Below are 142895 nucleotides of genomic sequence, written 5' to 3'. Positions count from 1 at the left end.
GGAGTAGTAGTGTCTCTTTCCCAGAACTGGTTCACACGACCAGGCCGAGGGCAGCTGAGAAATGCACAGTATTCTCAGAGGATCCACATTGGGCAGCCGCTTCCTGGGACAACCCTGGAAGGAAGAGTGTGAATTAAGGCCTACAACTAAGTTTCTCTACAACACTGGTGTGTGGTAGGTACCCACTACACTTATTACATGAATGAAATCCTTTCAATTTCAGTTTTGTGATTCTGGAAGAGTTTCTTAAGTATTTACACATGTGGAAACACTTTGAGGTCTATGTTATTTATGGATCAGTATAGCATATATATGTAATTTTTATTTAAATCATGTTATGGACATATATAGAATAGGTTTTCATTTGAAAGTATAATCATGAACACTAGTAGCCACAAAAGAGAGCTGTCAAGTCACATATAATCAATTGGTTCTGAGTAATTTCGGTCGATATTTATTTACTTCTTGATTTATTTTGCCATCTGCTAATACTTGCTAGTACATTCATGTTAGCAGGTAACAAAGGCTTAAGAAAAGAATGACAAAAGAAAAATAAAACTGAGAACCATCAAGCTACCTGCTCATTATTTTTTCAAAGGACAAGACCAGTGTTGTTCATTTTGGTGATGGAACACTGAGAATCAGCTGGCAGAACATCAGTGTTCCCCAAGACCACAGTCTGAAAAACCACTGGTTTTGTGGAAAGTCAGGTCCTAGGAAGTGAGGTCCAGGCCTGGTCACAGGAGAGAAAACAGAAAAGATCCTGCACAGCTGACAACGTGATCACAGCAGACTTGCCTGAGACCCAGGGGAAGGCCCAGTGCGCATGGACGTCCGTGCAGGCCTGAGGTCTGGAGACCAGTAAATACCAGGTCCTCTCTGGCTTTGCCTTCTGTCCTGAGCCTCAGCCTTCCACCGTCCATCGTGTGCTGGACGTTTCCGCCCAGACGCCCCGCCGCATTTCAGAGCCCTGGAACTGGTCCCCTTCGCTCCTGCGGCAGCGCGCCCTCTAGCGGCCCCATCTTTAAACAACGCTGGGGTCTTCGGTCCCTGGGCTCCTCGAGCTTGAACTTGCGCTCTTCCTTTCTTCCTCCACCCTGCAAGTGCTCAGACCCGGACCCCTGGCGATTCTGCTCAATTACCTTCCAGTCAGTGTCTTTCTTACGATTCTCAGTGGGCAACCTGGTCCTTGCCCTGAGACGCTCCCACTCAAACGTGCATGATCTCCCCAGATCTGCTTCCTTCCCCTCTGACGAAGCCTCTGTTTCCCATTGTATTCTTCCTTTTGGAAATGTTTTTTTATTTTTTTTATTATGTTCGGTTAACAAGCATACAGTGCAACATTAGTTTTGATGCATTGTATTCTTCTTTTTTTTTTTTAAGATTTTATTTATTTGACACAGAGAGAGATCACAAGTAGGCAGAGCAGCAGGCAGAGGCGGGCAGGCGGCGGGCTCCCCGCTGAGCAGAGAGCCCGATGTGGGGCTCGATCCCAGGACCCTGAGATCATGACCTGAGCCGAAGGCAGAGGCTTAACCCACTGAGCCCCCCAGGCCCCCGATGCATTATATTCTTCTTAGTGCATATTAGTGTATTGAAAAGACTGGGATAACTTGCTCAGCTGTGTTTAATTCATTGTTTCTCCAACTTTCAAACTATGGATCTTCTGTCGTTTTTTGATGGTGCACTTATTAATGATCCAATGAGCAAGTGTTCTGCACAATAGTCTGGGATGTGACCCTTAGGACAAAGTCTAAATTCCTTGATTTGATATTAAAGTCTCACCACAAACTTGCCCTTATCTCCAGTACCAGTTTCATCTCTCATCATTCTGGTCTATCCCACCTTTAAGGCTTAGCCCAGTTTTGCCTCTCCCTTCAGGGACCGCTGCCTGCTCTGTCCTGCAGTGCTGTCCTTCCGGGACTCAGGTTCCTTTGTCTCAACCACCCACATGGGACTGCGCCTGTAGGGTTGTTTCGTCTCTATCAGGGCTGATAGCTCTCCCTCACTCACTCAACCTGACCTCGGCTCCGGCCACAGCAACCTCTAAGATTCAGTTAGAGCCTCCATCAGCAGAGTCCCTTCTCCTTTTTTAGGGTGGCCCCTGAACACGTCCACCGTATTCTAGCTCAGCTACTACCAGCTGTGCCCCGAAAGACATGTGACTGTTCCTGGTTCTTTCCATAGCATACCACCCAGGAGCTGTGTGAACCCCATGGTCCCATCACTTCCTGCTGCAGTTCACTCACACTGGCCAGAACCTCCCAGAGGCTATTCTCAGAGTCCTGAGTGAGATCAGGGCACACATCCCTGTGCATCTGGCTGTAACCTCAGCCTGCCTAACCCCCTCCCAGGATTCCAGCACTTCAGCCTGGGTGTGTGTGGAAGCCGAAGCCACGACTTGAGCTCGGACTCCTTGCTTCTCCTCTTTCCCACTTTCCAGGCCAAAAGGCTCTACCTTCATGCAAGGAGGCTTTTCTCTTCACTGTCTTCTTCTTCTCCCCAAGGTGGCATTTGCCCGCCTCCTTGCCTTGATTTCATGAAGACAGAACGATGGCTACAGGACATGGTCTTTGTGGAGTAGAATAATTTTTAAAATGCTACCAGTTTAATATCCTCACAATATTAATCTGTAATGTATATGGCAACATTTTGTAAATTATAAAGTTTGCAAAATATAAGGGCGCATAATATTAATAATAATTGTTTGGAGAAATTGCAAGTGGAGGGAAAATATTGCAAACATCTTTGCCTCTTGCTCATGTCAGCCACCACTGTACTCTGGGCCATCAGAATGATGGGGTGATTCTGTGGGAGAATGCCAGGTCTGCTGTCCAATGCACTTTGAAGTTCCTAAAAGTGACCACACTTTCACATGGGGTCAGATGTCAGTGAGCCTGTGTGGGTGACAACATCTTGAGACTTGTGAAAAGATGTTTGTCTCCATTCCAGTCTTGTTTATGAACGTGCCATCCCAGGTCTGGGGTCTGCCAAGGAAAATGATGAATGTTAGATTTTGGAGATTCTAACTCAAGAGTCAGAATAAGCCTCTTTGTCCCTTGTGTATCCCTGAAGGAAGCAGTCCTCCCCGTACAGGGACATTCTGCTGTGTCTGGTAGAAGATTTGTCCCGGGCACCTCATGTCTTATTATGGGAGCACTGAAGCCAAATGTCTAATGCCTGAGCAAAACAGAGATTTAGGCCAAAATACCTTCCAGAGTCCAAGCTCAAGTTTCTGAAGAAGGAGATTTATTTCACTAAAATTAGCATCTTTCCAATTTAGATCACAATCTGTAAAGCATTTACTGTCACAGCCTGGAAAAAAACAGGACCAGGCTGAATTGGGGTTGCTTAGTGAGAAGTGGTCAGCTCTTCTCAAAAACCGACCAAAGTTTTCTAGCGTCATGTGATGTGGATAGACCATCCTCACATAATATTCTCCTAAAAAAGAAGAATCAGGAAGATCTCAGGCACATCCTTAATGACCTCTTGAGTGTGGTCTCCACCTGATGATTTAATTTTGATTTTAAATCATCCTTTAATTAATGAACTCAAACACTGGCTGAGTTTGAGGATGTGCCAAGCTGGGAATGCAAAGTGACTAAGGGCTTCTCTTCTGGGATGTTCACAGTCCGATGGTTGGCAGAGGAATGCAACTCCGGGAGCAGATCATGCTTACAGAGGAAGTGCCGGGCAATTTCCTGAGCGTGGTTCCCGTGGCTTTTAGCATAGCACGGAAGACTTAAATCCATGTTAGGTTCATGAGAGACTATGGACTCTGAAAAACGATCTGAGAATTTTGAAGGGGTGGGGGGTGGGAGGTTGGGGGCACCAGGTGGTGGGTATTGTAGAGGGCACGGATTGCATGGAGCACTGGGTGTGGTGCAAAAATAATGAATACTGTTATGCTGAAAAAAATAAAAAAATTAAAAAAAAATAAATAAAAAAAAAAATCCATGTTAGGTTCAAACTGCGCAGGAATAAAGCATCTCATTCCTGTCATCTCAGACCCACGGAAATTCCCGAAGTAAACCAAGTTCACCTGACATCAGCACTTTGTTCCAGGTACACACAGCAGGAGGACAGTCACTGAGATGAGGCAGGGCTGAACCGCCTGGTGGGGAAGCCAAGGAGGTCCAAGGAGGTCTGACCCAGATCAGACCCAGTCGCTTCCACAGAGGTGAAGATTTGATTCCAGGAGCAAGACTGCTAGTATCAAGCGAGGTCCAAGCAGACTTGTTGTGAAGATTCCTTGGCTCGATTCTGAGAAAAGTAAGACCCTTGAGTTCTTTAAATTCTCCAAGGCCGAATCCCACTGAGGGCAGAGGTCAAGTACTCCCTGCTGCATAGAAAGCGTAGCTTTGGCTCAGGAAATGCGGCTGGTCCTGACAGTTTCAGGACACGGCTTTCTTTCTAGGAGAGTTCACGGTGTTTTTTTGTTGTTTGGTTTTTATCAGTGCCAGACATCAAAATAGAATTTTGATTACATCCATTCTCAAATGTTCTACAGGTTTTCCTTACATGTTTCCAAAACAGCTGTCAGGGATGAATGACTTTGTATCAGGACTGGAAGAAGCTTTGTCTTCTCTGCCACCCGCACTCCCGCAGGAATGACAGAGTGTTGGGTGACTGATTTCCACTCCCTCTCTATGCTTTTAACATCCCAAGATTTCCGAACAACCCAGAGAGAAACAACACAGAGAGAAACAACACAGAGAGAAACAACGCAGAGCTCAGGCCCTTGATCCGCGTGTCAGTGCTGTTCTCCTTGCAAATCAGTCTCCTCCTCTGGGGGCCTGAGCGGCTGGAACGCTGAGACCAACATGTCCCATGGCCTCGGTCAAACAGAAGTCTGTCTCTCTGGTCCGAACCGTCCAGCCCGGGGGGGCAGTTGGGCTCAATACAGTCCCTTGGGGGTCCCTCTTCTGCTCCTTTGGCTCTCGTTCCCGCCTGCCCAGGCCAATCCCAGCCACCCCTGGAGCAGCAGCTGCCCCCACCCCAGGAAGGATGGGAGGGCAGGCAGCACCCCTTGAGCCATGGTGCCCTTCCCAGGGCTCCACCGCAGCTGTCCTCCCTCATGTCCCTTTCACCTTTCTCTGTCTTGCAGCCAGAGCGAAAATTTTAAATGAAGGTTCACGCCCCCTCTGTGCTTAAGACCCTACCGCACCCATGGTGTGTATTAGATGAAACTCAAACTTCCTGACATGAACAACAGAGTCCCGCAGCATACATCCAACGCTGCTGAGCTCTACCCTCTGTGCCCTTCTGCCGTCACTCTCGGCACGTCTGCCACGTCACCGACTGAAACCAGCTCTCCCCGCTGCGGCCCTTGTCCTGCTCATGCAACACTCACCACACGTGCCATCGTACGTTTGTTTTATGATATTGGCTTAATATCTCTGAACTTTTTTGGTTGTCTAGACAACAAAGGAAGAAAATTGAGTCACAAAATGTTTTTAAATTTATCAGGATTGGTTCTATGACCCAATATATGTTCTATCTTTGTGAACTTTCCATGTACTTGAGAAGAATGTTTCCCACAGCTGCTAGGTGCCCTGGACTTAATTAGGTTAAAATGATTAAGAGTGTTTTTCACATTTATTACACCCTTTTAAATCAATTACTAATAGAGGATGATTATTAATAGAGTACAGATTTACATATTTCTCCTTTGAATTCTGTAACATTTTTCTTTAAACAATTTTAAAGCTCGATTATTAGGTGCATGATTTTTATGTCTTATTGGTGAATTGACTCTTTTATCAATATGCAAAATGTCTTTATATTTTATAATATTCCTTATATTGAAGTGTACTCTGTCAGGCCAAGTTTCTTTCTGTTAGTTTTGCATGGTGTGTCTTTTTCTATTCTTCCATTTAAACTGATATTTCTGCTTGTATTTTAAAGTGTGTATCCTTTAAACAGTTTAGAACTGGAATTCTTAGAATTTGTAGGTAAACACAATAGAATGCAGAGATCCCAGGGTAGTCAGTGAGTTTTGACAGCTATATACACCTACCTAAACACAACAACAATGAAATGTGTACTGTTTCCATGAAACTCGCCCATGGGGTCTCCCCTCTCAGTAGCTCATTCCTGCCTCCTGCTCAGGAACGTTGCTGCGCTGTGACTATAGCCCAGGTTTGGGTTATCCATTTTTCTGTTGATGGACATTTGAGCTGATTACAGCTTGGGGGTCTTATAAATAAATGGTGTAAAAGTTTATACAAGTCTTTTTTAGACGCAGGTTTTTGTATCTCTGCTCAGTACCGGGGAGGACTGCCTAAGTCACAGGATAAGTGTGTTTGTAAGAAACTGCCACCCTTCCTCCAAAAGTGATGCGAAGTTCCAGATATTCATTACTCTTCAACATTAGGTAGTGTTTGACTTTTAAATCATTACTTTTTCTAGTGGGAGTGAAATCATATCTCCTGATGGGTTCCATGTGACTTTCCCCTGATGACTGATGCTGACATGTAAGTTGTCAGGGGCTTAGGGGACATTTATACATCTTTGGAAAGTGTCTGCTCAAGTTTTTGCCCATTTTTAATTGGATTGTCTGTCTTTTTCTTTTTTTTTTTTTAAGATTTTATTCATTTGACAGACAGAGATCACAAGTAGGCGGAGAGGCAGGCAGAGAGAGAGGAGGAAGCAGGCTCCGCGCTGAGCAGAGAGCCCGATGTGGGGCTCGATCCCAGGACCCCGAGACCATGACCTGAGCCGAAGGCAGAGGCCTAACCCACTGAGCCACCCAGGCGCCCCTGTCTGTCTTTTTCTTAATGATTCATGGACGTTTCTTGTATATTGTCAGTTACATATACTGAAAATATTTTCTTCAGTCTGCAATTTATTTTTTCATTTTCCTAAAGGTGCATTTTTATAAGCAAAAATCATTGGTTTTGATGAAGTTCAGTTTATCAAATTTCACTTTTGTGATTGGTGGGAGTTTTTTAATCCTTATTTTGTTTTGTTTTTGTTTCATGTATAGACAACTTGTGTTATGGAGAACTATGCGCCTTGGGAATGTGATGTCTTGATAATACAAATTTCAGTCATTTCTTATTTTATGTAAATATTTCTCTTTGTTATTAAAATATCTGCAGTAGAAGTCTGCAGGACAGGAAAGCATGTTTTTAGTGGTGCCTGGGAATGAAGGTGTATCTTGGAATCATCTTTTCTGAAGACTGCTCCTCACTCCTCTTTCTTAAATCTTTGGACCCTAATTTGACCTATTTCCAGGGGCACAGATCAAGGAAGGAAGCCAGAAACCAAAATCTGGTTTACGCAAGAGTCAGTTTCCCTCAGAGGCAGCACATTTCCGTCTCACTTGTGTGGAGCAGTGTGACTCTGTGCCGTGAGCTCTCTTTACACGTCTCAGCCTCACCTGACTCTACCAAAAGCCTTGCGAGCATTTTCTCTAACGAGTGCAGTTTCTCTTCTGAGGAGAACGCTTCTGGCTTCAGACTCTCACCCTTAACTTCACTTATAAGCCATCATGTGGATTCTAAGCCTTTTGTTTTTATCCTTCGAGCGTGGGGAGGGGAGGGAGTAAAATAGACTAACACAGAATTTACCATCTTAGCCATTTTTAAGTGCACAGTTGTGTTGTATTACCTACATCCCCACTGTTGCACAACCATCACTACTGTCATCTCCCACATGATTTTCATTTTTGCCAGCTGGAACTCTGTCTAAAAAACTCCCCATTTCCCTCCCCCAGCCCCTGTAAGCCACCATTTCTGCCTCTATGAGTTTGAGGCCTCTAGGATCATGTAAGAGGAACCCTGCAGTAGTTATCCTATTGTGATGGCTTATTTCATGTAGCCTAATGTCTTCAAAGTTTATCAAGGTGTCAAACTGTCCTCCCTTCTTAAGGCTGAATAATATCCCACTTCATGCACGTTTTACATGTCTGTTCTTTGATCCAGGGGTGAACACTCGAGTTGCTTTCACCTACTGGAGGTTATGAATGTGCTTCCACAGACCCCTGTTCACGTCCCACTTTCACCTCTGCAGGCCATGCAGCCAGGAGTGGAATTGCTGAGTCCTATGGTAGTTCTATGTTTAATTTTTTAGGAATTGCCGTACCACTTCTCACAGCGCCTACCTCATTTTACATTCTCACCGGAGTGTGACTCTCTCCACATCCCTGCCAACACTTGAATTTTCTAGGTTGTTTGATAGTAGCTATTCTTATAGTGTAAGGTAGTATCTCACTGTGGTTTTGATTTTCATTTCTCTGGAGACTAGAGAGGTTGAGCATCTTTTCTTGTGTTTATTGGACATTTGTTTCTTTTCTCTGGAGAAATTTTTACTCAAATCCTTTGCCTGTTTCTTAATCTTTTTGTTTGTTTTTGTTGCTGGGTTGTGAGAGTTCTTTACATACTCTGGACATCAATCTCTCTTTAGAAAATTATTTTGGACACATTTTCTCCTATTTTGTGGGTTGTCTTTTCACTCTGTTGATCATGTCCTTTGATGCACAGAAGTTTTAATTTTGATGAAGTCTAAATTGTCTGCCTTTTTCTTTTGTTTCTTACGCTATTTGATACTCGAGAAATCATTAACCAACATCATGAATCTTTCCCCTATGTCTTCATCTAAGAGTTTTATAGTTTTAACTTTTGTGTTAAGTCTTTTATCCATCCTGAGTTAACTTTTTATGTCGTGTGAGGTAGAGACCCAACCTCTTTCTCCGCAGGTGATTTAAGTCTCCCAGGGTCACTCATTGAGGAGACTGCCCTTTCCCAACTGAATGGTCTTAGCGTCCTTGTTGAATAGCTTATATTTTAAAAATAGTCATTTTCCCACCTTCTTGTGTTGATATGTCACACAAGTTTTAGATTTACTTTTGCTGTTCATTACCTTCCTCACTAGTTACAGTTGGGGTACTGAAGGCGACCAGGTTCACTGTGGAGAGTCTACAGGATAATGTTCTGTCTGTCTGTCTGTCCACATCTGTATATATATCTTCATGCCCTGTGTTGTTGGGTCCCTCTGAATTTAGCTCCGTATGTTGTGTATTTTCATCAGCTTCAAGCCGACATTCAAATTTCCTGCCTTCAAACATTGATCCGCTTGGCCAAGTTCAACCGTAACAGGTAAGCGGAGACTGATGGTGAAGCTCCCACTCCCACATCTTTAGTGTTTTGTTATCAGGAAATTCCTTGCGGAGGGAAGTGAGATCAGGCCTAATCTTTTGTTTATAAACAAAGCATTTGGTGGAATACAGCTGTGGCAGCAAGTCGAACTGCCACATTTTGTGTGACGTCAGCCCACTTAGTTCACTGAACATGTGTCTGTCGAGTGTGTGTTACATGCTGGGAAATGTTCCGAGGATAGAGGAGTGAAACAGAACAGACGAAATCCTTGTTTGCAGGGAAATTATGCTCTAGTGAGGAGCCAATGTTTAATAAAAGGGGAAAATCATACTCATCTGCAAGAAGACAAACTAAATACCTCAAAAAACCAGGCACTTGATTCTGGCCAGACTTGCCAAAGATTTCCATTCCTGCTCATTTATTTCAATAGACCAACCCTGCAACTAGCCCTCCTCACCCCAGAAGCACGCTCCTAGCACAGTGACCACTGAATTAACTAAAAAGTTTTATAATCACTACACACAAAATTTTCAATTCTCTAGGTTGTACTAGATAAGGTGTGATTGAGCAATGTATAAAGGCAAGACTTTCTGTGAATCTGCATGCAATTTGTTTGACAAAGCCTTTTAAAAGCTCAAAAATTCAAAACTTTTCCACCAAATCCTTGAGGAGGATGAGCAGGATGCACCTTCCTCATCATGCGTGGGCCCCACGCGTCCTTTCGTTGCTCCTGGCCGTCTACGCAGCAGTCAGAGACATGTACGTGTGAAGAGAAAACGATGAACCTCAGTGTCAGGCGAGCCGGCCAGCCAGGATCTGAACTCCAGAGGCGCTACTTACTCTCTGTCTGTGGAGTACGGATAACGAGGCCTACGTCTTGGAATCGTTGCAGGAATTAAATGAGATCAGGGATGCAGAAAACGGTCGTAGCAGCTGGGGGATATCTAGGGGGGTAGCAAGTGTTCAGTAAATATTACCCATCACTTCTGTATTATTACTCACAGTAAACAATGGCATGAGTCATGGGGATGTTAATGTCTGCACGAAGTGGGGTTTTCTACGATCTCTTTGGGAGACTATGCAGTTAGACACAGTGGCAGAGAAGCTGAGAGAGAAAAACCTCCTCTTCTCTGACACTCGTTCCAGTTGGAGTTGGAAAATTTTCTTTCTTTTTTTACACCTTTATTATTTTTATTATGTTATGTTAGTCACCCTACAGTCCATCATTAGTTTTGTTTTTTTTTAATTTTTTAATTTTTTTATAAACATATAATATATTATTAGCCTCAGGGGTACAGGTCTGTGAATCGCCAGCTTTACATACTTCACAGCACTCACCATAGCACATACCCTCCCCAGTGTCCCATCATTGGTTTTTGATGTAATGTTCCATGATTCATTGCGTGTAACACCCAGTGCTCCATGCAATCCATGTCCTCCTTAATACCCACCACCAGACTCACCCATTCTCCCACCCTCTCTCCTCGGAAACCCTCAGATTGTTTCCCGGAGGCCACAGTCTCTCATGGTTCGTGTCCCCCTCTGATTCCCCCCAACCTTCATTCTTCCCTTCCTTCTTAATTCCATTATGTTTTTCAATTATCAGCATATTTCCATCCCCATTTTTTGCCCACCTCTTCCTTTTCTCTCCCCTCAGCCAGCATAATCACGTTTTGTCTCCAGTGACTCTGGAATGTTCACCCAGGACGTCATGTGGTGGGACTAACTCAGCTGTGAGAGCTGTGGTCTGCAGCAACCCTGGGAGAGTCAGTTCCCACCCAGCGGAAACAGGACAGAGTCCCCACCAGAGGCTAGATGACACTGCTACTTAGCAGGAAGCCAGAGAGTCTTTTGAGATACCTTCTACTTTGGGGGCTCACCATCTTCTCTGCCTCTCAGAAACAGGGACAATGATTCCCCTCCTAAACAATACCTCATAAGGGACCTTGGACGGCCTTCCATGTATGCCGTCATCCTCCTGAGTCTCAGCTGCTTGATATACTTAAGCAATTTGGTTTATAAATTTTATTCTGTATTCTTAAACATTATTTTAGGAAAAGAAAATCTGCTTTTTTAAGGTAACTTATTCTCGTGTTCCTAGACTTAAATTAATTGTTGGCTATGAACTCAAAGGATAAATTCTTCTCTTTTGAGTAGAATGTTTTTTAATTATGCACTGTAGAAAATGATTCTCATGTTCCTTCATTAACCTGAATAGTTTGTGAGCAACAAAGAACATAAGAAAAAAGTCAGTGTAGGAATCTTTTATTTTAACAGTAAAAAGATATTTCTAAGAGGTGTTTCAGTATTGATCTCACAGTTTCAGTGGAAGACATTCATCCAACCCTTAATATTCAACTTCAATTAGAACCCACAGGAGGCTGGACCCAGAATTTATAAACTTGGTTCCACTCCCAGGTAGGGCCCTGATGGTGGGTCTTGGGTCAGTTCAAGTCCTTTGTCCTGCCCTTCATCTGAAACATGGAAATGATAATATATCTTCAGCTTACTTTGCAGGTTTGCTATGGGAGTTGTATGATGTAGAAACTTCCCAAATGAGTAAAAGAAAATGTTTTGAGGGAAATAGGGTGCTTTGTTCCCTGCTTTGATTTGTTTTTAGTTACCCTGTTCATTTGGAAAGTTAAAACATTAAGAGAGCTCATAAATTGTGGTGTTTGACAAAGTGGGACACAGTTGCAAATGTTGAGAAACACTGAGTGGAAGTATGTACTTTGTGCAAATGTTCTTACACTAAAAGCATTGTAAGCATTCTTTTCAGTGAATAAAACTACTTTTTGCTCAATAAGCAAACAGAAATTTAGATATATTATACTTTATTAACCAAGACAGAGAAGCGGTCACATAAACTTTTCAAGATTTGGGTTGGACTGAAAATTGTTCTGAGTTCCCTAAATTACACCAAGAGCTCTTTCCAGCCCCTGCTAACTTGGGTGGTGGGTGTGAATGCACCATGTGGGCCAGTACTCTGGGTGGCTTGGGGAGTCTCAGAGGTGAAGGAGTGAGATGGGGTCAGCAGATGTGGTAGGGACTTCTGGCTGTGATCTGAGGAGTCCATGGCCTAGGGAGAGAGAGCACAAAACTCATTTCCTAAGGCTGTGGCCTCTGTACATTTGCTTACCATCAGCTTCTGCCTTCCTATACCTCCTAGCCCATCTCCTCAGACCAAAGTTATCCCCTTGATTATTTTATTTAATTTCTTAATTTTTTACTTAAATTACAGTTAGTTAACATACACTGCAATATTAGTATCAGTGTACAATGTAGTGATCCAACACTGTGTACGACACCTGGCGCTGATCACGACACATGCCCTCCTTCATCCCCATCACCTGTTTGACCGTCACCCACCCACCTTCCCTCCGTCACCACCACTTTGTTCTCTATAGTTAGAGTCTGCCTCCTGATTTGCCTCTCTCTCTCTCTTTGCTTGTTTGTGTTGTTTCTTCAGTTCCACATATGAGTGAAATCATATGACATCTGTCTCTGACTAACTGACTTCACTCAACATAATTCTCTCTAGCTCCATCCATGTGGCTGCAAATGGCAAGATTTCATCCTTTTTGTGGCTGGGTAATATTCCAGTGTACATATGGACCACATCTTCTTTATCCATTCATCAGCTGATGGACATGTGGATTGCTTCCTTAATTTGGCTGCTGTGAACAATGCTGTTGTAAACACAGAAGGGCACGTAGCCCTTTGAATCGGTGCTTTTGTATTTGGGATGTAAACACCCGGAAGTGTGGTTGATGGATCATAGCGTGTTCTGTCTGGACCTTCTGAGGACCCTCCGTACTGTTCTCCAGGCGACTGCTCTAGTTTGCATCCCTACCAACAGTGCACTAAAGTTCCCCATTCTTATTTTAATTGTATTTCCATAATGTTATTTGCTCCAGTCCTGCCCCTCTTTAGGAAAGACCCAATTGAAAGAGGACATGAGAAACAGTGTAAGACAATTTCCTGCTTCCTTTCACCTGTCACAGCACACTCTTCCGTCTGGACATCGTGGTTTCGACGGCCCTCGTGTATGTCCAGCCACTCGTTTAAAACATGTTTGTTGAGAGTTTTTATATCCCAGAAGCTGGGCCAGGCTCTGAGAATACAACACTAACCACGACAAATGGAGTTCACAATTTAGTGGGAGACACAATCAGTTAAAAAGATTATTTTAGGGTGTGTTGTATTTATGTGGGGACTGATAAAAGGGAAGAGGCTCTTCCTCCCTATTTACCTTGCTGTCAGAAGTGTTAAGACCCATGTTTGTTGCTTCAGTCCACTCCCTTCCCCTCCACTTACCACCCCCCAACTCCATCCACTTCTCACATACACACTTGCTGGCAGCTAAGGAAAGGGCAACATTTTCTAGGGAATAAACAGCTGGTTAACTGGTAAGTGTTGTCCAAGATTACTTTAAAAGTCACATTTATAAGTGAGAATGTGAAACCAGATTCTCTGCCAAATTACCAGTTTTTCAGGTACAGCCTGGACTCTGTCAAATCTGCTTTATTTATTAACAACTCATTTAACATCAGGCAAGATTTGCTTGTTCCAATGAACTTGAGCAAAAGCACCACAGAATCATCTGCCTCCTATGCTCTCCCATTGGCAGTAGTTTTGAGATGGTGCCACCTTGTTGTGTGGGATGATTCCTATAAATGCCCCTGATACTTCAAATCACCCTGCTCCTTTTATGATCATCGGAGAATGATGATTCCACACAGATTAACACTTGGGCAAGACCTGAATCCTGCAGCTTCTCAGCAGTGGGAACCTCGAGACAAACTTCCACCAGGATTACTTTGCCACTCTTTGCACTCATCCTCAATTAAGAATCTGCAAGTTGGGGGGCACCTGGGTGGCTCAGTGGGTTAAAGAATCTGCAAGTATTCCTTAAGCCCCAAATTCCTATTATTGCCCTACTGATTTCTACATAGAAAAGACAGCAGGTCTCCAAAGAAGCTTGTGCTTGTGTAAGAAAGACGAAACAGGACAAGTGCCCCAGCACCAGCCAGCAGAGTAGGAGCCCAGTCTCCCAAGGTAAATGTCTCTGCAGGGCTGTGGTCAGTGCCTCATATGCTAGTTTTTGTTGCTAAGGTGTTAGTGGCTCGGGGCTTAAAGATTTACCCAGAATATACCACTTTTTAAAATATGAATATCTAAAAACTTTCCAGATGGTTATTCTCCCTCTACCAACAGCAACTCACAAACATTTGTGGAGCATTACAGTGCTTAGGAAGTCATGTGTCTGGCAAAATTGGCCCTTTTTATGCAAATGACATTTTTAAAACATACCCATGTTCTGCTCATGTCCATCAGTAAAACACGCAAATGATGACACCATAAGTGTTCGAATTAAGGGCAGGCACGATGTATTCTGTTACTGGAATAAAAGAACGATGATAAATTGAACTAAATTGGCCCCAAACTGTCACCTCTGCCCGCCCACAAGCTCTGTGCCATGTACCCTTGCTGTCCCATCCATTGCAGGTTTATTTCCTCCCGCACTGAGGCTGGGCTTGGCCAACGTCTCACACTGACAAACAGGATGACAGCAGATGTGTTGCTATCGAAGATTTGAAATGAGGCCTTGCCCTCCGTGCTTCTGCCACTGCCCAGAGGAGTGTTGACCCAGCTAGCGCACTGGCAGGAGGAGAGACAAGGGAAGAAGGTATGGACCCACCTGTAACTTGGAACCAACTGAACAGCCCAGATCAACTCTCAGCCAAACTACAAACAGAGGAGCAGGAATGGAGATAAGAACACTTGGGGGTCATTGGTGGTTCTCCATGGAGACTGCTGTTTCCTTCCTTCTTTGTGTTTTCTAAAGTTGCTGCAGTTATCGTGCTAATAAATAAGATGGCGCTGTGTATCTCCACCAGCCTTATGTGAATCGTAACTGAGAAGGTCCCTGGAAAATGTTAGCCATTTCTCCTGTGCTATTTGCCACAGGGCCTGCTATATTCCCAGAATAAAACCTTGGAAAACAAAGCATCACAATTCTAGTTTCATACTCTTTCCTCAGGTTTGAATAACCACAGTCACAAATTAGAGTCACTGTTTTTAAGTCTGAATCATGTACCTACCACTAACAGTTGGACTTTGATTCAGAGGGATATTTTTAGTGCTTACTTTATGGGGTTGAGAGATTGATTCAGATGGTCTTGTAGAGAAAGGCTAGTAACCTACTAATGATTTTCAAATGCACCCTAGGCTTAAGCTTTACACTTTATATAACTCATTACCTTTCTAAACATCAGAAGCAGTTTAAATGTAATGATAAGAAAGTGCATTTATAATGGCAATAGACATATGAGATATCTAGGAAGAAATCTAACAAATTAGGAGCTAAATTCTTAGGGAAACATGATATAATCTTATTAAACTTATTTTAAAATATATAAACAGAAAAGAAATCATGTTCATGGGTAGGAGAATAATATCATTAAAATTTCCTTCAAAGTAAAATACAAATTTAATGCAATACCAATCAAAATCTCAAGAGGGTTTCTTTGATGGACCTTAGCAAGTTGATTCTGAAATGGACCAAGTGCTGCCAAGACCAAGGCCTTTCTGGGTTGAAAATCTCTCCACATGCAATCAAACTATCAAATACTGATTGCATTTATGTTCCTGGCACAGTCCCAGACGCTGAGGTTACTGTGACTAGTGAGATCAGCCCACAACAGTCAGGTAGTCCTGGGGAATGCTATCAGGGAGAATCACATGACAGCGAGGGGCTGCCCTAGCATTCTAGCAGGAAGTGAGGTGCTCTGTGGAGCCAATTGTGAGCTGTAATGGAAGGTGCCATGCTTATGATTATGGTCCTACAAACTATTTCTCCTGAAATCTTAAAATCAGGGGTTATTCTTAATTAATATCAAAGCCTGTGGAATTTCTCTGGGCTGCTTCCGCAACGGTTTTTCCTTCTAGGAGTTCATGGATTTGAAAGATGAATTTTTGAACACAAAATACCTTAAAGTTAAAAAGGAATGTGTTTATAATAATCTGTAATGGTATAATTTCAGAATGTACATCACCAGAGACCTATTTGGAGAAGGGCCTGGAGATGCTATTCTAAATATAATGCAGCCGGTGGTCTCACCAGGAACACGGTTGAAGCAAATGTGCCAGCAACACGCGTCCTGCTTGTCAGCAGAGCAGGTGGGTGCAACAGGGAGTCCATCACGAAGAAATGAGGACTTCTCCCAAAGTCACCCTCAGCTGCTGGCTCACGTCCAAGTCACACTCCCACATACCTCAGTACCTGGGCCCTGAAGGAGGGAGAAAGCATAACCAATGCAAGGAACGTCCACAGAGTGAAAAGTCTGTGAGCATAAAAAATAATTTTCTTTATTTCAGGAGATTTTGCCTTTATTTATATTGTCTGACATATGTATGAAATATACCATTCACCTGTTATGTGTGTGCTTTTAATTAAATAATTAACAAAAGAAAGATAAGCCTGTTGAGGGAGCCAATCTTCTATCTACACTTCTGCACATGCAAATATATAAAAATTGAGTAACAGTTCATATTTTAAAATTACATATAAGTAATGTGTATGTCTTTTTCAATTCAGCATTTCCTAGATTAACAATGCATTCTCTAGTGACTATGAAAATGCTAGCTTACTCTACTTGAATTTTTCTTACTAGTTATTTATAAATCATAATCCATTATGTATTTCAAAATTTAATTTCTGATTCTGCATTTACCTTAATGCTTACTTCAATACCTACAAATTATTTCCAAAGTAGAAAAATCAAGAAAATTCAAGGCCTTTTAGTGCTTTTCTTTATACTACTTTGAATATAGCGTTCAAGGCTGAAAAACATTTGTTACTTGACTGCATTCTCATTTATAGTCCCAGTGAAATATAAGTCAAACTGGGTCTTGCTTTGGATTGGAGACTTTGGCCTGAGTACGGAGGGTCTTAGAGCTGAAAGATGTGCCCTTCAACCCAGTTACACAGAATCACACAGTTCAACATTATAAGACCACTGTTTAAAAACAAAACTTTGGGAAACTTCCCACTTATAAATCAGAATATTAACTACATTTAAATTTTTTGAAAAACTACAAGGGTTTTGAAAGGAAGCAGAACATGCTGGATATAATTTAACAGGGTAGGCTCACAGCTAAGGACAATATGTTAATAGCAGAAATAAAAAGTGCCAAGAAACATATTCAGAATTTTCACAATTTTACCTTGACAGTGTTTGGTCCTGTTCAGATTTGAAGGCCTAGTGAAATCAAAACCAGAGTTCCAAAAAAATTTGATTTTAGAAATTTTTGCCAATTTAGTCATGATTTTGTAGAGGGGTAAATTTTGGATTTCCTTACTTTACCATTTTTGCTTCTCCTTTTTTGAAGGACAGTTTGCTGCATGTAGAAATCAGCTGTTAGTGCTATTAAGGATATACTGGCCAGGAGAGGTCACTCCTCTCTTACTGCTTTCAAGATTGTTTCTTGGTCTTTTGATACTTTGATTCTTCTACGTGTGTCTCTCCTTGAGTTTTCTTGAAATTTGTTTGAGTTTCTTAGATGTGTAGATTCTAATTTTTTCATCAGATTTGGGAAAGAAGATCCTTTCTCCCCCTTTCTCTCCTTCCTCTCCGTTGGGACTCCCATAATGCGTATGTTGGTGTGCGTAATGGTGCCTCACAGATTTCCGAGACCCTGCTCTTTGTCTTTATTTCTTTTTCTTTGTTTCTCAGACTGGATAATCTCAGTTGACTTATCTTCAAATTTTATGTTTCTTCCTTCTGACAACTCAATCTGCTCTTAGCTACTACACTGAATTTTTTTCATTTTTGTCATTCTATTTTTCAGTTTCTGAGGTTCTCTTTGGTACTATTTTATAATTTCTATCTGCTTATTCATATTCTCTTTTTGGTAAAACATCACACTTGTACTTTCCTCTAGTTCTTTGGGCCTCAAGCCGAGTCTAACATTGTTCCTAAGACATGTAAGACATGTGTACAATAGCTGACTTAATGTCTATGCCTACAAAGTCCAGTGTCTCTGATTCCTCATGAAGAGTTTCTCTTGACTTTTTTTTTCTGTGACGAGCCAAGCTTTCCTGTTTGGGGATATTTCATAATTTTTGTTGAAACCTGAGCATTTTAAATAGTGAGATGTGGCAGCTCTAGGAATCAGACCATTTCCTTGCTCCAGAAGTGTTATGGTTCTTTCTCTTTGTTATTATTATTCTGTTGCTATTTGTTTTGGGACTTTCCTGAATTAATTCTGTGAAGTCTGTGTTCTCTGTTGTGTGTGGTCCCTGAAGTCTCTGCTCAGGGAGCATTGTGGCCAGATAATGACTGAACAGAGGCTCCCCTCAGAGTCTGGAGCCACAAGTGCCCTAAGCTTGGCTGTGGGGCTTTGTGTGTGTGTTGGGGTCTCTTGGATGCTCTGACAGGCACTTTACCACACTGGGCCATGCATTCCATCCTGCTTGTGGAGACCTCACGGCAGACACAAAATGAGAGACTGGGGCCCTCACAGGTCTTTCCTGGGCAGCATGGGCATGGCTTTTTATATTCTCGGGAATTTTATATTCTCTGGAATATGCTGGAATTTCCCAAAGCCTGTGAGCATGTCATCCGCAGATTTCCTTCTGTTACTTTGGTCAGCATCTTGTTTGCCGACAGAGTTACTGCTGCCTCAGCCAGCTATTATGTTAAGTGATTGCCACCGGTGTTTTTCAACAAATGCCCAGGGAAAAGACTGTTTATGTGGAGGAAGCTCTGCACCAGGTCAAATAAAGACAGGTCCTTGAATGGAGGTTTCCCAAGAACTGCCAGACCTGTCCAATAGCAGCAGTTATCTGGGCACAGACTCGGGTCAGCTTCAAGCCCATCCTACTCCTGGATCCAGGGGTGTCTGGTCTCTGCTCTGCTACTTCTCACAATCCCATGACTGTGGGGCTGCCTGTTTTCAATGCCACTGCAGAATGGGTGCAGAAGGGCTGGAATAGGAAAAGTTAAAATGCCACAGAAGAGTTTACCAAGATTCACTCATTTTTCTTGAATAAAAACTCCTTGTGATGTTGCAAGTTTTTGGTTAAATTCTAGCACACTGAAGAAGTTTATTTTTTTTAAAGACTTTATTTATTTATTTGACAGACAGAGATCACAAGTAGGCAGAGAGGCAGGCGGGGGGAGGGGGAAACAGGGCCGCTGCTGAGCGAGAACCCTGGGATCACGACCTGAGCTGAAAGCAGAGGCTTTAACCCACTGAGCCACCCAGGTGCCCCTGAAGAAGTTTATTTTGACAATTTGCCAATGTTCTCATTACTTTTACCGAAGAACAGATTTTTCAGGTCCCTACTCCACACTCTGGGAGTGCTGATTAACCTGCACATGGAAATTTTAAAATAGTGTGTGTTCACCTAGTAAAAGGTGGCTAACATCTAAAATGCAGAGTACTTAGAGAGGACCAAATAAGGCCTTCTTACAGAAGGCCTGAAGAATACGAAACAAAGAAACGCCAGCAGAGACGAGCACCCCAGCCCCAAGGTGACACTCGGGTCTATGGGGTGGGCGGTGGCTGACGCTCAGGGCACCAGGCTGAGCAGAGCCTCGCTGGGCAGGGGGGCTCCCGAAGGGGCGCTGCCACACCTGCCTGCGCTCATCCAGCGGTGACGGCAGAAGCCACACACCTGCCACTTGCTACACAAGCCCCAGCATTGCCAGCTGGCAAAAGAGACCCTTAGAGTCCAGGTTTCCTATCCCAGAGCTGGGCCCGGGGAGGCGAAGTGGGGTCAGAGAGGCCAGAGTCCTTTGAGAGTGGAAAAGTTGCGCTCTGTGCTGCACCCAGCTGGAGTCCCTCTGTCGTCCACGCAGAGGCCCAGAACACCAACCCCGTTGGCAGGTTTTTATTCAAATGACGCCCCAAACGCATCAGAACACAAGGTCGCTTATCTAGGAAGCCTTCCTCTTATTAGTCGATGTCCCCATTTTTCCCTGCGCTCCTCTGGTAGGTCCTTCTATTTACTGCAATGCTGCTAATCCCGGGTCTCGCGGTCCAGCCGGGTAGCCGAGAGCCTGACGTCTGCGAGCCTCCGGCTCAGCAGCACAGCTGGCTGGTGAAGGACTTTGTGAGGCAGTGCCACGAGCGGCCAGGCTGACCCTGACTCTCCACACTGAGGTGGCATGAGTAAGCTCCAAAATGTAAACCGAAAGGGAACAGCCTAAAGGGTAGAGTCGGGAGCCACTCAGCAGCAGTGAACAAGACAGAAGCCACCCCCTGGTGGGGGCTGGTCTGCAGCTGGCTCTTAGGATTTTCTGGGGCAAAAACCTCCTGAGGGAGATTTTTAAATAACTCTGAGATGTCACAACAGCTTCCTAGCTGCGTGTCTATTTACAAACCAAGGAATTGGTTTTGGAAAAGCATAAAAACTGAGCACAGTTAGCTACAGGACACAATAAAGAGCCACCACAGGAGGAACGGTTACCTAGCAGAAGTTGAGCTATTTCAGAGCATGAAATGCACCAGAACTGATTTTTATGAATCTCCTTGTCATCCTGAGTGTTTTATGGTGGTTTCCTCTTATTCTCCACCTAAGAATATGATGTGACTCACCCTAGTTCATCAACATTGGAATTTAAGGGGGAAAATAATGTAAAATGCAATTTTCTGGAATATAAAATGCAGGCAACAGGGTGAAGAAGAAACGGGAATAAACCCCTTTTATTCACAAGTCTTTTCAGGGCGCCAGCATCCACTCTAGACTGGGAGAAACAAACTGAGAGTTGTACAAAGGGAGGTAGGTGAGGGGATGGGATACATGGGGGATGGGCAATAAGGAGGGCACCCGATGTGATGAGTGCTGGGTGTCACACACAACTAATGAGTCATTGAACACTACACCAAACACTAATGATGTACTGTGAGGGCCTATTCAGCCAGAGCGAGGCCATCCGGTTAAACAGTGATTTTGTTGTTTATATAGTAAAACTTAAACTGACCCTGCCCCCCCCTCGGGGAACTTACTTAAAAGCAAGTCCGGGAGACCAATCCCAGATAACAGAGCCCAAATACAGGGCAGGTCAGGCCAGGTGGAGGTATCCAATCAGTGGGGGCACATACTGTCTCCCTAGCTACCAAGGAGTGTGGGCCCCACCCTTTGGGCACCTTTTGGGTGCCAAGTCTGACCAAGGTGATAGGCTGGTTCAAATGTCTACTATAAGGGAAATTGTAATTCAATTGGTCACTTATGTGTGACCTAGCAGGACTGTGCAGCTTTCTCTGTGTATTATAATCTCATTGGCCACCTGTGTGTGGCCAGGCCCAACCGCATGGCCTTTGCCCTTAAAAGCTAGTCTGTAAGGCAGAGAGGGGTCGCCTCTTTGTAAGTGACGGTCAGTTTGATTCTCAATGCTTGGCGTGAAATAAAGTTTTGCTTGACCTTTGCTTTGTATCAGTCTCACTCCTTTGATCACGGACCCATTATTGGGAGACCTAACAGTACTATATGAATTGAATTTAAATTTAAAAAAAAGAAAAGTAATGGTCTGTTCTGTTAAGATTATAGAGCTAGGACAAGAAGAGAAAGAAAAGATTCAAAATGACAGATCACAAAATTTCTGCTATTGCCAGATGATTTGGTAACCAGAATGTGAGTTATTATGGGGAAAGTAACTCTTTGAAGATTTCTGGGAAATGATCTTCACCCCTGAGGTTGGATCAGAAATAGGTTTTATTTCCCAGTGTCAGTCACAGAAAACCGCAACCCCAAACCATGAGGAGCCATGTGCCGACTTCAGAGGGAGTCCTACCTCCTGCTGCCTTCCCAGCTTCCAGGAAGCTGGTATCACACTCCTGAGAGCCAGTAAACAGCTACCTTAGGGCTCAGAGGACAGTGCACTCAAGGTCCCCCCAAAGCACCTGGCAGGTTTCCCAACGGGATCAGCCGGCAGGAGTATCAGAGGCCTGACAGCACGACTGTAAAAATGAGCATGGACTGTGAATTGTTGCAAAGCTTAAAACCACTGATTTCTGTTGCAGTTTTAAGGGTTAGAGTATAGGATATAAAGATCTGTGGACTTTCGTGTCCTTATCCGCTCAAAAGAGGACTGTGTTAGGGGTGGGCAAAGGGTCCAGGCACAGCTGTGCAGGACTAATGCAGCTGGCTCTTCTCCCCAGAAGCTGGTGACCCAGTGCAGCTGTTCCAATAGCAACAGCCCAGCCCAGTTTGGAGCTCAAGGAACAAGACAAGCCTGATATCGCCGCAAGCGCTCGCCTCATTTCACTGACGGCTGCATTTAAACAGTCCTCTCTTTGGTACTTTTACAGCAGACGGACCCGATGCCCACCCTTCGGAGCTCCCACCCTTCGGAGCTCCCTCCTAACTGTGGCTCCATCCGTACTGCTGTGCCCTTGGATGGGGAAGACCCGCAGAAAGGTCGGGCTCACAAGTCTCGAGACGGCAGTCTGCATTTCACCCACACTTCCCTCACACTCCTCACCTTCAAGGAGCAAATGACCAGGGCCACATCTGGAGAGCCTACACTGGAGTCTTTGTCGACATGGACATTAAACTCTCTATGCAAAGTATGTTCTGCAAAAAACATAGCTCCTCACTTTTTTTAAGGGTCACACTTTTTAAAAATATGGAAATACAATTAAGATACAATGTTATATTAGTTTCAGGTGTACAATATACGGATCCAACAATGCTATACAGTGCTCAGTGCTCAGCACAGTAAGGAGAGTCACCATCTGTCCCCATCACAATAGTATTGACTATATTCTCTATGCTGTACTTTTCATCTCTGTGACTTCTTTGTTTTATGATTGAAAGTTTGTACCTCTTCATCCCCTTTATCTATTTTGCTCATCCCCTACCCACCTCCCCTCTAGCAACCACCAGTCTATTCTCTGTGCTCAAGAGTCTGTTCATTTGGTTGTTCGTTTGTTTTGTGGTTTTCTTTATTCCATAGTAAGTGAAATCAAATACCATTTGTCTTTCTCTGCCTGATTTATTTCACTCAGCATAACACTCAAGGTCCATCCATGTCGTTGCAAAGAGCAAGATCTCATTCTTTTTTGTGGCTGAGTAACATTCCTTTGTGTATATGTATATCTTCTTTATCCATTCATCTATAATTTGACCTTTGGCAAATTCAGGGGTTGAAATTACCTCCTAAGAGGCTAGCTAATTGCTTTTTTGAATCTACACTAGCTTCAAATTGAGCCTATTCTCAGAGGGACATAGGCTTAATAATAGAAAATGCTTCAAGCTCCTCTACAATCATTGCTCCTGAGCAAACTCAGTCTGTACTTCAGTTTAACTGGCATAGGACTATTGAGTTCACAAGGAAGCATATCTTTTTACTTTTATTTTAAAGATTTTATTTATTTATTTGTCAGAGAGAGAGAGAGAGCGAGCACAGGCAGACAGAGTGGCAGGCAGAGGCAGAGGGAGAAGCAGGCTCCCCACAGAACGAGGAGCCCGATGTGGGACTCGATCCCAGGACACTGGGATCATGACCTGAGCCGAAGGCAGCGGCTTAACCCACTGAGCCACCCAGGTGTCCCGGAAGCATATCTTTTTTAAAAATTAAAATTAATTCCTTAATTATCAGTAATTACCCTTAGCTTCCTTTAAAGCAAAGATGCTTAACACAGAAAGAAAAAATACACTGTAAGTTCAAACCATCTTTATACTTGCTTTCCTTTATCTGGCTCAAGAAACTGTTTCAAGGTCTACCTAATTTTTAGATTAGAAAGAGAAGTTTTGAGACAAAGTATCACTTCATAGGGTACATATTAGCTCCTGCTGGAGTCCCAAATTGTAATACCTTAAGGTTATAATTACATCAGCAAGTGATACCCACTGGATGCTTGCCTCACACAAACGGATAAAAATTCCATGCTGGGCAATTTCTAATCTGTGCAGCCTGTAAATCTACCTTCAATGTGTTCCCCACATCACCGCTACCACGGTAGTTTGCCCACTGGTTCCCACAATCCTTCCCATGGCCAAGGTTTCCAGGCTGGGCATCCAACTCTACCATCGGGAACCACTAATTGTCCTGCCTAGGCCTCTTTTTCTAGTCCTTAAAATTAGCAGGTCTTTCTACGCATGAGCATTTTAGGATTCTTTCTTTGAGGCTCATGTAAGTTCCAGCTTCCTTAGGAGGAATGGGGAAGGAAGCCGTATGGTTCCCCGGTTCTCCGAGGCGTTGTGGGGTCAGGGGGCAGAGACTGGGGCTGCTGTCCCGCACCTGCTCTGTCTGGCACCTGCAGGGCAGTCCTATAGTTAAAGACCGTTTTTGTTCATTATTTCTCGGGACTGACACCTGAGAAAAATGTTTTATTTCCCTACAATCCATTTTCTATCTCCTCAAAAATAGGAGTTTTTGCAAATATACACCATAAATTTGACCTTCTCCCTGAACTTACTTAAAAAGTAAACTAAAAAGAAATCAAGTACGAGTGTTTAGTAAAAATCTATTTTATAGTCATCATTGCTGGGCCAGGGCGGAGAGGCATACAGCAAGTTTCTTCCCAGGAGAGCTGGTAAGAAAGTGACCGAAGATTAGTGAGTAACGAAATCAGGAAGTAACGCGCCTGTAACGACGGGAGGGGCAGCCCCCGGCACGTCCCTGGGACACGCGGGTGGGCTGCGAGCACGGCCCAGGGGCCCCCCAGAGTCACACCCAAAGCCCCAGGGTCCCGCGCGCGTCCGAGCCCCGCAGTTTTCGGAAGTGCGGGGAGCCCCCGGCGGCTCCAGTCCCAGCAGCGCGCGGCGCCCCCCGCCCGCACCCCGGCGCCGAGCGGCCTCTCGCTCTCCTCTGCCCGCGCGCACGAACCCTTGCGATGGTTCTGGGGGCTCCGCGCACGAACTCGTCGCTGCCCGCAGAGTAAGCCCTTCCTGGGGGGGGGGGGGGGGGGGTCCCTCCTCGGTGACCCGCGCGGCTGCCGCGCACACGGCGGACCCTCCGGACCGGGAACCCGGAGTCCCTCCCAGGGCTGTGGGCGCGCATGGCTCGGCCCGACCTTCCAGGACTGGGGCCGAAATGCGGCTCCTGAAAGCGGTGTCCCAGCATCGCGGAGCGCAGGCCCGTGGGGGCACCGGGAGGGAAAACAAAGGAGAGAGCAGCAAAACGCGGGTGGAAACTGAGAAGGGCGCGCGCCGTCGTCAAGGGCTTGGAGGCGTCGCGGGCGGCGGCGCTGGGGATTCTGCGGGACGAGCGGGACGAGCGGGGCGAGCGGGCGCCACAGAGCCCTGCCGGACCCGGGAAAGGAGAAGCAGGGAGGCCTGGAAGGCCGCTGGACGAGGAGGGAGTGGTCGTCCCCATCCCCGCAGCGCAACAGCCAGGAGGAGCCGGTGTTTGGCTCCTGTGGTTCAGAAGCTGAGAGGGGAGACCTGAGAGTCGGGGGGACCTGAGAAGTCTCCCTGTGGGCCTGTGGTTCCCCAGCAACGCGGCAGAAACAGGAGCCGAGCCTGGACTATGCGGGTGGGTGCCCAGGGCAGCCAGAATTAGCTGTAGCCGGAGGGGCGAGTACAAGCTGTGGCCTTGGGGCATAGCCAAGGTTACCATCAGAAGAGCAGGCCGGCCAGGGCAGGGCCGGTGGGACTGGTAGATGAGTGAGACAAAAGGTCAGGCACGGAGGCAACAACCCAGACCAGGATGTAGAGTCAAGATCCTTCCTGTGACAGACGATACAGAGTAAACTAAAGCCAGTTTGCAAAAATGGGGGTTTTTTCTCACGTAACTGTGAAGTCCAGCAGTGGCAGAGGTTTCACTTCGAACTTCCCTGCCAGTTCACCCCATATCAGAACCCCTGTAACCCTCAAAGAAAAATAATGAGAAAGGTCTTGGATCTGGACCCAAAGTCCTGGGCAACTTGGAGCCCTCTGAAATGGCTGCTTGACCAGCGGACAGAGACTCTATGCTACCTCGAGTTTGTGGAGAATAAAGGATGTGTTGACACTGGAGACCCTGCCACAGGCTTCAGAAGGGCTGACCAGCCGGGCCATGCTGAGGAAGGGTCTGCAGGCGTTCCTGGTGCCGATGTGCTCCATCCAGCCTTGCTTCTGTTCCTGCAAACCCTCACGGCCTGTGGCTTGCAGCCCTGAAAACCAGGAGCCCCATCTGCCTCCAGCACCAACAGGTGTAAACACAATGCCCACAAGGTCTGGAGCTTTTCCCGTGGACGAGTGAAGGGGAGCAACCCCCAAGTAGCCCCCAGACTCCTCGGTTTCCAACGGCGTCCAAAGGAGAAATTTGTTGCTAATGAAGACAGCCACTTGGAGAAACGGCATTGACAAACTCACAGAAAAGGATGTGGGAGAATGCTTTTAAATAATCACACTTTCAAAGTGTTATTTGTCTAAACCAATATAGTTGAATAGAGAAAACACAGCCTGGATGCTGGTCTCTGCTCTGACAACCTGTGGGATGTTCTAGACGCTTCTCAGCCTCTCTGTGCTTCAAACTCAGTAAGGACTGGCCGGGTCACGCTAGAGCCCTTTCCAGCTCTAACAGATTTGAAAGTCTTTTCCATCTCCAGTAGGCTGGATTTCTCCAAACATTCTTTTAAAATCTTCTATTAAATGTGCTTCTTTTATTTATTTATTTATTTATTTACTTATTTAATTTATTTTTTTGTTGTGTTTTGGTAGTCACCATAAAGTACACCATTAGTTTTTGATGCAGCGTTCCAAGATTCATTGTTTATGCAGCACACCCAGTGCTCTGTGCAATCCGTGCCCTCCTGAATACCCACCACCAGGCCCTCCCAACCCCCCCACACCCTCCCCTCTAAAACCCTCAAATTGTTTTTTCAGAGTCCACACTCTCATGGTTCGTCTCCCCCCGACTCCCCCAACTCACTTTTCCTTCCCTTCTCCTCAAGGTGCTTCTTAACACAGTTACCTCAAAGCGCACAAAAAACCAATCTCAGTCCTGACATTACTGAAGTTCTAACTGCACATTCTTTTTCCAGTTTTGTAGTTCGCTGCCAAACAAGCATTGAAGAGGGATAAAATAAACCCTCAAATAAGCTCAACTCCCTCCATCTCCCCAGCACCGCTCCCGGGGTCCCGTGGCAGGAGGGGATGGCAGCGTCCCGGAGACGACCTCACAGGAACTCCTACCTCTGTGCGGCTGGCGGCTGCCTTCTTTTGCAGCAAAGCTGCTCCTTCGTGCCGCTCCTGGTGTACGTGCTTGTGCGTGGGACAAAATGACTGCCGATCCTCTCAGAGGTCGAATGTGTGAATAAGATTATGTCACGCTTGTAAAACGGGCACAGTGGTGTAAGCTGGAAAATTCTGTGGGATCGTGGTCAGAGCTAAGGGATTTCTTTTCCTTTCAAGTGTCTGTCTGTGTCCCTCCATGCTGCCCCACCTCATTCAGCTTCTCTGGTCCCACAGGCTGCCCCTCCAGTCAGACTGCGTCTCCTTCTAGAACTCTTCCATTGTGTCCTTCTGCGCCTCTAGGCTGCCCTGCTCCCTTGGATCGCTGGTGACCTCGGGCCCACACTCCTGACACCTCTTCCCAGACAGGCAGGTGAGTATAGGGGCTCCTCCTCCCGTGTGGACGAGAGGCTGTGGCCCTAGACAGGGGTATGATCCTGGGTGAGCCACCCAGCCTCTGGCCTCCATTGTCTGCTGCTTTAATGACCCTCACATGGGATGGTCTGAGTCAGTGTGTCCCCCTCTGCTTCCATACAGCTGTCCACCGACAGCCTCAGTGCTCTGTGGCGAGTGGAGTCGCCCTCCCTGAGGAGCCTGGCCCTTTCTCTCCAGCCCCATTGCCCGGACTCAGCCCACAGTCATTTCTGGCGGGGGTGGGACCTCCTCACTGGCCTGTCTCCTGACACTCTCACCACTCCGACACCACCACCGCCCGGCTGTTTTCAACGAGTGGAACCTGACCCTGACAGTGCCTGACTCGACTTTCCACCATCCCCGTGCTCCCCAGGAGCATGCCCCTGGGCAGGGTGTCCTCTGTTTCGGGGTCACAAGACATGGGTGCCAGGCTGTCTGCTCAGGTGAGGCTCTGCCCAGGGCGCTCACCACCAGCCGGGAAAACACGTCCTCTTCCCGATAGGCATAGCTCAGAGTACCCCTTCCACCCCGTCCACAAACAGACGTGCCCACGTCCTCATTTTTGCCACCACTAGAGCCTTTCTTATGACACATTTCCTAACAATAGAAGCTGTTGAAACCAAAACCCATAGAACCAAGTCACTGTATTAGCCACAAACTGACTGAAGCCCAGTATGAGCAGTGGGCCAGAGGCCCCACTGACCCTGACCCCCCTCACCCCAGCGAACTGTGCCTCGGGTCTTCCCAGCACGTGTGCAAGCCCCAAACTCCGTAGTGACCCCACCAACTGATAGCACAGAAGCCTGAGGAATACAAACGGACAAGTGAGGATGGGTTTTTGCTGTTTTATACTGACGCTTTGAATGCTTTTCAAAGAATTAATAAGAGAGGGACACCTGAGTGGCTCAGTCAGTGAAGAGTCTGCCTTCGGCTCAGGTCATGATCTCAGGGTCCTGGGATCGAGCCCCAGGGAGCCTGCTTCTCCTTCTGCCTCCCCTTCTGTTTCTCGTGAATAAATAAAATCTTAAAAAATTAATAAAAGCAAATTGCTAAAAACTGGCTTAAGTCAGTATGGCAAAATTCTGTAAAAGATTTTTTAAATCATAAAAATAACAAACTATGTTGTTCTCAGATGGTTTTACCTCAGTGTCCTTAAGTTCTTGCTCCGTGCAATTCGTGCCCTCCTTGATACCCACCACCAGGCCCTCCCAACACCCCCTCCAAAACCCTCAGATTGTTTCTCAGAGGCCACAGTCTCTCGTGCCTCATCTCCCCCTCCAATTTCCCCCAACTCCCTTCTGCTCTCCATCTCCTCATGTTCTCCGTGTTATTCCTTATGCTCCACAAATAAGTGAAACCATATGTAATTGACTTTCTCTGCTTGACTTACTTCACTCAGCATCATCTCCTCCAGTCCCGTCCATGTTGATACAAAAGTTGGGGATTCATCCTTTCTGATGGAGGCATCATACTCCATAGTATATATGGACCACATCTTCCTTATCCATTTGTCTGTTGAAGAGCATCTTGGTTCTTTCCACAGTTTGGCAACTGTGGCCATTGCTGCTATGAACATTGGGGTACAGATGACCCTTCTTTTCACTGCATCTGTATCTTTGGGGTAAATACCCAGTAGTGCAATTGCAAGGTTATAGGGAAGCTCTATTTTTTCTTTTAATTTCTTGAGGAATCTCCAGAAGTGAAGAGGCAACCCACAGAATGGGAGAAGATATTCCCAAATGACACTACAGACAAAGGGCTGATATCCAAGATCTATAAAGAACTCCTCAAACTCAACACCCAAAAAACAGATAATCATGTCAGAAAATGGGCAGAAGCCATGAACAGACACTTTTTCAAAGAAGACATACAAATGGTTAACCGACACATGAAAAAGTGTTCATCATCACTAGCCATCAGGGAGATTCAAATCAAAACCACACTGAGATGCCACCTTACACTAGTTCTAATGGCAAAGATTAACAAGACAGGAAACAATATGTGTTGGAGAGGATGTGGAGAAAGAGGATCCCTCTTACACTGTTGGTGGGAATGCAAGTTGGTGCAGCCACTTTGGCTCTTGATTTTGGCTCAGGTCATGATCTCAGAATCGTGAGATCAAGCACCCTCCCCGCTCCCACACCCAGTATGAAGCCTGCTTTAGATTCTCTCTCTCTCCCTCTGCCCCACCTCTCTCCCACTTAAAAAAAAAAAGAAAGAAAGAAAGAAAGAAAGAAAGAAAGAAAGAAAGAAAAGAAAAGCCAATTCAATATTTGCTCAATGTGTTCCTTTTAGAACCCCTTTTCAGAGGAGCGCACCCTGAATGCCTCTAGCCACAGTATGTCAACAAAGAAGGAGAAACATTGGAAGATACAGGTATAAACAGGGCTGGAGAGAAAGCCAGAATCTGAATTATAGCCCAGATCCATCTCCTTCTGAATCTGGTTAGGTGAGAAGCCCTTATGTTTCATTCCACTCTCCTAACACAGATCTGCCAGGAGGTCTGTTCTCATTTCACTTCAGACCATGTGGCTTAAATATAGATAGAGTTCTGGTTCTCTTAATTTCCATCTGAATATAATTCTATTGTTATCCAGGTGAAAATTCACTGGTGATCACAGTATGCCCATTCTAAAGATGGAGTTCATTGCAAGAGATTTCTTGGGTGGTCTCACCTTCAACCAAAGCCTTTAGCTACTATGAAAGTGTTCTCTGTGCTTTCCAGAGCTATGTTTAAGATTTTGTGGGTTATTTCTTTCAAACAATTGGAGAACAAAAGGGCCTGGGTTAACAAAACAGAACATCCCATTAGGATCCATTGCATCATTGAGTTTACATTAACTATGTCTCTATTTTCTGTTTTAACCATAGTTTTTCTTCCAGAGAAAACACTTGTTTATTTGTTTGTTTGTTTGTTTTGTTATACAACATTGTACCTATAGTTGACAATATAGCGTGCACTTAAAAATGTGTTGAGGGTAGATCTCACGTTAAGTGTTCTCCCCACATTTAAAAAAAAAAATTAAATGGTATTTTTTTTCAACTCGACAGAAATGTCCCCCTTCTCTGTTTTTAATTTTTTTCAGAGTAAACACAAGAATAAGACATAAATTGGTTTTAGCTTTGTTTTCCATTTATTCTCAAATCTAAATTTGAACTCTATCTTATGACAGTGAGATGTTGTAGGATAGCTTAAGATGGCAATTTCTTGAGTTAAGAAATGGGCTGTATTATTATCATTACTGTTACGTTTCATAGGATTGCTAGGTTTCCTTATCCTTAAGCAAATTCCCATTTGCTTGGGGAGTCAATGATGAGTGCTTTAGGAAGTTCTAGGATTAACAAACCTTAAAGAAAACCAACTGAAATTTTATGCCAAATGGGCAGGAAGGAAGAGTTATTTAAAATATTAAATGTGCCTTTTTGGACCATTTATCCTGCACTATTTTCTACTTTACTTTACTTCTACTTTACAAACTCATAAAATGCCTAGATGTGAAAGTGGCTGAAATTGGTTACAACACGCTGAGCACAAGGACAGTTTTCTCCACATAGTCTCATTCTCACTGTCCTTCATACTCTGCTGCCCCATCCCCAAGGACACATAAACAGTGCCTCACAGTCACCTGTACACAGAGCAGGTAGTCCTTCCCCCAGTGGACCACATGATGTGTTTAACTTCCGGGGGAAAATCCCAGAATTACTTTATTAAAATAAATTTTTTTGGCTAATGACACAGACTGACCACAACAACTTGCATTTATTCAGCTTACTGTATGCTAGACAGATTAAAATCCCTTTGTAGCTACTACCTTGTATTATTCTAATGAGTGGCAAGTCCAGGTACCAGAGTGCTCAAGTGTGTTGACTATGGAGGGATAGATGTAGACATGGAGATAAGGAGGCAAGAATTAAATTGTTCCGTATTAAAAATGAGGGCAACGTGGAGAGACCTGAGGAGTTAGCACTGGATCTGGGGGAGATTTGGACCCTAATGGATTGAGGGGCATGTGAAGGACGGAGAGCCCTGCATCTGGTGTCAACCCAAACAAAGCAAAACTAGGAGAAAGTCCACCTGTCACCTGTAAAAGCCAGCACTGTCTGTTCATGCTTGTGAGGTGATTCTGAGTGCAGGAGGCAGTGCCGCTCGTGGCTGCAAGAGCTGGAAGGGACACTGCTGTCCAGAGAAGTCCAGGGCTGCCAGACAGTTTGGCCTCTTTGAGTGTTAATATGCTCTCAGCTCTATGTGCTTCTCTTAAAGATTGAGGTCGATGGGAATAGTGACATTTCAGAGCGAGCGAGAAGACTTTGCACTTTGCACATTTCTTTAATGAAAGTATGAGATTGGCAAGGAGAAACAGACGACAGCTTTTAAGTTCAGGTTGTGATTTGGGGGATCCAAAAGAAATATAATTTAAGGAAGCGTTTCAAAATGTGTGTTTCTGTTAAAATCTTCCTTTATCCATCAGGAAATATAGACCCATGGATGTTCATGATTTCGCTCTTTGTTCTAAGGCAAAGTTTGAATGAACAGTTCTGCTCAGATTGAACATTTCCCCAATTGGTCTGTGAAAGCACGAATTACCCATGGGGAAATAGCACCACTGTAAAGAACAGAGTCGGGCATGCATACATGTAAGAAGCAGGGGTCCTGCCCAGAAGAGGTATGAATTGAGTCTGTGACAACCTGTAAGAAAATGCAATCATTAATAAGAATGTTGTTTGCAACTACATGCCGTTGGAACCAGAGCAACATCCAGTCATCATCAAATGGGGCCAAACCATCATCTCCAGGAAGACAAAGCTAAACAAAGCAGACCCAAGGGATATAAACTGAGCGGACGGAAGGCACTTGTAAGGGTTGGGAGGGTAGTCAAGGCTAACTCTGCCCAAAGAATTTCAGTCTGAAAATCTGAACTCACCAGTCCTTGCCCAATCTTATCAAGCATATGTCCATCCTCTTCCTATGGATGTCCTCTTTATAGACACACAAGAAAACGTGACAGGAGGAGAAAGAGACAGGTGTAGTATTGACCACACTAATGAAGAGAGTTGAAAATCTGATTGAATAGTGAAAATATTCCTGAGAAGTGAGGCTGTCTCACTCAGCCTTAGTGCAAGACTTATCTCATTTTGGGGCTCATTACTTCTGAGTCAAGGGTATGGGTCATGACAACCAGGGGACTGAGAACTTGAGGATGGCCAAGAGTCAACTCTCCAAAGTACCACAAGACAGCGGGTGATCAAGCCACAGGGAATGTATCAGACTCTGCACAGGGAAGGGAAGCCCCAGCTAGACAGAAGCAGGAGACATTGCTGTGCTTCAGAGGTGGGAAGTCAGAGGAGGATTCGTGGGTCCGTACTCTGTGGTTTAAGGTGCACCCTGCAATGCTGAGAACTGATCGAGACTGAGGAATTTTATTTTATGCTCCTTTAAGAGTCATGTCCACAGCAAAGCTGGGGCCTTGAAAGGAGTCCTGATATGTGTCTAAGCAAATAACCTATAAACTGGAAAGCTTCTCACCCAGATGGACACACTGTTCACCAAAATAGAGTTTTCAGGAATATTTCAAACACCGATCTGTTGTTTCATAGCCTTATATCATCAGTCAAACACCTTGGAACAAGCATGTAGGTAAGGCTGACCCAGGGGTCTCAGCATCCTCAGTCTTCCTTGTGTTTCTCCCTCTCCTCAAACTCCCACTCTCCAGAACACCCCCCTCCCAGCTGTCCTTCACTCTCGATCTTCCTTCCCAACCCATCAGAGATACCAGCTGGAGCTTTTTTTAGCCAGTTAAGTAAACCCAAAAAGGGGTCAATGACCAATAACTTCATAGTTCTTCTTAGGGTTAGTTACATTTAAACAAAATATCATGATGCATTTACCATTTAATTTTCCTTGTTCACTTGGCAAACTCTGCCTCTTCAACTCCTGGAGGCCCTTGTTAAAAATCTCAATTCAGCTTTAATTAAACATGATGTTTATCATCTGTTTGTCAATTAATAACATATGGCCATAGGACATCTCTTTCCTGATTATCTCGGACTACAGTTTAACAGCATAGAGCAGTAGAACTACGGAACAAAAAAATCACTCCGTTATCTACACTTGAAACCTGCTTTTGCTAACATGCCTGTTACCTGGGCTCGTGACACCTTACACACACATCGCATTATCCTATTGCTACATCCACCATTACCCCAAACTCTGAGCTACCTGGGGACACTCACCTACAGGATAATTACATATGCTTGGGAAATGAAATCGTATAGGTACATGATGTCTTTCAGCTGAATTTTTTAGCCCTTTGAGGAACTTGACTGTGTTTCCCACACCTTCAGATTACCCATTTTACATAATAAACACCCAATAATTACATGCATATTGAATAATGAACATGTATATGAAAGGATGCAGAAAATACAGACCTAAACATTATGAGATGATCCCTGAAAGACAGAAATTTAGGAAATTTTAATTTTCTTTGTGTCTACCAAGTTTTCTGCAGTGAATGTTAATATTTCCATGATTAGGGGAAAAAAAAGAATTTAAAAGCAACATCAGTGACAACCTTATCAGCTGGAAGCAGCATCAGAGTATGACACGAGCCCCGGTGGGGTGGGAGAGGGAGTAGTGAACGCCTGGGCACTGGAACACAGGTTGCCTGGGCAACAGGGGATCCTGGGGCAGAGCTGCCTCTTAGGAATGGCAGGGCCGTGACTAGTTGTGTTGGGGCTGATGACTGGTCTTCAGAAATGAGGTCCTTCCATCGAGTCAGGTTTCCTGTGTCACCAGGGAAACTGAGATTTTACTGAGACAAATAGTTTGTGTAATTACTAACAAGGCCACATCAACAAATACCAGTGGTATTTCGCCAAGAAGATTCTATCCCATAAAACTACTCAAGCTGCCAGCTGAGGTCTTCTCACTGGGTCTCTGGCAGTTGTTTCAAATTTTTCACAATGCTTTTTCTCATAAGTTTATGGGATGGGTAGGCCTGGCTTCGTGTTTTATTGGAAGGCCAGTGGGCATTTGTGGATTTCATTGTATATTTGGAGTACAGAAGATGCATCAGTATGGGGCTTTCATGTTTATGTCAAATCAAAACAATAAAAAGGAAACATACCAGAGTGATCTGCTTAACAGTCACCCTCTGGAACCAGGGCCTGGGCTCAGGGACCCCCAAGACCCACAAACTCAAATTTCAAAGATCATCAGCATCTGATCAACATGGCTAGAGGTAGGTTTGTATTTTGGGGTTGGAAGAAGCTAGAGAATGTCTTGAAGGGGAAGGTGAAGACTGGGACCCATGTGGGACTCATGTGGGTCCTGGTCTGGGCTCAAGGCACCTGCCTGAACCACTGAAAAGGACTTAGAAAATCTGGAAGAAGGTAGTCAAAGCATGGTGATCCCTGCAGTGTGACCCCACCGTGTCCCCTGGGGTCCCTTCTCATGCTGCACCAAAGGAACTGAGTCCCTTTCAATTTGACTGCTTAAAATGACAGCTCGAAAATAAATCTTTAATGCCCCTTGGATCAGGGTTTTCCAGAGAAACAGAACAAATAGGACATGCATATCCAGAGAAAAAGATTTATTATAAGGAGTTGGGCCATGTGATTATGAGGGTGGCAAACCCAGCTGACTGGATGAGGTCCACCACATTTTGGAGGTCACCCTGTTTTGCTCAGAGTCCACTAATTTGAATGTCAATCTCACTCAAAACACCCTCACAGAAACACCCAAAATAACGTTTGACCAAATGTCTGGGAACCCCGGGGGCCCAGGCAAGCGGGCACAGAAAATTAACCACCACAGCCCTTAACTGAGGCTTCTCTTCTTCCGAGGAACTGACCTGAGTTGTCTCGATCGTCTGTCCTTGCAGTGAGGTCACACAGAACGCTCGTCAGCGTGGGCTTGCCAGACACACTCCAACCAGCAACGTTGTCTCCCTTCTATTTCCCCCGGTTTGTTTCTCGTCACTGTCATTCCCTTGCGGGTCACTCTCCGCTGACCAGTGAGGAAGAAAAGTCTGCATATAAGTCACGGGACCACGTAGTTTCCACCGTAAGTGGCACAGTTTTTTGGTTTTGTTTTGCTTTTAGTGTTACGTTAGTCACTGTCCGTCATTACTGTTTGATGTCCTGTTCCAAGATTCACCGCTTGCGTGTAACAGCCAGAGCTCCGTGCCGTCCGTGCCCTCCCGAGTACCCGCCACCGGGCGACCCACCCCCGCCCCCTCCCCTCTGGAACCCCCAGTTTGCTCCCCGGAGTCCACAGTCTCTCATGGTTCATCTCCCCCTCTGATTCCCCTCTTCTTTTTTTTTTAATTTAAATTCAATTAGCCAACATAGAGCACATCATTAGCTTCTGCTGTAGTAGTCAGTGACTCCTCAGTCCTATGTGACACGCAGCGCCCATCATACCATGTGCCCTCCTTCATGCCCGTCCCCCAGTGACCCCAGCCCCCAGCCTCTTCCCCTCCAGCCACCTCCAGTTTGTTTCCCAGAGTCAGGAGTCTCTCATGGTTTGTTCCCTCTCTGACTTCTTCCCGTGCCGTCTCCCGTCCTTCCACCAGCAGCTGCCGTCTGTGCCCGGTGTGAGGCTGCCGCGAGCTGCTCACCCGGGATGGCCGTGGGCGCGTCCACCCTCCTGCAGAGGGCACAGCAAGGACGACGGCCCCATGCGATGGTTCACGGGAACCTCTGACACGGCAGACATTGGACGAAGAGGGAATAGTTGGAGATTTGTTTGGATTAAAAGAAAAAGTGAGGGGGTCTGCATGGCTCAGTGGGTGAGGCACCTGCCTTCGGCTCAGGTCATGGTCCTGGAGTCCTGAGATGGAGCCTGTGGTCATCGGGGAGTTGGCTCCTCCCTCGCCCTCTCCTCCGCCTGTGTGCTCTCTCTCCTCTCCCTCCTCTCTTCCTCTCAAATAAAATCCTTTAAATAAATGCAAACTTCAGAAAAGGATTGTAAAACAACCACCACGGACGAATCAACTCTGAAGAAGCCACCCGCGCTCCTTGATCAGTGCCCTTGCCCGGTGTTCAGTTCAGACCAGCATCTGCTTCCTTAACCCAAAGGACATTCACTGCGTGTGCCTGAAAAACTGCCATGACCTTCACGCCTCACCAGCGTGCTCCTGAGCCTGGAGCAACGGCCAGAAAGAGGAATCTGAAGAACTTGGGCTTGGACCTGGCGTCTCCAGGCGCCCTCTCCGTGCCACCCACCCATCCCGCAGTGTGAGGACCCTTTCTACCTCTTTGGCCTGCTTTTGTCTTTTCTAAAATACCCACAACCAGGGGTAGAAAACCGAGGCTGGAGAGGGGACGAGTTAGTGTGAGATGACTATTAACACATGTATATGTAACCCAGAAGGGGCAGAAGGTACCAAATGTTTCTCCTAGACTTTCCCCGTTAGTATGTGTATGGAGTGAACACAGATAACGCCTTGAAAATTTTTGTGATTTTGTCGTCTTTTTCAATATATGATATTTACCCCAATTACACTAAGGCATTCTTCACAATAGTGATTGTGTTAGAATGGTGGGGAGAGTAGTAGAATTTTTACAAAGAAATATTCAGCTCCTTTAGTTAAAAAAAAATGAGAATTGCAGATGAATTGGGGAGGAGATCAAGAGGTCACTTACCACAACGAGCAGAGTGACGTACAGAATTACCGAATCAATGTACTCTACACCTGAAACTAATATAGCATTGTATGTTACTTACACTGGAAGTAAAATTTTTAAAAATTAAAAAAATAAACAAAAATAAGTAAATCAGGAAAAAATTGAGAATTGAAGTAAGATAATAGATTTTCAAACTTAGACACTGTATCAAGAATGTGTTTTCTAAATTCTGCCCCCCTTTTAAGCTATGCAGGTTCCAAATGCTATGCACTGAAAAAAGATAACCTATTTGGGTCCTCACACGGCCTGAAGTTCTAGCCTCTTTCTCCTCCTATAAGAACGCTGATCTCATCTGGGAGGGTCCATCCTCAAGGTTTCATTTAAACCTAATCACTACCCAAAGCCCTTCCTCCTAATACCATCCCACTAGGAGTTACAGTTTCAACATATGAATTTGGGGAGGACACAACATATGAATTATGCACTCTGTAACAATGACTAAAAACACTGAACATCTTCTCATTCATGGGTTGGCCATTGTATCTTGTATACCTTCGGTGAAAAATTGTCTGTTCAAATACTTGGCCTATTATTAAACTATTTGCCTTTTTTTGTTGTTGAGTTGTGAGAGTTCTTTATATACTCCCAATATAAGGCCCTGAAGAGATGTAGGACTTGTATTTTCTCTCTTCGGTAGGCTTTCGCTCTCTCGGTGGTATTGCTATGTATGGTACTGTTTGTAGCACACAAGATATTAGTAGTCTAATTTCTCTTCTTTTTTCTTTGTCATTTATGCTTTTAGTTTTTAAAGAAGCCAGGAGATTTACTGTTCTATTTCCTTCTAAGAGTTTCATAGTTTTAGCCTCCATTGGGCTATATGATCCATTTTGCGTTCATATCTCTGTATACTGGGAAGTAGGATTCCAACTTCATTCTTTTGCATATGGATATTGTCACAGAACTATTTGTTCAAAAGATTATTCTTTCCCTATTGAATTTTCTTGACATCCTTGTCAAAAGTAAATTGACTATAAATGTGAGGGTTTATTTTGAGACTCTCAATTCTATTTCACTGATACTAGTATGTATCTTATGCCAAATTCACACTGTCTTGATTACTGTGGTTTTAGTAAGTTTTTGAATTCTCCATTTTGTTCTCCTTTTTAAAAATATTGTTTTGGCTATTCTTGGTCTCTTGCATTCCATATGAACTTTAAAATCGGTTTTTCAATTTCTATAAAAAAAAAGCAGCTGGAATTTTTATAAGGATTGCCTTAATCTATAGATCACTTTGTGAAGTATGGTCATCTTAGTAATATTAAGTGTTCCAATATATTAACATTACATATCTTCCCATTTATTTAAGTCTTTGAATTTTTTAAAATGTGTTTTACTTCTCAGAGTGCAAGTATTGCACTTTTTTCTTCATCTATTCCTAAGTATTTTGTTATTTTTGATGCTGTACTAATGATGAAGGGGAATTGTTTCCTTAAATTCATTGTTGGATTTTTATTGCCAGAGTATAAAATATTGATTTTTTTTATATATCAATAGCATACTTGACTAGTATCCTGCAACCTCGCTGAACATGTTTATTAGTTATAACAGTTTTCATGGATTTCCTGGATGTTATATATTCAAAATCACGGCATCTGCAAATAGGGATGGTTTTACATCTTCTTTTCCTCTATGAAGGCGTTTTGTTCCTCTTTCTTGCCCAACTGCTCTGGTTAGAACCCCAATACAATGTTGAATACAAGTGGTAAGACCTTGACTTTCTCCACATTTTTGTTCATTCTTCAAGCATCTTTAAGAAACGTTTTTTAAATTCTGGCTCTGTTGTGCCCGTCATCGGTACAGTACGGTGCATTCGGAGAGAGCTGCTGTGGGTTTACTCGTTTTCCTTTGGGGGTGCCGTACTTTTTTGTTTCTCGGTGTGTTTTGTGGTTTTGTTGTTGCTGTTGTCAAAGCTGTAAATTTGAACCTAATAATCCGGTAATCAGATTTTCCCCTTCCTGAAGTTTTGCCGTTTTAGTTATTGTTTTGCTTATTGTTTCTGTTTTTCCGATCGCTGTAAGCTGTGTCTGTGCCGAGGATAATGAGCCTGAGCTCTTGTCAGATCTTTCCGGAGCCTGCTCTGGGCCCTGGGCGCACCGCCGCGCTCCGATTCTCCCTGTGCGCGCGGTTCTCGAATGTCCTGGTCTTCCATGCCAGGCCCCAAAAGGGGGGAAAGAGAAAAATGTTCAAGGCTTCAATAGGCCCCAGAGTTCCAAAGTAGTTACGCCAGACAGTTCTGTCAGTGCGGGTGCCTGTGTGGAGAGACAGAGTCCCGGGGCGGCCCACTGCGGTCTTCCATAGTCTCACTGTGTCAGCCGTGAGAGCTTCTGTCTCCCTGCGAGCTTGTCGGCCTCATCTGAAGTACTCGGTTGTCGGCGTGCGTCTGCTCAAGCACTTCCTCTGACCACCTTTTATTTCTGAAAGGCCGGTGGGGTGTCCCCGCTTTCATTCCGACTTCAGGAGCCTGAGTCTCTTCCTTTCGTCTCAGTCAGTCCCCCAGAAGATTTGTCATATGGTTGGTCTTCTCAAAGACCTGACTCTCGGTTTTGCTATTTTCTTTGTCACCGTGCTACTGTCTATCCCCTGTAGGGCCGGTGCTGCCCTGATCTCTGTCTCCTCCTTCCTTCTCCTTGCTTTGCGTTCATTCCCTCTTCTTCTCCCTGTGTCTTCCAATGGAAGGCCAGTTACAGACCTGTGATCTCTCTTTGTTTTTCCTATGGGCATTTACGGCTATAATTTCCCTCTAAGATGTAGTTTAGCTGTCATAAGTTTTGGTATCTTGTATTTTATTTTCATTCATCTCAAAGCATTTCTAATGTCCCTTATGACTTCTTTCCCGACCCACTGGTTGGTTGGACGGACGCTCTCTCACTTCTACGCATCTCCGTATTTCCCAGATTTCCTGCTGTTATGAATTTCTACTTTAATGCCACTGCAGAGGGAAAAGACGTTTTGTATAATTCAACCACTTTAAATTTATCAGGGCTTGTTTTATGGCCTAGTATATGGGCTCACCTGGAGAACGTTCTATGTTCACTTGAGAATAATATAGATTTAGCTACAGTTAGATACAGTATCCCACGGATGTCTATCAGAACGCGGTGATTGACAGTGTTGCTCCGATCTATTTCCTTCCTGCTCTTCTGCCTGGATGCTCTGTCCAGTGTTAAGTGTAGAATGCTGAAGCCTCCAACTATTATTCTTGAATTGTCTATTTCTTCCTTCAATTCTACCAGTTTTAATATAATGTATATTGGAGATCTGTTGTTAGGTGAATGTATGCTATAATTCCTATGTCTTCCTGGTTAATTGACGTTTTAATCATTATACAACGGCTCTCTTTATTTCCAGTAAACTTTTTGTTTGTTTTAAAGTCTGTTTAGGGGACGCCAGGGTGGCTCAGTTGTTAGGCGTCTGCCTTGCCTCAGGTCATGATCCCAGGGATCATGGGATCAAGACCTGAATCAGGCTCCCTGCTCAGCGGGGAACCTGCTTCTCCCTCTCCCAGTTCCCCTGCTTATGTTCCCTCTCTCTCTCTGTGTCTCTCTCTCAAATAAGCAAATAAATCTTGGAACACTGGAAAAGTAAAGTTAAATTTAAAAAAATATTCTATGGGTAAATGGAATAAAAACACAAATCTAAAGAAAAAACCAAAATCTTTAAAAATAAAATAAAATAAAATAAAGTCTGTTTTGTCTAATATTGGTAGAGCTACTCTAGTTCCCTTATATTTCGTGTATGGCTTATTTTCAACCGTTCTTTTACTTGTAATCTATTTGTATGTTTCAACCTAATGTGTGTCTCCTATGGGCAACATATGATTGGATCTTGTTTCTCTTTTTATCTAATTTGACAAATTCTACCTTTCAAATGGATTATTTAATTTTGATACTATCATTAATATTGTTGGATTTACATCTGCCATTTTGTTTTTATGTTTCTTATTTTTTGTTCATATATTCCACCTTTATTTCCTTCTTTTGCATTAAGTGTATACTCTATAGTGTAACATTTCAATCCCTTTATTTTTTATTTATTTTTTAAGGGGGAGGGGCAGAGGAAGAGGGAGAAAGAGAATCTCAAGGAGACTCCACACCCAGTGTGGAGCCTGACGTGGGGTTCAATCTCACAACCCTGATATCATGACCTGAGCTGAAATCAAGAGTCAGACGGTTAACCACCCGAGCTACAAGGCACACCTGAACTCCTTTATTTTTTAAAACATAATTTTTGTGTTCTTTTCCTAGTGGTTCCTCTAGGGCTTACAATATACATCATAATGCATCAAAATCTACTTCCAATTTATCCTAATTTATACTGAATTTATTCTAGTGAAATACAGAAATTTTTTTCCTATGTATATCTTCATTCTTTCCTTTTTTGTGATTTCTAGTGTTATATATATTATATACATATGTTACAAGTCCAGCAATACATTTTAATAATTATTGCTTTATATAATCTTCTGTCTTTTTGTCGAAGCTGAAAAAAGAAAGACAAGCACCTTCCTGTAGAGTTAGTCATGTGAACCTTTTCATTTATTCTTTTTGGCTTTCTCAAGTTCTTCCTGCGGACCGGAGCTCTTGTTCAGTGTCATTTCCTTACTGTGACATAACGTGGTCCTGCACACTCCTCCACGGTCCGACGTGCGGCTCCTGTCCAGTAGACTACATTCCACTGTGTTGTTGGCTCACAAATACCATAATATATTCATATTATTTTATGCAATTATTTTTAGTCAATCAAAAGAAGAATAAAGAAGAACTATGCAATGTTACCTTATTTTGTATTTACCTATATAATTATCTTTTTAGTGCTCCTTTTGTGTGTACAGATTTGAAATACTATCCAATATCACTCATTTTCAGTCTGAAGAACTTAGTTCTTGTAGGTGGGTCTTCTTGAAACCAGTTCTCTCAGATTTTGTTGATCCGACAATGCCTTTATCCTGACTTCATTTTTTTTTAAAGATTTACATTTTATTTATTTGACAGACAGAGATCACAAGTAGGCAGAGAGGCAGACAGAGAGAGAGGGGGAAGCAGGCTCCCCGCTGAGCAGAGAGCCTGATGCGGGGCTCGATCCCAGGACTCTGAGATCATGACCTAAGCAGAAGGCAGCAGCTTAACCCACTGAGCCACCCAGGCACCCCTTGACTTCATTTTTGAAAGGTAGTTTTACTGGACTTTTTTTTTGGTTTCCACACTTTGAATATACCATCATGTTTCCTTGTAGCCTCTATTGTTTCTGAGAGAAGTCATTATTAGTCTCCCCAGGGTTCCCTTGTTCATGATGAGTCATCTTTCTCTTACTGCTTTCAAGATTGTGTCGCCTTCGTTGTCAATATTCTGGCAGAGATATGTCTAGGTGTGGATCACTTGGCTTTTGTTATTCTCTTATTTATTTTAATGGTTTGGATGCATAGATTAATATTTTCATCACATTTGGAAAGTTGTCAGTTATTATTTCTTAAATACTTTCTCATTTCCTTTCTTTTTCTCTTCTCACTGGTAATCTCCTTGCACGTATGTTCATTCACCTAACGCGGCCCCAATTTCTCGGCAGTGCCGTTTGTTTTTCTTCATTCTTCTGCAGTTATATAATCTCTACTGACCTTTTTTCTTTTTTTAATTTAATTTTTTCGGTGTTCCAGAATTCATTGTTTATGCACCACGCCCAGTGTCCCATGCAATCCGTGCCCTCCTGCATACCCACCACCAGGCTCACCCAACCCCTCACACTCGTCCCCTCCAAAACCCTCAGTTTGTTTCTCAGAGTCCACAGTCTCTCATGGTTCGTGTCCCCCTCCGGTTCCCCCCAACTCCCTTCTCCTCTCCATCTCCCCATGTCCTCCATGTTATTCCTTATGCTCTGCAAGTAAGTGAAACCATGTGATAATCGACTCTCTCTGCTTGATTTATTTCACTCAGCATCATCTCCTCCAGTCCCGTCCATGTTGATGCGAAAGTCGGGTGTTCATCCTTTCTGATGGCTGAGTAATACTCCATAGTGTATATGGACCACATCTTCCTTATCCATTCGTCCGCTGAAGGGCATCTTGGTTCTTTCCACAGTTTGGCGACCGTGGCCATTGCTGCTATGAACACTGGGGTGCAGACGGCCCTTCTCTTCACTCCGTCTGTGTCTCTGGGATAAGTACCCGTTGCCAGCCTGTTTCCAGTGCGCTGATGACTTGTTCTGCCGGCTCAGACCCACTACTGAGATGCTTCAGTGACGTTTTCATTCGGGTTCTTGTAATTTCATCTCCAGAATTTTTATTTCATTCTTTCCAGTAATTTCTCTCTTTGTTCATATTCCCTATTTAATGAGACATTGTTGTAATGCTTTCCTTAAATTCTGTAGGTATGGTTTCATTAGTTCTTTGAACACATTTATAATAGCTACATTGAAGTCTTTGCGACCATCTGGGCCCCTTCAAAAGCAGTTTCTATTACCTGTTCTATTACTCTTGTATATGGGTCACACGTCCCTGTCTCTTTGTATATCTCACAATCTTTTTGTTAAAAATTGACTTTCTGTTTAAAAAAGTTTTAAATACTTCATAGCAACACTCATTACTTATTTCCCCTTCCCTGGGGTGATTGGTTGCTAAGCAGTTTACTGTTTAGTGCCTTGGCTGAACCAGTTCTCTGAAGTCTCTCAGCCAACCCACACACAATGTGCAACTTCTGGTATCTCTACCCCACAGTGTTTTAATCTTCTAGCCTTGTTACCTAAGTTTCACCTCCAAGTAGATATAAGTCACTTTTTTTTTTTAAAGATTTTTGTTTATTTATTTGACAGAGATCACAAGTAGACAGAGAGGCAGGCAGAGAGAGAGAGAGGAGGAAGCAGGCTCCCCGCTGAGCAGAGAGCCCGATGTGGGGCTCGATCCCAGAACCCTGGGATCATGACCCGAGCCAAAGGCAGAGGCTTTAGCCCACTGAGCCACCCAGGCGCCCCATAAGTCACTTTTTTAAAGGCTGTTTTTAAACCCCCTTAGTGTGTTAGATTTTAGAATATTTGCTTTATAAGATGAGCCAGATCAAGGTTCCGGTAGATTCAGCAGCCCCCTTTGTGATTCAAAAACAACAACTTTCCTGCTGTGTCATCACAGGATGGTAGAGGCAAAGGAGCTCTTGGGGGTCTCTTTTGTAAGAAAAGTAATGCCTTCATGAAAGCTCCACCCTCATAACCTAATCATCTCCCAAAGGCTCCACCGCCTAACACCACCACACTGGGGTAAGGATTTCAACTTTTAAATTGTGGGGGAGAACACATTCAGTCTATAGCACTTGCATCTTACACATTCTCCAAAAAAAAAAAAAAATTGTACAATAAATGTCTAGAGTATTTTAAGATTAATCCTCCTTAAAAAAAGGATATTTGCTTTATGATTCTTTCAAGTTTTTATTTCAGAACTGCCACGTCCCAGACTCTAGGAATCAATGTTTCCATGAGAAATGAAAGATGGGATCCTTCCAGGAAATGTAAAATTTTCCCAAATGGTTAAGTTCAAGACTTGTCAACCCATGATTCAAGTTTGGACTTACATTTCAGTTATCTTTTGCTGAGTAAGTATCCTGAGCTTGGTGATATAAAGCAGTTTACTTTGCTCAGCCATTCTGTGGCTCGGCTGTGGACAGGGTGCAGCATGTATGACTAGTCTCAGCTCATCCTGTCTGGAAGGACCTCAGTGGGAAGACTCAAGCATTTGGGTCGACTTGAAAGTCTGTAGCTGGTGGATTTCCAGGTGGTTTGAGGTGGATTTCTAGGTGGTTTGAGCTTCTCATGGCATGGCAGCTGAACCCCAAGAGGACACTTGCTCACAAGGGAACACTAGACAGAAACGGCACAGCATTTTGTTACCCAGCCCTAGAAGTCACCTACAGCACTCCCGCTAGATTCAGTTGGTCAAAGGAGTTACAAGCCTGCTCAGATCAAAGGGGAGGAAACATAGATCTCACTTCTTCATGGGAAAAATGTGGAGAATTTCTAGTCACATTTTAAAAACAGCCACAACTTGTTTAATACTAAATTTCCCTGAGAATTATATCTGTATCTATTACTTTTACATCAACATGGTAAAAAGAAAAAAAAAAGAGGGCCCAGAAATTTAAATCATCGTGGCCAATGCCTACTGAAGCTTCATCAGAAATTACAGTACTAAGCCATTATCAGATGTCTTACCTCAGCAATGATTGCTTTTGCAGAGGGTTTGCAAGCCAGTCACAATTTTCTGAAAAAATTAGATACAGGACAGATGAGTTTTGACAGGCCACCCAAAGAAGGGAGCGGAAAAGTGCGACGTGCAGTCTGGCTTCCCTTGGGGACGACATGCCTTGCACTGAGGGCCCTCGGGCAGTGAAGTGTGCACCTGGGGGTCCCAGATAGCTCAGAGAGGAGAAAGCAAGGAAAGAAACACAAGAAGTCTCAATGACCTGCTTCAAAATTGTGCCCGTGACCGACCCTGGAATCAATGAATATTTTCCTGCATTCTTGAGTGGAAAATCTTCAAATGTTAAGAAACTAGACTTTCTTCTGTCTGGAAAATAAAATCATAAATCCTGGTTGTGCGTGTCAGTCCACCCACAGGAGATTGAGAGCCGTTTTCCTTGGCTTGGTGTACGAGAGTTTCTGGCATAGAGGAGGAATCCGGCATGATAGTGCTTTCCAGGGACCCTTAGTCTTTCAGGAAGAGGGAAAATACCAAGATTCAAACCCCTTGTTTTATTAACAAGGCCCGAGAGGCAACGTGACTTGCTGGCAATCCCCCGGCATGAGGGGCAGTTCCAACAAGGTCCTTCTGTCTGCAGAACGGAGGAGGTGGGGAGCATTGCTGACAGCCAGGAGCGACAGGGGCCTCTAGGTCTGAGAGTCGAGATGTTTGCTGTTCAGTAGCAGCTGTGTTGGGCCTAAGTGGGTTGGTTAGGAAGGAAGGTTTGCCAAGATCTAGGTGAAAATTTAGAAGACACATTAGCAGCGTTGGGGGTTACCCTCCTCTGTCCCTAAGTTGCTTTATTCATTCGTTTGTTTGCTTGTTTGACTCACTCCTTTGGGTTGAACAACTTCTTTGGGTTAAACTCACTCCTTGGAGGCTGCTATATAAAGCCAGAAGTAGAAGGTCACCTGAGTGGCCTGCCACATTAAGCTGTGACCACCCACTAACAGCTTAATGCTTTGTGGGATTGAAGCCTGCCCAGGACAGGGATCTTGGGGGAAGAGGACGGGGATGGTTAAGTGCTCTGAGGGAGGCGGGGAACACCAGGCGGGCTCGCCCACAGGGAGAACTGAACAAGCGGCGAGAAAGAGACCAAGAGCCTTCATGGGACACTGAGCCATGCCTGGAGCAGCAGCAGCAGCGAAGACCTACTGAGGGCCTGCACTGGGCCCGGACCCTTCTAGAGTTTCCGGGTGCTTCATGTCATTTAATCTTCACGCTAACCTGTTTCGGGGACACTGCTGTTATCTTCATGGTGCTGCTAAGGGCCTCTCCTGCTTTCTAGAGGTTAAGAAACCTCAGCAAGTTGACACACAGGGACCAGATAGCGTTGGGGTAACCCTAGGTTCATGCTCTGGGTCAAAGACCATGTTCTACTGCCAACACAGTGCAAACTGGATGATTTTCCCTACTGCCAACTCTACAGACTATAATGTCCCAGAGAATGATCTTCGTAAGTGACTCTCACGGACATCCCATGTGACAGCCAATGCCACAAGAAGGGCAAAGCAAAGGGACACATTCGGCATCGTGCAAACCCATTTCCACCATCAGCAAACCAGACCAGAGTGCCAGGCCTAGCATCAGACTGGTTTCATTTAGCAGATGTTTCCCCAGAATGTGTTCCAGGATGTGACAATGCTAGGAACGGACAACAGCAAATCTCTTAGGGCCAACAGCCACATTCCTGCACAGTCCAGCTGCCCAGACATCTTGTGGGTATTGGCTGGAATGATTAACTTCAGAACAGTTGCTTCTCCTTCGTGGTCTTTTTCCCTCGGCCCCTCTCCCTCGGACATACCCCAAGGAGGGCCCTGCTCTGCCCATAGCATGGGTTTGGTGTCCGAACTGAGTTTTGGCTACAAGCTCAAACAGAAAAGAATAAAAATTTCTTTTCAAAATGTCTCTCTCTACTGGAAATAAATGAATCTTTAACTTGGGGGAGGGTCTTCACTGAGTCCTAACAGTTGAAACTTGTTGTGTGAGACTAAAGCAGCTCTGAAGGGAGGAGGACCCCAGAGGTGAGAAAAAAGGCAGGACCCCCCCTCCCCCTGCCCCATAAGTGAGACACGCAGGAGAGAGTTTCATCTGAACCAAAATCAAGTAAGATTTTACATCAGGAGTCCGGAGGTTCTGTCCGAAATGCCTGAGTGATTGTCTCCACTTCATGTTAGTTCAAAACACCAGATTTGTGATGAAAGGAAAAGTGCTGACAGGAAAAAAAGAATGTATTTTGATTTTCAAATATAAGGTAGAAACAATTCTGATGTTCTGAGCTCATGCTGGGTAGGAGTCACCATCGTGCCCCACTCCCTCGGCACTGCCCTCTCTGGGGCATGCCTGCCTCAAGCGATTCCAAGTCTCTACTTGGGACTCTGGTGCAGAGTTCCACCCCAGGAGCACCAGGGACCCATGGGACCTGCACGGTGACTGCCTGGCCTTGGATGAGACACTTCTGAGGCACGTTCTACATCACCTCCCAGGGATGCCAGTGGGACTGAGCCCCAGGTGCCGACAGCAGCAAACTGCTTGTAAATGACCCTTCTCTTCCCTTCTCTGGTCCCCATGGACCAGAGCCATGGACTAGCCCCTCAGCACATCCCGATTAAACCCCTTGCCCAGAGTCCGCTGCATCACTGTTCGTGATATGGAGAGAAAGATGTAGCTCCCCACGGACGGAGCCAAGAGGGCTGCTATGAAATGGTGCCTGCTGTTTTCCTCAGAGTATTTTCTTTGGCTTTCAGTTTTGTCACATTTTCACTGACTTCCCTTGAAGTCATGCGAAATGTCTAAAATATAAAGGAAAATCCACCAACTGGTTGAAAAGAATCCAAAAAGCGAAATGTTAGCGATCTCAGTCTTTCCCCAAACAGACTTCAGTGGACACCATTATCCCCTTCTATTCATAAAGACCTGCCCGGAAACGGAAATATTGAAAGAAATATTTTTTATTCAAAGGGAAGAGAATATGAAGCAGCAAAAGTGCATTAATAAAGGTCATATTGACCTGTTTTTTAATGGACTTCTTTAATCTCCTGAATCTATCCTTAATTTACTCTGATTCCCTTTCCTGAAATTAAGGGGCTCGCCACAGGCTGGTTCATCCATTTGGGTGCATAAGAAATCAATGGTTCTTTTTAAGAATAGTTATTTTCTCCAAGAAGAGAAAGAAAGAAAGAAGAAGAGAGAGAAGGAGGGAGAGAGGGAGGAGGCAGGAAGGAAAGGGGAAGGGGAAAGGATGGAAGGAAGGGAAGAAGGGAGGGAGGAAGGGGGAGAGAAGAGGGGAAGGGGGAAAGGGAAAAAGGAGGGAGAGAGGAAAGAAAGAAAACAGGTTTATGGTGTTTGTAGCAGGCTGGGCTGGGTCTTGTCTCTAGATGAACAAATGACATGTTTTCTAATGATGGTCTCTGGATAATTGAGGTTTTCTTCTCTGATGACCAGGCAAGGACTTGAATGTGGAGTCGTGGGATTCTCTCTCCCGAGAACAAGCGAGACCAGGGCCCAGCAGGGAGGCACCCAGGCTTGGCCCTTGCCGGGCAGCTCCCGCCACGGTTAGTCCATTCCACATTTGTCCGAAAGTGGCTGGACGAGCCTGTGGGCCACCAGGGTCAGCCCCGCTCTGGTCCATCGGAGGGCAGAGGTTCAGCCGGGACCCGTTAGATGGCTCGCTCCTGCCGTTGTGAAACCCAGAAAAGAGACATCTTAAAACCAGGAGGGAGTGGGAGGTAGACTTTAAGTCATAGCCCCTGACGGGAGGAGACTGGGGCTGTGTATCAGGCCTGACCACATACTACATCTGTGTCCCGCTCTCTTCTGTTTCCTTGTCACTCAAACAGGAATACTAGTAACATTTACTCAATAGGGTGCGATGGGGTTGAATGAAATACTCATGCACAGCACCTGGCTTCCTGGCTCTCGGGCAGGCGGCCTGGAAGAGCCAGCAGGTGGCTGGGGAGGACAGTCCCCTCTCGGAAGGGTGCCGCCCTGCACTGCCCCTGCCCGGAGCTGAGAAGCTGGACTCAAAAGTCACCATGGAGACATCTGTGAGCCCATATGCCGCCACTTTGTGCCCGGAGCAGAAACTGGTACTTGAGCACGGTCCTGGGACAGGTCTCCAGACGCGTTTGACAGAGCCTTCTCAGAAGCTGCACCAGCCCGTCTCAGAGGGGACAGCAGAGGAGAGGAAATCTTGGAGAATCGCGACTGTGCTCCAGGCCCTCATGCCCCACGGTCAGGGGAGTGGGCAGCACGGGGTCAGGAAATCAGTCTGGAGCCCTGTGCTCCCCAGAAAGCGCCTCACCCTCCAGCCAGCAGGCGTCTGCCCTACACGTGGCAGGCCCTCAGCCCCTGTGGCTTTTTACCTGGTGGTGCGACTGCGGAGCTCCTGGGGGGACCTGGCACAGGCGACGGCATCGTGGGGTCCACAAGCTCCTATAATCCAACACCAGCACCCACACACACGGTCTCTGGAGCAACGATATGAAGGGCCTCCCCCAAGCCGCCTGCCCCCATGGGCAGCGTGGGAGAAGCAACACAAGGCCCATTTAGGCGGCTGACTGCTTTTTCAGGAACTCTTCCAGCTTCTCCACACGCTATTTTTAATCCTGTCAAACACATCCGACAAGCTGGAAGGACAGCACAGTCCGTAAAGAAAATTAAAGCGGCTATGAGCTGTTTGAAGGATGGAACATCCTCAGTAATCAGTTAAGTGCTCTCAGTTAAAAGAAGGAACACTTTCCGGGGAATTATGGGCCGGTTTGTGGATCAACAAACCTCCCATTTCTGCAGCCTCGTGGCGCCCAAGTTGGCGCATCAAGGCCTTTGAGTCAAAGCTCAGTACTAATTTCACGTACCATCTTCCCATCCTCACCGTGTCTCGAATTCTAGCTACTCACCCTGCGTGACGAACGGTCTAGTTGAGGTACGAGAGCGAAGTGTGGTTTTCCTGCAACTATCGGACGTCTGTCCGCCCCAGCAGACGGTAAGCCCCGTGCACTGGCAGCAAGTCCCTGGTTCTCGGGACGTCTTTCACACCCGCTAAGTACATGCTCATGCTCATACGTGAGAGTCAGTTGGACCATGAGGTCTCCCATCTTTGTGATCACCTGAGGATGGGCTGGTAGGTGGTGGAATGGTGCAGATGAATTCATAGCAAATATGGCCAGGTGGGAAACAGGGGCGGCAGAAATGTGGGTCATGGCCCGAACGTGGTGAGTCTACAACCCAGCTGGGAGGTGAAGCCACATGAGCAACAGCTCTAGACACCTCACCATGAGGTTCAATGTCAAAAAAAGGGACACGGGCTCCAGCCATGGTCTTGGTCCTGGACGGTCCATCAGACCAGGCCCAACCAGTGTTCTACTTATCACCATGTTGTAGCTTTGACACAACTGTGCTGGATGGTGAGATAGGACAGTGATGGGGGGTGCCATGAAGCCCCCTGGTTTCTGGAAATGTTCTAGCTCTGGTCCCACTGGGGCACACATACGTAAAACACACATTGCGCAACCTTTGACTCAGCTTTAGAAAGTAAAGAGGGAAAATGTGCTTCAAAGAACAGACATGTGCACCATTTAGTTGAATCCAGAAACTTGTGTATTTCTGGCAATAAACCTTGCTGGCACCTGGGAGTACCATCACCAGCTGGAGAAGGCAAGGAGACAGTGGTGGTTCTGGAAAACACACCACCAGTTGCTTCTGGACTGAAAAGCTTGAAGCATTTATTGTCTCTTACCCACCTGAGCAGGGACTTTTTCATCTGGTATTTTTAAGCTCAAAATTTGTCACTAATGGAATAATTCCCTGGAAGACAAGTCTTGCTTTCTGACACTTTTCTTTGATCCACATTCAGTGAAAGCATATAAATCCCTGTTTCCTACAATTTGGGGCTGAAGAGCATTGTGTCAGCTGGAAAGGGAACGTCCCAAAGTCTTTTGAAAATCTCAGCACTGGAACGAGAGATAAAATCGTTCAGCTTCTCTGTGAGGCATGTGGTGTATGCCCAAGTGCGTGTGCACATGTTTTTCCCTAGAAGTCTGAGCTAGCACCACGGTGTCCGCCCCTGGTGGGCAGAGACAAGCCTGCGGTTGGTCACACTTCCTAGCACCTGGCTCGGTTAATGGCACAGTAGATAGACTAACAAATGTATGAATATTATGAAACTTAATATAGGCAGAAACTACATAAAAAATTAAACCAAGGAAAATGTATTTCTACAGGTATATATTGTTCCATTAAAAACTTCAAAAATAACTTTCATTTTTGTTTACAAAGTAATTGTTCAGAAACTTTAGCAAAAATACACAGAAATAGGAAAAAAAATACAAGAGACCCAGATTAGAGCTCTGCATTTTAGTGTACAAAATTAGCACAAAACTAGCTCAACTGAGAGTAAAGTCACAGGAAAATTTTGAAGTCAAAATTGACAAATTCATCCTCAGATCGTCTCCCTCCTCATCTCCCCACTCTCCCATGGCTCACTCTCCATTTTTTTTGCATGACCCTCCTCACTACCCAATATAAGGCTCCCACTTCCCACCCAGTGTCTCTGTTTCAATGCTGACCTTGGACCAGGAGTCCTGTCCATGGAGCTCCAGGCAGCCGGGCTGGGGTCTGTGATGATTGAGAGATGGTGGGTGACTAGGGTCCTGGGTCACTCTTTGCTGTGTCCCCTAGTAGTTTATTGTTAAGAAATGCCTCATGTGGCCATCTTTCTAATGATAGAAGAATCAACTAAGTCCAGTTATGTTGTCCAAATAGCTCAGAAACTTGGATCTGTGGTTTGAAAACCATCAATATGCAGCCGTCGGACACCTGTCTGTGCCCTTGGACCTTGGCAGCCTCCACAGGCCCCCTCAGGCAGGGCTGGTCCAGGCCTCGCATCTCTATGAAGCAGAGTGCACCCGGCAGCAAGATGAGGGGCCCCCACCAAACCAAAACGGCCAAGTTAAGGACCCCTCTAGACTGTGCGAGTCAGCTTTGTCCCCCTCTGGAAATCAAGACAATCAGTCCGACCTCCTTTAGCCAAGGACAAGTGTTGACCGGGCACACCTGCAGCGAGGCAGCCCAGCCCATCGTGCCCTGATGGAGACGGGCCCCCAGCTGCCCAGGGGCCCTGCACGTGCCCGCTCAGAAGGCACTCCAGCCAGTTCATGAATTGTTTGGATAGTAACGCACAAATGGACAGCACATCTCCATGTATGCATTTCGATGCCAACAGGAGAGTAAAACACCCGTATGTCTTAAACAACTCCGACACCGCAGATGTAAGAGGCCCCTTGGACCTTAGCTGTGCAACCTCCTGCCTTTCAACCCCTCCTGGGTCCTTGGAGTCCTTGCCTTCCCAAACAGGCCCCTTCTGCCCCGCCTGCCTGGCCTTGCCCGTTAGCAGGACGCCCCACAAGAGACAGTCCTTCCTGACCCATCGAAGCCTACGGTTGGAAGACACCTTAACCATCTCCTCCCATCTCAGCTTTCTGCACATGTCTCATGCAGACCATACTCTGGGTTCTTCAGCCTTGTCATGTGGCGATCACGTAATGTCACCTACGTGCAGTGACACACCACCAGCATCATCTTTTAGTCCCTGTGTCATTTTCTTAGATTTAATATCTGCTCCTCTGACTTGTTATGGTTGTAAGCGAGTTTCCAAACTAAGTTTCTCAGCTGCCTTGAACTTAGCCCTCAAGAGACTTACAAGCGAGCTTCACAGCAGAGCAGGCAGACCCGAGCGGGGACAGCCCGGCTGCAGACAGACCTATACAGCTCTCCTGCCCTTGGCATTTGCCATGCAGCGATTCTCCCAGAAAGGTCGTCTCTGGTAACTGAATGGTCCCTGGGATGTTTTCCTCTTTCAGATGAACTGACACTGGTTTGCAGGGTAGGACCAGCCAAATAACAGAGTTTTCACTGGTTCCCCGTGTAAACACAGTCCTGAACTATTGTCTTCTACAGATGCCTAACATAGAAGAAAGGAAGGCATTTCTAGCTTTGACAGCAGAGCAGGTAAAAAGCCTCATTTTGTTCTTTTAAAGACTGCAATAAATATGAAAATGCAGCTAACTCTAATTTTTAAATATCAATTTAGCTTGCTTTCAGAGTGTTGGAGGTAGTCAGAGTCGTCGACTAGCCTGCTCAATAACTCATTCTGCAAATGAGGAGACTTATGTCCCAAGAGGTAATGATCATGGAGGGTTGTCTGGGAGGCCTTCGGCAAAACCGAGGTTCCCAAGGTTCCCGCACCTCAGCTACCACAGGATGAAAATAATCCCTGGGTGCTTGAGTCCGAGGGAGCAGTGTTCCTCACCTGCTGTTACGTGACGTCCAGCCAGCCGGGTGCAGCCCTCGGGAGCGCTCTGTGCTAGGAGCCAATGCAGACCCTGGCCCCTGGCCCCTCCCCCCCCCCCTTTCCAAGCAGGCAGGCAGGACCAACAGAATGGATGGAAAGTACTGAAGGACAGAGCTTATGCAACACTACTGTAATGAAAGGACATTAGTGCCTCTGGTCTTGTGTTACAGAAGTGTGAGCATAGAAGAGCCCTCATGGGCGCTCCATCCACGGATCCTGGGGGACGTTATCAATTCTCCAAGGACAGTGGAGTAATTACTGATCCTTCCCCTTCATTTTAGAAGAAAACTTTTATTTATTTTTTTAAAAGATTTTATTCATCCCCTTGACAGACAGAGATCACAAGCAGGCAGAGAGGTAGGCAGAGAGAGAGGAGGAAGCAGGCTCCCCACTGAGCAGAGAGCCCGATGCGGGGCTCGATCCCAGGACCCTGAGATCATGACCTGAGCCGAAGGCAGAGGCTTAACCTACTGAGCCACCCAGGTGCCCCTAGAAGAAAACTTTTAAACCAAGTCCCGTTTACCAGTTTACTTCTTAATTCTCATTTCTGCTGAATAGGTGGTTAAAAACAGGAGATCTTTATTTTGTGTTCCCTTAAGCTGTTCATTTTTTTCTCTTCTCCTTAAAAAACAGACACAAACCATTCTGAAAGGCAACGCAGTCTTTCAGATCCTGACGTTCGCAGCGCTCCCTGGCATTGTGACGTCTTTCCCCCTGTGGCCAGGGCTGCTTTTATAAAAACAGGTCAGACAGGCCTCCAGACCTCCGACACCCCTCACCCAGCCCACACCATCTTCACCCTAGAAACACATCACTTCTCTTCCAACTGTGAACAGGTTGCCCCAAGCCATTTTGCTGAGTTTCGTCAGGGGGCTTCTTTGTGGTAAAGACTGTTACGTGCACTGGGGGATGCTCTGGACCTGCTCTCACGGGTGCTCGGGGTCCAGGAGCCGACAGTCGGAAACCCTTCTCCGTCCCATCACCCAAGCAGGGCAGCACCACCTGGAGAGGGCACCGGCCGGAGGCACATTCTGCACATTCTGCACGCTCCGACAGCCCAGAGTCAGCTCGCGATTGTGGTGGGTGGTGGAACCAGGGCCCAGCCTCAGAGGGTGGAACCTGGAGGGGCCGGGGGAGTGAGTGCCAGGGGAGGGGAAGCACCAGAGCAGTCTTACCTGTAAGGGGTCCACACATCTGAAAGCCTGGCCCTGCCCCCTAGACCCACCATCCTGGCTATAAAAAGCATTAAATCCCTTGCGCGAGGCTTGGGTCCCTTAGAGCAGAAATACATGGAAGTCAGGACACTAAGGCCATTTGTGAGCCGGGAAGAGACGAAGCCCTGGGAGAGTCAAGCTTCCTGTGGAGGAAGCTGCTGTTTGAGAGCCCGTGGGAGAGGCAGGAGCAGAAAAGGACAAGAGGAGGAGGGGCCGCCCCTGAGCCCTCGGGCTCTGCCCTGCGGGAAGCTCCAGAAGCCGTCAGTGCCCGTGGGCAAGGGCGCGCGGGCAGGCAGCGGCTTCAGAGCCCTTACTGCACCGCTGAGGGATAATCTGTGTCAAGACACAAGAGAAACGCAGAACAGGGCTGCAGAGCCAAAGAGAGTTAGAAGGTGTGTTGAAATGGTTGCTGTTTTTCCCCTTCTCTCTTGTGGGAAATAATGCACTCCCTGAACTAGTTCCAAGGATTTTAGACCAAACGGAGTGAGTGCAGCAGAAGTAAAAGGCAGTGTTCAGGGGAAGTCACTCTGGTCTGCACATTCAGCCTTTCGGGTGGAATTTATTAGCTCCGTAAAGTCAGCCTGCCGTGGAAAATATTAAGGTTATAAGTACGGAGGCTTTCCTGGCTTAAAAAAGTAGAGAAAATCTTGTCATTGCTTTATCAGCTAACGTGCTGATCAGTAATCAGCTGATTTATTCTACCTGAACTTAACCACATGTTGAGTAAATAGTGGAGTCCACCCAATGTACACTCTGGAAAATACTTTGAAAAATAATCCAGTACATTTATAAAAATATGCTACATTCTACCCTACCTCTGTCCACCCTAACCTCTGGTTTGTACTTTTTTTTTTTTTTTAAGAAAACAGCTTTCAATAGATTTCTAATTTCTAATTCAGCATGTGAGGAAGGCATCACTCCTGTCCTCTCAAGGAGAAAAAGCTGAAGAAACTGAAAATCAAAAACGTGTCTTAGATTCATCACAGAGTTGAGGTCAGAGAGCAAACCACTGCTCCCAGAACTGGAGAGACAGGTTGATACAGAGACTCACAGCTTCCATGAGCAGGATCCCAGGAGCAGAAATCTTTGTGGAAACCGGTGCGGGGGCGGGAGACCCCAAGCTGTAACTGATTAACTGATGAATTCACTGTGGACAAATCTGCGAGTTAAAGCCTGCAGGAGAGCCCAGGCCTCGGGGGCCTCACAGTTATGACTTACCTCCAGGTATGGTTCTCACGGTGAACATCAGAGAAAAATCCCTTCATGCTTCCAGCAGTGGGGGAAGGGAGGAACCCGTTTTTAAAAACATAAGAGTCCTCTGTTCTTAGTAAGACCTGCCTCTTAGCCGGGGGAACCGGCTAACCCTAACTTGCTGGGTTTCTCCGAGCCTAACCTACGCAGAGGAAAGGGAGTTACTCGACTGCAGCCCACTCTACCCATTCTATCCCACTGAAGGGGAAGAAAAACCTGAGAAGTTCTAGTGAAGTCGATGGTCCAGAGGCACAGACTCCCCAAAAGACAGAGACCCAACACTAGGACTAAGCAGCCCTCCCTTCCCCCACCTCACCTCTGCACATCAGTAAGATTCCTGTATAACAACAGGGAAAGACACTGAGAGGACTACACATCTCGGACCTTATTTTAAAAGTCCCTAAGAAATCCAGAGACGGCAGAGCAGAAAATAACAAGGTACCGGAGAAAACTGCAGCCTGTAATATCAGTTACAGCAAACAGCAAATACAACCCAACTCCTAGCCAGATAAACATAAAAACTAATACCAAAGGCCCATTCACCTCAGTTTCTTTTACCCGGCACATTGTGTTCAACTTCTAACAGAAAAATTACAAGGCATACTAAAAGACAAAAATCACAGTTTGAAGAGGCAAAGCAAGCATAAGAAACAGACTCAGATATGGCAGAAATGTTGCAATTATTAGACCTAGAAATTAAAACAACTATGATTCATATGCTAAGGACTTTAAGGGGAAAAGTGAACAACATAAAAGAATCTATAGATAATGTAAACAAAGAGTGGAAATTCTAAGACAGAGTCAAAAGGAAATGCTAGAAAATTAAAACACTATTAACAGAAATGAATGCATTTATGAGTTCATCATTAGACTGGCCATTACTGAGGAAAGAATCAGTGAGCTTGAGGAAATGTCCATAGAAACTTCCAGAACTATAATGTAATGAGAAAAAAAGAATGAAAAAGATGGAACAAAATGTCCAAGAACTTTCCAGAGCAATTTCCAGAACAAGAAATTTCCAAGAACATTTCTCTGTAATACACACATAGTGAAAGAAGGAAGAAAAGGAAAAAGAGAAGTCAAGAGAAGAAATATTTAAAACAATAATGACTGAGAATTTTCCAAAATTAATGGTGGGAAACAAAAATCCAGGAAGTTTAGGGAATACCAAGCAGAATAAGTATCAAAAAAATCTACACTTAGACACAGGGATGAAATGGGGGCAAGAGAGACAGGCAGCCCACACCCCTATTAAACATTCAGTCTTCTTCATGGTAGGGGATGTGAGGGAGAAAAGCCATGTGAAATACAAGTAACAGAACATATGGAAGGGAGGGGGCATGTGGTGGCTCAGTCAGTTCAGCGTTCAACCCTTGATTTTGGCTCAGGTCATGATCTCAGGGTCCTGAGATCAAGCCCCACATTGGTCTCTGCACTGGGTGTGGAGCCTGTTTGAGATTCTCTCCCTCTGTGCCCCTCTCTCCCTCTCCCTGCCTCCATGTGGATATATGGAAGGAAAAAGAGGAAGTGTACATCTGGGCAGGTATGGAAGGGTATGAGATATTTTGACCTCACAAGGAAGGTCAGTGTGACTTCTATGCTTTCATAGTATGCTGAGGAAGCTGACGTTCAGAGACCGTAAATAGTTGATCGTGGAACACTCAGCAAGCCAGCAGGAGAGATAAGAGTCTAGCACCTAACTCTGAAGCCCACACTCTCCCCATTGCACCAAACAAGAGGTATTGAAGGTCATGTCCTGAAGAGCCTTAATGTTGTCCTAAGGAGCTTGGGCTTAGTTCTCTAATGGGTGGAAGTACTCATATTCAAATTGCAGAAAATTAAGAACAGAGAAAATCTTGAATTAAGCCAGAAAAGGGGGTTGGGGGGAGGAACTTTACATATAGAGGAGTAATAAATAAATAAATAATAGAATTGGATTCAACTTCTCTCCAGAAACCATGCAAGCAAAAAGAAAAGGAGTGAAATGTTTTCAAGTGCTAATGGAAAAGAAACCTACCAATATAGTATTCTGTATCCATCAAAAGTAACCTTCACAAGTGGAGGAGAAATAAAGACTTTCTTAAGCAAATATAACTGAGGGAATTTACTACATGTAGCCCTGCCTTGCTAGAAATATTAAAATAAATTCTTCATTGAAAATGAAGATGGTATAGGTTAGAATCTTGGATCCCCATAAAGAAGATTGTTAGAGAAGGAATAACTGAAGGTAAAACTAAATCTTGGGGTTTTTTTTTATTTTAATCCTAATTGATCTAACAGATAACAATTTGTTCAAAATACTAATAGAAGTGCTTTTTGTTATAGCTTATGGACACATAAATTGAATGACAAATTTTAAAGGACAGAAGGATTTATTGGGGATACTCTGTTATAAGGTAGTTCTTCTACCTATAAAGTGGTATAATGTGGGGGTTTTTTACACTTTAAGGAAAAATTTACTGAACGGGACATTTCCATGCATTAACAGATACCCCAAGAGACATATTAAAGTCTCAAAGTGTTAGAACCAGAGGAGGGCTTGAGAGATTGTCATGGCCAACTTCTTTATTTCATAGATGGGGACTTTAAGGCCTGAGAGAAAGCGATGCCAGTCCCCAGATGGGTTGCAAGCCTGGAGCTTTTTCTTCAGTGTTTTTTCTTCTCCTGCTCTTTGTCACTACATCTATACAACGATGTGTCCTTTTTCGTGGTAGTGTTTTTTGAAAATGGATTTGAATCCAACTAATCAAAATCTGTGGGATACAGGAAAAATAGGACTTAGAAGGAAGTCTAAAGCATTGAAAGCACACATTAGAGAAGATGAAAGATAAAGTCAGTTATCTAAACTTTCACTTTAGGAAATTAGAGGGGCAGAAAGTAAATTAAGTCCAAAGTAAACACAAGAAAATAAAGAATTAGAACAAAAATCAATGAAATGGAAAACATTAGTGAAAAATCAATGAAACCCAAAGCTAGTTCTTTTGCAAAGTTCAATAAAATTGATAAACTTCTAGGCAAGTTCATCACTACTGATCACTATTAAAAGGATAATAAAAGAGTATTAGGAATGATTCTATGTCCATGAATTCAATAACTTAGGTAAGATGAAATAATTCCTTAAAGAACACAATTTACCAAAACTCACATAAAGAGAAATAGAAAATCTGAATAAGCCTGTATCTATGAAATGAATTAAATCAATACATAATAACCTTCCCAAACAGAAAATAGTGGGCCCAGATGGGTTCACTGGTGAATTTCACCTAACATTTAAGGAAGAAATTGTACAAATTCTCTACAATCTCTCCTAGAAGATAGAAGTAGAGGACTACTCCTAATTCACTGTATAAGGCCAGCTTTACCATAATACCAAAACTGGACAAGAACATTGTGAGTAAAGAAAACTGCAGACCAATATCTCTCATGATCATGGATACAAAAATACTCAACAAAATATTAGCAAACTAAATCCAACAATTTATAAAAATACTTATACTGTACAAACTTGGGGGATTTTTTTCCAGGTATATAAAACTGATTCAAAATTTAAAAATCAATTAATATAATTTATCACATCAACAAGCTAAAGAAGAAAAATCATGTTATTACATAAAATAGATGTGGAAAAAGCATTTGACAAAAGCTAACACCTATTCATGATAAAAACTCTCAATAAAGTAGGGATTGAGGGGACCTTCTTCAATTTAAAAAAGATTGGGGGGGAGGGAACTCTACAGTTAATATCATACTTAATGGTGAGAAACTAGATACTTCCCTGCTAAAATCAGGCAGGCATGGATATCCCCTCTACCATTACTATTCAACATCATAATGGAAGTTCTAGCTAATGAAATAAGACAAGAACAAGAAATAAAACGTACACAGACGGGAAATGAAGAAATAAAACTACCTTTGTTCACAAATGACATCATTGTCTATGTTGAAAATCCCAAAGAATCAACAACACAAAAAATCTCCTACAACCAATTAGTGACTATAGCAAAGTTGCAGGATACAAGGTTAATATACAAGGTCAGTTGGGTGCCTGAGTGGCTCAGTAGGTTAAGCCTCTGCCTTCAGCTCAGGTCATGATCTCAGGGTCCTGGGATCGAGTCCTGCATTGGGCTCTCTGCTCAGCAGGGAGCCTGCTTCCTCCTCTCTCTCTGCCTGCCTCTCTGTCTACTTGTGATCTCTCTCTGTCAAATTAAAAAAAAAAAAAAAAGGTCAGTTGCTTTCTTATATACCAGTAATGAACAACTGGAAGATAAACTTACTGTTAACATTAGCACCAAAAAACGTCTGATAACTTAGCTATAAATCAAACAAAATATGTAAAAGATCTATGTGAGAAAAACTACAAAATTCGATGAATGACATCAAAGGAGAAATAAATAAATGGGGAGATAGTCCATGTTCATGGATAAAAATATTCTATGTTGTCAAGAGGTCAGTTCTTCCCCAATTAATCTATAGATTCAATGCAAATCCAATCAAAATGCCAATAAGCTATTTTGTGGATATGGACAACTGATTCTAACATTTATCTTGAGGCAAAAGATCCAGAATAGCCACACAGTATTGAAGGAGAACTGAGTCAAAGGACTAATACAAATCTAGTAAGACTTTAAGACTTAATTTAAAGCTCCAGTTATCAGGACAGTGTTGAAAGACTATGTTAAAAGACAAGAGAGTTAAAAGACTAGACAATAGACCAGTGGAATAGAATGAGAACCCAGAAATAGGCCCAGACAAATACAGTCAACTCATCTTTGACAAAGAAACAGAAGGAATTCATAAGGAAAGGACAGTCTTTTCATTAAATACTACTGGAACAACAAACAACAGTACATCCACATGCAGAAGAACTGAATCTAGACACATATCTTACACCTTTCACAAAAACTACCTCAAAATGAATCACAGACCTAAAGGTAAAATGCAGAACTATTAAACTCCTAGAAGATAACAAATGAGAAAATCTAGATGACCTTGGGTTTGGTGATGACTTTTTAGATACAACACCAAAAGCACAATCCAAGAAAGAAAAAACTGTGAGTGGGACTTTATTAAAATTAAAGATTTTTGCTCTGTGAAAGACACATTAAGCAACTGAGAAGACAAACCATAGACCAGGAGAAATGTTTGCAAACCACCTATCTGATAAAGGACTAGAATACAAAAATTTCCAAAAATATTTTAAAACAACAGTAAGAAAACAAACAATACATTTTTTTAATTGACTAAAGATCTGAAACAGACACTTCACCCAAAAAAGATATACAGATGGCAAATAAGCATATAAAAAGATGCTCTTCCTTATATGTTCTCAGGGAAATAAAAGTAAAATAATAAGATACCATTACACACCTCCTAAAATGGCCAGAATGTGGAACACTGACAAGGCCAAACACTGGCCAGCAAGTGGAGCAACTGGAACTCACACTGGTTGCTGGTGGGAATGCAAACTATGCAGCCGTTGTGGAAGAGTTGGGCAGTTTCTTACAAAACTGAACATATTCTTACCATACGATCCAACAATTATACCCCTAGATATTTATCTGAGTGAACTGAATACTTATGTCCACACAAAACATCTATTCATGAATATTGACAGCAGCTTTACTCAGATTGCTAAAACTTGGAAGCAACCAAGACATCCTTCAACAAGTGAGTGGATAAACTGTGGAACAGATGGACAGTTGAATGTGCTAGAAAGAACTGAGCTAAGAAGCCTCAGAAAAACACGGAGGCACCTTAAATGCAGGCTGGTCTGTGAAGGAAGCCCACCTACAAAGGCTACACACTGTAAGAGTGTAGAAGCGATCCTCCTTTGATAATGCTGAATTTGTATGTTTCAGCTGACACGTGAAACCTTTTTAAAGATTTTTCTCAAAGATCTGAAAAGCTGGGGCGCCTGCGTAGCTCAGTGGGTTAAAGCCTCTGCCTTCGGCTCAGGTCATGATCCCAGGGTCCTGGGATCGAGCCCCCACATCGGGCTCTCTGCTCAGTGGGGAGCCTGCTCCCCCCCCCCGCCTCTGCCTGCCTCTCTGCCTACTTGTGATCTCTGTCTGTCAAGTAAATAAATAAAATCTTTAAAAAAAAAAAATCTGAAAAGCTATTAGCCAGGATGTTTATTTAAAAAAATGTAGATGCATGCGTAGAGCTAAGAAGCTGCTGTCCATGTATGATTTAATAAAAATAATTTTAAAGGGGAAAAAAAGAACACTGGCTGGAAAGGTGATGGGGATATAGGAACCCTGTCCTCCCACCCAGTTTTGCTGTGCGCATGAACTGCTTGAAAGACGAAGCTGTTTACAAAATCACACTTTCCAGAGGCAGCTTACACACACTACCATGCTTCCTTTACTTTGGGGGCCTCCCCAGGGACAGACCCTCTTCTGAAGGTCTCTGGGCCAGGCTCAGCAGAGAGCTGGAAGAACATTGAGGGTGGCTCAGCCAATTATGTCAGCATTTAAACCCAAAGGCCAGAGAGCTGTGATGAGCACCCCACATTTCAAAGTCAGATGCTAGACCATCGACAGGAGGGTTGCCAAGGTCTGTTCCAAGCTGAATTAGAGAAGGAGGCCAGCAGGGCAGACTTAGGGGAGAGACCCCACTGTGCTCAACATGGCCCTTCTCCACCAGGGAGCTAGGGGTGCTTCCTCTCCCCCGACCCAAGTGAAGTACCTCAAGACCCATTTGGGGAGATCGGCCTGTGTCCTCTGAAGGAAGCAGCAGTGACTCTGATGCCTGGGAAGTCTGAATGGGAGGTTGCATCTGGCTGGCTGCCTCTGTCTGGAAAACAAAGGGCACGTTTTTGTCTCCTTAGCCAGCTGTCGCCTCCCATGGACCATCTTCAGACGGACCTTCAGGAGAATGGTCTGGAGAGGAAAGACGATCCCAGTGGAAGGGAAAACACCCTGAGGGGCACCCTTTGCACCCAGAGGGCAACAACTGTAAGGTCTCGAGGATGGTGGGGGCACAGGAGGCCTGCAGACCTCACTGTGCTGGGGAAGTAGGGCTTCCTGACTCTTCCCACCCTCCCTCTGACCTGGAGGATGCCCGGGCTGCAGTGGGGAAGGGTGTGCGGGTAAGGCTGGGGAGGGGAGGCTCCTACCCTATGGTGCTGTGCACAGCTCCTGGCCCCGTGTTCCGGCCCCGGGGTTCCGGCTGGTGCAGGACGGGGCTAGGACGGGGGAGGGTCGTGAGAATTTTAAATTAAGCAGCTGAGGGTGTTGCTAACCCACAGCACTGGGCCTTTTCTATCTGGAAAAGAGATCCTCACCAGAAAGGACCGAGGGCTGTCAGGGTCTCTCAAAGTCACAGGCGTAAGGGAAGTTTACTCAAAGGAATCCATCTCATTGAATAGGTTGGTTGTGGTTGAAAATAGGAAGGGCCAGAAACGGCCTGGGCAGACGAGCAGCCCAGATCCCACTGACCCATCCTGGGCCTGAGTCCACACTACATCTTGCACCCAGGAAGCCGGGGCCGGTCTGGGGCTGAGGGGGGCACATCCTGAAAGCAGCACTTCCCATCCATATACTTTTAAAAATGTCTGCGAGTGTTCTCCGTGGCTCATGTTTGATTTCTCTCTTCATAATCCCTTGAGAAGTAGGTCACGCGCACCTTGGGGACGGTACTGCACAGCCTGGGGAGCTGATGCAGCCTCCTGGTACTGGGTGACGCAGCAGCTGTGCTCCAGGGTTCCCTGAGCATCAGGGCACCGAGGGGCCAGGGCACCGTGTGCCTGGAAGGACTCAGGACACAACCACAGGACATGTGCTCTACCCGTGAGGTGCGGGGCCAGGGCTTGGGTCCGGAAGGGCACTCCTGTGAGCCCTGCTGCTCTCCCCTGCACAACGCTGTGAGCTCATGAATGATGTGAAGCGCTCCCCAAAGCCCCAGGCTTTCTTAGGCTGGAAGAGAAAGTGCGCGTTCTATCGACCTCTAGCATCCAGGCTTCTAAAAGTCACTTAAATTGCAGCACAGCAAACGGTGAATTTCCTCACAGGTCCAAGTTAACAACGGCCTCGTGTGGTGTGGCCATGACCCTCCACCCTAGCAGGTGTGGTCCCCAGAGTTACTCATCTAGTCTTGGCAGAAGGACTGAAAGGACCTCAGAGTTACGTGTATTCAAAGCTTATTCTTCTCTTTTGGAAAGTATTTAGTTTTGAGCTATTTCACTCTCTTCTGACCACAAAGCCCTAAGGCTTCCCTTCACTAAATCAATGGGTTTCTGAGCTTCTGACCTGCTCAGCTTCCACCGTGGGCTCAGAGCTGAGCCAGGAAAACCAGGGAAGCCACTGGCAAAAACAGTGCCAGGCGGGGTACGCTGTGTGGGCAAGGGGGAGCTGGCAGAAGGGGTGACCAGGCAGGAGGTGGGGAGAGCAACTGAAAAGTGTCTCATAGTTACAGCCGCTCCCAGACACCTCAGAACAGTGTCAGGTGCGGGTGCTGAGGGCAGGTGTGGTCAGAAGAGGTCTCAGGGAGCGGGAGGCAGTAGTGGGGCCCTCGTGACCAGAGCCCAGGGCAGGGACCAAGGCTTCAGCAAGGTGTGAGCACAGCTGATCTAGGGCTACCACAGCTCAACAAGGCCAGTGCCAGAGGCCCAGAGACAAGGCCACTGCTCTACCATATCAGGAACCTACAGAAGAACCCCTCCTCCCGCCCGGAGAACACACAGGCCCCCTGCAAGGGAAGTGGGAAAATTCCTGGGAGAGTGGGGATTCACCCAAAACAGTACCACCCATCCCGACATCAGTGGGAATTTAACGAGGTACGAACAGTCAGAATTAGACAACATTTTGTCTAATTTGTGCAATCCACCTGCATGGTGTATAATTCCAACACTCACACAACACTGATTCTGTCCTCACTTGGGTCAAGACAGTCTCACGTTCTCCAGTCTCCCAAATGGGCCATACTTCTTGATGTCTGTGATGCTCTCAGCACATTCGTTGTTCCTTGGTGCTTCTGAGATGCTGCCTCTCTCCATCCTTGATCTCTCACTCGTAGCCATTCTCCTAACCAGTCACATATTCTCCTCCAGGGCCTCGAAGGGGCAGCCAACTCCTCCTTCTCCCATTAGCCTGTGTCTCACTATGGTCGCACTTACTTCCCATCACACGAACTCCTACACATTGCCTTGAACCCAGGGTAGTACTGTTTCGAGTGCGGGCCCTCAACAACAAAACACGGACGCAGTAATGATCTTGATTCCTACAGCCACCTTCCGGGGGGGAAGGCAGGTGTCATTATTCTCATTTACCAATGGGCATATAGCTCAGGTAGTCTGTTGGCTTGTCACGGGTTGAATAGTGAGTAAAGGAATCTTTATGAAGTTGGACCCAGGGTCAGCAAGCCTCTAGACCACACGCTTTATCCACCTAGAACGTCTGGTCTTGGCCTCTAAGACTGCTCCCCCACAGAGAGAATGATGGTTGACAGACAGACAGCTAGACGGATGACAGACAGACGACTGATAGATATTAATTGATACATGGGGGGGGTGGTTAGGGTGGTCAGAGAGGACACAAGTGATAAAAAGCCAACACGGTAAGACTTCACAGCTGAATCTAGGTAGAGGGTGAGAGGGTACTTCGTACTATTCTTGTTCTAGGTTTCGTGTAAGCAGTTATTTTCGCAGGGAAGTTAAAACCACAACAAAAATTACCTGTTTCATTTTCCATTTCTAGGTGCTTTTCTATCTGCTGGATAGCAGCCAGCTCTAACACTGAAATAATCCTTTGGGGTGTTCAGAGCTGAGGGGATGCTTCCGGATATGCCCATTTCCATCTCGGGCCCCTCTGCAGCCGCCACTCGCCACTCGGGAGGACAGAATGGCTTTCCTGGTTTGGCTTGGGCAGGGCCCGCCGACATGGGGAGTCCGCCCACACCCAAACGCACCCCAATTTTCTTCTAACGTTTCAGTTGCCCCGACCCAATCCCACTGGCTTCGAAGGTAGCACACCCATCCTAACTGGGTTTCTTGACATTTGGGGGGCGCCTTCAGCTTATTATTTAACGAGGAGGACGTAGGTAGGTGCAAACCCGTGGCGGTTCACGACCGGAGCCCAGTTTCCTTGTTCCCAAAGAGGGTCACTCCCAAGTCGCTCTCGGGCTGACCGCTCCACGTGCAGTCTGGAGGCCACGGCAAGCCCTTCGCCTGCCTGCGCTCGTCTCTCTGCTCCGCCAGCCGCCCGGCGCGCGGGGCAAGGCTGGAGGACGTGGTGCGCGGTGGGAGCGGGCGCGGGGCGGGGACGCGGGGCAGAGGGGGAAGCGCGCGGGGCCCAGCGGAGAGCGCGCGGGGCTGGGAGGGGAGGAGCTGGGGACGCTGGGAGCAAGGCCGAGGGAGGGTGGGGGGCCGCGGGGAGGAAGGGGCGCGGGGCGGGGTCCCGGGCGCCGGGGGCGGAGTCGCGGGGCTCGGGGAGCAGCCAGGCTGGCGGCCCGCGGGGAACCAGGCGGCCCGCCCACGCGCTCCGGCGGCCCAGCGGCAGCTGCAGGGCGCGCGGAGCTGCGACCGCCGGCGGGAGCCGGGCCGGAGCGGGGTGCGCGCTCGGCCCATGCTGGCGTCCGCCGAGCCGGGATGAGGGCGCGCGCGCTGCTGCCGCCCGCGCTGCTGACCTGCTGCGGCTGGCTGCTCGCCCCCGTGAGTGCGTCCGCGGCCCCCGCCCTCCCGCACCCCACGCGCGTCCTCCCTCCGGGGACTGGGGCGCGGCTCCCGACCGCGGCGCTCCCCTCCCGCGTCCGGGCGCGGGGCACCGGGCCGGCCCAGCACCCTCGCTCGCCGGGGTCCGGGTCCGGGTCCGGGTCTGGGGTCCGGGTCGGGAACGCGGTGGTCGGAGGAGCCCCGGGACCCTCCCCCGCGGGTCAGACGAGGGCTCGGGCGGGGAAGGGGCGGCTGTCGGTCCCGTCCGTGTGGTCCCCGGTTTGCTGGAAGCGGGACCCGGTCAAGGAGGCGCTGTTTTGGCCGCTGCTTCCCGGGGGCGTGAGGCTGGGCGCGCGGGGCGGTCACGTCGTCGCCCCGAGCGAGGGACGGGGGACAGGGCCATATCCCCCCCCCCCCCCGGGAGACCGGAGTTGGCCTTGTCACGGGCGCCGCTCCGTCTCCTCCTGAGTCTCGTCGATGCTTTGTGTTTGTTTCGTGTTTCGGCCAAGTTCCCTTCGGACGCGCTCTGCTTCCTCCGTCGCGGCTCCTTGCGGGGCGCGGGGGGCGCGGGGGGCGCGGGGCGCCCGAGCACCGGGTGGTTCGCGACCGCGCGACCCGCTTCTCCGGCTCCCGAGAGCTCTTCCTTGTGTCGGAAGGAACCGCCAGCCGGGTTCTTGCTCTCCTCCTGCGCCGAGGCAGGGCTTGCGCGTCCGTCCGTCCGTCCGTGTGTCCGTCTTGCCTCCGGATCGCCGGGCTGGAGCCGCGGCCGTGAAGCCCCGGACGCAGCTGTGCGGGGACGTTGTTGGCGTGGGAACCGACGAAAGTCCCTCGTCTGGGCTGAAGGCCACCGGGCCTGTCCTGCGGAGGAAGGGGGTTTAGGGAGACCCTGTTAGGGGCGCCGGAGGGGGGGCAGTGGGCTGGGCGGCTGCCTGCCGCTCGGGTCACGGCCTCAGGGTCCCGGGATCCAGCCCCGCTCGGCGGGAGCCTGCTTCCTCCTCTCCCTCTGCCTGCTGCTCTGCGGGCTTGTCCTCTCTCCCTCTGTCAAGTAAATAAATAAAATCTTTCTTAAAAAAAAGAAGAAGACCCTTGTTAGTCATTAATGCTTTGAAAGAGCTGGTTGTCACAAGTACCAGGATTATTCTGGCTAATGCAGCTTTGATTCCCAAGGTGTCCCAAAGTCAGTCGTTGCTCTGCATGTTCAAGAATGTCAGGAACCGTAGCGTCTTTTTATACCTTGACAAACATTTTGTAAAGTGAACGTAATTTTTCCAATTCTAAAATTTAAAGACCATGGACTTGTTCATACAGGAGAAGTACAGTCTGTCCGAAACTAGGAGGTTCTACAGTGGGTGGTTGTCCAGTAGTAAAGGGGGGCGGAGAGGACACTTTGTGTCTTTTTAAAAGTGAGGGTAATTGTGGCAAAAGTATCAGCATTTTCTTCTTTTAATTCTGTTTAGAAACGTTATACCTGGTGAGGGTCCCCGTCGAGCATTTGGATAGTAAGGTCAGTGAATACAGGTGGCCGTCACCTACCCAGAGTACGACTGCCTCCCAGGAAAAGCAAGATTTTCTTCAGACAGAGCAGGGCTGTGCAGCTCCAGCCTGCAGTACGAGTACTTGGGATGGGGAGAAATAAAAAAGAGAGAACGTTGGATTTTCATAAAAGCAGAGCTCAGAGACTCTTTTCTTCCAAGACTGAAGCGTGTGGCTCTGTCTGATGCCCACGCTCACAGGCGATCTCACTCTTCCCCGGTTCCACAGCTTTAGTTCCCGCGACAGGTCGCTACAGGAAATCACCCACCTCTTGTTCAGGCGACATAACACTCTTCCCTCTCTACCTCTCCCTACTTACCCTCTGATCTTTTTGAAAATCTTCTTCACACCAAACTCTAACAGTTTCAGATGTGACCTCGGGCTCTGCAAACGAAGTTATCCCGTTAGAGGTCTGTCCGGCAAGTGCAAGGCTGTCCTTCGATGAGGCGGGCTGGCATCTGGAGCTAGCGCGTGGTCATTAAGAATAGTCTTGAGAGCACACGTGTGTGTACTGTAACTAAATCGAGGGCTAGGAATGGAGGACTCGGACACTGAAAGGTCACTGGATTAAAAAATCTTTTGCTACCAAAGTGGTATGAACAGAAGACGATGTGTGGGTTAGTAAGTTGCTTTCTGCGCAGAAAAAGATTCTGTTAGGGTTACATTTGTGTTATAAGTCTTTTACAAAGTAATTTTTTTAATAATGATGTCAGAAATATGAAGGTGATTGCTTTTAAGTGAGTGTTATTTGGGGAGCAGTTTAGAACCATGAGCAGTTGGTTTTGTTTTGTAGAAGTGTTGTTTGACTTTCCTCTTATGGTGAAATTTTTAGTTACTTCCGTTTTTTTAAACCTTGACCAGGTGAACAGTGTTCACCCAGAATGTCGATTTCATCTGGAAATACAGGAGGAAGAGACAAAATGCACAGAGCTTCTAAGGACTCAAACAGGAAAATACAAAGGTAAGATAGCCACTTGGTGAGTACAGGGGCTCAGCTGGATAACCGGGCAGGCTGATAGCTCCCCCTCACTCTGAAAATTGATGTTTTAAAGTCACCTGCATCTTCAAAAAATAAAAAGGTCTGTTTCCACTGCCGGGGGCCGGGGAATCCTTCCCATAATAAACTTTTTAAAGTTATTTTTATTAATATATGATGTATTATTAGCCCCAGGGGTACAGGCGTGTGAATCATCAGAGTTACACATTTCACAGCACTCACCATAGCACACACTCCCCACTGTCCATCCCCCAGCCACCCTCTCCCTACCCAAGCCTTAATCCTTAACAGTAACAGTATCCATGGTTTGACATAAGAGCAAATTACTAAAATATTTTCATGGGCATTGTTATGCTTTGCAAAAGCAACTCCATTATCCATGGAATGAATATTTTTATCTGATTTCTCACATTTAAAAATTTTAGTCACATCCCAGATGATTTTAGTCCAGTTAGGAATGTGGAAACACCAGAAATCAAACAGGGAAATGAGACTTCTGTTTTCCTGAAGACAGACCTATTGTGAATACAGCAGATTTGCTCACTTTACCTTCTCCAGGTCAAACCGCACATGCTGGGACCGTGTGTACTCTGGCTAGGCACATTCACAGTCTGTAAATTCAGAAGGTTCCGTGATAACACCCACATTATAACAGAAGCAAAAACCTTTTGTCTTTCATCTTCATTCATTTTCAAGACAAAAAGTGAAATCAAAGACTCCGTGTTAAAACAGGTTGGTGTCCTGCAGGGGGACTTGAGACCAGAAGTTACACACTTGGGCTTTGTTCTAGACCACTGCTGCCCAGAAGAGATAGTAGGTGAACCACATAGATAATTTTTAATATTCTAGTTACCCCATTAAAATGTGAAAAAAGGGGAGATTAATTTTAATATACTTTATCCAAAAATATCCAAACCATTATCATTTCAACTTATAATCAATATAAAATATTGATAAGAAACTTTGAATTTGTTTATACTAAATCTTAGGAACCGAGTATTTGATTTGCACTTACAGCACATACACTGTGGACCCACCTCACAGCAGCCAGGGCCCCCCCCCTCCACCGCCACGCGGGACAGGACGGCTTCGGACCAATTAGCCAGCTCTGAGGATAGATGAGACACAGGTCCTGTCAGCCAGGGCCTCAAGACAAATCTATCATCATGGCCACTGAGGTCCGTTCCCTTCAGTGAACATTAAGAGATTTAGGAAAAATCAATGCAGACAGGAGCCAGAATTTAGAATTCTCTGGTGAGCATCTGGTGAGCCCAGGTCCCAGCAGCACCATCCATGAGACCTCCAGCTCAGAGACAGGTGGGCCAGCCCGCTGTCTGCTGCATTCTCAGTAGGTGACACTTGGCCATCCGAAGACGCCTGGAGAGTGAGATCCATACCCCTCACACCATCACTGTGCGGTCCGGGCACTGATGTGCTCTGAGGCTGCCCACAATGGCATTCACTCACTGGTACTAACTCTCCTCCTGGAGCAGCGGTGAACAGAACCATGTCTTTGCGGGAGTTCATCGTCCAGGGTTCACGGGGCATCATAGGCTCTGTGGGGCCTAACGCTGCCATTTCCTGCTGCCTTCTTTAGGCCATACTTCCCAGGCCCTCTGCCACAAGCCATGGACACACACAGACTGTCCCAAATGGGGAAGGAAGAGTGCTGTCGACACTGCTGGCATGGGGCCATCATGAAATTGCAGACCAAGCTGTACTCAGTTTTATTACTGTTGACAGATTCTTACAGATGGCACACCTGTCCCTAGCCTGCACCTGGGCGACAGCTCCCCTTCCCTCGCTGCCCTCACAACTGATGTTTTAGGGAAAAGCTCTGGGAATACTTCATGCTTCTTTCTTGTCACTTTTTATTTCCCACATTCATCAAGAAAATTTTGTTAACAAATAGAACACTGGCACTATTTCAGTGGGCAACAAGGAACACTTAACATTTAAAAAATAGCATACAGCTCATGACTTTCCCTCCGCGGAATCTCCTCACGGTTGGCCTGGGGTTGGCTGGCTAGTGGACAGAGCAGTGTGGAGGGGCATCTGTAGGTCTGTGCCTGTGGCTCACCTGACAGGTGCTGTGTGATGAGAAAGGGGACTCGTTCAGGGAAGCTAAGTTTTCTGCCATTATGAAATAGGCCACAATCAGGGGCTTTTATATGTATAGGAAAGATTCTTCATCACTGGTTATCTCACACAGATGGAGTGGGGCATTAGTTCATTCAAAGCAATGTCCTTTTGGTTTTACTCTGTTCCAAAGACACAGGTCTCACCCCTAGTCCCTGACCAACGCTTCATGAGGATAAGGTGTTGGCCCAGGGCGAGCTGATGGCCTTGTGGCTGGGCAGAGCCGACGCGTGGGGCCGTGGGGATATGGGGGGCGACTGGCAGCTGCTCTGTGCAACCCTTGGTTGTTACTGTGAGGAAATGCAGGTGCCAAATTGCCCAGCTTCCTATTTTCAGAAAATATCAGAAATGTAGACTTTACCTAAAATATTCCAGTTTATTAAAAGTTTACAACTAGTTCTTTAAAAAAAAGTTTTGCAGGAGACAGGCAGACCTCCTGTGGGGCAGGCAGACATTGCCCGGGAGCTGTCAGGTTGCTCTCTCCAGGATGTCTGGGCCCCTCAGGCCTCTGACCACCATCGGACGCGCCTCTGGGGGGTCAGGACACCCTAAATGCTCAGCAAGGTCTCCTTCGCAGGCACCTCCTGCCTGGGTTCAGAGTGGCTCAGGGGTGATCTGTACGTGACCCACATCAGACAGTGGGATGGCGACATCTAAGGGCAGAGTCTCTGAAAATCTCTCGTTCACCGTGACATCAGCTGGAGCAGAAAGAACATGTAGTTTTGGATAAAGGTTGTAAACGGTCTTCCTTGTTTGGAGCGGCCCAGAAAGACGCCACTCAGTTTTCTTGCAGCGACAAGCATCCGTCTTGGATGTTTTCTTTTATGGAAGGCTCTTATTATTAATATTAGCTCTGTAGCAAAAACACCTGCGTGTGACTCATTTCACCTTCGGACTTACAGGAAGAGCCTGCTACAGTCCACCTGCCCTTCAGGAGAAGAGCAGCCATAGGACTGTGTCCTGGGCCTGGCCTCCCTTCAGTTTTCTGTGAAGAAGGACAACTTGTGTTCTAAAGTCCTTTTTTTCTGTTTGCTCGTTGAGATATGCATGGTTCAAATGCCAGAGATATAAATAGGAATAAGTTACCAGAATAAAGATACTGTGGATGAGGGAAACCAGAAGCAGAAAGTGAAGGCTTTCTGACTGGTGAGAAGAGAGTGTACATTTGCTTCATGGAGTTAAAAGTGAGAAGGTCTGTAGTGTCTGCTTTTAAATCCTATAGGATTAAGAAGTTGGTGTGAAAACAGAAACAAGGAAAAACTAGTTTCATTTTAGTGAGGTCATGCGGATAAATCTGATAGTTCTTTTTCCTGCGTGCTGGGTCTAAAGCAAATGCAAACACACGAATCCAGACAGAAGACGACTTCAGTTCTAAACCCTTTTAAAGAATTCACTGTATAAGAAAAGCTTAGGAGCTATTTAGAGCTTTGTCGTTTAATATTGACTCATTGATAAGACTAACTTAATCCTCCTAATAGATGTATGAGGTGCTCTGAGGCCACCAGTGCCTAAAACTATAGTGAAAGTCCAGCCCTGTTTCCCAGCAGTGGCCTGTGCTGACCTGTGGCGGGCAGGGAATGAGTCAGCCACTCAGGCTTTGCCCAGTGTTCCTGCCTGTGCACAGAGTGGAGAGGAACTTTTGTGTGACTTTGTGTTTTTACACCTAGATCTGGAGGGCCTGTGGCCTGGGCCTGGGGGCCTGGTCCCCCACATAGGTGGGACCCATGTTTTCTGGAAGCCCCACACCTGGAGCTGTCCCATTCAGGTGCACAGCTGAAGAGGGTAGGGTGGTGAATGTTAGCTTAGGACCAGGGCCATGGAGGTGCTAGACTAAAAAACGTCCTTTTCTTTGACTTTGATCTACTTGTCCAGAGCGGTGAGGGGTTTGAGGGGTTTGGAGTCTCCTACTTGCAAGCTGGCAGGTTAGCAAAGAGGCCTGCCAGAGGTTCGGGGCTCTGGGCCCAGACAGACATGGTTGCCCCTGGCACTCGGGCAGCTTGGGAGCCACGTTCGCATGGTTCCCTTCTCCCGAGTCCCCCGGGAGCGATGCAGGTCAGCCCACAGCAGTGCCCACAGCAGCCTGTGTCACAGCTGAGGAGCCCCCAGTGTCCCAAGGAGGCTGCCGGCACTCCTGCCCAGCCTTTGCTCCAGAAAAAGATTTTATCTCATCGCGGTGCTCCGTCCAGAGGGAAGCACTCTCTCCGTCCAACAGCCTCTGGGACAGGCATCCCCAGATAGTCTGGAACAAAGCAGGTGCACCGGGGAAAAGCGTCTCCGGCTCCGGGACAGTGGCTGCTCGGCGGGGCTGAGTCCCTGCAGATTCTCCGCAGCACGGCTGTGTGACCGCAACTCGCTGTCCTGTGCCGTGCTGGCCCTGCGCCACGCTGTCCTCAAGGGGGAGACGACATTTTGTTCCCGTCACAGCCCGAGTCTTATGCAGTGCTTGGCATTTAAAAAGATGTTGAAGGGCGCCTGGGTGGCTCAGTGGGTTAAGCCGCTGCCTTCGGCTCAGGTCATGATCTCAGGGTCCTGGGATCGAGTCCCGCATCGGGCTCTCTGCTCAACGGAGAACCTGCTTCCTCCTCTCTCTCTCTCTCTCTCTCTCTCTCTGCCTGCCTCTCTGCGTATTTGTGATCTCTCTGTGTGAAATAAATAAATAAAATCTTTAAAAAAAAAATTAAAAAAAAATAAAAAGATGTTGAAGGTTTTGCTGAACACATTAATGAGAATCTTCACATTAAAAACTAAGTAAGGTACCCCTGGGGCAAACAATACATTATATGTTAATTAAAAAACTAAGTGAACATCCACCTGGAAAAAACCCGTTCAGAAACACATCTAATGACAGCTTTTCCCACTGCAGACGTGCAGTTCCCCTCCCTGGAGGCAGCTCCCCTCCCCCCGGTGAGGCACAGGGGAGGTGCACACGGCCCCTCCGCTCTCTCCTTCTGCTGATGGAAGTGTCGTACCCTATGTCCTTATGCCCGTCTGTACTTTGTCTTCCTTTTTTGTTTTTGACATCAGCAGTGTACTTGCTGACGATTCTTTGCTGGTGTAATTACCCTAAGAGCTGTGTAGTATCTCGTTAGTCTGTCCCAGGCTCCTGGCCTCTTAGGGTAGCTTACGAGCCACACTCTAGTGACCGCATTTGTTCCTGTGAGTAAAACATTCCACCAGCATTTGACGGTGGGCTTCAAGCCACTAATCATGAAATCGTATGACCAAGTAACATCGTTTTCACAGCTTTATTTCTGTGATGTTCGTGTCCCATAACATAGAAGCGATTACGTCCCATTTTACACCCAGTCTTTCCCCACACCTTTTCATCACAAAGGGAACGAGACTGTTTCATGAATGGGTTCCCTCCCAGAAAATCAAGGGGGAGGATGTCACCTCTCCTTGGATGCCCGCCCGTTGGGGTGCCTGTTTCTGCCGAGGGGCCCGGGTAGAGCCTTCAGCTCGGAGATGGTCCTCCTCCCTGCAGAATGTGCGTCCTTGAAGAGCCCGCCCCGCGTTGATGACTTGCTAGTCCCGGTCCTCAGCAGACACACAGGTCGGGGCGCACACTGAGCACCCACCGTCGTCTGCCCACGCGGGTCTGAAGGGAGCCGCTCGGGACGTCAGCAGTCAGCCCAGCCAAGGAGAAGGCAGCGGCCTTCCTGGGGTCAGGATGATGCCAAAGCCTGTTTCTTGCCTTTCACTCTCCCTCTGATGTAAGTTGGCCCTTGTTCTGGTCCAGACTTCTCTGTGGGCAGATAAGTTAAAGAGCCTGATCTGTTTTCCCCCTTAGTACTGGGTCTTTTCTTTTCTTTTTTTTTTAAACTAGATTTCTCCTAATTCTAAACTCCTTAAAATCAGCTAGTAGCCTTAGAGAGTTAAATAACCAATAATTATTTATCGAGTTTTCTGAAAATAATGACTTAAAATTTACTTTTTATAGGGAATGAATCTCACTGAAATAAATTCTAACCTGAATTAAATTTTGTGTTCAGACTCCTATCAGGAATCCTAAACCAGAAACCCATTTCTAGCAGACAGGGCTTCCGCACACCTAGCAGCACAGTGATCACTGATCTTGCTTGGAAGGAGAAAGCTATGACCTGATGCCCATTAAATCACAGGAAGGAACTCCGAGGGGGTTCACGCTGCCCTGCTTGGACCACGTTAGCTTCCGCGTCCTTCCTTCTAAGACCTGCCGAGTCTCGGCCCAGCGGCTGGCCGACCGTCTCCACTATTTCTGCCTCTTTGCTTTGTGGGTCCCCCTGAGCTCAGATTTCCTCCTCCTCCGGATTCTCACAGCAGCAGGGGCAAGTTCTGCTGCTTTTCCAGTCAGTGGAAGTTGGGTTTCTCCCCTGATGAGCCCTGGCAACCTGGGTTCTAAGTCCACCAATGTTTGGGATCTCCTGTGCTGTGTTCACGGCCCAGAGTTTGTCCAGCCTTTCATCTCCGGAGCCCAACCCACCCCACCACCCCCACCGGCATGGGAGCGCTTGCGAGGCAGACACAGCCCCAGTCTCTTCCTGGGCCTCTTGGCCACCAGGACCCACAACCACGAGCACAGGGCTGGTGCTCCTGCGTGGAGGACGGGTTCCACTCCCACATGACCTCCTCGCCTTCATACTGGCTTTCGATCTGGCCTGTTTTTGATTATTCGCGCAGGTTGCCGTCCTTCCTGACCAGGACTTGGAGATAGGAGCTGTTCTGTTGCAAGGCTTTCTAGAGTTTTCTGGGTCAAGCACCAGTGCAGGGACTGCCTAGGAATGCTCCATAGCCAGGGCCTCTGGTTCTGAGTGTTTGCTTGTGGCACGGACTGAGTGAGAATGAGGCTGTCACTTTCCGACGCACCTGCAGATTCCGTCGGTCATCAGCTGCCACAGCGTGTTTTTATTCAGTGTCTCCCAGGACAGAAGGCGTGAAGAGAGGTTGGTCAGGGCATGATCCTCCCCTGGGAACCCCGAATCACGTCCCCAGTGGCAATGCTGTGGGTGAGCAGGGATGACAGTGCTTGGAGTCGAGAGACAGTAGGATTTCTGAGGGGGAACCCGAGTGTGAACTCACAGTAACATCAGTTTACTTGCAACCAAAAACCATGATAGGAAGATGCCTGAGGACTTAGGTTATCTTTCCTCAGAGTGAAGGCAGAAACGGGACGGACAGGAAAATGACCCCGAATAATGGGTGCTTTTTGCTCATGAGCTAACCGGTGATCAGCACTGTGGTCATTCGCCGTAAACTTCTTATGCACAGCGGTCCTGCTCTGTGACCTTGGTCCTGGTTTCCGTTGGGCATCCTGTGTCCTGTGCTCAGCCCTGGGATGGATTCAGTCCCACCCAGCCAAGCCCCGTGGTCTCCCTTCCAACTCATGTTGCCTTGGTATCACTTCTGTCATGACAGCGAACACAGGCCCCATTCACGTTAGGCGTGGGGTCCCATCTCAGGGTTCCTCGGCTTCTTGGCACATAAGCATCTGCTGGAGGGACCTTTCCTGTCAGGCACAGACTGCAAACCTCACTCAGTGCTGAGGGCAGAGGGAAGGCACCCAGCGTGCTGTGCCCCTGAGACGTGGTGCGGGGCCCTGTCTTGGGACAAGGCAGGGAGATGTGCACAGAGCCCTTGGCAGGGGAGCCGAGTCTTAATCAGGAAAGCAATCGTCAGCCGCCCTGTCGAGACGCATCAAAGTGCAGAAATCCGAGAGCGTTCTGAGCACAGCATCCAGGCTCGCGGCAGACAGAGCCCGGGTCCCTGGTCCCACTCGGATGCTCTTTTTACAAAGTGACGTGTGGCATCTTAGAGAGAAGATGCTTTAGAAAAGACCTTCTCTCCTCTTTAAAGTCTGCTTCAAAAGGAAGGGAAGTTCCTTGACGCTCCACCATCTGTTAGCTGGGACAGAGCCTAACCTCTCCTGCATGCTCGTCGTTAACTGTCAGCGCGTCCGCCCCAAGCCACCTCTTTGGATAACAGTTTCCAATGCCCACTACAGCCCTCATGGAACCAGTGTTTCCTTTCTTCCAGCCAACAGCAGTGGTTTTGAAGTCTCAGGACAAGACCATCTTTCACTCCTGGTGCCTCTGGCCTGAGTTTTGTCATCCCGGCCCTGGTGGGGCCGAGTCCGTTCTCCGCTTCTCTGTGTGTAAGCGTGGACCCACCGCACGAGCCGTGGTTTCTCCGCGGGTGGAGACCTCGTGGCAGGGATGATAGGTCACTGGCGCAGTGGCCGACATCTGCACCCTGCCCCCTGGGGCATCAGGCTGGCTGTGGCCGCAGTCCAGCAGCCGGAAGAGGCAGTGTCCCCCGCTCCGCAGTGGATCTGTGAGTTCGCGCAGCTCTGCCCTTCCCTGCGGCCAGAGGAGAGGCCTGTTGGCGAGGACAGCGGGGGTGAGGCCTGGCGGCGTAGCTCCTAGGGACAAGGGCAACATATTTGTCCTACTGTCCCCCCAGCGCTTCTGCTCTGTCCTGTGAGACCCTGGGCTCCGTGTGCTGGGGCACGAAAAGATCCTCGCAAGACTGTCTCCTGGCTCCAAAACACACACAGGGATTCGGAGGAGGGAGTGATTTTCCGGGGGCCGGAGCTTGGAGAGGCAGGCTTTGGACATGCAGCAAAGGGGGAGACACACGTGTCAGGGGCGCCGAGCCTTAGCCTGGGGTGAGGGTTTGGGAACAGGGAACGGAGAGCAGAGTCGACCCACAACCTGCTGAGAGTGAGAAGCCGAGGGAGGAGCTCTGAGCCGTGGGGTGTGGGGTTCGAGCCACGCTTAGGACAGCTCAAGAGGCAGGTGCTTCTGAGAGGAACAATAAGGGTGGCTCTGGGAGCAGAGAAGCCACTGGTGACATCCGGGTGGGAGATGCTGATGTCGGCTGTGGAGGGGGATGAGAAGAGCCATTTGCACGGACCAGGGCAGCCAGCTGCCCACTGCAGAGTGATGGTGACCAGGCAGGTCCCCACGGCTGGGCAGAGGGGGCAAACTGCCCTGGAGAGACGCCGGAAAAGCAGGAGGCCCAGGAGAGGGCGGAGGAAGAGGCACCTTAGGGTGTGAGCCCCGAACGTGTGTGGAAGCAGAAGGGAAGAAAGGGGAGGAGGAGAGGCCCTAGGGCAGGAGGAGGCAGCCCAAGCCAGACCTAAAGGTAGAGGCGGGTGGGGAGGGCAGAATGAGGATGGAGAGGGCTGTATGCGCAGGACCCACAGGAGGCTGCCCTCCTGGCTGGATGGGGGCTGGAGGGCTCACCAGAACCGGGGCCCAGGGCACTGACTGGTCACCCTGGGCCCTGGGTGACTTGCACACCCATCCTCTTGTCCTGCAGACCTTGCTCAGAGCCGTGCCTCCCACCAAGCCCAGAAGGGCCTTCCACAGGGGCCGGCCATAGAACAGCTAGAGACCCTGTTGGCATGGGGCCACGGGGCCCAGCGTTTCTGTGCCTGGGTGGGTCCTCGCACACGTGGTCACACCCAGCCGGGCGTCTGCCAGGCTGTGAATGAGTGTGATTTGTCTCACTCATCGTAACACCGTAGGTCTACGTCCTGGAGTGATCCCAAGTCACCCAAGTCCTGACCATGAGTCCGTGGAATATTATCCTGGGGTGGCGTGGCAGGATTCCCTCAGCTTCAAGTCTCTGCGTATCTGCCTGTGCCTCTCTGGCCCACGCAGACGTTCCCGCAGCCCCACGTTGTCACAGACGTTGGGAGGAAGGCTTTTGAAACTCTGAACATTTAAGGAAAGAGAGGAAAGAGGGACACCTAGGTGGCTCCATCAGTGGACCGTCCAACTTGGTTTCCACCTGGGTGGTGATCTCGGGGTTGTGAGATCCAGCTGCACGTCTAGCTCTGTGCTCAGCAGGGAGTCTGCTTGGGATTCTCTCTCTCTTTCCCCCACTCTGCCCCTCCCCCAGCCCATGTGTCCCCCGCCCAAAAATACAGAAACAAAATCTTTAGGAAAAAAGAGGAAATAGAGGCTGTTTACGAAAGGTCACGGCAGCAAACATCGTAGTGGGGGAAGGGCGTCCGCATGCTGTACACGATTTAGCACGCTCAGCGACGTTCCTAACAGACGCTGTTTTAGGGCCTACGTAAGCTGCCCGAGGTTGGCCATGCCCAGCTGCCTGAGGAGGGGTGTGGGCGCTGCTCCTGCCACGGAGGGACTGGCAGCCCGTCCCTGAGCAGCAGGGCCGGCACAGAGTCCCACTCGCGGGCACCAGGTTGGCTCAGGCTCAACTTGGAAGACAGTTTCGTGTTCGGGACTTACTGGACTCGATGTGTTTTTTTAAATATATAGGTTCAAACTGGACCTCTTCTTTGAAAAATCCTTTTGTTCATTTCACAGCCTTGGTTAATTCTGGACTTGGAGTGTTGGTTTGGTGGGAGCTCAAGTCCCAGAATAGGACTCCCTCCGCCGGAGTCCACCTGTGCTGCTAACCCCAGAACAAAGCTCTCTTGCCCCAGACACAGACTTTCGAGTGATCCATCTTCACAGGGCGATCCCGCGGCAACGTCCCAGCAGACGGCACGTGCAGACCTGAGCTGTGGTTCTCGTCCTGGCTCCCAAGGCGGGAGAACCGCATGCAGCACCCTAATTGGGCAGAATATGGGCGTTCCCTGGCATTGTCTGTGAAACACTCCTTGGACACCCTAAGCGTCTTCTGCAGACCCGGTGTGCCCCTGCCCGGGGGCCCCACAAGGCGCCTGAGGCAGCGACATGACCCCCGCCGCGGTCTGGGCCTCCTTGGTGGTTGCTATCAGGGACCAAGGTTTGACCTGCCCTGTGGCCCGTGTGCAAGTCAGGAATGCGGAAGAGCCAGCCCCCGGTGATGTCTCTTCGGGCACACGTAGTCCCCTGCGGTGCTTGCTAGTGGGAGGAGCCCTCGGGCACGGCCCTCCTGGTGCGGGGAACCACTCGGGGCCTAGCAGGTGCGCAGTCTCCACTTGCTGAAGAAATGAGTACTTGCCCCTGTGGTCGCTGAGGGGGCCCGGCTCCTCTCAGCTACAAGCTGTGCTGCGTCAGGAAGGAAGAGAAGTTTACGTGGGACCCAGCCCTGTCCGGCGTCTGCCCGCGGAGGCCCCACGCGGTTCCGGCGGCTTGTCTTACAGACCCCTCCAGCACCTGCCTCTGGCATGGGCTTGTCTCTCAACCACACTGACGCCTCTGAGACGAGCACACACGTTAGTTCTGACGTATCATCGCTTTGGGGGTCTCCCCTCGAAAGGCTCCTCCTTCCTGCTCTGCTTCTGCCCACAACCATCAGGGTCGTCCTTCCCGATGGCGCACTTTGCCCAGCTCAGCGAAGGCACGGAGGCAGCGCGCCGTGTCCCACCGGTGGGCATTTTACGGGCACACGATGTAAATGCTCATCCTTAGAACGACAGGAAGAAGGAATCCCTCGTCTGGTAGGACTCGGTCGCCACTGCTCGTGTTCAGATTAACTGGATTCCGTGGGGCTTAGAGTAACAGCCACCCGAACAGGGAGCGCGCAGAGAGAGCCAAAGAGGAAACCCGAAACCGAGGAAACCGACGGAGGGGCTGGCGGGAAAGTTTACGAGCGAGAGTGTGTTTTGGAGGCTTCAGGTCCAGCGGAGGGTTTCCCAGGATCATGGTCACAGGGTGAGGACCCGGGACCCTGCTCGTCGTCAGCAGGCGGCATCTTGGACAGCCTTGTTGGCTTCTGTGGGGCGGCTTGTTGATGGTAATTGCCAGGGCCACCAGGAAACCGAGGCCTGAGTGTCCACGAGTGGTAGTACTGGGGACTGGTGTCTGAGCAGAGTCACAGCAAGGGAGGGTTGAGACGGTTGTCAAGTTGCCCCCAGTTGTAACTGCAGCTGCTCCCCAAAAGCTCCAAAGGCAGCCTTCGGGCCAAGAGCAAAAATCACAAGTAGCCCAGCCGACCACAGTGACCTGAGGCCTCAACGTCGGAGGGTCACTTCAGGTGTGCTGACCAGCACTGGGGGGATCAAAGGGTCCGCATCTGGCCTCTCGAATCCTGGATGCCCCCTGTGTCTGGCCTCTTAAGTGAGGGGAGAGCTCTGGTCACAGCGTCTCCCAGGATCTGGGGCCCTCGAAGCCTGCCCGTGTGCTCCCCTCCCCGTGAGCTCCCCTGCTTGCAAGCACCTGGTGAACGAGAACAAGCCACTGTCCTCTCAGGAGGCCGTCTGCAGCACAGCCCTGCAGCCAGCTCTGTGGGGCCAGCAGGCCGGGGGTGGGCAAGGGTCAGCTTGCCTGGGGCTTCGGGTCCAAACACGCAGCTGGGTTCACAGACAAACTCTTGTAAAAGGGTTTTTCCAGCTCAGTTGGTGAGTCACGCTGTTGAGCTTCTAGTTCTTTCATTTGGTAACAGGCATGGAGAGGGGCTGGAAATGGGAAACAGATCGATGGCTTTGATGACCAAAAAGAAGATAATTCATTTTTTAAAAGACCATTAAATTAGAACTTTGGAGCTCAGAGGATCCATGGCCAAGCCCTAGGTGGTTGTAGAGCTGTGCCTGTCGGGGTCCCTCTGGTTCTCAGTTCCGTGGGAGGGACTGAGAATGCAGTCCACACGGCCCAGGCCTTCCTGGCGGCCCGCAGCATGGTGAGAACCTGCTCTGTGCCGCTCCTGTCTCGTTCCTCTTCGGTTCATCCTCCTCCTGCAGGAGCGCCGGGCGCCAAGCGGGGTTCCTTGTCTTCAAGGAATAAAAACGACTGAGCCGTAAGCAGTTCCCGTCAGGGCACCGGCCGAGACCTCATCCTGCTCTCTGACTCGGTGCTTGCCCTCGGCCCTGGAGCCGCCGCAGAGCAGGGATGCACGGGGATGGGGGCTGTGACTGGAGGCAGAGACTCTGTCCGACTACCCAGAGAAGTGGGGTGGAGGTCGCAGCCAGGAGCACCTACAGGAAGACCAGCCATACCTTCGAGGGGGTCGGCTCTGAGCCTCCCAAGCCCCAGAGGCGGTGTGGGCAGGCTCCCACCCGAGCCGCTGAGGCAGGCCCCTGCCCACCCTGTCCTCCCATCCTCCACGGGCTGCAGGCCGCCAGCTTGGCGTGAGCCCACCTGGAGTGAGACAAGTGGGACAGCAGATCTGGGAGGCTTGGGACGTGTTTCCGAGGGTCTCACGACCTGGGACAATCTGGCAGCTTCGAGGCAGGACCTCCCATCCACAGAGCAGAGGTTGTCACAGATGAGCTGCGACTCTTCCTGACCCTGGCACCCCGCAGTCTTTTGGACTGATCGCCCCCGGCCCTGTGGGTCCTCGAACTTCGCACTTCCCTTTCTCCCTGGCCGAGCCCTGGTACTTATCTGAAGGGACTGAAATGGCAAAGGGACTGACGGAGAGGGACACTCCTTGTTGTTCCTCCCCCTTCAGAGATGTCCAGAGACCCCGGACCAAAGCACAGGCCACGGGGATGGCTGTGCCGCTGAGCAGCCCCCCACCTGCCATGGGCTTGAGCCCAGAGCGCAGCCCCACAGCAGGCGCCCCTGTGGAGCCCCAGCGTGATCGGAGGCTGAGCCCACCTGCCGGCCCTTCAGGGGACCCCAGCCACCGCAGGTAAGTCGCCTCGAGGCTCTGTGGGCCAGGGCTTGGGGAGACACGCAGGCCATGGAATCGGGCTCTCGGGCAGCCTCGTCCTCTGTGAGATGCGCCCCAGTGGCTTCGGCGTTCTGGGACGTGAACGAGTTCTCGTGCCCACAGAGCCGAGGGCGTCCGCAGCCCGGAGGACGCAGTGTTTCCGTCCACTCGACCGCGATCAGCATCCACACTGTGACGCCACCTGCTTCTCTTTTAATGGTCACATCTGCGGGCCCGGCTGGGCTCAGCTCCTAGGGTCCTGGGGGGAGAGGAGAGCGTCAGGGGAGGGTCCCGGAGCCCCAGTCTGTGCCGAGCGGCCCGGTGCCATGGCAGCCTTGGGAGAACGTGAAGTGCCTGTCACAGGGTCACTGTGTCTGGGTTCTCAGCGTGTCCTGGTCCGCTGCTGACGGGACCACCCGCACTGAGCCCAGGAGAAGCTGCGGGTTAGGGAGAGCAGGCGCAGGCTCGTGGGCAGAGCCAGATGGGAGGTTTTCTGGTCTTTCTTGAGCAAGGTTTAAAAGAAATGAGAAGTAAATTAGGTCTCGTTGTCTATGATGAAGGTCCTTGGACGCAGCGGCTTGTTCTCACCAGGGACTGAGGGAGCCGCTGAGCCGGGCAGGTCCCAGTTGGAGGCCTCCACGGGTTCTCCTCCTGCCGCTAAACAGCAGTCACTTCCCAGCGCCTCCCGCCCACCCGCTCCCGCCCACCCGCTCCCGTCCCCTCGTTCAGGCTGCCTGCAGGACAGAGTCAGCGAGTGGGAGGGAGGACAGGCGCGCGCACAGGCTCTCCTCTCCCGGCGGGTCTCTGTCTCGCCGCAGCCAGCCATGTCTCGGCGTCCTCACTCTCACGGACGCGGCGGATCTGAGTTTCACGTGGGGCTTGTGGAAGCCAGTACAAGGGCATCTGGCAGACATCCCTTCACACCCAAGCAATGGAAATTCCTCTTGCGCGGCTGTCGCCTGGCTTTCTTCGGGATCCTGGCCGCCATCGTCCTGCGGGAGATGCCCTTGGACAGGCACTGACCTCCCACAAAGCCTGGCAGAGAGGTCCTCACTTGAGGGCTGGGAGGAAGAAAAGCGCCCTTGTGGGCCGCCATCCTGCACACTCAGGTCGCTCTGGGCTGGACCTCTGAGCACTGTCTCAGCCTCCCTGCCGTGTCTGATTCTGGAAGAAGCTTTGCCACTTGGGACTTTAAACTCAGATGAAGCTTTTGAATGGAGAGAGTTATTGGTAGTGTTTGCTCATTGAAGTGGTGGGGACACCCGGCCAAATACTGCCCAGCCCAACACCTCCGTGCCAGAAACATTGTTCCATCGTCTGTTCCTACAGCCCATTCCACACAGTCGGCGGGAGCCAGGAGATCTGGTGTGAGGCACCCGACACAGCTGTCCCTGCCTCTCCTCCGCAGGCAGGGTTGCTCCTGCTGAGTTCCCTCCCTCCTTGTCACTGCTCACTGCTTCCCGGTGCACGCTAGGGAGACGTGGCTCTGTCACTTGACGCATGTGGGAACCACGAAGTCCATCCCAAGAGCCAGGCCCACCCGGGTTCCCTGAACTGTCTCTCTGACCTGGTGTTTGTAGGGACTGGATTTCTCTCAGGGCAGGAAGGTGCCTGTAGCACCCCAGGACCCTCACACAGAGAGGGCAGCATCCGTGTGTCTGGCCGTGGTCACAGCCTCATCTGGAACCTAAGGCAGGACGTTTGCTACACAAACCCTGAGAGTCCACACGCAGAAGGGGAGACTGTCTCTGTCCCACTTGAGGCTTCAGGAGGAACCTGGCCTCGGGCACATGACTTGGGCTCCGTGCAGCGCTCTCAACACAGTATCTCGAACATGGAAGACCGAAGTGTGGGGAGCATGTGCCCTCAGGTCTTGGGAAGGCTGGTGGGGACATCAGCCTTCGAGGGTGAGAGCAGTGATGAGCAGAGATGAGAATGTGTGGCTCTGGACCGGTGAACGTTTGTGAGCGTTCACGAATCCCTTCCCTACAGAAAGTGTAATGTGAAAGGAATAAGGTTCATGTTGTGCTTTGCCTGATAATTAGTGGATGTTTATGTCATTGAGAAAATGAGAACAAAATCCCAAACTCAAAACAACGCACGCGGCCTCCTCGGTGAGAGTTCCGACTTAGAGACAGAACTGGGTTTGAGGGGATTTGTTTCTTTTCAATTACGGCAGATTCCTCCCCTCTTGGACAAGATGGTCTCAAGTCGGTCGAGTTCCAGCTGCCTCCCTCAGAGTTTGTCCTCTGTGCCCGTGTTTCTGGGACCTTCCTGGAGCACGTTTCAAAAGCAGCCTGTCCTGAACCGTATCCATCGGCGTCGTGTATGGGCTCGCTGACAACGCTGTGAGGTTTAAGAAAGCTCCATGGGTTTTCTGAGCGGCTTAGAGTATTGTTCACTCTGGGCGACCGGACCTGCTTTCCCTTGAAATGGGCAGGTCCCCTCCAGGTGGCATGGCCAGGCTCCCAGGGAGGGCTCTTCCTGCCCACCCGTCGCCTCCTCCGACGCCCCCTCAGTCCTCTGCTCATCCAGCTGCTCGGACAGCACGTGAGGTGCGGAGTCCCAGCAAGGCGCTCGGTCTGAGAAAACCAGTGTGTGTGCTTTGGGGAAACTAGGAAAGGCAAGTTCCCGCCAAGCCGCTGTCGGGCTGAGGTGAGAATGACGCCCGGGGTCAGCTCTGGAACTCGAGCTGGGCAGGACTCTGCAAGCCCAGACGCTCCAAGTGGGAAGGCCGGACGAGGCTTCGGGTGTGTCTGCACAGGAGGGACACCGAGAGGCCCAGCAGACAAGTCCGTACTCAAGGGAAAGCCTCTGGCTGGATGCTCCAAGTTTAAGTAACAAACACACACTTTTGTGTTTTAAATTAGTAGATGTTTAAGGCATTTTTTCTGGCTTTTCGATTCACCAAGCTACTGACCATCATTTGATTAAGAGGGTTTCTCTTCCAACTTCTTGGTGGGTTTTGAAAGACAGAAAATATTTGTGTGATAAGTGAAAAACACATTTTTTCCCAGAAGGTTCTCACTTATATTTATTCATAAAGTATCTTAGATAGTTCATACGGACTCGTTCAGCGGATAAACCACCGCAGGAAGAAAGTCTCTGGACCCCTTTACCCTCCGCATCGCCAACGGTACAGCAACGACGGGTGCTAGGGTGTTCTCTTTGCTCTAAGTTTCTTCATGATTTGCAAGAGCGGCTTGTTAGTCGGTTGTCTGTGGGCCTCAACTGCAGCTCGGGGTCGGTGCCGTCTGTGAGAACTTCCCGTGACGATCAGGGCTGTGTGTGGAGGGAGCTGTGCTGCCGTCACCGCCGACCACGCGTGGCCGCTGCAGCTGGGGAACTGGTCTGTTACTGTGTTTAATTTGAACTAATTTAGAATTAAATTGAAAGTGTCACATGCAGCCAGTGGTTGCCGTGCCGGAGAGTGCGGTTGTAGGATTTTTCTCAGCTTCATACCGATGTGGTCCGCTGGGTTCTTCTTCCATTACTTGCTGCGTCAGCCGAGTCCTGGCTGGCGCTGAAGGACAGCAGTGATGGCGAGGGTCCCGTCAGGTCCCTGACTTTGGGTACACGCGGTGTTTAATCACTTCTAATCGTACGGCTATTGTAAACAAGTGGTCTTCGTTATGCTAAAGCAGCCTCATTACATTCCCTTCTTCTTAGAGTTCTGGAGAATCAGGAGAGGCTGCTAACGTTTGCGGGGCCGCTCTCGGAGGCTGCGGGTATGAGCAGGTGCTGAGGCTGCCAGGGCGTGACACGAGCAGAGTCCTCGTGCGGCCTGAGGGCCTCCCCGGGGCCTCACCACTTCTACACCAGCCTTTTCTCCCAACTGTAACGTCTCTGCTCATACTGCTCTCTCACCAGGCCCGGCCCCCGCGGTCACACTTCTGTCCCCCGTCCAACCTGCCCTCCAGCACAGTCACGTCACAGTTGTTGGCTTATATTATTAGGGTCGAAGCTGACCACGTAACCGTCGTTTCTTGTATAACTTTGGGCTTTTCCGGGAACACCAAGTGGCTAATTCTCCTGCTCCTTCATTGTCTATACACTAGTAATTAAGCATCACACTTTGCACCAGAACAACCAGTGACTCTCAAGACAACTAGACACACAAAGTCCTCACAATGTGCTCTTTCCTTCTTAGAGCATCTCCTCCTGGGTGCTCCGTCCTCCGGCCTGAGCTGGCCTGGCTGGTCTGGGGCCTCCCATGGGCTCTGCTGCAGTTGGGTGACATCAGCTCAGGCTCCAGAAGAACCTGGGCAAGGGCAGGAAGAATGCAGGTCTCACTGCTCAGAGTGCAGACTTGACGTGATACTCGTGTCCAGAGCCCCTGGTGGGCCGAGCCGCCTGCTTCTTCTTCCTTGTCCTCCGCAGGCCTGCCGGCCTCTCCCTCATACTCAGCACAGGAGTGCGCTTTCTGTGCTCCAAGCGGACCGACATCTCTGAGCGCTGCCCTTTCAAACTTGACGTCATTTTGTGGGATTTGGGAAGTGGAAGAGAGGAGTTCTGGACTCCATTGGCTGTCTCCTGCCTTCAGACTGGCCACGTATGTGAACGCCTCCATACCAGCCTCCGGCCCTCACCCGCACGCGCCCCTGGGCTGGGCCTACGGCTCTCCCCGCTGGGCTGCCGGCCGGAAGGCTGGTTACTCCCAGGTAACATCCTGCACAGCCACAGCGTGGGGCCCGGTAAACCCACAAAGGGAAGGCTTGCCAGCGCCTGAAAGGATGACCCGTCGGACTCCCGGCGCTTGAATCAAATCCCGCTGTGACGTGAACACTGACTGCAATGAACCCGTCGATCTAAGGTGTGTCCCTCAAGGTTCCGTTACTAAAGCAGAAATTGTGGTCTTCGTGGCGAGGATGGTCAGACCTTCCCGATACCCAGGGGCCAGTGCTCAGACGTGCTGCTTTCCGTCGGTGGGGGCTCGGCCTCTGCTTGTGTTTCTCGGGACAGCTGGACACCTTCACCGGCCCCCCCAGGGGCTCTCTGCTGGGAGCCCTGGCCCTGGCCGGGCTCCTCCAGGCCTCAGCCACCACGCGTCTCCTGCGCTGACATCGGACGTGTCACGGGGGGTCATTGCAGGCCCTGTCCCGGCCTGGTCTCTGCCACGAGGCGCACACCTGAAGTCGCTCGCCACCCATGGTCCTTGTTGACTTCTGCATATTTCTTCCAAAGCAGTATTTCTTTAAATATGTGAGAATGTTAACACACTATGAATTTATGCACTCATTTAATCATTGGCATATAATTAAATTTTTAGAATAAATATATTTTCACTTTTATTTTAAAACCTTTAGAAAGTACTTTCAAGGAAGTCAAAGCTCGACTTGCAGCCACTGTATGGGAGGTATCTGCGTCCTTAAAGTGAACATTCCCGGGCTCCAGCCAGGATCGTGGAGACCCGCCGCGTGCTGGCGCCGGCCGCACAGGACCCGGCGGCTTGTGGAGCCGCTGGTCGTTGTTTCCTCCTAGGCTAGAACGTTGCTCCTGCAACACTGATGTTTACGTGAAATACAGCACTTTAAGTGTCGTAAGATATTGTAGAAACACCTGGGACTTGGGGTAAAAAGCCCTGAGTTCAGGTGTGGATTCTGTCCTAGTTTGCGAGACGTTTCCTCTGGGACGACAGGCGCGTGTTTGCAGGCCTCGCACAGGGTGGGTGTTTGCCGAGACCCAGTAAGAGATCTGCAAAATGATGTAAGTGTCATGTTACACAAATTAGGTTATCTGATACCTGCAGGAGGGTGACTTAAGACTTCACCACTCAGATGCCGTCTTAACTGGTAAAATCAAGTGAGCTTTTCAAATATTTAAATTTGCATATTACCCTTGAAGTCAGACACCCTAAAAGCACACATGTACATTCATCCTGGGACCCTAAGCCTTCAGGACTCACACAAACCCCCGTAGGACCCATGTGGTCACACTGGGGGATGCACCTCAGCCGGAGAAAAGTAACTGACCGTTCTCGGAGCAGTCAGCGGCCTGCAAGATGCCTGGGGACGCTCAGTTACCTTCTGCCACACGTCCGGCGACTCCTCCAGCCAGAACACAATGAATGCAGAAGCTAAGAGTACTCTCCATCATATTGTTGGTGCAAGCCTCTTTCACAAATAAGCAATTTGCCAGATGATTATCTGAGTAACGGGCTATCTCCTTGCAAAGCTCGGCCTGGGCATCCCCAGGAGCAGCAATGCTTCCGCTTCCTTAGTGCTGCCTTAGTCCTTGTCTCTCTCTCTCTCCCTCCAGCCTGCACTGGTGTCTGGGACAACATTACCTGCTGGCGCCCCGCGGACATCGGCGAGACCGTCACCGTACCCTGTCCCAAAGTGTTCAGCAACTTTTACAGCAAACCAGGTACCGTCTGTCCGCACTGTGGAAGCCCAGGAAGATGCTGTGGTTGGCTTCCCCTCAAGGCCCCAGGAAGCAGCTTGCCGGTCTCCTTTACGAAGGGAGTCGGGACAGCTGTGCCTCATGGGCTGAGCTGGTTTTAGGAGCAGGGGAACCGAGAAGCTCCTTGCTGGGTCAGCCACCTGAAAGCAAACCCCGGGGGAGAGCAGGTCTCATACAGGACAGATGGGGCCTGGGCACCAAAATGGGGGGAGGTGGCAATGCCCATGAGGGCCAGTGGGCTTTGGGCACCGAGAATACGCATGTGGTTCCATGCTTTCCTCCATGGGTGGCTTCCCCGAGCCCGCAGGGAGCCTCCCCCACAGGTTCTGAGGCGCCCTGACGCTCAGGGATGGCGGCCAACCTCTCCTGGAGTCCAGACGGCTCCTTGTCCACAGGGAACATCGTATTCATCGCACTGACTCCTCAGGTCCCACGGTCTCTGTTCCCGGGTCCGAGGGGGCCGGCCACATGGGGTTGCCACCTGTCCTAGGCCAGCTTTCTGCGCAATGGTGCAGCCTCTCGGCTTGTCCCCAAGAAGGGGCTTCTGTTGCATTGTGCTTTGTTTTGTTGTACACGATCCAGATTTTCATAATATGAGAAAATCTTTCTGGAAAAATAGGAAAGAGAAGATACATCTGGAAATTGGAAAGGCCTGATACTTGGCGTTCTCTAGAGAACTGTTTTCATCTCGAGCAAACATTACAGGGTAAAAACACTGAGAACCAGAATTGTTGAAGCACGTTAAGCAGAATGTCGTGGCACAGATTGGGATGGAGAAAAAGGAGGCTCGAAAGAAAAAGGCTTTGTTTCATCTCTGTGACCGGCAAGGTGAGACCTTTCCCTGGTGAGTCGGTCAATGGCGCAGGAAGAGAGGACAGAAATCAAGCTCAGTCACTGGTCATCTTCAGCTTAGAATCACTAAATCACCTTGGAGAAGCTGAAGTTTAGAAAATATCCTGTGCGTCAATAACGTTTCTACCAAATGGTTTGAACTATAATATTTTCCCAGAAATCCTAAGCAAACTAGCATAGACCCAGGCCTCCCTCATCAGATGGCTTGGCTATGGCTGCTTCCACGGGCAGCCAGGGGTTTCACGCTGACAAACATAAGAGCTCTGGCTCCTGGGCCATCGGGTGTGAGCACCCAGCCTCTGCGAGACAGGAGCCGTCGGGGTGCCCAGTGCCCGGGTCCGCTCAGAGCCTGTCTGTGTGTGAAACCCCTGGGCATCCTCTGCTTTGGGGAATGAGAATCCCAGGCTGTCTTGGGTTAAATGCTTGATGCTCTTTTCTTGTCCAAGCGGGAGCAGGACACTGCCTCACTATCGTGGGAGGCATCTCTCCCACCAGAGATTTGCAGGCGTTTCCCTAAGTCACAGCTGGACAGTCTGAGACATGTACACCTACTCATTCAGCCGGTCACAGAGATGTGACGCAGGAGGTGCTCACACAGGCTGATGACAAGTCGCTGCCCGCGTGGAAGGCTTGGAGCATTCGTGCCATCACTTGGAGGAACCTGGGCCTAATGCAGAGCTGGGGGCTGAGCAGGGCTGGGGCCGGGGCCGACAGGCATCAGGTGACAGTGGGCTGAGGCCCCAGAGATGAAATTCGGCAGAGATAAAAGTCTTGAAATCCAGCGAGGACCCAGTGGGCGTGACTCTGTGCAGTACTTCCCAATCCACAGAAAGTGTTCCCAGACACGCGGTCACTCTCGGGGGCCCATGGGGAGAGCCGGGTTGTAGGGCGACTTGCAACGGCTTCAGCCCCCAGACCCAGATGTTCAAGAAATAGATCTGTGTTTTGATAAGAAGTGGTTTTCTTTTCTGAGTTCTCATACCTCCAGGGGATGGGAAGTGGAGGGCTCTCCCGACAGCCGTGCATGGGGTCACGCCCTTTGCTGTCTTCATGCTGGCGAGGCCCCTCGGAGCTGTGCGAGGATGTGGGCTGCCAGTCCACTCCCGCAGCAGGAAGGACTCTGCCTCCAGCGTGACGGCAGAGCCGGCGGGACCCGGTGCAGCACCAGAACGAGTCTCTAAAGGGGACAGCAGCGAGCTGTCAAGTGAAGGGGTGGGGGGCAGGCTCGGAGGGGAGCAGGACTTGTTCTGAAGGGCCGAGACCTCACGGTGCCGTGGGGGCAGAGAGGGTGGGTGTGCCCCGCGTCGGGGACAGATGGGGCCGGAGCACACGCCCACCTGTCCTGAAAGGACGCACGCAAGTCCCGAGATGAGCTGGGCGTTGGAGTCCGACCCCCACGCAGGCGGTGGGGCTTGCCATGCCTGCGGCATGGAGCTCACGCGGGGAGCTGCTCTCACGCGGGCGGGTTGTCTGGAGAGCAGGGACCTCCACGCCCCATAGACACAGTGCTCTGGGCAGTGCAGACGCACCCACCCCTCCACCTCGGTGGAAGACCAAGGACCCTCCCAATAGCCCCTACAGACGTACGCTCCGAGAGCAAAGGACCGGGCGTCGGGGATCAGCCTTGGGGAGCAGGGACGGAGGCACCCGTCACGACTCTGCTGAGGGCCCCTAGGCAGTGCAGCTGAGCTGAGAGTCCCCCAGTGTGGTGAGGCTCCCATAGGGCAGATGGTCCCACAGAAGAGGTCCACCCGCAGAGGACAGAGAAGAGGGTCTAGAGGTGCGTCCTCCCCACCTTCCCTTCCCTGGTCCTGCCTTCACCTCCCAGGCCTCCCCTCTCCTCTCACCTCCCAGTCTCCTCCTCACTTCCCTGGACCCCCTCACCTCCCTGGCCCCTCCACTCACCTCCCAGGCCGCACTAACCTCCCCAGCACCCACTCACGTCCCCAGGTCCCCCCTCTCCTCCCAGAACCCACCACCTCCCTGGGCCCCCCTCACATCACAGGACTCCATCTTGCCTCCACTATCCACTGTGGTCCCTGCCCTCCAGCTGCCCCCAGACCCCCCCGGGACGAGAGCAGGAGGAGGTTTGGGGCCTGGACTCAGAGAAACGCCGTGTTGGTGAGTGAGAGAGCAAGCCCACGCAACCCTGTGAGGGGCTTTGCCGAGGTCCCCTAACCCACTTTCTTGCCAGAAGGTCAGGGTCTGGGCCCTCCCGCTTGCCTGCACGCAGTGTGCCAGGAATCGCTTATGCACATTATCACCTCAACGTGAGTGTGCTTGGCTCTAGATTTTGTCTATTAATCAATCACACAGGGCACCCCGGTGTTGAAAACAAAGGGTTTTTGATGAGTAAACCTATTCCACCACTCAGTCATTATGGAACGTTGGGTGTGTTACTGAACCTCAGTGTCATCTGTAAAATGGGAACCATAATGCCCGCCAAGTCTGCTTCACGGTGCTGGCCCAAGACAGGCAGAGATGATGTGAGTTAGGTATCTGCTCTTCTGAGAGCCCCAGGGGTCATGAGTCAGGGAGGAAGTTGGTGGCAGGTCTGCCGCTGAACATCCCAGCGCCAAGGGCGGGAAGCGCCTTCCCAGGCCTGAGCGTCCCACTGCCTGCCCCGCGAGACCCGCCGTCACCAGGGGTCCGTGCCCGGCCCTGAGGTCACTCAGCACCACGTCTTCTTTTTTAAATTTTATTTATTTATTTATTTATTAGAGAGCGTCTGCAGCAGACTCCACACTGAGCGTGGAGCCCAACACTGGGCTCTGTCCCAGGACCCTGAGGTCATGGCCTGAGCGGAAACTGACAGTCCAAGGCTCAACCTACTGAGACACCCAACATCTGACACTTTCTTTTAGATAGAGGGAACGTAGCATTCCTGAGTTTAACATACATGTTTCCGTTAATTAAGACCAAAAGAAAGCGGTGTCACAAGACAAGCACTGCTTTCATTTCACGCGGTTTGCGTCTCATCCCCACAGTCTGCGGGTCAACGTCAGGGACGGCGCTGCCTGTGGGGTCACGCCCCGGGCAGCCGAGCAAGGGAGCCAGCAGGGGCAGGGTGCAGGGGAATGGCCAGCTCTGGAACGGCTGGGGTTTGGCGATCACGCTCTTTCTGGGCAGAATATGAGTCTGTTACCTTTCCTTGCGCTCCTGAATAATCAGAAACCAGCCGTTACAGCCACCTCGCTGGGCCCCGTGACCAGAAGCTCACCCGCGAGCCACTGAGGCCCCGCCAAACCCCACTTCCATGGGTGGGGAGCCCGGGGTGGGCAGGGCTGAAGGCACACACCGTGAAGTGGGTGGACAGGGTGAGGCTGAGCTCCTCGCTGCCAGAGAGAGGAAGCACATGGGGCCGTGCCCGCCGTCACCCCTCAGGCCAGCTGTCGGGGACCTGCAGGCCTGACGCCCGCACTCTGTCTTCCAGGAAACATAAGCAAAAACTGCACGAGTCATGGCTGGTCAGAGATGTTTCCCAACTTCGTGGACGCGTGCGGCTCTGGTGACACCGAGGACGACAGCAAGGTAAGGGCCCGTGCAGTTCCCGTGCTTCCCAGTCCCTTTTCTGGAAGCAACCACGGAACGGTGTCCTTGAGCTGTCCCACACGAATGTCCCCAAAGAGCACTGCGGCTTCCTCGTGGCCAGTGTGGGCCGCGTCTGTGTCCGTCCTGGGCCGGGCATCTGATGGCATCTGGCCTCAGTCTGTGGCTCTGCCGTTTTGGAGACAGGAGAGCCTGACTCTCTTCGCTGGCCTCCAGTGAGGCTCAGTGGCTCTGCGGGCCTGACGTGAGCCTTAATGAGCACCCATTCTGCCAACGGGTTTCTTTGGTCTGTTTAGGACTCTGCCCCTAAGCGGGATCTCCAGAAGCATGCAGTAGGGTTTCTAGCCGCGAGCAGCAGCAGGAGAGGCGCGCGGCTCTGGGGCTTGCAGCCGTTTCCGGCTGGCAGTGCCCAGGGCGTGCTGATGGTCAGCGTGCCGCAGGAGGCCCCGGAGGTGTGCGCAGGGGGAGCCCTTTCTCTGGGAACGCGACCGTTCAAATGATGCGTCGACTCGAGATTGCTCAGCTCTGCTCAGCCCCAGGGCTGGTCTGGGGTGGTTTTCTTTCCCGCACGTTCAGCCAGCGACACTGTGTGGTTGTGGTTTTACTGGGTCTGCCACCAGGAAACCAGGTCACCGTCCTCCCCTTGGGCCACCTTCCTTCACGTGACCCCAACGCCGTGTTAACGACAGGCGAACGCCCTATTAACATGAAGGCCTGGTGTCTCGTACCCCGTCCTCTGCAGCCCCCACTGTGTGGGAATGTGCTGGAGGTCCTTGTAAGAGCCTCGGGGAACAGCCAGCTACTCCCGCGCCTTGCTCCCCCTTGCCTCCAGCCCTACACCTGCCTCCCCACCATGGAGACTGCTACTAAGGTCCACAGCCAGATCCGTTTCTTGGGGGATTAACACATCCTTCGTGTTCCTCTTCTACAGCGGGATGTCTTTGCTCTCTTCACTAAGATTCATGGTTTAAAGCCAATTTTTTACAAACAAATTATTAAACCTAGAGAAGGAGGTACCTCACACTTCAGCCAGTGTCTCACTAAGCGAAGGTTAAGTTTCCTGACACGGGGCCCACGGTCAGTGGGGAGGATGCTGGCGCCGTTGGCATGGCCAAGCGCGTGCTGTGGGCCGCGTCACTTACCCGTGTCATCACGGGTGCTCTTTCCCCATTGAGGTGGGACGGACGCGCGGACGCGGATGCACTTACAGAACAGGCATCCCTCAATGCTGTGTTTCCACAGACTGAACGGCGGGTCAACGCCGCCCTGTCTGTGGGGGCATTTTTCCAAAGATATTTGCTCACTTTGTCTCTCTGTGTCACGTGGTGCTAGTTCTGACAGTATTTCTGGCATTTTCCTGGGATTATCCTTGTTACAGTGATCTGTGACCACTGATTAGCACTCACTGCAAGCTCGGAGGATAATTAGCATTTTCTAACAATAAAGTAGTTTTTAACTAAGGACGTATGTCGTTTTCTTGGACACAGTGCTGTCGCACGCTCAGAAGCGACGGTCTCCGTAAGCCTTACAGGCGTCAGGACACCAACCAGTTTGCTCGACTCCCTCCGTCACAGCTCCTGTGCTCGACGCTGGCCCAGAGCAGACCGGCCCCCACGGCATGTGCGACAGCCCGGTGCTTCGGTGCGTGGACATGAGAGCACTGCGAAGTGATCTCTCGGTCAAACAATCACCCGTCGCCTCACATATTTATTTATTTATTTATTTTTTGGTGAGACACGGACCTTATTATTCCCTTAGAGCTGAGAGTCTACAGTTTGACTAACATCGCTCACGACCCCCACCCTGGTCTTCCATCTTGGTGACCACCCGCCTTACAGATAGAAACACTGAGCTTCAGTTGTGACACGACGTGGTCAGGGCCCGGCTCCGTTTCTGTCATGCGATCACAGACGTGTCTGGGTCAGATCTACCCAGCTGAGCCTCTGGTGAAGCCTTTGTTGGCGCCTTTGCTCTCCGGCCGGCAGGCAGCCACCGTGGGGCCCGCGTGTCCCTGCTGTCCGGGGGCCACGTGCCAGACATGAGGGCACAAGGGGTGGTTCACACCCTCGGCCGGGCTTGTGACCAGGGAGGCCTAGACGCAGGGCAGCTCCCGGGCATCGGTCTAAGGACACATACTCAGCATCTAAGGCCGCAACGCGCCCTCTCAGCTCCTCTGCCTTCTCACCGGCTCTGGACTCCCGTCTCCAGCTCTGAGCTTCAGCCTGCTGGTCGGGGAACCGCCCCACGTCCGGCGCGGCACACCGGTCACGGGCGTCCTACACAGCAGCGTGAGAGTTCGCGTCCTTCCTCTCGTACTGACTGGGTTCTGCAAGAAACCCCAGTGGGACGTCAGCTCGTGGGTCACCCGTGGGGCAGGCAGCACGAGGTGGCAGACGGCGCTGGGGCCGGGCAGACGCTGAGCTGGAAGACGGAGGGCGGCGCCTTGATCGTGCCTGCGGAGGCTCCAGGGCGTAGCCCAAAGTCAGTGACCTGTTCACATGGAATTGGGATCCCCAGCACGTTTTCGTAGGAAGACGCCTGGGGATTTCAGGTTCTGGACTAGTCCCAAACTGCTTTCAGCTGTTGCGTGGGACCAGACCAGGAGCCCATCCTGTTGGCTCTCTGAGAATAAGTCTTAAACGGGTACGGAGTCGACCCCCAGCCTCAGGACTGTTCTGGAGCAGGACGAGTTCACAGGCCCTGTCCTGCAGTCCCTGCGTTATGACCAGGAATGGGGTTGCCCTTCCTCACAATGACCAGGGCTCCAGGAGAGGCTTCAGGGCAGCTGCCACTTGACACCCGCTCCCAGGTGACCCTAATGGATGCTGTCAGACCGTTTCAGGAGCAAGAGGACAGGCCCCGGGGACGAGGATGGCCTTGGACCTCTGGCCAGGAGTCGGGGGTTACTCTGACACAACTCTCGTTCCTCTCTCGGCCGGTGTCCCGGACCCCTGGCAGGTGGACACAGAACACCCCAGTCCTCCCAGCAGCACTTCTTCAGGCCGGTGGGTCTAAAGGTCTGACGAGGGTGGGCCCGTCCTCATTTGGTCATTTCTAGGGAATCCCGGCGCTATGAGACTGTCCCGTTATCACGAGCCCAGTGTGATCATGGGCAGGGGCTGAGAGCTGGCGTCCGAGGCCACATTGGCACACGTGACCCGCCAGGCTCCGCCGTCGGAGGCTTCCCAGGAAAACCGGCAGATGACGCTTCCCGCCCCCAGAAGCGTGCGGCCGGGCCCCGCCTGCGTGAAGCACGGTGCCGCTGCTTCTCCTGCTTTTCCGTTCAGTCTGAGGAGCCATTTTTCTTCTTGATTAAACATTTCAGTTTCTACAAATATCATGAATGCATATTCCCTACTAATGGGTGAGAAAATAAAAATATTTTAACATGGGGACGCGAAGACAATGATGGCACAAAACCAAAGCGAGTAAAGTTCCTTCCTGACAGCGGTTTCCGCCGTTCGCACGCTCGGAATACTTGCTTGTTTAAGGAACCCTGCGGGAGACGAGAACCACGCGGCGTGGTGGTCGTGCTGGGGCCGGCGGGGCCGGGGCACCAGCTGGGTCTCCTCGGGCGGCCGAGGGGAGGGCGGCCCTGGCCGTGAGCCAGGCACACTCTGCTTCCGATGTCATTCCTCATCTCATCAGCGGCTCACCAGCCTCCCGGTTTTATGATTTCAATTGGATTTCCTGCTGTCACGCAGCCAGACGGTGCTCTGGGTGTTGTGTGCGCAAACTTCGCTGGTTTCTGAATTAATTAAATTCAAGAAAAAAATTAGCCTCCACAAAAGCCACAGGCTTGGCTCCATGTGGTGAGGGAATCGAAAGATAAAATAAAGTCAGGAACGGGGAGGCCTGTGAAGGGAGACAGGATCCGAAGCCCCCGGAGGGCCACTCAGAGGGTTGCGGGAACCCCTGCAGAACCCCGCGAGTCCCAGGGGGCTTGGCTGGCCTCGGCCTCACAAGCCACGGTGAGACCATGAAGCCCGCCAGGCTTGGCTCAGCCTCTCTCTGTCACCAGATCCTGGTTTCCGTGTCCAGGCTTCCTTGTCTCTGACCCTTTCCCCCCAAAACCACCTTCAGGAGCAGTTTCCTCTCAGGCCTTTGATTTTCGAATCTTTGTATGAAGTGCTTCTTCCCAGGAAGGGGATTTGAGGAGCACTCCCGGGGGGCCACAGGGGTCATGCCAGGAGCTGCCCTCTGTCCTTTCCCAAGCCTCCCCCTTCCTGGGGGTCTGCAGGATCCCTGCTCACGGGAGCTGGGGGTCTCCTGGGCTGAAGAAGCTGTCCTAGGGTCCTGCCCTCCGCCTCAGGGGGGACTGCCAGCGAGGGTCCTCCACCTGGAGTTACCAGCCTGGTCGTCCATCCCTGCAGGCCCAACCCTCTGTCCTGGGGCTCCCCAACCACGGCAGTCTCTTGGCATTTCTCCTGTGTGTCCCGGGCTGTCCTGAGGCTCCAGCCCGGGACGCTCCCTCAGACCAGGCTCCCTGCCTCAGTTTCCCATCCCATCTCCAGGGATGCTGAGAGCTGGTGAAACATGGAAACACCTAGAAATTCAGCAACCACAAGTGTCCATGGGGTCGGAGGTGCCTCCTCTCTCCTGAGTAGCAGGAGTCTTCCAAATGAACATAGAAGGACCCAGAGCAGCCCCTGCCCCCTCGGCTCTGTGCTGGTCGGCATGCATGACTCTCCCCTCCAGCGCACGCCCTGCCCTTTCAAGGGACAGCCCCCCTGATGACATCCTGGCATCCTGTGTGCCACGGACACGCAAGGCAGAACCCTCCATGCGTCTCCTATATTGTATATTTGCTAACACGGTTCTTAAAGAAAGAGCACTTGAGCTAAATTTAGCCGACAGAGCTGTCTGGCACGTCAGCCTCCCCATGCATCAAACGGATACATTTCTTCCATATTATGCCATATTCCTAAAAATATTTTTGCTCTCTCCTCTCAGCTTCCAGACACACCAGTAACTCTTGCTGCCTAACCGCTGGTGTGGCCTCCCAGGGCTCCCCACTCTGACAACAGAGACCCCAGGGCTGGGTGTCTGTGGCGCACCGTTTCGCTCAGCCCTCATGAGGAGTGTGCTGCTATCCCACTGCTTGGCGGTGGGGGGGAGGGGGGCGGCGCAGGGGGCTTGTCGCTCAGGGACGTGCTGAGCAGCTCCTGGGAGACGCGGGGCCAGGAGGAGAGCCCTGGGTATGGCAACGTGCGTGCCCGCAGCTACGCCAACTAACCTGAGATCTGGGCCGCTCTGGCCCGTGCTGGCTCCCCTTACAGGTTCCCGTTTAATCCAGCTTCTGACCCAGCTCTGGCGGCTGCGTCTGCTCCGCTTCCCGTCGCACAGCAGGAGCGAGCTCCCCACTGTGGCTTTGAGGGGCGCGTGAGTCCCACACAGGTAGACTGCTCAGGGGACCCGGGGAGCCAGGCCGCCAGGCAGGCGCTGGCAACACTGGGATCGGAGATCCAGTGAGGGCCCAGAGCGGGCAACATCGTCCAGAAGCCTGGGTCAGAAAGCTGGAAGCAACGGCGGGACCCTGAGCTGCAGCCCACAGTGACAGGGCCTGAGCTCATGTGAACCGACTGACTCAGGCCTGGGCAGAAATCTGACCGTGAGCAGGGACGGGTTCAGAAGAGTCACGAGACAGGCACCATTATGGGCTATTTTCACGCTACTTTTAACTGAACCTGAGACAATGATGTGTAATACTTGCTGAATAAAGGAATGAGTCTTTCTAAGGCCAAAGAAGAATGTGGATGAGAAGTTAAGAAGGAAATATAAAGAAAAACTGTCACGGGGAGGGAGACCTGTGCAGTCTCCCAGGAGAGGGAAGGCTCTGCCATGAGCCCAGGGCCCTGCTCTGGGGAGCACAAGGCCTCCGTTTGGCGAGGACTGGCTGTATCCACGGACCTGGGTGTATCGGGCCGGACTCGGGGTAGCAGGCTGGGGCGCTGGCAGCGGGTTGAATGACACCAGACTGGTCTCAACCCGGAACAATGCTCTCGAAAAGGGTCTGACCTCCTGGCCCCCTGCTTCCCCTGGGCTTGTCCGTGAGCAGCCTTGCCCCGACAGACGGACGTGGCAGCCGGCAGTCTGCAGGGCCGGGGGTGCCAGCTGCCCAGGCCGGGCCGCAGGCAGGAGCAGGAGGGAGGGTCCCCTGGCAGTGAGGGAACAACCAGCTCTTCACCGAGTAGTCTGACCGATGTCCGCATTTTGGGACTAACTGAAATAATGGAACAGAGGATGGGGCCCAGCGGGATTTGCTTCACTGGGTACGAGCGAGCTCTGTCAGAGGCCTACAAGAGAAAGATGAGGTTTTGACAGAGCTCCCTGCTGACGGACTGTCACCTGGGTGTGCTTTGCGGGGCCTACAGCTGAACGTGGCCTGAGAGCCACGAGAGCCGCTGACGAAGGACAGAAGCTCCTCGGGTCCAGGAGGTCCTCGTAAGAGCTCTGTTCTCCCTTTTAAAAGTCTCTTTGTTATATTTATGACTTTCTCAGAAGTAAGAATATATTACTTTTGTACTCAAATAAAATCTAATTTTAGTCCAAAAAGAAAAACCTCTTAAAAGTATGCCAGGTTTGTCAGATCATTTCTCAGTTACATTTGCCTTTTAACTGGGGGCTTTGTCAAGAGGTCAACTGTCCCACTGCGTCCGTGTGGTGCCGTTCGTGCACGGAGGGTGTGGGAGCCCCGCACACGTCCCCGATTCTCCAGGCAGAGTCTCGCCACAACTGCGGTGCTGCCCGTGAACCGGCGAGTTTGTGGCTGCCACCAACCACCGGCTGGGCGTGCTCCCTGTCGCTCCTAAAATGTGATAAAAGTGAGGGTACTCTCTAACCTCAGCACTGTGACCCCGTTTGGGAAATGTGCCGTTTTTGCTGTCACCCATCTGCCATCTGGGCCCCAGTGCTGGCGGGGTTCCGGCACAAGCTCGTCGTGACGCGTGAGCGGTTTCCAATCTGGAACATTCCTCAGTCTTTCTCTTGTATGGCATGTGTTTCTCAAGAATACAGTAAACAGCCTGATTTTGGAAACAGCCGTCAAATGGGCTTACTCTGACGTTTCTGACAATGACACTTGGGTGTCAGGGGGATAAAATGCTCCGTAACTATGGCTCTTTACCTCAGAAATGTCATATTTGGGTTTTAAAAGAAAGTCATTCCTCTCCTCTGAGCCCTCCACACCAACGAAGGAATGCTCTGCGTAGCGACTCAAGAGAGGCCCTGCGAGCCTCTCCTTCAGATGTCACCCTGCAGCCGCGCAGGGAGAAGCTGCAAAGTCACCTCGCTGTTATCCCCGCGGGCTCAGAGTGAAATAGCAAAGCCAAGGTTCTCTGGGAAAGCAGCGTTTATTCAGAGCAGGAGTCTGGGACAGTCTTGGACGTCACCCTCCCCTCCACGGGGCATCTGAGCTCTCAAGGGGCATCTTCCAGGGGTCTGCTCCTTCCTCAGGGGAGCTGGTGCCCTCCCAGAGGAGAGGAGGGCGTGGGGCGCTGGCCGCAGGCGTGCACGCACACATGCACACGAATGTGCACATGTGCACACACCCATGCATACACGTGTGCGTGTGTACACATATGTGCACACACACAGTCACACACGTGCACGCATGCACACACGCCTGTGCACACATATGCGCACATGCACACCTCAGCTCCTAGATCATTAGCACTGAGCTCTCCGCGGTGCCTTCCTGTGCACGCTGACCCGTGGAGCCCAGCTCCAACGTGGAGGGAACACGTGTCCCAAATGCCCAGATATCTCTGACAGCTACAGGCAGGACCCGTGCCTATTTCCTCATGACTCTGCAAGTGCATCCACGACTAGAAAAGGCCCTGATTTACCGCTCAGAAGCAGCCACCGGGAGGCTCTGGCTGCGGGCCCCTGCCTCTCCCCTGCAGGGCCAGTCTGGACTGGACAGGAAAGAGAAGACCCTTCTCCAGCCTGTTCTGAACTTTTCTATGAATGCAGCCTATGGACAGAGGAAGCTTGAGAAGTGTTTCCTCACCTCAATAAGGAGGACTTGGATCGTTGGATTAATAATCTTTAAAACCTCTTTCATTATAACAATGGTTTGCATTATAAAATCAGACCAAGTAACATAAATCACTTACTAAGGGCATTTACGAAGCCCTGTGTGGACAGTCTCATTTAATCCCCGACAAGCCGTGGGACGCAGCACAGTTGTTACCATTTCTGGCCGGGAGAAGCAGACGCAGAAGGGAGTGAACCCCCGTCTTGTGTGTTCACGGAATGTAGGCCTGAGCCGGGGGCACCCGCAGTCCTGTGTGCAGCATCGATCCCAGGAGCACAAGCCCAGGTCCCCGGGCACCGCGCTCCGTGCTTTGTGGGGAGTGTGTCTCCGTGACTTACTGACCATCTGTACACGTTCTCTGATGGGGGCTCTAGTTTTTCCAAAATGGGTTTTTTTTTTAATGGGGTTGTTTCTCTTTTTCCGGTGGGGTTTTGAGAGTTCTTCGTGTGTTTTGTGCGCCCGTCCTTCATCGGGGAGTCCCCAGCCTGCGCGCGTCTTCCCGCTCGCTGGCATGGCTGATCGCAGAGTGGGAGTCTGGCTTTAATGCATCCGCATATTAGCTGCTCCCTTCTCAGACCGTGTCTCTGCTGCCACAGCCAGGGTGGTCTCGTTCTCCCCTCGGATGTCCAACAGCAGTTTCCGAGGTTCGTGTTTCACGGGAGGACCTCTGACCTATTCCGCATTAATTCCACATTAATTCCGGTGCCACTGTGAGCTCTGAACCTCCAGTCCTGGTGGCACACGATGCCACGGGTCCTGGTGGTATGTGACTGGATTGCTTCTGCTCCTTTGTCCAATGCCAGGGAGGTTCTTACGTGGCTCTCTGCCTGGGCTCCGTTCTCTCCGACCCACTCGCCGCGCCCACCAGCGGCAGGCTGTCTCGATTGCCGCAGTGGAAGCAGTCGTCAGTCTCATGACTCTGCCCCGGCGAGCAGGGACTCCCGTGACAGCCCATCGGTCCCCCAGCTGTGGGGCAGCCGCTGGTCCTGTGTCCTCCCCTCTCTTGCTGATCCAAGAAAAGTGGTTGGTTTTTCAATTTGATTCATTCGTTATCAGCATGAAGTGGCAACTTCCGTACCGCTTACAGCAGCACTAATTCCTCTTAAAGAAAAAATCAAAACAAAAGAGTAACCGTGGCCCTCGTGGGGGGATGACACCGTGGGTTCCGGCCAGCAGCTTCAGGGCCCCGTGTCCTTAAACGTGCTTCTCCCCTCCTGGAGTTCATGTCCCTCATCTGTTAATGGGAACTTGCTTCCATCCCAAGGTTCTTGGGAGAACTGAATGAATTTCGTGTCACGGTTTATTAAGTGGGGAGCCCTCCACCAAGGTTTTGAGTATCGCCACAGTCCCCTGAGCAGAATGGCTTTAGTGGACAAGGTGGGACTCAGAAGACACTTTCCCAGGAAATACCAAGAAGAAAACCTCTGCTTGCGACGTTTTACAACAGGTGGTTGTGAGCTTTGCCCTGAACCTCGAGACAGGGTGCACGTCTTGGGAGTGGGGCTTTGATGTCTTGCCATGCACTAGGGGAATAAATGGATTCTTGGACCTTATTCCCCATAAATCGGGGGTGGTTTCTAGTGATCTCTAACACGTTTGTTTCAAAGAAAGCCTTGGGGCACCGAGGTTAGGCCCCTGACCCTTAGTTTTGGCTCAGGTTGTGATCTTTGGGTCATGACTTCAAGTCAGTGAGAGTCTGCTCGGGATTCTCTCCCTCTCTCCCTGTGCCCCTCCCCCCCAAACAAATAAATAAGTCATAAATCAATAAAACAAAGAAAGCCTCAGGTTTCCACTTTTTATGGCGAGAACAGGCACGTCCTTGTCATCTGACAGAGGGCTGCCGGTCCCCAGGCTCCTGAAATCCTGCCGCAGCCCCAGAAACCACGCCCCCAGGTCAGGTCCCCTGGACTGGCCATCACACTCCAGCATGTCCCGCAGCGTGACGCAAGCACAGCCCTTAAGCCTTACTGGCCGCCCCACGGGGGGTCGGACTATGTGAGCCCTGGAGTCGGGAAGGGGCAGAGCCAGTGTCACCAGTGGTGGTCTTGTCTCTCGGGGGGCCCAATGCCCCTGCTCCACCTAGCCAGCCTCCCCCACTTCCTCCCCTCTATCCTGGAGCCTCAGGCTTCTCCTCCCCGAGCACTCCTCCGGCAGCTCCCACCTCCCTCTGAGCAGACTGCCCCTGCTCAGTCCTTCAGTCTGAAATCGGAGTGAGACACGCAGACTAGCCCTCCCTCGCTCGTTTCCCAGCTGTGTTTGGGTGCTGTTCACCCGACAGGACTTCATGCTCCCTGAGGACAGGAACTACGCCTTCCAGTTCAAGTGGGACCCATCCTGAGAAGAAGGGTCTGCGTGTCTGTGGTGTTTTCTCTGCCCCTGATGCAAAGGTACTTGCTGTTGAGCAGGTAAATCATTCTTCAAGGGTTCTGGGAGAAACCATTGTTTTCCCAACGGGGATGTGTGTGATGAAGGCATCTGTAGGTTCAGGAGAGAACGCCGCTGAGCTCCTGTGTCTTGAGTTTGCTGAAGGGAGGGGTGACAGGCAGCGCAGCTTTTACCAGAAAGCTTCTGAGACTGTGCTGGGGTGAGTCAGAGGTCTCTGGTCTGGCCAGCAATCTCTCAGCGCCTTCGGGCAAAGTGCACAGCTGGAAACCCAGCACACACTGCAGGCCAGCACGAACATCTCACAGAACCGCATTCTCCAGGCTACTCTTCTTCAGATTGGTTGCATACCCTACATACATTACATACATACATACATACATACATTACAACCCATACGGGTTGTAATAGGGTTACTGTATTGTATGTCCGCCAACCCTGGCCTCTTGAGGGAGAAAGGAGGAGCTAGTAATGAGGGCTCCGGACACCAGATGCAAGTCAGGCCTGGGCCAACCGTAGTCCGTGGTCACCCTAGTTATGACTCACTGTTTGGGCGACACTGGCTGGGCCCTCCATGTCCCTGAGAGGAGCTCTGTCTGCTGGCAACACCCACACAGACCTGCATTCGTGGACAGTGAGAAGAGGACATCACTTTGTCCACACACTTGCTGGGCAGCTCAGGAAGCAGGTCCCCGGAATGGGCTGGCAGGGAAGGACCAGCCTGGCCACCATCTCGGACATCGCCCCCTCCCAGGCAGGACTGCCGAGCAAAAGCTGGGCGGGAGTTTGCTGGCCCAGCCCGAAGTGACTCAGGGTGGAGGGTCCCCAATGCCTGCCCGTCCACCCTCACTGGCTCCTCAGACGTACTGAAGTGTTGAGAAGGGGGGTTTCCTGGACTTCTTTGTCTTCCTTCCTGATTTGCGATGATGGTGGTGAGAGACTTTTCCAAGGAAATCAGCCTTGACATGTGATCACAACACGTGGCTGTGTATCTGCGGGGGACCCAGGGTGGTCCTCCTGCTCAAGGGTGTGGAACTCGGCCATCGGGTCACATGCGCTGTGGCTCTCAGGACCCGAGCGGTACTGACAGCCATTTCTGTGCAAGGAAGCATCACGCCAGCATTGCCTGGGAGCGAAGGCCTCCAGCGGCCAGGCTGCCCCTCCCAGATCTTCCCCCTGGCCCTGCCGAGGCCGTGCTTCGCAGGGACTGTCCACAGGGGAAAGAAGACCACATTAAAGATACTGCATGACACACAAAGCAAATGTTTGCTGGTGATGGAAAATGAAATCCCAGGTTCCTGATGCATCCAACATCCAGGCCCCCTTCCCCTGAGATCTCTTTAAATGGAGCCGCCCCCTTGTCCCCGACCACCTGGCTCCCAGGGTGGCAGCCCAGGCCCTGCGCCCTCAGCTCCCCCAGCTTCCTGGCACAGCCACCTCGGACGCGGTCACAGCCCTCACGAGGTCCCCTGAGCCCCGCCTCACGCTCCCCGCCAGGCTGGGCTCCTCTGTCCCGCACCGTGCTTGCGGCTGAGAGAGGAAACCCACTACATCCGTCAGCGAAGAAAAGAACCTTCTCTACCGGCCCGCAGTGGCTATAGCGATCCACGAGCTGACTGGGCTTTTAGGTCTCACCCTTATCTGGGGATGGCAGGGACTTAATAATCTAGAGGCTGTTCTCCTGGAGCAACACCATTTTGTCCCCACACAGAAGCAGAGGTCCCCTCTGGTTCCTGCCAGTGCCCTGTGAACGGAGGCCTGCAGAGGGCATAGCCACAGCTGAGCAGGCCTGAACCCTCTGTGTTCTTAGGAAAATTGGGAAGAGGGGCAAGAGGGGGTGGGCGCAGGTGGCAGGACGGGTGCCTGCGCTTACGGGGCTCCAACCACCGCCGTGTGACCTGGCGAGGGCAGGACAGAGGCCGGGAGGGCGGCTTCCCGAGGAGGGGCCCCTGATTAGAGTGCTGTGTGCTGGGCAGGGGAAGGGCGGGACCTCAGAGACCGCCAGCAGCAGTGACGGAGCAGGTGGAGGCCGCCGTCTTGTTAGAGGGGCCTCAGGCATGAGGAGGGGTCTCCAGCCACCTCGGTGTGGCCCACGGCTCTGCCCACAAACAGAGGGGCCCTGCAGAGGGTTTTAAGCGGGCGCCAGAAGGGTCACGTGTACATGTTAACCCTGCCTGTGGTGTAGCCCCGAGGTTCAGAAAGGAGCCACATCTGAATCACTGCAGGGTCTGGTTCTGGGGCAGACAGGGGTTGATGGCCTCTGGGCGTTTGCTTTTGGACACGTTCCTGAGGGATGATGTCACTGCCGCTCTGGGGGTTGCACCGGGAGAACCACTGGTACACAGCACAGCATCGTGACCCCACGTGGACCAGAGCACGCGTCTCTGCAGGAGGGGGAACCAAGGCAGGAAGCCGGACTGGGAATCCGAGGCTGGGAAGACCCTGGAGCCTAGACCCAGACGCCCCGTGTAGACCCTCTATGCAGTTCCAGAAGCCACTTCTAATGAAAATGAATTTATTTTTTAAAGATTTTATTTATTTATTTGAGAGAGAACGAGTGAGAGAGAGCATGAGAGAGGAGAAGGTCGGCGGGAGAAGCAGACTTCCCGTGGGGCTGGGAGCCCGATGCGGGACTCCATCCTGGAAGTCCGGGATCATGACCTGAGCCAAAGGCAGTCACTCAACCAACTGAGCCACCCAGGTGCCCATGAATTTATTTTTTAAAGATTTTATTTATTTATTAGAGAGCTAGAGAGAGAGCACAAGTCGGCAGATCGGCAGGCAGAGAAGAGGGAGAAGCAGACTCTCCCCTGAGCAGGGAGCCTGATGCAGGGCTCAGATCCCAGGACCCCGGGATCGTGACCTGAGCCAAAGGCAGAGGCTTCACCCACTGAGCCACCCAGGCGCCCCCTAATGAAAATCAATTTAAAGTTGCATCAAAGATGGACATTTCCACACAGTTCTAGGGCCCATGTTCTAAACATGAATCCTTACTCTTCAGTTCTGTCCCCACCAGCAGCGACACAGGTCGGCTGTACACAGAAACCCCAGAAGTTGTTCGTCCGTGTCCTCTAGCAGAGCCCCAGACTGTGTCCTTGTGATTCGCCTCGTTCCCTTAGAAGTTGCCTGGGAGAAGTGTCCGGCCTGTTCCGCACAGCACGTCACCCTGTGGCTGTTAGCCTTGGTTCTGGGTTGCTCAGCCCTGGGGCTGTCCTGCGTTCTGTTCTGGTGAGACTTCCCGGAGCTGCGCACCTCTGAGGCCTCGAGCTTGTCCTGGACTGTGTTCGGGCGAGAAGCCCTTAACAGAGGCAATTTGCAAATAACCAGACCAAACCTTCTAAATGACTGAGCACATGAGAAATGTGAAATCTAAACCACTTTAAGCAAAGTAATACAGATTAAAATGTGGATATTCTTTTTTTTTTAAGTGGACACAGAAAAAACGTCTTAATTCATATTCTCTCAATTTCCAGTTCACGCGTTGTGTCCTGGGGTAGTCAGTCCAGGGGTGAAAATGTGCCTGCGAGCTCCTCGTGGGTGGGACCCTTCTCTTACTCTCCCTGTTCCCAAGGCACCTCGCTCAGTGTCTGGTTCCCAGCAAATGCCCGGTACCTGTGCTGAGCAGGGTGAATTAAATTAATGGCAATGCCAACTGCGTTCAGCAAGAAATAAAAATCTTCTGTAAGAAATTGGAGGTAAAACAATTCCCAGCACAAACCACTCGAAAATGCTAAATCAAGTGTAACCGTGTTGCTTGAAAATGCACAGCTGAGATTTCAAGAAAGTAAAGAATCACAGGCACATTGCCGAGCACCGGTGCAGCCCGCAGGGGCGGCTGGTTCCCGGCGCAGCAGCTGGAGCATCTGGAAGAGCTGGGGTGAGCCGCGCGCAGGTGTGGGTGGCGGGGGGCAGCTGGAGCGGAGAGCTGGACCGAACGTCTGACCGTGGAAGTGACGGGGAAAGTCTTCTTACCCGCCTTCGCTTTCCAGGAGGAAGATCCGAAGGGCGCGCCCTCCTGCAGGCCGGGTTCCCCATCTGGGTCTTTGAGAGGCTATACCAATTTCATTTTCTCATTAAATATTAACGAGAAACTCATTTTTTCCAAACTTTGCAGTTTACTTCTGAAATATGTCATTACCCATATTGAGTCTTCAATAATAAGGGTAATAAGGAGACAGAAACTCTCCTCCAAGGGCATCACCTTGGTGTAAAGAACAACACTGAGGCTCGGCGGGGTGTGCAGACCAGCCTGCAGGGTAGTAGCCCGCGGGTGCCCCACGAAGCTCCAGGAGCAGGCCTGTCCCTCCTGCCTCGGCCTGGACCTGGGTTTGCTCGCTGACCCCAGGGCAGGGGATCAGCTTGGTGCCTCCCTAGAGGGCACCATCCCCTCTGTAGGGTTTATACTAAGCTGGTGTGAACAGGGCTATGGAGAAATCAGGGCCAGTGCGGAATGTCCACTGGGTCCACACTCCTGGGCCAGTGCAGCATAAACCTGGGTAGGTCAGGACATAATTGCAAAACCATCCCCCTGTGGTTTCTGGGGCTCTCTCGTGGGAAGCAACCCCCCAACCCCTGTCTGGTATCAGCTTATTTTAAAAAATATTTTTTAGAACAATTTCAGCTTATTTTTAAAGAGCCCCCCATAATGAACTTGACATCGGCAGTTTCTCTCAGATTTGTGATGTGTGATCAGATGGCAAAGTGGGGGACCCTCAGATCACCCCCTCCCTGCTCCACAAAAAGTCACTCAGAATGAATTTTAAGGAAATAGGCGGGCATTTAAAGAGGTGAATAACGTGTTTGGGTTCAGAGTGGAGGTGGGCTGGTGCTGTCTGGCGTGCCCCGGGCCAGGCAGCGAGGGCCCCGCGTCAGGCGGCATCACTCCGGCCCAGGCTGACCGCCAGCATCTCTCCGTGCCTCTTCACAGATGACGTTCTACGTTCTGGTGAAAGCCATTTACACGCTGGGCTACAGTGTCTCTCTGATTTCCCTTACCACCGGAACCCTCATTCTTTGCCTCTTCCGGTAAGTATCAGAAATGAGCAATTCTGCTGTCTGAGACCAGAAATTGTAGGTTCAAGCCAGGTAGGCCCATCAGAGGAGGAAAGAGATTCACTGTCTCCAAGCCGGCTCTCTCTCTGTTACACCCGGAAAACTCCCTTGGAGAATCCCACGTGCTAATATTTACATTTCTGTTTACATAGTCCGCATTTCTTATATAAAGGGACAATGCCGGCTTTGGATACGAATTCCGTTCAACTGCTGCTACTGAGTACCCAGCCGTTGCGCAAATCCTTTGGAAATACAGAAGCACGTGAGCCTGCCCTCGCCGTCCAGCAAGTGGGGGACATGCTCCTACGCTTTGGGCGTCATTTCCTGACGGCTCTGAATCAAAAGTCAAAGTCAAAACAAATATCAGTTAGGTTTTCTGCAGAGCAGAATTCAGGTGGAACAAGGGAATTAGAAACAAAATGTTCTGAGCACTTTTTAGAGAAGCAAGATGTCACATGAAGTGAAGTTCAAAGGCGGGTCATTTGACACGGTCTTGCAGGAAATTTGCTGCAAAGATGTTCTCTTCACATCTGTGAAGTGGGCACAGGCCGTCGCAGCCCTGTTTGCTTACACTCTCACTCTGAAGTCCTGCTCCGGGACTCCAGCCTCAGGAGATGGAAATAAAGGAACAAGTTTTACCTACAGGAACAGTTACCATAATACAAAACTGAAAACATCCTAAACATTCAGTAAAGAATAGTAACTTCCATAAAAACGGAAGAAGCCTTAAGATTAAATCTGATTATTAAAGTGTTCATTGCTCCCTCCACCCCACCCCTCCCCACCTCACCCCTTCCCTTCCCTCACCCCTCACCCCTGCCTCCCCTCCCCCACCCCACCTCACCCCATCCCTTCCCTCACCCCTCACCCCTGCCTCCCCTCCCCCACCCCACCTCACCCCATCCCTTCCCTCACCCCTCACCCCTCACCCCTGCCTCTCCCTCCCCCATCCCACCTCACCCCATCCCTTCCCTCACCCCTCACCCCTGCCTCCCCTCCCCCACCCCACCTCACCCCATCCCTTCCCTCACTCCTCACCCCTCACCCCTGCCTCTCCCTCCCCCACCCCACCTTACCCCATCCCTTCCCTCACCCCTCACCCCTGCCCATCTCCACCGCAGGAAGCTGCACTGCACCCGGAACTACATCCACCTGAACCTGTTTGTCTCCTTCATCCTCCGAGCCGTCTCCGTGTTGGTCAAGGACGGTGTGCTGTACTCCAGCTCAGGCACAGGGCACTGCCCCGACCAGCCGTCCTCCTGGGTAAGGCTGCCACTGGGACCAGGGTCCTCGCACTGAGGGGATGGTGGCTGGTGTGAACTGCAGCCCCACAGACCTCCGTCCTCGCCACCCGGGCCCTTTGTCTCTCCCCACCTGACACTGGGATGAAGTCTCACAGCTTGTGCTCGGGGCTAACGGCAAGGGTCAGGCTGAGCAGCATAGGGGCTGCCCGAGGGGCTGGGGCTCAGAGCAGGCCCAGGTTGGCAGGTGAGACTAGGATGTGTCCCAGGCACCTTCCTGGGCTGGGAGGTCGTGGGCCACAAGCGCTCACCCCCAGGCAGAGCCGGGAAAACACGAGGGCGCCTCCCCCACGGGATCCGCGGCAGCAGCTCTGGGCTGGAAAACCCAACGTGGGTGGGGAGGCACAGTGTCAGTGTCTTCACCCCGCATCTCCCAGATGCGAGAAAGAGAAGCACCCGTGGACTGTTGGAGGGAAAGTTCCCATGGGGGGCATGAGCCCCCCGCACCCACCAGGAGCCCCGTGGCCTGTCTGTGACCACGCTGGGCCCAGCTGTCCGCCATGAGGAGGAGCATGCTAGTTACTTCTACGGCTGTGCTCTCCTATGCCAGGCTCCCACCCAGGCTGCGCTGGTGCTGAGCATGGGCCTGCGGTGCTGGGCTGGGCTGCACGCTGACCGCGCCCCTCTGATACGGGGGTCCATCTGAGTCCTTCCTAGGGCTGCCTCGGGACCTCTGGCAGGCACCCGGGCTCCGGGCCATCCGGCGGTCGGTGTGACTGCAGCTTCCTGGGCAGCCCTCTCTGCATGAGGAGCCGGGACGCTGGCCACTGTCCTCTCAGGCTCCGGGCAGCTGGATCTGTCTACTGGCGCTGTTGCCCGGGACGGAATAGACTTGAGTTAATTCAGTTTTCAGATAGGAAAGCCTTCTAGAACACCGCAGAACACCAGCGTTTCGCAGGCCTGCCGGTAAATAGATTTCTGGGGCCAATCTGCTCATGACATACTCGGACTGAGTCAATCAGCAGAGTTTGCCATAATAAAAGTAACACAAGACCCTTCACCCGGCAGACCCCCAGCCCACGTGGGAGTCAGAGTCCCTGGGGTTCTTGCCTCACAATGGAGTCTCTGACGTGGGCGACAGGCATGAGCCCCAGTGCCACTCTGGGTTCTTCTTTTGTTGAGAAGCCTCCTTTCCCTTCTCCAGGGATCTCAAATCTCTGCTCAAAGGAGCCCCCCTTCCTGAGCTTCTTATTAAGGGCCTGGTGAGCCTAGTGGGCTACAGACCCCCACCATCCAACCCAGGCCTGTGCTCCCAGCCACGCAGACGAGACCCGGCGGGCTCCTCCCTGAGGGGTGGGGGAGTGACAGCAGCCCAAGGGAATGAGAACCCCGCCACGGCCACCCGGCACCACCAGCGCCTTTGCTGAAGGTCACTGACCCCCCTGCCCACCTGGGGTTGGGGCTTCACCTCCCTACTTCTTGACAGCCTTCCAGTGCCAGGCTGGACGCTGCTGGGGAGGCCCTGTGATTCAGAAGAGCCTCTGGCCCATTTGTGCGGGAGGACACAGGGCTCCTGGGTTGGATGGGGCTGCGGTCAGCGTTCAGACAGCACGTGTCCCACACCCCCTGGCACTGAAGTTGTCCAAGGATTCAGGGCTAAGGACTCAGGTGTGAGAAGCAGGGAGCAGGTGCAGAGTCCCCCTGCCCAGTTCCCAGAGGGGTCCCCAGAGGGCTGCACCCCTCCATCAGGATGTCACCAGGATGTGCACCAACAGAGGAAGGAAGGGTGGGGGACAGAAGGCAGGAGAAAAGGAAGGAGGAAAGGAGGGGACTGGGTCTTCCCTCTTCTTGTCCCCAGAGAAGGCAAGGTTTGGAGTAAGTTAGTCAGAGATACAGGCAGACCTCAGCATGAGGACCAGAGAAAACCTCTTTTCTTGCAGTTGCATTTTTTGGACATTTTGGTTCTCAGCTGGGTACCAAACCAACATTATTCTCACAAGCAGAACCCTGGGGGCATCTCCCCCCAAGTAGGCTGAAGGGTCTGTTTCTCAAGATATTTGGAAGAGCCGAGCACACGGCAGAGTCTATTTCCTCCCAAGAGGAGGCTTCCCCTCCCACGGGCCCACTCTCCCCACGTACCCTGAACACAGCGCTGAGCCCCGGGCTCTGTGTGTCTCCTCCTGGCTGCCCCGGGGTGGGGGGCTGCAACCCCGGCAGCTAATTCTCACTGAGACCAGAACGAACGACATGTGTGGTCGATGGGGACTCTGAGAAACCTAGCTTCGAGCTTTCCGAGGTGCTCCCCGTGAGCCTGAGCCCCCGGGAGGGGTCAGGTGGGGTGTCCATGGTGGAGGCCGTGGCCCAGCACGTGGCTCTGATGTCACATGTGGAACCACCGCACCGATGACAGGGACCACAACTTCCAGCAACACGAGTCTCTGCTCATGTTCTGGCTTCTGTCCGACGGGACGCCGCCATGCAGGCTGCCTCGAAAGGTTCTGTGTTCTACAGTTGCAATGCAGGTGACTGCGCAGCTCTCCCGAAAGTCGGAACAGCTGTGGGCTGTGTCCCTGGCGTCCCAGGGTCAGTGGGCTCCGAGCACCTCCCCCCACACCCCGAGCACACACCCGCGTCCCAGTGAGTGGCCCTCAGTGAGTCCCAGGCTCACCGCGGCTGGTTTTCCTGTTCCCACAGTGCGTCGTTAGTGCGTCTCTCCACTTAGGGTGCGGGGGCATGACGTTCGGGGGGACCTATGTGCCAGCCCCGCTCCCGGCCCCTCGGGCCTCGGGCACTCAGCCTCAGGAAGCAGGAACTGGTAGCTGCAGCCCTGAAGACAGTGGGGCAGCCCCGCAGACAGTGGGGCTTGCCGCACTGAGGACAGAGAGAGCTGGGACGAGGTTGGGGTGGGAGCACGGTGAGCGCGGGAGGCAGGGGGCTGGTGCCACAGGTCGCCTGGCTGAAGCTCCTGGAGGCCCCGGGAGCCAGCTTGGAAGGGCTGCCATGACTTTCCCGTTAGCACCAGCACCCCCAGACATGCACGTCGGTATATCCATACACGCGTGTATAAAAGCACACGTGCATACACACGTGTGTGCAGACACCACATACGAGGTGCGTGCCTGTGCAGACGGACAGGACTCCTCCTCGTGTGGAAGTGTGTCCGCAGACACGCTCACGTGTCCATATGAAGAGACACCCATGTACGTAAAGTTGCCTCTCTCCGTGAGGGAGTGTGTGTAGATGTCTGCCTGTACACGTATGTAGTTTGTACGTACACGTATGTCGTGTCGGAGGGCAGCAAAGCTGCAGGAGAGAAATGAAGTCCTGTTCTTCAGCACACGTTCGCAAACTTGCTGATTAAAATCCTCAATTTCATGTTTTTTCAAGAGGCTGAAACAGCTGTGGGACTCTACGAAAGTCTGCGGGGTCGGTCTCACAGACCGCCTGGTTCCTCCCAGGAAGAACTCTCAAGATGCCGGGAACATAGCGTGCTCGAGGGACTCTCTCATGCTGCCCTTTGTTGTTCTGCCTCTTGCTGAGTGGGTGACGAGGACAAACAGAGGAGGGCGAGGGGGTGGGCAGAGGATGAGGACCGGACGTGCAGCGGCAGGGGAAGGGCAGGCGGGCAGGCTAACCGCCGCGACCCCACAGCCCACTGCTGTCCGAGTGGCCGTGTGCATCTCCTTCCGCCCGTGTTTATCCTCCAATGAGTTCTGCCCCAGGGCTGTGGCTGCCGAGGGCCTCGTGTGAGCACAGTGCCCGACACCGCTGTTCGGTACCCTCGGGTCCTTCCACAGATGCACACGCGCCTTCTGTCCTAGAGCTCCTCCGCCCACTGTGAGCTGTTGTGTCCAACGGGGTCCGTGCTCTCTGTCTCTGTCCCTGACATTCCAGGTCGGCTGCAAGCTGAGCCTGGTGTTTTTCCAGTACTGCATCATGGCGAACTTCTACTGGCTCCTGGTGGAGGGACTGTATCTCCACACCCTCCTGATGGCCATATTCTCCCCCAGCCGGCGTTTTGTGGCCTACCTCCTGATTGGATGGGGTAAGGACTGTTTCCCCCGTGCATGCCCGATGCCCCAGCAGCCACCTGCCAACGCTCCAGGTGCCTAATTTCCACTGCTCTCACCTAGAAATGCAGACCTTTTAGCTCAGAAAAACCCTTTGCTGCCCCATAGGATGACCTTCTGGTTAGATTAGGAAGAGTCTTCCTAGCACGACTAGTTTCCTGGAGGCAGCACCCTCATATTTCTAGAAACCAGGAACCTAGTATAAAACTGCTATAAACTTCCTGGGGCACAGCCTGTGCTGGAAAGTCAAAAAGAAGTGCCGTGGAGGAGAAGGGCAGGGAGCCCTTCTCACAGGCGGTCCTGGCAACCCACCAGTTACCAGGACCTTCACTGGCCAGAATTGGAAGGGGCATAAGCAGTGGTCCCCCCAGGCGCACGGTGAGAGGCACCCTTGCCGTCATTGCTCCCACACTCCAGCAGCAACACTTAGGATGCACGGCGAAGCTTTGCCGGCCTGTTGGGCTTCAGGTTGCAAACCCACGTGTATCATCACTGCTTTGTAATGAGCATAAACGTCTGTGCGTTTATGAAGCATTTCCACTTGACCCTTCCATCAGAAAGCCCTCATTCTTGCTGCCCCTGGTGGATGAGGGTGCACACTTCTGTCCCTGTGGGCGGTCCCTGTTAGCTCGCGTGGGCTTGTGGATAACCAGGTGACTTTGGTTTATGGCAGGCATCCCCACCATCTGCATAGCTGCATGGACGGCAGCCAGGCTCTCCTTAGAAGACACAGGGTGAGTGCTCTGTCCAGCCTCTGCCCGTAAAATGAGATGGACCAGTCCTGGCCAAGTTGCCGGCATCGTTAAGTTTTCGGAAACTAGAAAGAAGCTCGCTCTTTGGGTGGAAGGAGGATTTGCATTTGTGGCTGCAGCTGAGCGAAGAGCTACACAGGCAGTATTTGAGCACCCCGTGTATGAGAAACCCTCGGACCTCATGACAGTTCGCTGGGGCGACCGTACTTGGAGAAGATCCGTGTGAGGGATGGGCATTGAACCAGGTCCTGCAGCAGAGCTGGGATTGGGATGAGCCAGGCAGAGGTGGGAGCAGCACCTTAGGTAGAGGAAGCAGTGTTCACAAACGGGAACCGAGCAGAACGCACGCACTGTCTGCCTGGGGCCAAGTGTGGAGAGGTGACCGCTGAAGACGAGGTTAAAATGGCCAGCAGGAGTGCAGCTCTCTGAGATAGTTCTCTAAAACGCAACAGAGCAGGGTCTGAAGTTCTGTTTTCTGTTTTTAATCAACCCAGTGTATAGCTGCGTCAGGGCCCCAGACACAGGCACCAAGATCAGGGGCCCAGAATCAGTCACCAGGCTCCCACCATGAATGTTGTGCCTCATGAAGGGCTCTCCGGGTCTACCATTTCTCTACTAGTGGTAACAAACCACCCTAAAACTCAGCGGCTTACATAATTGCAGTTTCTAGGGTGTGTTCCTGTGCCCTGGCAGCTTGGACAGACTCACGTGGCCTTCTTCTGGCCGCTGCCTGGCTTGCTCACACACTGGGCACCTGCTGGGTTGGCCTAGGGCTGGCGGGGCTGGGACAGCACCAGCTGGCAGGCTCCCTTCTGTCCTGCAGGTTCCAAGTGCTCCACATCCTATTGCCAAAACTAGCGAGGACTGTGAGGCGAGGGCTGATCTCTGCCCTTGCTGGGAGGGGCTGCAGAGCCCCACTGGGGGTGGGGGTAACGGAGGGAACGATGGAGACGTTGCAAGCACCCTCCCCCAGCTTGCTACTGGAGACAGCCCTTACGCTGGAAACCGGAGTGAAAACATTGCTGGACAGACATTCCTAGCTGTGCCTGCCTCAGTTACTCCAAAGACATTTTAAACCTTCATTCAAGACACAAACACAAACCATTCAGGAGGGGAGAAGAAATTAATTTTCAGGAGAAAAACTCCCCTTTGTCGGATGCTGGCCAGAGTGAGCATGAGATCCCCCAGCTCCCTAGTTAGGGGCCTTCCGTGGGGCTTGGTCTCCCCGTTGACCTGCCTGCGGGAGTTCTGCTCTGGCTTCACATCTCCGTTAGCAGACTTCTGTGTCAGGAGGAGTGAGGTCACTGGCCAGGGACGATTCCAGCCAGGTCTGTAAGTGCGGAGCAGCTCTGCTCTCACAGCAGCCACCTGCCCGTCCCAGTCCTGCGTGCGCCATCCCGCAGAGGGGCCTCGGAACATACCAGGCCCAGAGGCCCGTGTGGCTGGAGGGCCAGCCCGGTTTGGCCAGCCCTGCATAAGAGGCACATCCACAGGCAGTGCGTGGACCCTCCTGCCCTTGCTTTGTGCATGAATCAGAGGTGACGTGATTTTCCTTCTCTCTTTTCTCTAGTTGCTGGGATACCAATGACCACAGTGTTCCCTGGTGGGTTATACGAACACCAATTTTGATATCTATTATAGTAAGTAATTTCTGTATGGAAGCGTGAGCTAGCCATTGGGTTGCACGCGTGGGCAGAGAAGAAGCCCACGTCGCTGTTTTACATAAGAATAGCCCGTCCCACTTGGACTCGTGAGAGACACGGTGGCCTAGCTCCTTCCCTCTGCCCTGGACTCAGTCCCCTCCAGGAGGAAGGCTCAGTGAAGGGGGAGAGAGTGGGGAGAGAGAGGCAAGCTCTCCAGAGGGGTGGGCGGGAAGGAACCCTGCAGGGAGTCGGGGCCAGCCCTGCACTGATCTGGAGCTGAGTCACGTTGTCCCCCTCCCCTCTCAGGACTGACGCCCCTGCAGCCAGGGTCCTGAGATCGGGAGACCCAGTCCGCTGCAGCCGCCGCCACCAGCTGGGCAGGGCAGAGGGGAGGAGAGCCGGTTCTGCGGGGCTGAGCGGCAGACAACCTGGCCACACCCACCTCCCCACTGGGAGCTCACACACACATGTGGTCTCTTTGTGCAGGTCAACTTTGTCCTTTTTGTTAGCATTATACGGATTTTACTACAGAAGCTGACGTCCCCAGATGTCGGTGGCACTGACCCGTCACAGTACAAGTGAGTATGTGTGTGGGTCCCAGAGCCCAGCTGCCCTCACAACCACCCGTGGCCTGGAAACCCAGAGTCGGGGAGGACGTGCCTCTGTGCACTCAGCGAAGGCCCAAGTTCACCGCTGTGGGTGCGGGACTGTGCTTGTGGCTGGGGTGGTGGTGTCTTCTCCCAGGCAGGTGACAGTGGCTCCAGTCGAGCCCCTCCCCTTGTTTCAGCACGGACACCCTCTAGGGCTCACGGAAGCCCTCTGCCCGCTTTCCTGATTCGTAATCTGACTTTTTCTCCTCGACCACTCATTCTCTGTATTTCATGCTTGGCTCTTCGTTCCCCATCAGACCACAGGCTTCCTGCTGGCATCTAAGGCCAGGCCTCGTACTGAATAATAATTCGTGGTTTATTGGCCGAATGATTACATGATGGTTTTCATCATGTCCGTTCAATGGGAAAGAGATCAGAGATCAAGTACACATCACAGTCATCTGGCTAATTAATGAGGACCTGGAGACTCGATAAAAGAACGTAAAGATTCTATAAATTTCTGTCCAGAACTTACAAAGAAAACGCCCACAACTTATTATCAAGTAGAACTAGCTCAGCACGGGGTGGCTGGTCCAGCCAGTGGGGGCCCCAGACTCAGACAGACAGCTGGAATCACAGCCGCCTGGAGCTGTGCGACCCTGGGCCGGTGACATGACGACAGCCAGGGGTGTGCCTGGCAGTGGGACAGGCAGCATCATTGGTGGCCAGGGGCCCTGTGCTGGGCTGACACACCAGATGCAGGCCGGGGGGATGTGACCTCACTGCTCTGGGCCTCAGTGTCCTCATCTATAAAGTGGAAATAATGATCATCATTTCTAAGGAGGGTAAATACAGTTAGTACTGGAAAGACATTTAGTGCCGGCACCAGTAAGTGTTGTGGGGAAATCTGTGCACAGATCCTTCTGACCATGCCCTAGGCTACAGACAACCCAAGGCATCCTTTTCCCTGCCCACTCGATTCAAGGAAGCTACACAGAAGGCCAGACCTAGAGATGGGATCCCACATCAGACCACAAAGGACAAAGCCATGTCGTCCCATGCAAGCAGCACCTGTCCTGGCCCCTGAGCCCGCCCGCACCCGCAGCAGGGACAGGACAGCTCTCAGTTGCTCTTCGAACTCAGTTTTGATTTTCAGCTGGTCTTGTTTAGCTTCTGTGCTGACCTTTTCTTTGGGGTCTTAGAGATATATGTTTTTATTTTAGAAACAAAATTAAGTAGGAAAATATAATCTGTTCTTTTCCCAGGATGACGAAAGAAACAGAGCATGTCTGCAATGTTGACCTCTGGTTGTATCTTGATGTCTTTTCTCTGGAACTATCTTTATAACAGTAACAAACGCCCCCGAACAGGGTCCCAGAGGTCCAGCCTCGCTAGAAATCTGTCTCCAGAAATGAACATGATAGTGATTCCAGATGTACCTAAGGGAATTCAGGCAGACTCTGTGCCTCACACTGAACTGAAGGGCACAGCTCCCTACACAGCTGCCTTCTGCTCACCAGCCTAGTGCTGAAACAGGATGAAATGCAGCGACCTTGTGAGGCTAGATGTTTGCATCTGCAAGGAGACAGCGGTGTGACGCCCACGATGGGCCTTCCTTGCCGACAGGGCTGGACCATGTCCTGCCGCACAGCGACCCGGGCTTCTGGGGTTTGCATGGACGGCCTGAAGCAGGGACGTCCCACTTGTAAACACCGCAGGACATGGTTCATTTGTGAGGGAAATCAAGAGAAATGGACACATTTCTAGAACTTACATCCCAGGCTCTGAGCGTTAGGTTCGAGGTCAGTGCCTCAAAAATATGTTAAGAAGTTCGTGACTTTTTTTAAGCATTGGATTAGGGCCAAGGAAGAGGAAAAGGTGGGGGAGGGGCAAAGTGGAGCCTTCTCGCTGGGTTCCTTCTGGATCAGGCCGCCGGGTCCCTGCAGAGGCTACCGGATGTTCATTTAGGGGCCTTGGTATGCACACACATCACCGGGTGGCCTGACTTGGCCCGGGGCCAAGATCCTCCCTGATGTGCTCCCAGGGGACTCCAGTGCCCCTGACAAGCCCCCGGGGACCCCAGTGCTCCTGTCCATGCTGGAGCTGCAAGGATGAAATCTGGCCACAGACCAGAACGACCCAAGAGGCTGTTAGAGCAACCAGCACCGGTCCCACCGCGGGGACCTGGTTTAGTTGCAGTGAGGAGGCAGGCTGGACTGAGGACTCTAGAAAGTTCCATGGATGGCTCTCACACGAAGCAAGGAGAGGCCCCAGCTCAGAGCAGTGACTCTCCAGGTGGGATCCAGACAGCAGAGGCAGCATCTCTAGGAACCTGAGAGCCCGCAGCGCAAAGGTGGGGCCAGCAACCGGCCTTCGAACATGACCCCCAAGCGGTCCTGGTGCCGCTCCAGCGTAGAGAACGGAGACTGGGTTTGCCAGGGCATGGGGAGAGCAGCTAAAGGAAAGGGGGCCGTGAGCTCGGTGGTCTTTCTTCCAAGCTAGAACCCAGCGAGCAGGAAGCTGCATTTCGATCAGGGAGGGCAGTGACTCCCCGATGGACAGAACAGTTACATCGGGTCCAGGTCAACCAACCCCACCGAGCTCGGGGCACCCAGACCCCGGGGCGCCCGTCCCACTGCCACACTGTGCTCGGGGGGCTGCCCCCCTGCTGATTCTGCTCCTGTGAACACAGAGTCAGACTTGACTGCCATTGCTGGGAAGCTGCCCTCAGACGGATGTCCTTGCTGGGGGCCCGGCAGGAGGTCTCGGAGGTCCTGTTTGTCACCGTGCCGGCACGTTCTGCCTGCGGCTGGGCGGGGGAGGCTGGTTTTACTCCGTCTGTGAGCAGCAGGGCTCTGCGGGTGAGACCCTGGCCCTGGGCCAGCGAGTGCCCCCCCGCCCTGCCACTCCCGGAGCCCAGGGCCGGCCCCGCGCTCAGCGTCTGTCTGTCCCGCAGGAGGCTCGCCAAGTCCACGCTGCTGCTCATCCCGCTGTTCGGAGCCCACTACATGGTGTTTGCCGTGCTTCCTATCGGCGTCTCCTCCAAGTATCAGATTCTGTTTGAGCTGTGCATGGGATCATTTCAGGTGCGTGTGGGAAGGGACGGTTCCTCCTCCGCGCGTCAGGGCGCGGCTCTGACAGTCCTTTCTCACTTGCAGGGCCTGGTGGTGGCTGTTCTGTACTGCTTTCTCAACAGTGAAGTAAGTGTTCGTCACAGCTCGGGGGACGCGTGTGGGTTCCCTGACGCGCCCCGCGACCTGCAGGAGAGCTCAGGTCTTCTGTCCTGGTAGCCCCATTCACTGAGCCTGTCTCCCCGCACCAGGCCAGCCTCCCACAGGCCGGCTTGAGAAAGCTCCCCAGCTGGCGGGTGGAGAGGGATCCTGCCCTCTGCGTGGCCCCGGCCTTACTCCTTGACCCCGGATATCAGGCCACACAGACCCCCATGGGGAGGGGCGGGCCCAGGGATGGGAGCCCTGCTCCCTGAGCTCCCTGCCCACAGTCAGTGAGGATGCACGTGCGTGAGTCCCCCAGAGCGGAGCCCTGGTCTGCTTGTTCCCATGTGCCTTCCCCTGCCAGGCCTCATGTGGCCGCCAGCCCCAAGGCTTCCAGCCCTGCACCCCTCTCTCCCTCAGCTCAAATGCCCTCCGGGAGCCTGCTCCCCTTCCGCTGCTCTGGGGGGCCCCCGAGTCCTGACCCCACCTGGCTCCGAGCACCCTTGCCTGCTGCTGCCCGTCCTCCCTCCTCCTGGCTCTGGCCACCTGGCTGGCCGCATCTTCCGTACTGCAGCTCCCCCGGAGCAGGGCCGCGGCGGCGCTGGCTGTCCCCGGGCGTGTGTCGGCTCCCACGTCCGCCTGACCCCCGCTTCCTCGTTGCCTCATCCTCGCCCAGGTGCAGAGCGAGTTGAAAAGGAAGTGGCGCGGCCTGTGCCCCGGATGGCCCTGCGGCCTGGACCATAGGCTCCGCCGCGCGTCTGTCTCGAGGAACGACTGGGAGAACGCCCTGCAGTTCCACCGCGGCTCCCGTGCCCCATCCTTCCTGCAGACGGAGGCCTCGGTCATCTAGATGGGCGCCCCATTGCAGATGGACGGACGTGGGCAGCCGCAGGCCGGCCTCCCCCGGCGGGAGAGCCCTGGCGGGTGACTCAGGTGACTCCGCAGAGCTGGTCTCTGCCTGTCCCCTCCGTGGAGCTGGGGTTCCGTGGGCACCAGCTGGGACTTCAGTCTGATCCCTGTTAAACGTCAGTATGTAGGCAGTTTTGCTCGTAATGCTGTTTGGCCAAGTAGAGGGACCTGTTTTCAGAGAGAACAGGGAGACAGAAGCGGTCTCTGAAATGGGACACAGTGGCCCAGAACTTGGCTCCATCCACTCCACCCTGGAAGGAAAAAAGGTGGGTTTCTAATGGTGCCAGTTCTGGGCAGGGGGCAAAGGCCTGAGCTGGGGGCTGGAGCTTCCCCCTGCATGACCCCCAGCTCTGGCCTCCCCTGCCCAGTCCTCAGTAGGGCAGCATTCTCATCTGCCAGACACAGGCACAGCACAGCAGAACCTGCCCTGCTGGGTGCCCCTGCTTGTCCCCACCTGCCCCAGGGCCGCCCCTACCTGCTGGTCCACCAGGAAAAGTGCAGAGAAGGGTGTCAGTTGACAACGGCAGCGAGTGGCGTGTCACCCCGCAAGGGCACCAGAGCCTAATGAGACTCCCCCTGAGACCACGTCGGGCCTCCTCCCCACACAGGCATGAGAAGGTTGGGTAACCTGCGGCCCAGCTTGCAGGACCTGGTCATCAGGGCAACTACAACGCCAGGCATTTTATCTGGAGCAGAAAGCTATTCTCCTTTTAATGAAATAATCTTTTAATGAAAATAATTTTAAAGTCCATTTCTGCTTAAATGGAGGTTATTCTAACAAAATATAAAAATGTGTTGAGCGCTTCTGTCCACCATGGCAAACAGCAGCCCCGGTTTCCAGTTCCCCCGATGTCTACAGATTCGGGAGCTGGTCTGAGTGCTGAGCAGCTGCAGAGAGAGCAGACAGCTGGCCTTGCAGCACCAGACAGACGGATGATCTGCCCAAACCCCGTCCAGCTGCCTCAGCTGCTGCACTCAGCAATTCGACCCCATTTATGTTCCTGGCGCCCCCAAACCTGAGGCCATGAAGTCTTCTTCCTGAGGCAAAGCCTGGACAAACAGGGACAGCAGAGCAGCTGCGTGCAGAGGTCACCTGAGCTGGGGCCCCCTCCTCAGATGAGTCACTGTCACCAGATCCCCATGACCAGCTAAGAGCCAGACCCGGGTTTACATGGGGCCATAGGTTGTGCTCAGCCCTGGACGTGCCTCTTCCTTGCTGGCCTGCACCAAGGCCCCGCGGGCGTGGACTGGTCTGTCTTGCCTGGGAAAGGGGAGGAGGCCGGGAGATCAAATGTTTCCTAAGAGCAGAGCGGGGGTCCAAGAGTCAGCACACTGGTCCTAACCTGCTGTAATGTGTGTGGGATGTCCACAATCCCTGTGTGCAGCACTTCAGTAAAACCTAAGTTCCTGTCCAGAGGCTCTAGACTGCTGGTCTGCAGGTCCCAGGCCCTTGGCTCTCCCGCAGAGGGCAGACTCACTGTGCTCAGCGGAGGGCCGTCACCGTCCCTGGAGCTCTCCCTGCAGGACCAGCGAGCTGCATGGAGGAAGGAGAGCGGGAGGCACATGGCACCTTCAAGGCCCTGGAAGCAGCCACCTCTCCCAGGGAGCTGAGGCCACCCACCAGGTTGACCTCCTCAGGGCACCCAGGGAAGCGGGAAGTGGCCACCCAGCATCCAGCGGCTCCGGCAGCCACCCTAGCCACCCTAGCCGAGAAACAGGGGCAGAGCTGACACATATGTGCACGCCCGTGTGTGTCTGCGAGCGCCCCAACCCCATGCGCCTCAGGCCCGTAAGATCTGCGTCAGCACCGTCCGTGCTCAGCCCGTGCTCCCCTCCGGAGGAGCAGGGCACGCCGTGGAAAGCAGACTAGCAGAGCCAGGATGGAGGTCCACTGGGGAGGAGGGCAGGCTCGGCACAGCGCCGGGTTGGGGGGTACGGTGCCCCCGGGCAGGGAAGGTGGAGAGATCAGGGAGGACCTGGCCCCGATACTCAAGGAGGACAGCGGTATGGGCTTGCGTCCCCTGCCACACTGAAGGGGACCCTCTCCACGGCAGGCCTGCTCCTTTCTTAGCAAAAAAGGCAGCTTTTAAGGGGCCTTTTTTCAGGTTTTCAGGTAACAGAGATTATACAGAGGACTTATAAAAGTTCGAGTATTATAGGGAAATATTACCAACAGTAATCTATCGAAAAGTCTCTGAATCGCGTCTTCCATCGGCTCTTCTCCCTTCTGGGACTAACAGATCTTCCCGGTATTTTCCTCTATGTGTGTGCAAACCTCTCCCTCCCCTTCTGCCTTTCTTCTTCTCCATGGAAACGAGGCCGTACTGTGCGGAAGCCTCTGCAACTTGCCTCTTTAGTGAAGACAGGTCGTGTGACTCTGGCCTGTCCACCCACAGACACGCTCCTCACGGTAGGACAGTCCCCAGCCCTGGTTCCCCCATCCCTCCCTCCCGATACAAGTTGAGGTGTCGCACGAGCATTTGTGCGCATGCCCAGGGATTCCCCCAGAACAGGGTCTCCCACGTGCTGGCCACAGCCAGGCGCAGTGGGCCAGCGGCGGGAGGTACAGCTCCCTCCGTGGCAGATAGGACGGTCCCCACCCACCAACCCCAGCATCACTGACATTTCCTCTCTTCCCAGCCCCAATCTGCCTGCCTCCAGGCACGAGCCACAGGAGCACCTCCCCCTTGGTTCTGCATTAATGCGGAGCCTGACCTCCCATGAGACGGCCGCCCCCAACCCCCGGCCCCCCTGGCAGGCATTCCCCCCACCCCACAATGCAGGTCAGCTGCTCTTTTACAAACCGACTTCTTTATTCCTGGGAAATGGGGGCCGAGACTCAGCAGAGACCGTGGGTGGTTTGTGTCACAACTGACAAGCACTTAAAGAGGCACCCCTCGGCTTGTGGACCTTACCAAGGACTTAGGGCATCTTTTATACAGAAAAGTGTTCTTTGGAAGATGGAAAGACGCTCGCTTCCTTCATCGTCTCTAAAGGTTTCCTAGGGAAGTAGAGCGGGCAGAAGTGGTCTGCAGATTAGCTCCTCAAAATGAAAAACAGTCCCACCTCCTCCTGTCTCCAGATGCCCTAGATGGAGCCCTGAGCGGAAGGTCAGCAGGTTGTAGCCTGAACACTGACCCCTCAGCTAGCACAGGACCTTTGCTAAAGCTGCTTATGTTCAACACCCAGAACTGAAGAAACAATAGGGGGAAGTAAACAAAACAATGGGATCACGTAGGACCCGCTCTCTGTGTAAAATTCCGGGTTATGCATACCCTCTCCTGGGCTGAAGGTTGTAGGTGATCAAGTCAAAGACAACAGTCTATAAACTCGACACCTTCGAAACACAAGATTTTATAGTTTAAATAATTATAATTATAAATCTAGAATATGCAAATTTTGTTATTTTGCAATTCACAACGTAAATAACTACAATTCCTTTCTGATTTGAAAACACACTCCACTAAAGCCTCATTTCAAGGTCACTCATAATTCTGCAGAGTTTCACGCAGCTTGAGTAGATTACGGTCTCCCAAGTCTGTCAACCTGCAGTGAGAAAACCCTTATCTATTATTAGCTCTATGGAAGCTGGAGGTACGTAGGACATGATCTCTGCACGCTTAATTCCAGTTTTCGTGTATGAAACATGCACGCACACACACACACACACACACATGCTTGGATAGGATGCGTTCCCATGGGGGCACTCCTGCCTGCCTCCCTGCTGCTGTCTGGGTAGGATTTTGTCTGGCTTCACACACGCTTCTCTTTTCTCCCTCCTTGTCAGACAGCCTCTGGGGCTCTGAGATGGGGGACCTGCACTCCAGGCCTTCCCCTGGGCGGCGTTGATGACCCAGCCCAGGCGCAGCTCCACGCTGAGAACGAGAACTAAGGGAGAAAGGAGACTGGGAGCTACCACCACACACAAGGGGCCTCTGTGGTGTAAGAAAATGCGTGAACTGCTCAAATTCCTGGGGATGCACAGATTGTGCTTTTGATTACATGTCGCACTTCCCTGGGAATGAGACCACGGACCATGGATCGATACGTGTATCTGGTCTGCACTGTGTCCGAACCCCCATGTCCACTGTCCGCCTGTCCATCTGGCCATGTGACCGCTCATGGCTCTGCAAGACAAGAGTTCAGCAAGGCAAAGAGGGTTTTGAGGAAAAGACAGGCGTTAAATGAGGTTACAGGGGATATGTGGGATTTATAAAAGGGAACAACTTGAAAATAGGGTGATGTGGCTAATGCAGCTTGCCAAGGGGCTCCGCTCTGCTGCGTCCAGGAAGGCAGCAGGAGGTGTGGTCAGACGGACAGGCTCCAGACGCCCCTAGTAGATGAAACGGGCTTTCTTCTGAAGACTGGGAGCTTCCCAAGTCTTTTGAGCTGGGGAATGACAAGGCTGAGGCTGTGTTTCAGAGGCGGACTGATGGCTGGGAAAGAGGCAGTGTCGTGGAGCATCTGTGAGCTTGGTCTGCACAGGACAGGAAGGAGGGCACTGGCTATTGAGGCCGGAGCCGGGGAGCCACACCTGTGGTAGGACAGTTTGCTAAGAGGCAACACCGGGATCACAGGAGAGTCCCTGGACGCCCACATGACAGTGAAGCACACTGTGGGCCAGAGGTCACCGCGTTCACGCCATTTACTCTGACACTTTCAGAATAAAATGAATGCGAGGCTTTCTCAAATAGTAGTCTGGCTGACAGAATTAGCAGCCTGCAGTTCCTCCTGTCCTGCGGGAGTTTTTCTTAGAAAGGAGGGTGTCCGAGGGCCAGGCGGGAGAGAGGCTCTCCCTCCATTCTCCTTTGTTGACGCAACAGCATCTCAAACCACTCACATCATAAGAGACATGGAGGAGAGACACTGGGGATCACGTGGGTTTGCACAACCCCAAGCCAAGCTGATTCTGAACGTGCTTTCGGTGATGTAAGAAACCACAAAGAAAGAGATCTACTCAACTAGATTCAGGCCGAAACAAAGAAAGAGCATCCAGAACGAATCTGAGTCAAACCCAGCGAGCAATTCTGGGCGCCACCGGGTCTCCAGCTCAACAGACCATAGCTCAAACCTGGGACCCCGATGTGACCACCCTCCCTGACCTACACTCGCTGTCAAGCTAGATACACAATAGGCTCCCCTAAGCAACGTCAAAATGTGTGTTTATAGAAGTTAAACCCCAGAATCCTATTTGGGGCATTAGGGGTATGTGGGGCTGTGAAGGGAGGGTCCGTCAGTGAGAATTACCCTCCAGATTCAGTAGCTAAAGTTAAGGTCAGATTGCCAGGCCGATGTCAGGAATCGCGAAGTCAAGACAGAGGCAGCCAGGGGTGGAGGGGAGGTCACGGCCCACAGGAAGGGGGACGTTTGTTAAAGGTCTGACCTGCAAAAGGTCAGTTAGCAGGACAGTTATGCCCCAGACACAGGCAGGCTGGGTGGGTTCCAACCCGTCTCAGACGGCACCATGCGGGTGGGGCAGCACTGTGCTCCCCTGTGCCCAGCAGGGTGCTGTTGAGGAAAAGCACGAGGCTGGGTCCAGGGGTGCCTCGAGGACCCTGTGATCAGGGATTCCCAGTCGATCCCACAAGTTGTGTCCATATTCCAGCCCATTTTCCCAGCTGGACCAAGGCGGATTACTGAGGATGGCATGGAAAGCCACTCCACACCCTTGTGGCACCCCCCTCAACCTTGGCTTGCCAGCCTCACTGGTCAGCATCTCACCCAGATGATGTCCCTGCAACAGAGAGACAGTGTCCACCCAGGTCAACACAGCCTACAGATATTTGCTCGGGCCCCAAGGTGAACACATCCCTGGAGCCGTCCCCACAGTGCCCTGCTCTCGGCCACCTGCTGTCTGCTTGCTACTGTGAGCTGCCTTGAATTTGGGGATGGAGGCCAACAAAGCAATACATAAAAACGCCAGCCCTCCTGCAGCCATCCAGCCGGTCCTGCACTGGCCAGTCACGCTAAGGTCTTCCTGGGGTCCCCATGCAGTCCCCTCCTGTTTCTGGGCCCAGGCCAGGATGATTTCCTTCCATGAAAGACAGTTCTCCAGATGTGAGCGCCCAGCAGAGGAAATCAGGAAAGGGCACTGGCTTCAGCCTCTTCAGAGTCTATGCTGGGGACCTTTGAGCAGAACGAGATCCAGATGACACTTCTGCTCCCAAAATGTCAGGGCTGCTCTAGAGGAACACCAGGGTTTGTGATGGTTTGGGGTGAACTTCTTGAATAATCTGCCTCAGCCACCTTCCCTGCAAGACTGTGGCCTCCTCACTGCCTTCCTGCCCATTTGAAGGGCCCTCACCTGCCCACAAGCATAGCCCACAGCCCCTCCAGCACCCCCTTGCCCCGTGTAGATAGAACTCCCTGTGAAGACATGCGAGTGGGCTGGTTTGCCAGAGGTAACCAAGGACACATCACTACATGTTACTGTGGAGCTCCCGCCTGCCTGAGGATGGTGTAGGTCTGGGTCAGCCAGGATGCTCAGGAACCCTCCATGAGCAGGGCAGCAGGCTCCTGCTCCCACAAGCACACCTGTCTGGAGAGGGTGGCTGGCAGACCTGAGAGAGAGCTCCTTGGGGGCAGCCACAGAAAGGAGCCCATCACTCCAGGAAGGTGCTGAGCCCTGGGGGAAAGCTCAGAAGGAAGCCCCAGCATGCTTTCCTGGTGGAGAGGTGACCTGCACCAGATGGCCTGTTGGGAGGGCTTTGGGCCATGCAAGAGGAACTGAGATAGAAAATAACCTCCAGATGCCCCAGGGCCTGGAGCACACAGGGAAGCGTCTCATGACAAACTTTTTAAAAATATATGTAAGAGAGAGCAGATACTGCTGGGAAGATGGCAGAGTAGGAGGACCCTGGGCTTACCTCTTGCCATGTGGCCACCTAGAGTGTACCTACATCGACATAAATAACCCAGAAAGTGACCCAAAGCCTGGCAGCATGGACTCTCCATAGCCAAACATAGACAAAAGGCCACCACGACGCAGATCTAGCCTCTCTAATCACTTTTGGCAAGGTCCCATCAAAGCAGTGCCACCAGTGGTCGGTGTGCAAGCAGCCCAGATGAGGGCCAGCATCACTCCAAGTTGACTCCTGCCCCCATGGAAGGGGAGGATGACCACACACACCAGTCTGACTGCGGTCTCAGCGGTGGGCTGGGGGCAGGCAGCTGGTCTGACTGCAGGCCCCACCCAGCAGCAAACTCTTCTCAGGGACCACACGGGGGAAGTGCCACAGTTTGGTGCTACTACATCTCTGGCAAACACCTACTCTGACTCAACTCAAGCCCAAGGCAACCCCCCAACCAGCCCACTAACACCACGGGCACCAGACTCTGCCCACAACAGGCAGAGAGCCATCACAGCCTAGAGTGAAGGCAAACGGAGTTACACCACAATGGCAGGACACCCCTGTAGCAACACACATAGGAGACACCCCTGAAGCACCATTTCCTGGTGAAAAGGAGACGTTGCCCTGTGGGGCACTGCAGGGCCCCTTCCTCACAAAACCACTACTTCCAAGTGTGGGTGACATCGCTGTGTCTCCTAAAACAGAGAAACAGACACAGATATAGACAAAGTGAGGAGACAGAGGACTATGTCCCAAATGAATGAGCAAAACAAAATCATAGCAAGGAATCTAAAAGAAATGGAGAGGAGTGATACATCTGGTAGCGAATTTAAAGCAATGCTGATAAAAGTACTCACTAGAATTGAGAAAGGAGTGTAGGACTTCCCTGACACCCTTCACAAAGGGATAGAAGACCTAAAAAAGAACCAATTAGAGAAAATGAACTCACTTAATGAAAATAAAAATAGACCACCTGGAATAACTAACAAACAAGAGGAAGTAGAAGGATGGATCAGCAACCTGGAGGACAGTGTCATGGAAAGTAATCAAGGTGAGCAGATAAGGGGGCAGGGGATACACAAAATGAGAAGAGATCCAGGGAACATAGCAACACTGTCAAGCATAACAGTTGCATCATAGGGATCCCAGAACAAGAAGAGCAAGGAAAGGTGGCAAAGGTTTATTTGAAGAAATAATAGCTGAAAACTTCCTGAACCTGGGGAAGGAAAGAGAAATCCAGATACAGGAGGCACAGAGAGCCCCCAACAAAACCAATCCAAAGAGGTCTATGCCAAGATACAAAGTAAATAAGATGGCCAAATGCAGTGGCAAAGAGAATTTTAAAAGCAGCAAGAGAAAGGAAAACAGGTACATACATGAGAAACCCCATAAGGCTATAAGTAGATTTTTCAGCAGAAACTTTACAGTCCAGAAGGGAGCAGCATGACATACTCAAAGTGCTAAAAGGAAAATATCTGCAACCAAGAATAATCTATCCAGCAAGGCTTTCATTTAGAATAGAAGGAGAGATAGAGTTTCCCAGAAAAACAAAAGTTAAAGAAATTCATGACCAGGAGCAAAACCAGCCACGTTCCCATCACAATGATACCATCAGCCTGTGAGTCTGAAATCCACAGTCCGGCCTCCCTCCTCCCCAAGTCACATGCACAGCCTGCTCAATGCCAAGTCAACATGCCTTCACCACAGATTGAGGACTGAAACTGACACCCTTCCCCTCAAATTGCAGCCCCTGTGCTCAAGTTTGTGCACAAAAGTGGACATAATTATAACAACAGAATGAAACAATCCAAATAGTGACACCAATTCTGTGGACTATATCATGGATAAAAGGAGTGTGCTAGGCTAAGAATATCTCCAACACGCACATCAAAGATACACACAGCACAATTCTGGTTACTAAAAGGAACAAACCTGGCAAGAATAAAAGAAGATGAAATCACAGAGGGAGACAAACCATATGAGACTCTTAGGCATAGGAAACAAACTGAGGGTTGTTGAGGGGAAGGGGTTAACTGGTGAAGACACTAAGGAGGGCACATGAGGGGATGAGCACTGGGTGTTCTATAAGACTGAAGAATCCCTGAACTCTACCTCTGAAGCTAATAATACACTATATGTTAATTAATTAAATTTAAATTTTAAAAAAGAAACCCCAAAATATATGTAAGAGCAAGCTGAAAGATTGCTTGATTTATAAAATGAACTGGAGAAGCAAAGCATTTGACTCTTAGTTCACCTGAATAAAATTTCTGAGAAGTCATCCAAGCCCCAGTCCCCTCTCCTTCCCTCTGGATGGGGCAAGGGTCCAGATCCAGGAAGGGTCCAGTTGACATTCACTGCCCCCATTCCAGCATGTGGCCTCAGCATCAGGAGCTATTGGTGCTGCCTTCTGGAGACAAAGTGGAGGCACATTCTCTTGTGGGGTTGGGCAAACCTATCCTGCAGCTCCCTCTGTCCTTCCAACCCTTCCAGAAAGGCCCTCAAGCAGTCTGTTTGAGCCAAATGAACCTTGCAGGATGTGCACTCCAGAGAACAGGAGTCATTCTGAAGCAGAAAGGAAACGGTTTGACTGGGAGATCTGGGATTTTCTCAGGTGGGCTCCACGCACAGCTAATCCCTCAAATGAATGGGAATCTAACAGGTTCCCGAAGCCTAGTCACTCCCCCAATATCAGAGAAGCTCCCGAAGTCTCCCTGACTCTCAGCCCTCCCCAAGGCCCACCCTCCTCCAGAGGCAGCTGATCAGAGAGGGGCTTAATGACTTTCCAGCAGACACTATTGCTAGATGTCCCAGCAGTCCCCACAAGGGACAAACAGGCCCTACAAGTGTGCCCTGTGAGCGAACAGCCTGGGTCCAGAGCATCGAGATGTGAACCCCAAACCCGCTCCCAACTGCCAGACCTGTGAGCAGCTCGTGACTTCTGAGAAGATGGGCTTGTTAACTGCAGGAAGCTCTAGAATCAGGCCCAATCCTTAGTAAGGGCTAACTGAGGGTTAGCAGTTTCTCATTTCTTAATTGAAGGAATGTCAATCTTCCCATGAGGAGCTTATAATTAAAAGAAAAAGTCCAACACTTAGAAAACTGACTAACAGAAACAACACAGATAATCAAAGAACAAAAAATTATAAAAACAAGAATAAGGAAAAAGTTATACACCCCCATAAGTAAAATAAAAAACTGGATACCTTAATTTCCCAAAAGAATGGCACTATTCAGTGATGATGATGCAAGGTTAGAGTTATACTGTGTAGTATAATATTATAAATTTCATATTTGGTGGTTTTATTATCATAGTTTTATCATAAGGCAATATACCTCTTATACCATAAAGCATATTATTATCCTGTATTTATTTCCTCTATAAACATTAAACCTGTTAGAACTTTATTTTTTAAGATATTTATTTGTTTATTTATTTATTTATTTATTTGACAGAGGCAGAGCAAGAGAGGAAATGTAATCAGGGAGAGTGGGAGAGGGAGAAGCAGGCTTCCCGCTGAGTAGGGAGCCGGATGCAGGGCTCAGTCCCAGGACCCTGAGATCTCGACCTGAGCCAAAGGCAGATGCTTAGCTACTGAGCCACCCAGGTGCCCTATAAACCTGTTATAACTTTAAAATGTTCATTCCAGTTAGTAGGTTTGTCTCTAGGGGTTTTCCCTAATTAAATATTCAGAGTTCTGCACAATGATTCATGTACAAAAATGGTCATTATGATGTTATTTATAATATCGATGTCAGAGAACTGAAAACAATAAAAATGTTGGGTCACTTAAGGATGGTTAAATAACCTGTGATTTAGACTACTGGATGAAGACTCTGACATGGAAGGTCCACATTGGGCAAGGGTACCATGAGGAAAGTGGGGCCATGTGCCAATCCATCTTTTGCAAAGTACACTGAGTCAGCCACATACAGGCTGAGCATTCTCGAACAAGATCAAAATTACGGGAAAGAGTCACCATAAGTAAGCAGGAGGAACAAGTTGCCACCCTGTGTAATCTGAGAGGCATTTACTGCCTGAGACAGCTCTCTTGGGTGGTTCAACCAGAAACACTCACCACTGTGCCTCCCTGTAATGATTAACTCTACCAAGCAAACCATTACGAGCGCAACGCAAATTACCTGATCCAAATGCTCACCTGCCAAGGGTATTCAAGGATGAAATTTAGACAAGCACCTTTTTTTTTTTAAGATTTTATTTATTTATTTGACAGAGAGATCACAAGTAGGCAGAGAGGCAGGCAGAGAGAGAGAGAGAGGAGGAAGCAGGCTCCCCGCCGAGCAGAGAGCCCGACGCGGGACTCGATCCCAGGACCCTGAGACCATGACCTGAGCCGAAGGCAGTGGCTTAATCCACTGAGCCACCCGGGCGCCCCAACAAGCACCTTTGATCAAATGGACTGGAGAAGGAAAAGCTCATCTAACCCAGGGTCTCGATTACGACCAGGATGGAACCCATCTTCATACACAGCTCAGTGTCTCTTCCTGAGGTCCCAACTCATATCTCCACTTGCACATCAGATATCCTCCCTGATAGCTCATCCCACACTCAGCATCTTCTTCCCATTTCACAGTGATGAAGAGTTGATTTGTCAAGAAGATATAAACAACCCTAAATGTGCAGGCAGCTAATGACCATCAAGATGCACAAAGCAGAATGGACAAAATTTTTAAAAAATAAAAAATAAAAAGAACAGACAAATCCACACACATAACTGGAGATTTTAACCCACTTCTCTAAAAATCAATAAGGATATAGAAAATTTGAACAGTATCAGCCAACTTGGCCTAGTGAACACAGGCAGAGGACTTCACCCAACAACTGCGGAACGTGTGTCTTTCCAAGAGCACACAGATACTTGACCATGTGTTAAGCCATGAAGCAAGTCTCGATAGATTTCAAATGAACAAAACCATACACAGTAGATTTTCTGACCACAACAGAATTAAACTAGAAATCAGTAACAAAAAAAGTAGAAAACACTGAACATTAAGTTAAGCAACACATCTGTCTAAATAAATGAAAGAAGAAATCACAAGGAAAGTTATAAAATATTTTGAACTAAATGAAAACAAAAATGCAATGTATCAAAATTTGTTGAATGCAACTAAAGAAATCCTCGGTGGAAATTTTAAAACTTAAAATATAGATATAGTGAGTGCTGTGAAGTGTAAACCTGGCGATTCACAGACCTCCTGTACCCCAGGGCTAATAATACATTACATGTTAATTTAAGAATTTTAAAATTTTAAAAAATAAAAAAATATAGATATTAGCAAACAAAATGAGAAAAATCAATGAATTTGCTTCCACTTCATGAGAAGAACAAATCAAGGGGCACCTGGATGGCTCAGTGGGTTAAAGCCTCTGCCTCCCGCTTAGGTCATGATCCCAGGGTCCTGGGATCGAGCCCCGCATCAGGCTCTCTACTCAGCAGGGAGCCTGCTTCCCTTCCTCTCTCTCTGCCTGCCTCTCTGCCTACCTGTGATCTCTCTCTCTCTGTCAAATAAATAAATAAAATTTTTAAGAAAAGAAGAAGAAGAAGAAGAAATCAACAGCTTCTTTCCCAGTCTGTTGTTTCTCTTGTTCTGTCGAGCTAGAAGCCTTATAGGCACCCTAAATTCTTCCTCATCCTGCCGGTACACCCAAGGGTCTTGCCATCACTACCCCACCACCGTCTCCCTGTTGGCTCTTCAATGTGGTTCCGCATTCCCCTCTTTGTAGCCTCACTATTTTGCAAGGGGCTAAACCAGCAGTCTCCTAAGTGGTCTCAGCCAAACTTGACCACCCCAGTCCTTCCCCAAATCAGCCACAGAAATTGCTGTCCAGCATTCCATTGACATCATGCTATCCCTCCAGCGACACGTACCTTGGAGTTCTTGTCGCCTTCAGTAGCCCTCCACCACCATAAACGTGGGAGTCTTGCAAATGACTCACACGGGTCCTTGGCTCCCACCACCCCAACCAGCTGATGCTCCCCATGTCCTCACAGCTGGTGTGGCCCCCACCAGCACACCCTCCTCCGCCGGCTCCACAAGGAGATACCAGGTATTCCCTCCTGGGAAGCCTTTCTTCACATCTCCCGGGTTGTTGTTATCCCCATTCTGTGCCTCTCTTGTTCCTAATGTCCCCTGTGTACCTCCTTCATACCTGATGATAAGTTTCCCTGTGAATGTTCTAGTCTCCCTTTTCCCCTCTACTCTTGAGTTCTTGAGACAGGAACGACATCTCGGTCACCTCTGCCTCCCCACCCTGAGAAGCCACTGCAGGAAGCCCTGCTGACTTGCCCCGTAATAATTTGCAGGTGAGTGTTGAGGTCAGCGAGCTGGCTCCAGAAGGATGCAGGGATCTGGCCCAAGTTGGAAGGTAGCCTCTCTTGGCCGTGCTCTCCTGGGACCTTAAACTCACGCGGTGGATATTTCAGAATACATAAAAACCGACTGCCTAAGGGTCTCCTACTCTCTTCTTTCCGATGAAGGGCAGTACGGATGACACTTTCCTCTACTCAGAGAAAACCTTTACCTGGTAGTAGGGTTCCTAAAGACTAACCCATGAGAGCTTTCCAGAGAATACTTCCCAGTGAATTTTGAGCCAGTTCTTCAAGAATGTTTCGAGTCGAGGCGCGCGCTGGTCCTGCTCGTCCTGCAGCTGGTGGTGAGCAGCGGATGCACCTGTCCCTGAAGGCGGGTCTGCCAAGGTGCCCCCCAGGGCTGTGGGATGAGTCTCAGCACCTGCAACTCCACCAGCTGCGTCGCTGCGCCTGGCAGAAGGACAGACGTCCTCCTCGGGAGCTCAGACCGGAGGAGAGGCCAGCAGCGCCCCTGTCCAAGCCCCAGGGGAAACCCGTGTCGCTGGCCATCCTTCCTCAAGGCAGCGAGGCGAAGGAGCTGCAGAGCGAGGGCATGGCGACCTCCGGCCCGCGCTGCTCAGGAACGGTGACTGCAGTCAGTAACCTTCACATCCGCCCTTGGATCCCGAGGGGGCCTCGGTCTTCAGGGAAGTGTCCCCTCGGGGCAGTTCCACCCCGGGCAGACGCGGTCAGGCTCTCAGTGGGCAGCTGGCGCTTGATTAGGTCACGACTACGGGAGCCTGAGGCCTATTTTCTTGGAAATACGTTCGAAAATATTTAATTCTATGAGGGGAGAAAAGGCCCAATTAAAAATAAAGTGACTCGTTTCTTCAAGCGGGTCGCTTTGGCCCCTTCCCTCTGCCTCAGCGCAAGACACCCGTTGCCATAGCAACCTGCACGGATTGGAAAATGGTCCAGATTTCAGAGAAAGAGTTTCTGGGTTTGTTTTGATGGGACCGTCCGGATCCTTCCGTTCTCGAAGCGCAGACCATGAGGTTCGCGCCGGGGCAGGCAGGGCGCACGCTGGGCCGCGCTGTCCGGCTGGAAGGTCCCCCCGCGGGGCTCGCTGGCCTCAGGGTCAGAAGCGCCGCCTGGACGAGAGCCTCGGGGCCGCGCGCCGGCCGGTCCATCCCTACAGACGACCCCTCCCCGGGCGCGCGGCCCTGCTCCCGCCCGTCTGTCGCCGTGAACCGGCCTGCCAGGCCCCTACGCGCCAGCCGGAGCCCCGGGACCCCCGCCTTCACGAGGCCCTTCCCCAGGCAGGTGCGGATGCTCGTATCACCAGGGGGCTCTTGCGGGGCCTTTCCGGGAAATCAAAATCAGAGTTCACTTTTAAAACCAAAAAGGAAAACTGAACATGGGCTAGAGCTTCACATTGTGGATAAATAGGAATCCCAGGTGGAGGGAGGGGTTAATCTGCTAAAATTAAAACCAAAAAGTGCTAAACGAATTTGTAGGTGAATTTCTCCACCGTTGGTTGAGAAAGTTCTTCCTAATGTCAAAGAAAATTCCTGCATTTTACTGCACAAAAGTTCTTATGTTGTACCACATTTTAAAGTTCTGCTTACCAAATAAAGAACACCAATGCACTGAATTAAAAGGCAAGTAATAATATAGAAAAATATTTGCAAGAGTTATGAAAAGGAGTCAATATTCCTAAGGCTCAGTCAGTAAGCAAGCTACCAAGACGCCATGAAAAAGTGGGCAGATCACTTAAAAAGCTAAGCCACAGAGTATAAGTAAAAATACCTCATAAATACATGAAAATTGTTCAATGTCACAAGAAAGTAAAGTGATGCATTTTTATTTCCCAATACTTAAAATAATTTGTAAAGTTAAATAAGTAATGTTCCACATAGACTGTTACTAATAGAACTAAACTGGTCCAAATTTTCACCAAAAAAAAGCATTTCAGCAAATACAGCATTAACTTAAAAATATTTGTGAACTTCAACCAAATAATTTCACTTCTTATCCTAGGAAAATAAATCTGATTCTAGGCAAATATCTATGTACAAAGATGCACACATAGTGAGAACTGGGAGAACAGGCCGGAACTGGGTGGAAAGGCTAGATCCCAGTTTGCCCGTTTACTGGGGTATCCTGTGACCAAGCACATCCATGAAATTTTAATGATAAAAAATAATGTTTAGGAAGCTAAGTGGAAAAGAAAACCAGCACTTAAATTGTATATAGAATCTTTCATTCATATAAAAACACACTAAAAATACTAAAAAACAAATACACAAGATATTAAGGTGGCTACTCTTGGAAACACTATTCATTCATTTTCAGAAATTCATGCTTCCTTACTTTCAGCTAACATGTGCAAAGTGCCTTCTATTTACCGGGCAGAGTTCTTAGGGCACTGGGAGCTCAGATGTGTACAGAACAAAGCACCCACATTCCAGTTGGGGAAGACGGCAGCCAAGAGGCAGGTCAGAACAGACCACAGCAGATACAGTCCACATCTGCTCTACAAATCAGGGGCACAAGAAGGTGAGGTCCCTTAGCACTGATACTGTGATGACAAGGCGAAAATACAATGAACGATATGGAAATAAAGCTTCTAAAATCTGGCTTACAGGCAATTCCTTATCGTGTAATGTACACACTGTCCAGAAGTGATTGTCCTTGCCATTTGCAATGGAATAATGTTGCCACGAATCACCACCTACCTTGTCTGACGTATGGCTTTGATGATTAGAGATAATGAATGTAAAATACTGAGGACAGTTTATTAACCAAAATGTACTCTTGGTAAGTTACAGTCATCATCATACTTTTTTATTTTATTGTGTTATGTCAGTCACCACACAGTACGCCCTAGTTTGGGATGCAGTGTTCCAGGATTCATTGTTTGCGTGTAAGACCCAGGGCTCCATGCAATCTGTGCCATCATCATACTTTTAAGTGGAAATGAAATCTTTTCATTTCATTCAAAATAATTTGTTTCTTATGAAGTTACTCCCAACCAAGAGCCTAATTTCAGACATTTGCCTTCAAGTACAAGTGTATGTTTGCTCTCATGGCAATTCGTCTTTCCTCTCCTCTCCTGGAATGAGTGTCCACCAGGAGATGGCCGTCCATGTAGGACTCTTCTTGGCTTCTGGACACTCCCTTCCTCCCATCACAGAATGCGAGGTCCACTCCTCAGCATGAAGGGAGCTACATACAGTGAAGGATCACTGGGGAAGCAAAGGGCAAGCTCTTGCAGACTTTAGTAAGAAACAAATAAGGTATTTACTTGGCTCTTTATTTACGTTTTCACATTGAATTTCATGTAATAATTTATGCACATGGCTTTAAATAAAGAAAAAAGCTTCTTTAATTAAGTAATAATGGATATGAATATACTAATTTTGGGGGGAAAAAAAGTGCCAAATCAATAAATCATGTATTTTGTTATGATTAAATCTCCTTCATGCAATTCAGGCTACCACGATTGGGTTTAGTGATAATTCAGATCAAAAGTATAGGGAGGGGTGCCTGGGTGGCTCAGTGGGTTAAGCAGCTGCCTTCGGCTCAGGTCATGATTCCAGTGTCCTGGGATCGAGTCCCACATCAGGCTCCTAGCTTGGCGGGAAGCCTGCTTCTCCCTCTGCCTCTGCCTGCCGCTCTGTCTGCCTGTGCTCACCCGCGCTGTCTCTCTCTTTCTCTCTCTGACAAATAAATAAAATCTTAAAAAAAAAAAAAGTATAGGGAAAGTATGACCAGCGGTAGTAATTAGAATTCAAATTACTCCTCTAAACCCCCTGAGCCCTTTTTTGTAATTAAAAAAAACTAATACAAACATTGAAACAAATTACATATAAATGTTAAAAACCAAGCCACCCTCAAACTTCTTTGCAAAGCTCTATGTCAGATTTATAACCAGCCAAAGCCTTTTCATATGTGAACTGGACAAGATGAATATTCAGAAAATACAAACACAGATGTCACCCAGGGACTATAACTTACTTTTTTATGAAGACACATGCCAAATATTGGACAAAGGAAGAAAATGGAAAATTTCAAGAATGAGAAAGTGACGGTGTTAAAAAATAAAAAACTGTCAGTAACCAATCAGTTGAAATAGAGACGATCTAAATAATCACACTGTGCTTTTGAAGTTAAATGCAGATGTAAGAAATCCCTCAATATGGAATCGTATCACATAAGAGTCTATGAGACAGCACCAGTAATCACTGAAGCAGTAGATGTGACCATACATGCTGAGCTGTAGGCATAAAGGCAGCACGTGCACCAAGATGAGAAAGAACATTCTAAAATCACACCTTCTACAGAAGGGGATTCAAGAGACAGCATTTCACTATCGACCCTACTATTTAGGAAATATAGGCTAAAGAAAGCCTTTAAAAACTAAAAGTAATCCCTGGTTAACACTGAATATAGTAAATATTGCTTCTAAGACAGAGGAATTAAAGGAAAGAAAACACGATTCATACACTGAAAGAAGGAAGCAGTGTGCAAGCCTTTGTTAAAATGATGGAACATTGCTTAAGTCAGATCTAATTCTGGATGATTCATAGGGTGATTTCTCTGTTGGAAAATAAAATTCAGATTGTACCTAAAACCAAATTCCAACCATCTGCTACTTTTAAAAGTTACACCTAAAATAAACAAATGACACTAAAAAATCTCCATATTTATATATTGGCAAAGAACACAGGCAAAAACAATGAAAAGTAATGCAGGGAGGATGACCAGTGGAAGCAGGAGGACGGTGGGCAGAGCAGGAGGACGGTGGGCAGAGCAGGAGGACGGTGGGCGGAGCAGGGAAGACGGTGGGCAGAGCAGGAGGATGGTGGGCGGAGCAGGGAGGACGGTGGGCGGAGCAGGGAGGACGGTGGGCGGAGCAGGGAGGACGGTGGGCGGAGCAGGGAGGATGGTGGGCGGAGCAGGGAGGACGGTGGGCGGAGCAGGGAGGACGGTGGGCGGAGCAGGGAGGACGGTGGGCGGAGCAGGGAGGATGGGATTGGAAGCCAGAGGACGTCTAACGTGATAGACAGCTTACCTGTCGCACTTTTGTGCTAATGAGGCAACTTTCTGGTTGCCCGGCGGCTGGACTAAGGAGAGCCCATGTGTGACAAGACGAATTACTAACGCGGGACGTTGCAGCTCCTCCCACCAACCTCGCAGGCCCTGCCCGGCGGGAGTCCAGGCCGGTCCAACACTCCCCTGGGCGGCAGAGGAAGACGAAGGCCAGAGCAGAAGCGAAGTAGATCCGCAGAGATGCAGCCCTACAGGAGAATGGAGAGGGGCGCAAACGCCAGGGTCAGGGTGAAGGAGCAGCCGGCAGGGTGGGAGGCTCTGGGAGTTCGGGGTGAGGGGAGAGGACAGAATGCACGAGGATATTTGCTGGAGCCTTGGGACCTGGAAGGAACTGGTCCTTCAGGGAAGAAGACATTTACCCTGTTTCTGTGCCTGGCTGGAGGCACCTCTCAGACATACCCCCCCACCATGACCCCTGGATGTGAAGGGGCCTGGGAGCTGGGCCATCCTGAGCACCAGGGAGCAGGGGACTGGCTGAAGCGGGACTGACCCCTGAGCCTCTGAGGGAAGTTCCCCACTGTGGGTGCCTGAGGGCCTCTTCCCTGCAGGCACAAACTGGGGGGGTTTCAGTGCGCCCCCCCATCCTCCCCAGCTCCAGCATCAAAAAGTCTTCACAGAAGGGATGTCCGAGCACATTCCCCTTCTGTCCAGTGGTCCTAGGGGCCTCTCTCTCTTTCCCTGGGGACTCCCTCCCATGCCTTGTGAAGCAAATCTGAGGCTGGTGGTTAGGGGGGCTGAGAACAGCGGTGTGGTGGGGGGGGGGGGGGATGGCACCAGCAGCACCAAGCTCTTTGGTTTTAGGCAGTTGCCTGACCTACTTGTCTCCCGACAGTGTGAGTGCGGCCAACTTCTCACTGATGGGAAAGGCTGAGAAAATATTTCTGAGTGGAGACTTAATTAATTGGTACTTGATTGCTCTATTTGAGCCTCTGATGATTTTTTTTTAAGAGAGGGAGGCAGGGGGGTGCCTGGGTGGCTCAGTCAATGAAGCCACTGCCTTCAGCTCGGGTCATGCATGGTCCCAGGGTCCTGGGATCAAGCCCCACATCAGGCTCTCTGCTCAGCAGGGAGTCTGCTTCCTCCTCTCTCTCTGCCTGCCCCTCTGCCTGCTTGGGATCTCTGTCTGTCACATTAAAAAAAAGAGAGGGGGGGGGAGGGAGGGAGGGAGGGGCAGAGGAAGACAGAGAGGGAATCCCAAGCCGACTGCACTCTGAATACAGAGCCCAATGCGGAGCTTGACCTTAGGACCCTGAGATCATGACCTGAGCCGGACTCAGGAGTCGGAGGCCTAGCCGACTGAGCCGCCCAGGAGCCCTAAGCATCTAAGGGTTATTAATCTTTGTTGAACAAATGTAAATTCCCTGTAGAGCGTGAGAGAGGATGGTTTTGGCTCCCGTGCCGCTTCCCCAGAAAGCGGAGAGCAGCAGGGCAAGAGCGAGATCGTGCTGTGAGTGGCTGTGCCCAAGTCGGGCTCCCAGGCGCTGCTCCAGGACAGGACACGGACAGACAGAAGGAATCAGTCCCACGCAGGGCTGGGGCTCCCCTGCTCTGAGCCGATCCAGACTCTGCAATGGCAGCAGGAGCGGAAATCTGACTTTGAGGGCACTGTCAGTGCTGGAGGCCGGGCACCCACCACAGCCACTGGTGGCCGTCCCCACCAGTCTGTGCACCAAGACTTAAGCTGTTCTCTGGGAAACATAGCCCTACTGGGGCAGCCTGAACCCGGGCTTTGTCTGCCTTGGTTTGTTTTCCTCAAAGACCCCTCAGAACCGAACGAGGAGCGGGTTTTGAGGACGCAGTTCCCTCCAGATCATTCCAGAATGAAATGCAGCTCCTGAGTGTCTGGCCCAGCACCAGCACCACCCGGTCCCCAGGGCCTGCTCCCTGGCCTGTTCCTTTCCCAGGACAGCATGATCCCCTCCCTGGACTGGAGCGCGGCCACCAGAGTCCTGAAACTTTAAGACGATTCAAAAACTCCTCAGCTTTGGTGAAGAAATAGAGCTAGACAATGCTTTTTCAAGTTTCTTCATAGATTTAAAGGCGGATTCTCTCCCTTTCGTCAATTTCTAAAAGAAGAGAAGAGGAAAAAGGGAATAAAAAAAGAAAGCAAACAAGGAAAGAAGAAAGAGAAAGTCTGTCATCTTCATATATAAAAAAAAAACTTATTCACTACTTGGTTACTCAACAAATAATGGTGCTTTTTGGTAAAGCCACCCAAATCTGAGTTCCGTGAGAGCAGGGACTTGGTTCCTTACCCGGCCTTTGTAAGAGTGCCTGGCGCACAGTGGAACTCCATTAATATTTGTTGAACTAATTATACATTTAAATATTTGAAGCAAAAGAAACAGTTGAAGATTTGGGTGGAAAAGATTTTTCCCTAAGTTTCAAGAGTTCTTCCTGAGGAAGAAGAGAAATGATTTTTCTGAAGTTTCCTGATGTTTCTCTCTGCCTTGCCTTCCCACTCACCCTTGCCCCAACTCAGAAGAGATCAGCACCCTTTTGATCCATGTTCCCTTTCTAAGGTCATGGGCAGGACGTTTCCCACAGTACCTGCCATTTTAAGACATGGAAATCCCTGATGAAGACAAGGAAGGCACAACCCATACGCGGCACCCCCCGAAAAATGGATACGTAGGTGGGTACAGCTTAAGAGACGTGGATCCCCTAAAGCCC

The 142895-nt window shown here is 50.3% G+C and overlaps 1 protein-coding gene and 1 long non-coding RNA gene across 2 annotated transcripts; one reads left to right on the top strand and one right to left on the bottom strand.

The window, feature by feature from the left end:
- Positions 1–41995: 41995 nt before the first annotated feature.
- Positions 41996–74657, bottom strand: LOC125080916 (uncharacterized). The gene is made up of 3 exons (XR_007121538.1): positions 74536–74657; positions 45565–45613; positions 41996–42029 (listed from the first exon to the last, which is right to left on the bottom strand). It is a non-coding gene; the product is annotated as an uncharacterized LOC125080916 (long non-coding RNA).
- VIPR2 (vasoactive intestinal peptide receptor 2) lies at positions 66860–122730 on the top strand. Its single transcript, XM_047695135.1, has 13 exons — positions 66860–67055; positions 69450–69549; positions 89512–89619; positions 93941–94038; positions 109404–109501; positions 110650–110791; positions 114664–114814; positions 115513–115573; positions 117162–117231; positions 117721–117812; positions 120781–120910; positions 120983–121024; positions 121713–122730. The coding sequence occupies exons 1-13, from the start codon at positions 66993–66995 to the stop codon at positions 121884–121886; spliced, it is 1329 nt and encodes a 442-aa protein (XP_047551091.1). The 5' UTR covers positions 66860–66992; the 3' UTR covers positions 121887–122730.
- The last annotated feature ends 20165 nt before the right edge of the window (positions 122731–142895 follow it).

The sequence above is a fragment of the Lutra lutra genome, chromosome 11 (assembly GCF_902655055.1).
Source record: "Lutra lutra chromosome 11, mLutLut1.2, whole genome shotgun sequence".
Lineage (NCBI taxonomy): Eukaryota > Metazoa > Chordata > Mammalia > Carnivora > Mustelidae > Lutra > Lutra lutra.
The sequence above is the reverse complement of the archived record's forward strand: the minus strand, read 5'-3'. Positions and strand labels throughout refer to the sequence as shown.

What these genes read in the sequence shown, in the direction of transcription:
- VIPR2 (XM_047695135.1), top strand. Translation starts at nt 66,993, where the DNA reads ATGAGGGCGCGCGCGCTGCTGCCGCCCGCGCTGCTGACCTGCTGCGGC. An exon ending in CCGACCAGCCGTCCTCCTGG is followed by an intron (nt 110,792 to 114,663) that starts GTAAGGCTGCCA and finishes CTGACATTCCAG; the next exon opens with GTCGGCTGCAAGCTGAGCCT. An exon ending in CTCTCCTTAGAAGACACAGG is followed by an intron (nt 115,574 to 117,161) that starts GTGAGTGCTCTG and finishes TCTTTTCTCTAG; the next exon opens with TTGCTGGGATACCAATGACC.